This window comes from Notamacropus eugenii, chromosome 7, assembly GCF_028372415.1.
Source record: "Notamacropus eugenii isolate mMacEug1 chromosome 7, mMacEug1.pri_v2, whole genome shotgun sequence".
NCBI classification, from domain to species: Eukaryota; Metazoa; Chordata; class Mammalia; order Diprotodontia; family Macropodidae; genus Notamacropus; species Notamacropus eugenii.
Genome location: NC_092878.1, coordinates 150,182,235 through 150,326,413, shown reverse-complemented (window position 1 = coordinate 150,326,413; position 144,179 = coordinate 150,182,235). Strand labels below are relative to the sequence as shown.

At 39.4% G+C, this 144,179-nt stretch overlaps 3 protein-coding genes, 1 long non-coding RNA gene and 2 pseudogenes across 6 annotated transcripts in view; 3 read left to right on the top strand and 3 right to left on the bottom strand.

Annotated features, from left to right (window-relative positions):
- The first annotated feature begins 1,825 nt into the window (after positions 1-1,825).
- On the top strand, positions 1,826-2,236 carry LOC140514290 (FUN14 domain-containing protein 1-like). The gene has a single exon (XM_072624463.1). The coding sequence runs from the start codon at positions 1,826-1,828 to the stop codon at positions 2,234-2,236; it is 411 nt and encodes a 136-aa protein (XP_072480564.1).
- Positions 2,237-50,484: 48,248 nt separating this feature from the next.
- Positions 50,485-52,485, bottom strand: LOC140514013 (uncharacterized). The gene is made up of 2 exons (XR_011970430.1): positions 52,349-52,485; positions 50,485-51,324 (listed from the first exon to the last, which is right to left on the bottom strand). It is a non-coding gene; the product is annotated as an uncharacterized lncRNA (long non-coding RNA).
- On the top strand, positions 51,527-121,477 carry TMEM150C (transmembrane protein 150C). Of its 3 annotated transcripts, XM_072623959.1 has the most exons (9): positions 51,913-52,021; positions 84,232-84,457; positions 95,590-95,679; positions 98,670-98,723; positions 98,850-98,882; positions 98,986-99,053; positions 105,817-105,944; positions 116,706-116,883; positions 119,445-121,477. In XM_072623959.1, the coding sequence occupies exons 3-9, from the start codon at positions 95,600-95,602 to the stop codon at positions 119,651-119,653; spliced, it is 750 nt and encodes a 249-aa protein (XP_072480060.1). In that variant the 5' UTR covers positions 51,913-52,021; positions 84,232-84,457; positions 95,590-95,599; the 3' UTR covers positions 119,654-121,477. The 3 variants fall into 3 exon arrangements, with proteins under 3 accessions (XP_072480061.1, XP_072480059.1, XP_072480060.1); XM_072623960.1 differs by lacking the exon at positions 84,232-84,457 and having other exon boundaries at positions 51,527-52,021; XM_072623958.1 differs by lacking the exon at positions 84,232-84,457 and having other exon boundaries at positions 51,898-52,029.
- On the bottom strand, positions 71,254-72,275 carry LOC140514008 (mitochondrial genome maintenance exonuclease 1 pseudogene; annotated as a pseudogene).
- Positions 121,478-127,596: 6,119 nt separating the features above from the next.
- ENOPH1 (enolase-phosphatase 1) overlaps positions 127,597-144,179 on the bottom strand; it is a 30,982-nt gene continuing 14,399 nt past the window's right edge. Inside the window, exons 4-6 of the mRNA XM_072623957.1 lie at positions 141,219-141,351; positions 139,672-139,795; positions 127,597-128,652 (exon numbers count right to left, since the gene is read on the bottom strand). Of these exons, the coding sequence (XP_072480058.1) occupies positions 128,513-128,652; positions 139,672-139,795; positions 141,219-141,351 (397 nt within the window). The 3' untranslated portion in view covers positions 127,597-128,512. The remainder of the gene's footprint in view (positions 128,653-139,671; positions 139,796-141,218; positions 141,352-144,179) is intronic.
- Positions 144,157-144,179, top strand: part of LOC140514012 (uncharacterized protein KIAA1143 pseudogene) — a 446-nt pseudogene continuing 423 nt past the window's right edge.

Genomic DNA, 144,179 nt, shown 5'->3' with positions numbered 1-144,179 from the left:
ATGAAATTCAATAGAGATAAATGTAATGCCTTGAATTTGCATACCAAAAAAAAGAATAACTTCTGCAGTATAAGATGGAGGGATCATAGTTAGGCAACAGTTGATCTGAAAATGATCTGGGGATTTTAGTAAATTGCTTCCTCTCTGTGAGTCAGCAGTAGGATGTGAAGGTCCAAAAAATTAATTCAGTCTTGAGCTGCATTAAGAGAAGCACAGCTTTCTGGAATGAAGAGGTGAAAATCCTGCCAAACCCTCCCCTTGCCAGACATTGATAAGATGGAGCATGTCCAGAGGAGGGCAACCAGAATAATGAAGGATCTTGTTATAGGAAGTCCATGTTAAATGAAGATTGCTTGAAAGCACTAAAGATGACTGAACAGGAATGGGGAGAAGAGAAAGCACAGGAGGGACATGAAAGTTATTTTCAAGTACTTAAATGCCTGTCTTGTCCCCAGAGGGTAGCACAATGGGTGGAAATTGCAAACAATCAAATTTAGGCTTGAAGCCAAAAAAAACTTCCTCACCATTAGAGCTGCCCAAAGGTGAACCAATGAGCTGCTTTGGAGGGTACTCCTTGGAGACCTCCAAACTCTTGTTGGGTATGTTATAAAGGAATTTCTTTTCATGTGTGGGTTGAACTAGACAATCTCTGAGTTTCCTTCCAGCTCTCAAATTTTAAGTATGAGTTTGTATGTGATTCTAAGAGGCAAAAAAGACATCAAAATTTCAAATCTGGATGACTTCACAAAACAGTGGGGCCATTTGACACAGAAATAAGGAGAGGCATCTGGTTTGAGGAAAATGATGTTGTGGTTCATCTTGGATATATTAAATAGAAGGTGCTGGCAAAACATATAGCTGAAGGCGCCAAGATCACAGTATTACAAAATCTGAGTTGGAAGGAGTCCCTGAGTCTGTATCATCTAGTCCATGGTTGTACATAAATCTTTTCTATGACATCTTCAATAAGGGGTCACAAAGACCTTTAATGTCAAAGAACGCATTAGTTTCAGAGGCAGTCTGGGATAGTTCTGATTATTACAAAGACTTTCTCATCAAACTGAAATCTTCTTCTCTGTAACTTCCTGAAATTGTTCTGCCTTCAGAGGGCAAACAATGATTTCAATCATCTTTCCATATGACAGACCTCCAAATAATCAAGCACAGCTATCATCTATGTGAGTAAGAACTGTTCATTATTGATGTATGTGTCTCCAGTACCTAGCATTGGAAAACTACCTGGAAAACAGCAGGCTCTTAATAAATGCATATGGATTAATCATTTTCCCCAAACACAAGCCCAGGCTGATTCCCTGGTTTCTTTGGGTTTGATGTTGGAACAAAATGAAACCCTCATAGAACAGAGAGATTAAAAAAGGTGTACTTCGTTGTAGCAAGGAAAAGATATTCAATGACCTTTACCATGTTGATTCATCCGAGTACAGCTCCTCGAGTTCTCTATTGCCCATGGCATGAAGCCAGTTTGGGCAGCTAGGTAGTGCAGTGAATAGTGTCAGGTCTGCAGTCAGGAAGACTCATCTTCCTAATTAAAAATCTGGCCTCAGGTACTCCCTTGCTGTGTGACCCTGGGCAAGTCACTTAATCCTGTTGGTCCCAGTTTCCTCATCTGTAAAATGGGCTGGAGAAGAAAATGGAAAACCATCCTAGTATTTTTGCCAAGAAAATACCATATGGGGATAGAGTTCGGACTTCTCTTGCTCCCAGGGTAGAGCAGCCCTTAGAGTGGTGGGGTGAGCAGCTCTCCTAGGCTGCTATTAGGGGTGGGGGTGGGGGGTCTTTTTCACAGTAGGCTGCTGGCAGGATCATGATGACCAGGAACCCCCGTCCCACAGAACATAACAGTGATGATGACTCTTATGAAGTACTGGATTTAACAGAGTATGCAAGAAAACACCACTGTTGGAACTGTATATTTGGCCACAGCTCTGGACCTATTGTAGAGAACTACTCTGTAGCTACTCAGATTGTATTGGGTGTAGTTATTGGATGGTGGGTGGGATTTTTATTCCAGGAAGTTGGGAAACTTGCAGCAACTGCAGTGAGAGGTGACTTTCTTCTCCTGCAGATTGCCAGTCAGAGTGGCAATGTGCAAGTTGACTGGAAGAGAGCTGAAAAAGATGTAAACAAAGCAAAAAGACAGATTAAAAAAAGAGCAAATAAAGCTGCACCTGAAATCAATGTCATCAGTGAAGAGTCAACAGAATTTATCAAATAGAACATAGTGGTGTCCAGCACATTTGTGGGAGGCTTTTTGCTAGGTCTTGCATCTTAAGGGCATGAATGTTGCTATTTTGATGGATTAATTAACAAGAAAACATTACTAACAGTGTGCTCTCTTGTGAAGTAGTACCAGTCACCAGATTTTTCTGGGCAAGAAAATTAGCTACGTGGACAACACTGAAAATTATACTTTTAGACTTTTGCCTTCTGAAGCTTGGCAAACTAGGATTTGCTAAAAAAAATTAAATAAACAGTGCAGTATATATATCACATTTCTGGACAAAACCTGGCTAACTTTCACTATGATTTTTTTACCCTGTGCCTGTTCAGAAATTAGTATTTTTAGTGTAACTATTGGTATAGATATATAATTGTCTTGGTGAAAGGACCTTTTGTTTGACTCTTTTCCCACTGAGTTGCTCTTTTTCCTTTATTTAAAAAAGTATTCGCCATTGTGCTGTAAATAATATCAATAATTAATGCGTAGTATAGTTTGAATATCAACAGAGAAGAAATCTGTTTGCAATAAACTGTGCTTTTATGAAAGGATGAGAAATACTTATTAGAGATATTAAAAACAAATTAAGCAGAAAAAAAAAGAAAACCCCAAATGGGGTCACAAAAAGATATAATGGAAAACACCTGAACAACATGAAGCCTGTCCAGCATTCGAATGCTCCTCATGGCTTTTTGTACTCCAGAAGCCACATCAGCAGCTTGAGCCTTGATCCTCTGAGTAAATTAAACCTCTGGGACAGTTCCTTGGGTTTTTAAGTAAAAATAACCTTAACCTACATAAGTAGGAACTTAGGATCTTGTTCCAATATAACTCCTTAAATCTCTTCACTACAAATAAACACCCTTAGTTACTTTAACCAGTACCTATATGGAATGATCTCTGCTTGCCTTATCTTCCTGGTTTCCCTCCTCTGGATATGCTCCATCTTATTAAAGTGCATAGTTTTACTAGACAGCACACCAGAACTATCACTTCCAACTATTAGCTCTGTCAATGCAGCCCAAGATTACATTAGCTTTTTTGATTGCCAAACCATTGTCATACTGTTGGATTAACCTAACAAATTCAATCCACCCCTCACCCCTGCCTGCCCCCAGACCTTTTCCATAGGAACCATTGTCTAGCCATGCTTTTTTGCATCTTATGCATGAGAATTTGACTTTTTGGATCCAGGTTAGGAATATTGTATTCATTTCTGTGAAATGTGCCTCCTCTTACAGGAAGCCTTTCTGATTCCCTAGTTGTTAAAGTGCCTCTCTCCTCAAGTTACCATGCAGGTACTTCTCTATTTACATATTGTATCCCCTTAGTAAAAAGTAAACTCCTTGAGGAAAGGGATTGTTTTTCATTTAGCTTTTGACTCCCCAGTGAGAATAAAGGACAAATAACGACAACAATCCCAAATGCCTAGCACAGTGCCTCATGTGTAGGAAATGCATAACAGATGCTTATTGGATAGGATTAGGTATTAAATGGGGCCTATTGTTTTAACCTGTCAAGAGCTTTTGGAATCTTGCCTCCATCACCCATCATTCTAACTATCCCTCCAAGCTTTGGGTCAAATCTGATAAAATATTATCTACAAAGCAGATGGGGCTGTACTGAATGGAGTGCTGGACCTGGAGTCAGGAAAACCTGAGTTTAAATTTGGCCTCAGACACTCACTAGTTGCGTGACCCTGATGAGGCCCTTCACTTTTGTCTATCTGTATCCTCAACAGTTAAACCAATAGGATTGCTGTGAGGATCAAAGGAGATAATATTTGTAAAAGTATTTAGCACAGTTCCTGAATCATAGTAAGTGCTTAATAAATTATTATTCCCTTCTGCTTTACAAATAAGTGGGTAGTCTCCTATAATGAAAGGCAGAGTTGAGGGAAAACAATTATCTAACTCTCTGAGAACCATAGAGGGTATAGTCCTTACTCAGCTTGTCTTCCAGCAGGGTATGTACACATTATTAGTAGGGAGAGCATGGGACTCCCAAGAATCCAGACCCTCAGACCTTAAAAGGATAGGGTGAGTGGCTACTGATACCACTTGGTCATTAAATACATAAATGATATATATTTTTATGACCTCTACATTTTTGCACAAAGCTTATTGACAAAGTTGGTGAGGACATAGAATTTTAGTAGATCTTCCCCACTCATTAATAGGCGTAACATATGGAGCCTTGGAAAAGCTTGTCCAAGGAGGAGAAAGAGAGAGAGCACCAACAGAGAGTGAGAGCAGGCAGAGCAGAGGGAGACAAGCCAGCTGTGAGCGGGAGGAGGGAGGAATTTGTCTAGAGGAACTTGTTCTCGTGAGGAGGCCTGACAGAAAGAAGCTTTAAGAAGTCAGCACTCCCTGGATTAGTGATAGTAATCTGTTAAATCTTATCTTCTGGTATTCTAATGATGTCCCAAATAAGTACTTTGCTTTTGCCTTTGAGGAAGAGAGTTTATTATATTTTGTGAATTTACCCCGGAAATATGCATGCATATTCATAGCAGCTGCTACGGGTATCGCATTGGTGTTACAGGACACTAAGTAGTCTTCATGATCGTCATAGGTCCAGTATCTTCCAGGGTTCCTTCCCCTACCTCTCCATGATGTAGGAAAGGGTGACAAAGCCAGGACTTGACTAACCCCAGGGATAGGGCAAGACTTAACAGCTTTCTACTGGTCTCTGGCCAGACTGATATGGTTTCCTGGCATCATTGTTCCCACTCACATGGAATCAAGGCCTTCAAACTTGGTAGATGTATGCATTGCATAGAAGTTACTACACCTTGCTCAGGTGGACAGACTTGCTTCCACATAGAGACATGGGGTGGGGCAAATCTTTAGAAGTTGAATATCCTGTGTCCTATTTACATACCCTTGCTACGTTAAGGCACAATAAGCTTCTTTTGGTTAACTGTTCAATGACTTGTGAATACTTCATTTTACCTCGACATCAAACTTAAACAGGGTGCCAACTTCAGGTCCATTTCTTGCACACAATGACCCAGTTGAAACTATTGGAAGTTATATTGTGAGTGTGCAGCATGAAATACTGCCTGGATTGAGAGACAGCAGCAAGGTTCAGACTTGGAATTCTGGCACCTGGAGAAAATGCAGTTGAGTAGTAAAGGAATTAGAGGAATGGACTCTAAAATAGTACCGCATAATTATGCTGTTGGATGGCAGAAACAAACTGGAGGTAGAACTCATGGATCTGGGAGGCCAGAGTATTGGTAACAAATAGGGGCTGAGGTGGAGAAGTCAATTCAACAAGCATTTATTAAGCACCTACTGTGTGCCACTCATTGTGCTTAGTGCTGACTGATGATACAAAGAAAAAATAACAAAATAATAACAACAACAAAAAACCCAGTCCCTATCTCAAGGAGTTCACAGTCATGTGCAGACAAGTTAAATTCAGGACAAATTGTAATCCCAGAGGCAAAGCAAGAAGATTAAAAAGGATTGGGAAAAGAGTTCTTGCAGCAACTGGGAACTAAAGGAAGCCATAAAGGCAGGAGGAGGGAGGGAGGGAGGGAGGAAGGAGAATTACAAGTATGGTGAATAGAATAGCTATTATATCTAGATTTTTGAGGGTTTCATGGAGATTTGGCTTTCTAGAATTCCAAGTTTAGTATCATAATTTTTTGTTTGCCTTGGATACTTCAACTGTACAGGCTTCAGTTCCCCCATTTACAAAATAACAATAAAATATATACTTTGTATATAAAAATTAGCATACTATTTAATAAAATACATACTATGCATAAAATATACTATATAACAAAATTTATGCTATGTAATAAAATATAATATTATGTGACAAAATATATACCATGTATATAATAAAATATCATACCATGTAATAGAATACATACTATGTATATATTTTAAATACATAAATAAATTTATATAATAAAATATATGCTATTTGGCTCATAGCATTGTTGGGAGGAAAGCTAGAAATATTTACTTTCCTAAGTTCCCTAAGTGATTTGAAATATGATTTGAAGGTAAGATGATACAGAATATAGTTAAATCTTGTAGATTATAGATTCTCATAAATGTAACCACTGAAAAACTAGCTGTTTCAAAACAGGAAGACTCAATATTGGCATATAACAGTCTATTCAAAGATAAAATTGGAAGCCTGCATCTGAATACTCATTTAACGAACCATGCTGATAGGCTGAGGGGCTTCCTACATTCTGATTGCTAATGTCTGCTTGGAAAATAGAAACTATAATAAATAATATTTTCACTTGCCCTGAATTGGGATTCAGGGCACTTTTTAGTGTATCAACCTTTTATTGGCATTAACTTTTTGAAAGTGTCATACTAAAGACTTTTAGGAAGGAAAAAAATAGAAATATTTTACTGAAAGATAAGATATCTAATATCTAATAGATCTAATAAATTGGATATCTAACAGATCACATTTAAAAAGTAGTAGTCATTGAAAAAAACTGTTTCTTTTTCAAAATGTTCCATCAAGGGCTGTAGAAGTCCTCATCAAATCATCAAATCATCTAGAGCTTATTCATAAGTCAAGAGAGAGCTAAAATCAACTTCAGAAATAAAACAGCCAGAAAATGAAACTGCCTAAGTCAGGAACCCATAGAATGAGCGAGTAACAAGAGTCATGTGACAGTCTCCTTGACAACGGTCCCCATGGAAACAGACTGCAAAAGATAGCATCAAACAAAGAACCTACAAAGAACTCAATGACAATTGGTGCTCCAGATAGCTAAAATTGTATCAAGCTCAATGAATTACATGAGGATTTTTATATTTAAGTAGAAATTTTAAGGCTTTTTTTAGCTTCTTTTTTTTTCCTTTCACATGTCCCCCTCTCACCCCAGTTGTTGGGATTCTACTTCTTCTTTGTCTGAAACAAATAAAGAATATACTTTTTTTAAAAAGAAAGAAAACAATTGCATTGAAATTGTTGTTTTGGAAAATATACTATGGGGTGTCCCAAAAGTCTTAGTGAAATTTAAAGCTTTAAGAGCCTTAAGCAAAACAATCGTTTCTCCTTTAAAATTTCCTCTTTGTGCTAAAGGCAATCCCAGGGAACACACACTGACTTTCCTCAGAGGACCTGGAGTTAAATCCTGTCTCTGAGGCTTGTTCACATAGGTGACCTTGTGCAAGGTACTTCGCTTCTCTGGGCCTCAGTTTCCAAATTTGTAAAATAAGGGAGTTGGACTAGATTTGAGGTTCTTTTTAGCTCTAGATTTTATAATAGCTAACATTTATATACTAGGTGCCAAGCACTGTGCCAAAGCACTTTACAATTAATTTGGTCCTCCAAACAACTCTGGGAGGGAGGTGCTATTATTATCCCCATTGTACAGATGAGGAGACCGAGGCCAGAAGAGATTAAGTGACTTGCCCAGAGTCACATAGCTGGTAAATGTCAGAGGCCAGATTTGAATATGGGTCTTCCTGACTTCAGGCCTGGCTACCTAGATAAAGTTGGAATCTCCAACGAAAGACAGTTCTCACAGTATAAATCAATTTAATGCTAATGAAGCAACTGTCCCAGTCACTGAGGACATGGGAAGACAAAAATAGAACAGTCTCTGAGGGCGTTCTGCATCATTTTTCTTTCTGACAATTTCATACACGTATTGTTTCTGTGTTTGATTCTATAGTCTTGATCCTCTAGCAAACACCAAGAAATTTATTGATTTCTAGTCCAATTTGTTGAAGAGATACAGATTGATTCTGTTGCAAGAGAGATGATATTTCTCCTGGTCTCCTCCCCCATCAGTTTACAAAACACAGACATCAATCAATCAATTAACCTTTATTAAGTGCTTACTATGTGCAAGTCACTATGCTAAGTGCTGGACATCTCTCTAAACAATTCAAGGCAGGTAAAAAAAGATATTCAAACCCCAAAAAGTTTAGAGAAGGAGAATCATTGACCACATAGATAAACAAGGTTGCCTCATATGAATGAAAGCAACCTTAGAAAGGGTATTAACAATTTTTGTTAATTAATTGTTAATAAATTGTTCACTTATTATTAAGGGTATTAACTATTAATCAGCCATCTCTGGTCACTGTAATAGCATACACACACACACACACACACACACACACACACACATACGCACATGCACACATGCCCTGATAAAAATAAAGCAACAAAGTGACCAAAATAAAATTGAATTTACAAAATGGAACTTTTAAGAGTTTACCATTTTTACTCTTTGCCCACCTTGGGGAAAACATGGAATCCCACTGCTTCTGAAGAACTGAAAATGAAAATCACACACGGGACAATGCAAAAAATACATGGTGGATACAACGTATAACCAATAAGGAATTCTAAAGAGAAAGAATAGAGGATGTTTTCCAAGACTTGTCTGACAGAGAGAGAAGGTCATGTGGTGAGAGCAAGGGATGGCAGATCCTTCTCTTGAGATGAGGAGGAAGCAAAGAAGGTTTCCATAACATTGAGTGGATCCACTGCGTTGAACTTTGAGAGAACATGAACCAGAGTCCCAGAGGATGGACAGCTGTGGATGGACTGTGATCTGCATTATTAGAGAAAACTGCCTCATTGATGAGGCCATCCATCTGAGTATTTTTAGTCGCTCTCCTTGGTAGCCCCCAAATGCCAATTATTTCAGATTTCTGTGAGCTATGTAAATATACCCTAGATAGCTTAGAGTGAATTGGGACTGAAACACCAGTAGTAGTAGTAGTAGTAGTAGTAGTAGTAGTAGTAGTAGTAGTAGTAGTAGTGGTAGTAGTAGCAGCAGTAGTTATAATAATAAACACCATTTATGTAGTGCCTTAAGGTTTTCAAAGTGTTTTTATTACATTATTTTATTTTATTTATTTTTTATTTTATTTTTTCCCATTCCATTTATTTATTTATTTAACTTTTAACATTATTTTTCACAAAATTTTGGGTTCCAAATTTTCTCCCCATTTGTCCCCTCCCCCCACCCCTAAACACCGAGCATTCTAATTGCCCCTATCACCAATCTGCCCTCTCTTCTATCATCCCTCTCTGCCCTTGTCTCCATCTTCTCTTTTGTCCTGTAGGGCCAAATAACTTTCTATACCCCTTTACCTGTATTTCTTGTTTCCTAGTAGCAAGAACAGTACTCGACAGTTGTTCCTAAAACTTTGAGTTCCAACTTCTCTTCCTCCCTCCCTCCCCACCCCTTCCCTTTGGAAGGCAAGCAATTCAATATAGGCCATATCTGTGTAGTTTGGCAAATGACTTCCATAATAGTCGTGTTGTATAAGACTAACTATTTTTTCCTCCATCCCATCCTGTCCCCCATTACTTCTATTCTCTCATTTGATCCTGTCCCTCCCCAAGAGTGTCGATCTCAAATTGCTCCCTCCTTCCCATGCCCTCCCTTCCATCATCCCCCCCACCCTGCTTATCCCCTTATCCCCCACTTTCCTGTATTGTAAGATAGGTTTTCATACCAAAATGAGTGTGCATTTTATTCCTTCCTTTAGTGGAATGTGATGAGAGTAAACCATGTCTTTCTCTCACCTCCCCTCTTTTTTTTTCTCTCCACTAAAAAGTCTTTTGCTTGCCTCTTTTATGAGAGATAATTTGCCCCATTCCATTTCTCCCTTTCTCCTCTGAATAGATTTCTCTCTCACTGCTTGATTTCATTTTTTAAAGATATGATCCCATCCTCTTCAATTCACTCTGTGTACTCTGTCTCTATATGTGTGTGAGTGTGCATGTGTGTGTGTGTAATCCCACCCAGTACCCAGATACTGAAAAATTTCAAGAGTTACAAATATTGTCTTTCCATGTAGGAATGTAAACAGTTCAACTTCAGTAAGTCCCTTATGACTTCTCTTTACTGTTTACCTTTTCATGCTTCTCTTCATTCTTGTGTTTGAAAGTCAAATTTTCTTTTCAGCTCTGGTCTTTTCATTAAGAATGCTTGAAAGTCCTCTATTTCATTGAAAGACCATTTTTTCCCCTGAAGTATTATACTCAGTTTTGCTGGGTAGGTGATTCTTGGTTTTAGTCCTAGTTCCTTTGACTTCTGGAATATCCTATTCCATGCCCTTCAATCCCTTAATGTAGAAGCTGCTAGATCTTGTGTTATCCTGATTGTATTTCCACAGTACTTGAATTGTTTCTTTCTAGCTGCTTGCAATATTTTCTCCTTGACCAGGGAACTCTGGAATTTGGCCACAATGTTCCTAGGAGTTTCTCTTTTTGGATCTCTTTCAGGAGGTGATCTGTGGATTCCTTGAATACTTATTTTGCCCTCTGGTTCTAAAATCTCAGGGCAGTTTTCCTTGATAATTTCATGAAAGATGATGTCTAGGCTCTTTTTTTGATCATGGCTTTCAGGTAGTCCCATAATTTTTAAATTGTCTTTCCTGGATCTATTTTCCAGGTCAGTTATTTTTCCAATGAGATATTTCACATTATCTTCCATTTTTCCATTCTTTTGGTTTTGTTTTGTAATTTCTTGGTTTCTCATAAAGTCATCGGCCTCCATCTGTTCCATTCTAATTTTGAAAGAACTATTTTGTTCAGTGAGCTTTTGAACCTCCTTTTCCATTTGGCTAATTCTGCTTTTGAAAGCATTCTTCTCCTCATTGGCTTTTTGAACCTCTTTTGCCAATTTAGTTAGCCTATTTTTCAAGGTGTTATTTTCTTCAGCATTTTTTTGGGTCTCCTTTAGCAGGGTGTGGACCTGATTTTCATGCTTTACTTGCATCTCTCTCATTTCTCTTCCCAGTTTTTCCTCCACCTCTCTAACTTGATTTTCAAAATCCTTTTTGAGCTCTTCCATGGACTGAGCCCATTGGGTGGGCTGGGATGCAGAAGCCTTGACTTCTGTGTCTTTCCCTGATGGTAAGCATTGTTCTTCCTCATCAGAAAGGAAGGGAGGAAATACCTGTTCACCAAGAAAGTAACCTTCTATGGTCTTATATTTTTTTCCCTTTTCTGGGCATTTTCCCAGCCAGTGACTTGACTTCTGAGTATTCTCTTCACACCCACTTTGCCTCCAGATCCTCCCAGCCAGCACTTGGGGTCTGAGATTCAAATGCTGCTTCCCAGCCTCAGGGCTTTTGGTGGGGGTGGGGCTGCTATTCAGTGTGAGATTAAGTTCAGGTGCTCAGCTGAGGGCAGGGCCACCTCCCAGGCTCAGTTCCTTCAGGGGGTTTATGTGGAGACCTTCAACCATGGATCCAAGCTCCTGCCTGCTTGGGGAGCCCTGGTCTGCTGCCACTTCCACTGCTGCCTCCCGAGGGGGCCTGAGTTATGGGGGGACCCCACTCCCCTCTCAGTAAGCTGAGAAGACCCTCTCACCAACCTTTGGGGTCTGTGGGTGGAGGGACCTGCATGGCTGCTGGAGATTCTATCCCTGAAGCCTGCTGGGATCCACTCCTCTCGGTGCCGCACAGCCAAGGCAGGGCTGGGCTTGGCTCCAGGTCTGGGGTGCAACGGACCTTTTGCAAGAGGTTTTCAGGGCTCTCTGGAACAGAAATCTCATCTGCTCCGTTGTTCTGTGGCTTCTGCTGCTCCAGAATTTGTTGGGAGTTCTTCTTTACAGAAATTTTATGGGCTGTGGGCTCGGAGCTAGTGTATGTGTGTCTTTCTACTCTGCCATCTTGGCTCCGCCCTCTACATTATTTTATTTAATCCAATGAAGACTGGAAGTGAGCTGCTACTTTTTTCAAAGAACCAGGGGAAAAGTAGACATCCACACCTAGGGGAATGACCAAACAAATTTCATACGTAAATGTAATGCAATATTAACTCCTCTGGGTCCATGACATCCCTGCTTCCTTTAAATCCCCACTAAAATCCCACCTCCAATAAAAAGCCTTCCTCAGTCCCTCTTCATTCCAGTTTTTCCTTCTAGTAATTATTTTCTATTAATCCTATTTCTAGCTTGTCTTGTATAGATTTGTTTGCATGTTGCCTCTCGCACTAGCTTGTCAGCTTCTTGAGGGCAAGGACTGTCTTTTGCCTCTTTTTGTATCCCCAGTGCTTAGCACAGTGCCTGGCACTCAGTAAATGTTTACTGAATTGATGTCATTGGCACAGGGAATTCTCAAAGAGCAAACAGCTATCCAAACAGTTCTGCCCTCTTGCTTTGCAGCTTACAGTCTTAGAAGGTTGCTCTGCGCACCAATGTACTAAGGGGCTTGGCTAAGGGTCACACAGCCAGTCTGTGTCAGAAGCAAGGTTTGACTCCAGTGCTGGCGTTCTGTATCTCTCATATATAATGACTTCAATAACATAAATGGGGGGTGGGGCGGGAAACAAACCAAAACGGAACACTGGAGAATTACAATGACTATGCTTGGCTGAAGGAGACATGAAAAGATGCACTCCTTCCCTTGTTTGAAGTGGTAGGGGACTATGGATGTGGAACACTGAATATACTTTTGGACTGTTACATTTAGTTTTACCAAATTCTTTTTTTGTTTTTCTCCTTTTGTTACAAGGGATGACTCTGGGTATGGCAGGAGGGGAGGGATCTGTTTAGAAATAAAAGTACAAAATTTGCTGATGCAATATGATGTCATGGAAAGAATGCTGAAATTGGGGTCTGAGGACTTGAGTTCAAATCCTGTAATTTACTACAAGTGTGACCATGGGCAAACCATAACCTCTCTGTACCTCCATTTTCTCATCTGTAAAATAAGGCTGTTGATGACTCTTGAGATGCCTCCCAGCTAGTAATTTGAGATCATATATCAATGTCCTATGTATCTTATAACATGGGTTACAGTTTATCCTTGCCAAGGTCCCATGAAATAGATTTTTGACTGGTAGGAATATTTGTATCATTCATATCTTAGGTTAAAAATAGCAACTACATAGTCACATATTTTGCATTGTAAATGGGGCAAATAAGAGAACCAGGGAATAAGAAGGCAGTTGCCCTTTTTACTCGTTTTTCTTGTAACCTCAATTTTTGAGCTAATTTAACCAATATAATTCATATTTATACAGCACTCAACAGTTCATAACCTCAACCCTTTTATAACAGTTTATAATAACACGACCACAAATGAAATTATTTCCATTTCATAAGTGAGGAAATCAAAGCTCCCTAACTCAGTTGCTATAGTCACAGAAGTCTCAGAATATAACATGTTAATGTGGTGTTAAACCAACCAGCTCCATCCCTTTCTAATGTGTGAACACACTTCTCTGATTGAGTTAAGATGACAAGTGTCATTGGCTGAGGAAACAAATTAGGCAGCTCTCTCTGGAGGATTTAAATAGCCACTCTCAGGGAAAACCTCACCAGTCTGATAGTGGAAAAGATTACTTTCTCTTCCCCTCCCCCTCCCCCACTTAACAGTGTTTTATTTTTTTCCAGTTACTTTTAAAGATAATTTTCTACATTCACATTTATAAGATTTTGAGTTTCAATTTTTTCTCCCTCCCTCCTCTCCCCCCTCCCCAAAACAGCAAGCAATCTGCTATAGGTCATACATGTGCAATCCTCTTGGACATATTTCCTCATTAGTCATGTTGTGAAGGAAGAATCACAACTAAAGGGGGAACCACAAGAAAGAAAAAAAGAGAAAATAGTCTGTTTCGATCTGCATTCAAACTCCAGAGTTCTTTCTCTGGAGGTGGAGAGCATTTTCCATCATGAGTCTTTTGGAGTTGTCTTAGATCATTGGGTTGCTGGGAAGAGATACGTCTGTCAAAGTTGGTAACTGAACAGTGTTGCTGTTACTGTGTAGTGTTCTCTCAGTTCTGCTCACTTCCCTCATCATCAGTTCCTATAAGTCTTTCCAGATTTTTTCTGAAATTCACCTGCTAATCATATTTTATAAAACAAGAGTATTCCATTATATTCACATACTACAACTTGTTCAGCCATTCAACAGAGGGAAAGATTTCAATGAGGGAGGCTCCTTCACCCTATCCCTGCTCCAGGGTTAGAGGGAGAAATTTCTTTCTCCTTTCTTTCCCATTGGCCTGTAGCTTTGAAGTCCAGCTATTGGACCATTAGGAAACACTACATCCAGCATAGACAGCCATTCCCAAAGAGGAAACAACTTCAAGGAGTATAAGTCCTGGCAGTAGAGAAGAAAGCCAGAAAATGGAGGGGAGCAGACTCCAGGAACCCAAATGAGTGACCCACTCAGCAGAGATGCTTCCCCCAATGGGAGCTGCATGAGGACCAGAGAGAAGACTTCCAAGGTCCCACAACTAAGAATTATGAAATGTCTTTGCCACACATGTAATCCTACTGTGTGCCTTAAATGATTTCATTAAAACTGAGGTGGTGTGGAAGGGAAAATCATGAGTTCTGTATTATCTGAGACATTCGGGTGGAAATGTCTGGCAGGCATTTGGCAATGTAATAATGGATTTCAATGGATTTCATTAGGCCTGCATATAAAGATTCAGATTTCATTCTGGATATATAGATTCAGGAGTTATCTCCATAAAAAAAATGCTTCAAAAGACAAAACAAAGCTTTGCATCGACTGACATTTCTAGTCCTTGGGAGCATAAACCTAATAGTAGATTCTCTGGGTCCCTGTGGTTTAGTCACTTTATTTGTATAATTTTAAATTGTTTCCAAAACTGTTATACCAGTTCACAGCTCTATCAAACGATATTTGACCCCAAGGGAGTTTATGATATGAAATAAGAACCAGAGATACAAAGACAAAGACAGAGAAGGGAGTGGGGAAAGAGAGGAGATATATGAAGGGATGGTTGAACCCATGAAATCTGATGAGATGAGATGAGAAGCAGAGACACAGAGACAGAGACAGATGAGGGGGGGGAGAACAGAAGGGAGAGAGAAAGAGAAAAAGAGGGAGAGGGAAGAAAGAGACACAGAGAGAGAGAGGGAGAGAGAGAGAGACAGAGACAGAGAGACAGAGACAGAGGGAGAGAGAGAGACAGAGAGACAGATTAACAGAGGAGAACCAAGGACAGAATCCAGAATGGCACCCTTGATTAGGGGGCTCTATCCATTCCACCATGCTTTCCCCAATTGTAAGTAAAAATGGTATTCCCTTATCAGTTGGGTTTTTGTGGTTTACTGTACATTGCTCTAAAGCCACATACGATCTTAAAATATTAAACTCCATCTAGTAGTCAAAAGAAAATATGTACTCAAATGATTAGATTCAAACACACGTTTGATTCGCCCCTTCATCTCAACACCAGCACAGGAATTTGGTTGTGTGGTCTAAGGTGAAAAAAAATTCCTGAGGTGGTCTTCTTTTTGCAGTGACTCACTATACAAAACAGCAAAAGAGGTCATACTCTGCTGGAATTACATCAGGTAAAGTCATCCTCGGAGTGTATGTTTAGAGCAGAACTAGGAGAATATTGTACACAGCAATATTGTAATGAAGATCAATTCTGAAAGACTTAGTGCAATAACCATTACACTTAGCTACTCTGATCAATACAGTGATCCAGGGATATTCTAAAGGACTCATGATGAAAAACACTCTTTACCTCAGAGAGAACTGATGAATTCTGAGTGCAAAAAAAGTATATATTTTGTCACTTGGTCTCGCTTTTCCCCCCACACAGCTAATATGGAAATAAGTTTTGCATGACTTCACATGTATAATGAGTGTCCTATTCCTTACCTTCTCAATGGGTGGGGAAGGGGCTGGAGAGAAGAAAAGAATTTGAAATTCAAAAAAAATTTAATGCTAAAAATAAATAATAAAGGGGGAAAAGGAGTGTATACTTGATATACATGGATGAATACCCAGAAGCAACTTTAAATGTGGAAAGTAAAATGTAATGCTAATAAATCTGAAGTGTTGACCCAATGAGACTAGGAAAATCTGTACCCATTAAAGCCTTAGGGTAATTGAAGTACGCTTGGGGAATGAATCAATAGCCTAAAATGTTGTGGCTGTCGATTCATGTATTTCTAAAACTACCCTCTGGGATAGCTGTTATTATAAACTCCATTTGAAAGAAGCAGTTTTGGAGAGAGGAAAGAATTCTAGATTTAACTCTAGAGACCTGGGCTCAAATCCCAGCTTTGTCATTTACTATCTATATGACCTTAGGCATACCATATTATTTCTATGTGGTTTAATTTCCTCACTCGCAAAATAAGGAATTTGAACCAGAAGATTTTTAAGTTCAAAGGTATGATGGGCATTATATTATGCATAGTTTTTAAGATAAAAGCAGTTCATTTGGGACAGAGGGAGTCAGTCAATTAACATTTAACAAAGTGCCTCCTGTGTGCCAGGCACTGTGTGAAGTGTTCTGCCTAGGTTTTGTTCCATCATGTCTGACTCTCTGTGACCCCACTTGAGGTTTTCTTGGCCAAGATACTGGAGTGGTTTTCCATTTCCTTCTCCAGCTCATTTTACAGATGAGAAAACTGAGGCAAATGGGGTCTTGCCCAGGGTTACACACCTAGAGATACAAAGAAAAGCAAAAGACATTTCCTGCTGTCTAGGAGAAAGAGGAATGGTTAGGATTTGTGATTCCACACTGCTCTACCAACATAGACGTTGCCAATGATTAGAAAACTTACAGACTTTGTTACCTGGAGCACTGAGCAGAAGAGTCATGTGTCAGGCTCACATAGTCAGCATATGTCCCAGGTAGGACTTGAACCCAGGTCTTCTTGATTCTAGGGTCTGCTCCCTATTCATTATGAACACTGCTCTTCTAGCTTATGAGCAACAAGTACCTACTGAGTTGTCTTTTATTTGTCAATGGCTTCTCCTTATTCTGAATAGGAGTAAGCTACTTGAGGGCAGAGGCTGTCGCTGGCCTTCCTCCGTATCCCCAGCACTTAGTACAATATAGCATATAGTAGGCATTTAATAAATGCTTGAATTCTTTGTGTGCCCATCACTTAACACAGTTTTTGGCACATAGTAGGCATTTAATAAATGCTTATTGACTTCTTTGTATGCCCATCACTTAGCACAGTTCCTAACACACAGCAGGCACTTAATAAATGCTTGTTGACTTGAATGAGTAACAACACTGGAATAAAGATGTGCAAACACTCAATACTTGGATTATTAAGGTGTGAATCCATGATGCCTTATCTAGATGGTTGACGGTGTGTCTACACAGCTATAGATGGATTCTTCTTCTATGTTGCTTATTTTGCTTCACTACATTTAATTCTATCCAGTTCCTGCAGTTATGGAGAGGCGACTTGATGTGTGTTTGTCCTTCGTTGCCAAAGACCATGCCATCAGACAAATCATGACATGACTTGCACCTGACTTTGTTTTGAGGGAGGGAGGGCTGTGCAGGTCACCAACCTCACTTCTCCTCCAGAGCCATCTGAATCCAGTGACCAGATATTCATCACGATGACTGAAGATGACCCAGGATGAGGAAACTGGGGTTAAGTGACTTGCCCAAGGTCACACAGCTAGAGTCAAGTGTCTGAGGTGAGATTTGAACTCAGGTCTTCCTGACTCCTGCACTGATGCTCTATCCACTGCACCACCTAGCGGTTGTTGAGAATCTCCACCCCCATGGGGTGGTTTTGTCTCCTGTTGTTGGCAACTTGGTAAAGCAGAAAGAAAGTTGGAAATAGGAGACCTGTATTTAAATGCAGCCTCTGACCCTTACTAGATGTGTAAACATGGGCAGGTCACTGCTCTCAGAAACTCAGTTTCCCCGCCTGTAAAATGAAGGGTAAAGTCAGGATCTGATGAACATAAAGGGGGATGAACATGCATTTAGTGCCTACTCTATCAGGTATTGTATGAAGTGCTTTATAAATGTCTCAACTGACCCTCACAACAATCCTAGGGAGTAAGTGCTATATTATTGCCAGTTTATAATGGTTCGTTGTGTTGACTTGCCTTTTCCACCCCAACCATAATTTGTTACCAATATCCTGTTCTCCCAGAGCCATGACTTCTCACCCTAACCTGCCTCCTCCATCCAAAAGAATGGCTACATGGTCATACTTCCATAACTTTACTTCCTCTATCACTCATCTGCCTTTCCTTCAGGTGCCTTCAAGTTTCAAGTTTCAGTTTTGCTCCTGTCTCTAAATTACATCTTTACATCTTAATTATTATCAGAGCATGGCAAAGGAACATATTCCTAAGAAGATGAAGACCTCTGAGGGTGACTCAAGTACATTCCCCCAGCCCAATAATTTTTTTATCCAAAGCAGTAAAATAATGATGGACATATGTAGCCTTTAAGAGGTAGCCAGGTGGTGGTGCAGTGGGTAAATCTCTGGGCCTGAAGTCACAAAGAACAGAGCTTGAATCCAGCCTCAGATACTTGCTGGTATCAGTTTTAAAAAATTTAAAGTATCTTCATATGATATTTCTCGAATAAATAGTGTCCAAAATATATAAGCAGTTAACGGACTGTGTGTGTGTGTGTGTGTGTGTGTGTGTGTGTGTGTGTGTGTGTGTGTGTGTGTGTAGGGAGAGAGAGAGAGGGAGAGAGAGAGAGAGAGAGAGAGAGAGAGAGAGAGAGGTATATACATATACAAACATATCTTTTATGAACAAAAAGATGATACAAATGTATGCACCTATACATGTGTACACTTCCACATTGCTATCACCATATCACCTGGAGGCAGTAATTGGACAGTTCCTTCCCAAGGAGGGCATAGGGTCTTATCAGTGTTTGGAATAATACATCCTTTTTCAAAAAGGCTTGGAGAACTAAAGGGACAGGGTCTGGGTGAGTTGACTTGATTTCTGAAAGGGGAGGAAGTGAAATTGTCTACCTAACCTCTGTAGTAGAACATGGGCAATCCCTCAGCAGGGATCCCTCAGCACTCCCCCCCTCTAAAGGGGAGAAACTTTTATATACCTTCAATGATGCTCACAAGTATGTGAAGGTCCCAGCTGATGGGGATCAGGATAGTCAATGTGACATCTGCCATGAGATTCCTCTGTCCTGCCCACAGGTGAGGAATCTCTGTATGACTCCAGGAATTTGGTTCACACCTTCCCCTCACATAATGCTTCCTTGTATCATTCAGGGGATGGAGTACTGATTGCACTTAAAAGTAAAGTTTTCTTTATAACTCAAGGGGTCAAGGAGGCTTTTGTTTCTGACACAAGGAACCTGAATTCTGCCTCACCCACAGATAAGACTCTTCCTTTCTTCTTTTTTATCTCAGCCTTGTTCACTTAGGAGGTTTCCAGTTGTGATATCAATAGCTGCTTATGAACCTTCATTCATAAAGCAGGAAATGGTGAATAACTAAGCAACATCAAATTAGTCAATAGTGATTTCACATTCATAAGCTCTCCATAAACTCAGACTTAATGCATCACTTAGCAGCAAGTCAGACAGGTACTCTGCATTTACATTTGTCACAGGAATGTAGCAGACTGACTGTGATAGAAGGAAATACCAATGGAAGCCTAGAAGAAATGCAAACCCAAACCAAGAGCAAATAAAATGTAAATATTGAAACAGGATTTTAAAAGCCCAGGATGTAAAATATTAGTGGGAAAAAAAAGAAACAAAGGGTTTTCAAAATTTGTATAAAAATTATAAAATTAAAAACAATCCCCCCTCCCAAAATAAGGAAAATTGAGCTCAAAAGTATCTAAGAAAAATAAATTTTTAAAAATTGTGACAAAGTAAAGGTATCTTTAATGAGAGCATACCTTCAGTTATGTTGGAGATAAGAGAGACTGAGATAGATAGAGACAAAGAGATAGAGAGATGAAAAAAGAGAGAGACAGACAGAACATCTTCACCCAGATGGAATTCCCATGTAAAAGTCACTATCAAATTCTCATGTGTAAGATGCTATTAAACCAGACAGGTTGAAATAGTAATGTCTTAAGGAGGAGAGGGTATAACTTCCTCCTCCCTTTTTGGAAATCTGGGTTTTTTGTTTGTTTGTTTGTATTTGTTTGTTTGTTTGTTTTTTAGCTCTTTCCTTCCTTATGGGAGTACCTTTCTCTTTAATCCACACCAGGCAAAATGTTGATACCCCAGGAGGAAAAAAATAAACCTGTTTTGCTCCTTTACAGCCCAGGATGCTTCTGTACCAATCTCAAGAGGAATCTGGTCCCACTCATAGCCCCTATCTCCCTCTGTATTACAAATTAAATAATGAGGTTCAAACCAACAGCCATTTTGTACTGACAAAATCCAAGTCTGACTTAAAGAGCCTCAATATGTTCAATTTGCCATCCTTCTGGATGTCAGTAGACATCAGCGTGAGGAGGAAAAGTAAGTCATCGCTAACTGTCTCCAATCCATATTGGAACAGCAGTATAGTTCCTACACATCATTTGTTCTTGCAAAGTTCTCATTTAAGAGAGACCAGTGTGAACTGCAGAAGATAGGGACTGGAAGAGCAACTGTAACAGGGATAAGAGTGGGAGACTGGGATAGACAGAGACAGAGACAGAGAGAAGCAAAAGGAGACAGAGTGAAAGACAGACAGACAGAAAGTCTTTAACCTGGTAAATACAGAGCCTGAAAAACAAACCAGGGCAGCCAACACAAGCTCCCCGAAAAGGTCACTGAACCCCTTGGCCCTCTGAACAAGCTCCAAGAATTGGAGGATGGAAGCCAGATCTCAGCTCCAGCTTATCAGAAGAGAAGCAAAGGATAGGCTGAGCCCTCCATCCTCAGAACACTGAATGCAAAGGAATCAAACAGGACCAACTCAGTACCAACATGACCTCTGAAATTTTGCTGGCATTTGTGGAAATTGTGATGATTTTCCATAAAAGAAAATTTGCTGCCAGGTAAGGAACGGACACAGCTCCTAATACGGGAATAAGTAAGAAGAGAGATGAAGAGCAGAGAAAGTCAGAACCTAAAGAAAACCAGCTGAGGCAAAGGGTGCCCCATCTAGACCAGTTGTGGCAGTGGTATCCAGACTACAGAGAACAAAGCAACACCTACCCAATATATTCATGATTGCCAGAAGGGATTTGCCTAAACCCACAAATCTTAATCCAAGCATCAAGACTATAAATATGAGAAAACAAAAGAAAAATTGAACATAGTAAGGAAATGCAGTGGGAAAAGAGAAGTCCAGGAATTAAACCCAGAAGGAAATAATTACCCCACAGCACCCAAAAGCAGAGCATTGTGGGGGGAAATGGTTTGGTCACATTGCTATGTCAGGATCCCCAAGCCAAGATCATCCCTCTCTTTTTTACTTCCCTCCTTTTCCAGAGCTAAGGCTCAACAAGCAAACTGTGTTTGAGCTTGGTGTAACAACAATCCTTTGCACTCACTCTCTGAATGAACTCAGCCACAGCAAAATCCCAGAATTATTTCCTACCAGCCCCAGGTGATCTCTGAGCTTGGACAAACACCTGCAGTATCCATAGGTCATAAAGTCCTGCTATGAATCAAACTCGTCTCATTTTTGCTATTTTCCCTCATTGTCAGGGCTACAGCTCCCTGCAAAGCCAATAACAAATGTATTGAGATATGTTTACGCTAAAGTGGGTCTCCTTGGTATCAGAGAAAGCTCCAATACGTGTCTAGTTTCCCTCCTCCGGTGAAATAAAGAAAACTTTTTGCTTATGATCACTGCTGGCTCTTTGGTTTTTATTTTGTTTCTTAGGGTTAACAATGGTTGTGGAACCTGAGTTAGCTCTTTGGTATTTTCAGAGTTAACAGTGATTGCATAAGACACCCAAGAATATAAAGAAACATTTCGGACCAAAGAGTTGTCAAAGAAGAAAACCCAGAAAAAGAAAGTAGCTCAATAATATCTACAAAAAGAAATTCAGAGGTGGAAAAATGGCTAGGCAGCAAGCATTCATCACAAGAGCGCTTGACTTGGAAGAAGTAAAGCAAGAGACCAAAAAATGTAGTAATAAGTGAAACGAGTTCTGGAGGAAAGAATTGGAAGGAGAATAGTTTAGAAGAGAAGATGGAAAACATGTCCCAAGTACTAAATTCTTGAAAATTAGAATGAACCAAAAAGAATCCAATGACTTAAGACTTATTACTGAATGTAATAATCAAACAAAAACAAAGGACCAAAATAGGAGAAAAAGTAAGATATTTACTCTCAGAAAAAATAGATCTGGAGAACAGGTCAACGAGGAATACTTTAAGAATCAGTGGACTCCCAGAAAATCATGACTGAAAAACCAAATTCCTGAACACTATGCTTCAAGAAATCAAAAATGATAATTGCCCGTATTTATTAGGACCAGAAGGCAAAATGAAAATAAAACATTCATCACTCAACTTCTAAAAGAGAATCCAAAACAAAAACTCTCAGACATGTCAAAGCTAAAATCTAGAGCTTCCAAGTCAAAGAAAAAAATATTGCAAGTGGTGCAAAACAAATAGTTCAAGTATTAAATAATTAGTTATTATTATACAAGACCTGGTAACTAGCACAATGAAGAGAAAACCCTGAAATAAAATATTCCAAAAGTCATAATATAAAGACTGATAGCTAAAAACAACATATCTTGAAAAACAGTATATTCATACTGGGGGAAATAGAGGACTTTCAAGCATTTCTTATGAAAAGAATAGGGTTGAGTAGAATCTTTGAAAAACAAACATATAGGTAAAGAGAAGGGGCAGCTAGTGGCATAGTGGATGGTGTGCCAGGCTTGGAGTCTAGAAGACCTGAATTCAAATTCAGCCTCAGACACTAGCTGTATGACCCTGGGAAAGTCACTTAACCCTGTTTGCCTCAGCGTCTTCATCTGTAAAATGATCTGGAGAAGGAAATGGCAAACCACTCCACTATCTTTGCCAAGAAAACCCCAAAAGGGGTCATGAAGGGTTGGACATGACTGAAAAATGACTGAACTGAGAGAGAGACAAGAAGATCAGGACTCAACTTTGGGGTCTAATAACTGGAATAACCTGGCTAAAGATCTAGAAAAAGAGACTGAGAAAGAATAATCAGATAGGTAGAAGGAGAACCAAATATCCCAGTTCCTGGTGCCTTTCACTCCATGGTTACCTTTTATTTTTAAAAAATTTTTCCCTTAATAGTATTTTATTTTTTCCAATTATATGTAAAGATAGTTTTCAATATTCATTTTTGTAAGATTTTGAGTTCCAATTTTTTCCCTCTCTCCTACACAACTGTGACCTGCACAGCCCTCCCTCACTCAAAAACAAAGTCAAGTGCAAGTCATGTCATCATTTCTCTGATGGCATGGTCTTCTTTGGCAATGAAAGACAAACACACACTATTTCCACATTAGTGAAAGAAGAATCAGAACAAAATAGAGGAAACCACAAGAAAGAAAGAAAAAAAGAAAATAGTGTGTTTCAAACTGCATTCAGACTTCATAGGCCTATGCTATGGAGCTAAATCTGTCATATTAATCATAGTACAATGTTGCTGTTACTGTGTACAATGTTCTCCTGGTTCTGTTCACTTCACTCAGCATCAGTTCATATAAGTCTTTTCCGAAGTCCACTTGTTTGTCATTTCTTGTAGCACAATAGTATTCCATTACATTCATATACCACAACTTGTTCAGCTATTCCCCAATTGATGGGCATCTTCTCAGTTTTCAATTCTTTGCCACATGGTTACTTTTATACATACCTGTATATGAACATGACATCTCCTCTCCTACATCCCAATTAAAATGTAATCTCCTTGAAGTCAAAGATTAGTTTTACTTTTGACTTTATACCTCTAGTATCTAGCACTGTACCTGCCACGTAACAGGTGCAGTTGATGTAGTGAATGCTTGTTGATTGATTGGTAGGAGCTTGCAGGATGGACTGGAGGGAAGAGTATGGAGTCCGGTATTTCAGAAGTCTCATTAGGAACTTAAGCCAAAATGGCAGCTGGGAGAATGAAAAGCATGGGCTCGAGACATTGATCTGGATGTGAAAACAGCATAATGTTATACTGTGTACGTATAAATATGTACTAATATATATACATATATATATATGGAAAGAGAGATAGAGATATAGAGATAGAGAAAGAGAGAGGGAGAGAGAAGAAAGAACAGGGAAAGAGAGAGAGATTTTTTGCAATTCTCAGTTGGGTGATGCACTCATTTCTAATCTAACAATAAATTGTATCAAGAAAGTGAACATCATTGGTCTTTACATATGTGTTTCTCTGCTTTGAACATAACATGTCACGGAAAGCTTCGACTATGCCAGTTGGGGTCTGACATTTCTCTGAGGAATCAGCCCATTTCCTACAGCCCTGTTTTGATTGCAAAATATAAGGGAGGGCTGCTGAAGTCGGTGGAAGGTTATTGAGCTTATTTGTGGGAAAACCCTTGTCTTTCCAAGAAAACTGACATTGGCAAGGTTCAGAAGACAGCAGGAGGCTTCATTTACAGTCAGCATTTCACAACTTGGAATGAGTGGCTTGGCCTAAGCACCACCTTCCTTTTCATTGGGCCAGAGCAGCTGAAACATAAACCACAAGCAATTGTTGGTGAACTCCCCTGCAGTTCTCACATAACTAATAGCTAACTGTCTTCCTCCAGCTGTAGAGCAGTAAATCAGAGATGCCTGGGGCCGAGGGAACCTTGAGAGGCAACCTCTATGCTCCCAAATATAGGCAAATATATGCCCAAGGCCACCACGCTATTTTTATGGAGAAGGAAATTCTACAATATCCTTCCTTTGTTTTTCCACTGTTTGAAGTCTTCCTAAGAGTTCATTCATAGCCATGGTAATTCAGTTTCATCCTCAGTAAAGATGGTGCACAGAAGTAGTTGGCTCCTCATTTTTTCTACATACATTAATAACAGTCTTCAATTACAGTCCAGTCTACTATGTTTCAGTGTAATGATTGCTAAGGTTAAAAATGCTTTGTGCTAAAATTGGTATATACACACATTTCAGCATCTTAGTTAATAAAATCGTTTCCATGTCAGAATAAAAAAAATATTTCATTTTGTCCTTCACAACAATTCTTTGGGGTGGGCACTATTCTTATCCTCATTTCACAGTTGAGGAAACTGAGACAGATGGAGGTTAAGTAAGTTGCCCAAAGTTACACACCTAGCAAATATCTGAGGTCAGATTTGAACTCAGGTCTTCCTAACTCCAGGCCCAAAACTCTATCTGCTACTACCCCTAAGACCGTTATTGGAATTACTGGTTTTATAACATGTTCATGTTGTCTTCCTTGGCAGAATACCCTTTGAGGGTGGGGATGGTTTCAATATTGTTTTTGTAGGGCAAATTCCCTCTGAAATTTTATTCAGACCTGAAAGTGGCATTATTTGCTTATGGAGAGGCTAGGAATTCACTGAGTTATTAGCAGAGTCAGTGACATTCTCTCTTGGTCACAGAAAGCCTCTCTACTTTTTCTTTGGACCATTTATCTGAATATAAAAATGGGAAAAATTCAGGAAAAAACTAGGGGCACCCCTGACCATCACAGCCGTTTTGTGATTAGTAGAAAAAAAGTGACCATGCCTGGGATTTTGTTCTGGCATGTAGGAATGAAAATTTAGAAGATGTGTAGATCAGATACCGTAAGCAAGGCGAGGTTTCTGATCAAGGGCACCCAACCTAGGACCAGAACTAGTGGGGGGAGGGGGGCGGGGAAATGGCTAAACCTAAAGGGAATAACATCAGAGACTGCTTTGTGCTCGATTCTAAACAACTCAGCTTCCAGGGCTAAACATTTCCTCTTCAGGAGATGGGAAGTCTGATGGCTAAGACTCTGAAGGAGTATACCAGGGAGACTTCTCTGGGTCCAAGGAAGGTATCTGCTTTTTTACCAGCAACAAAATTGACTGAACAAAACAACATCCTGGCTAAGGATGCCAGAGGACCAGCAAAGAAGCAGGAGCTCAGCAGTGTTCAGCCAGGCGTCTCATAGTAAAGACGATGGGGACAAGAACGTCAGCAATATCTCCAGCCCAACAGATTCGGAGACATAACTTCTTCCTCCGCCCATATGCTCTGGTTCCAGGCTTTCAGCCTGAGGACAGATCTGACCTCTTATCTGCGTGTCACCTTGGCCAAGTCATTTGGTCTCAGACCTTCCCTATTTGCACCCCCCCAGAAGAATTGTTTTGAGGAATGACTGAAAAAACCCTTTGGAAACTATAAAATATTAGAATGTGTGTGTATGTATGTGTGTGTGTATATACGAAATTTGTAAAATATAAAAATAGAAAAAATATATATATACACATATACAAATGTGCCATCGTGCATATTTGGGTTTATGCCTATCATGATGTTCAATCTTTATAAATTTCAGAGTTGGAAGGGTCACCTAGTATAACTTATATCTGCCAGAAGAATCCGCACTACACGCTGAATATACTGCAATTTGTCTAAAATTAGGTTTGTATTATGCATAACATTCTGTACCAGGTCCATATATGATAAGCAGCAGTTTGTAGTGGGTAAATGATGGCTCAGAACCAGGCAGAATTGTTTCTAATGTTTACAAGTTGTGTGATCAAGGGAAGGTCACTTAACCCACTGGTGCTCCAGAATTCCCCCAAGATTATAAGTTACCTATGAGTTGCTTACCTGCATCTATGGAGATATATATATATATATAAGCTTTATATTCCTTTATAAAAGTTTATATATATATACATACATAGATAGGTATAGATATATAGTTTCTTATGCTAATGAAATCAATCTAGAGCCAAAGAATAAAATATAAATGCAACTCTACTTAAGATGGCTAAGGGAAAGGGAACGAGACCGTCTCGCTCTCTAATACCTACTCTACCAAGGATGAAAATGAATACTGTATCACATAATGAGTAATGATCAAAACATCTGGGTCTCTCTAGCTGAGGTCCATGTAGAAAGCCATGTAGGCACAAGAGCAGGAGTGCAGGCAGAAAAGCCTGGCATATACACCTACAAGTACATGAACCAGGGTAAAGGATGCCTGGCACCTGCAGCTGTGTACCAGAGACTGGAAAACAGAAGCTGAACCAAGATCTAGCCAGGGACACCTGGCACCTGCAACTGGGGCATTCTGACCCAGACTGGGGCTTATAGCAAGAGAGCAGTGATCAGGTCAATCTTTCAGTTAACTTTCTCCAGTTTATCCTGTCAAGAGTTTGTTTATACTTAGTTGTACAGGCCGTCAGCCCTACCTCACTTAAATCCAACTCATTTTTAAGTCATGGCATCACCTTTCTCATGTCATGGTCTTCTTCAAGAACCAAGAACAAACCACACAACAGGCCATGGCCTGGATCAGGTCATATCCTGGATGAGGCCATGCCAGTTCAGGGTGCTCTAGCCAGAACCACCTCTGGTGTCTTTGAAAAATGTAAAAAATTAAAAGGCTTCTACTCAAGAAAAACCAACGTGGGTAAAATTAGAAGGGAAATAAGGTAACTGGGAACAAAATACTTGCAACAAATTTCCCTCCCTTCCTTCTTCCCTCCCTCCTTTCCTTTCCTTCCTTCTTTCCTTTCTTCCTTTCTCCCTTTCCCTTCCTCCTCTACCTTCCTTCCTTCTTTTTTTCCTTCCCTTCCTTCCCTTCCTTTTTCTTCCTTTCCTCCTCTTCTTTCCTTCATCTCTGATTTATGCCTCAGATTACTTTTCTTTCTCCCAGAACATGACCAGGATGAGATGTCCAAATATTCTCAAACAAGATTAGTTTTTACAGAGACCAAGCTTGAGGCAACTGAAATGTTGCCCAATACTGTGGATCATGCTACAAGCATCTGTTCTCATCATGCTGAGTCTAGATGTGTTTCCAAAGAGATCAAGGCCATAGTAACTGGAATGTTCTCAGAGAGAGTATCTCCAATCACAAGTATCTTGTCCGCTGAGTATTCTGAGACTAGATACATTTCCACAAGGCGATAATAACGGGAATTTTCTCAGAGCGTATGTCTCCAACCACAAATATCTAGCCCTCTGAGTGTTACAGAGTTGAGCTGACATTTTTTCCCTCCTCCTCCCTGGAGGTGAGAGGTCCCCACATGTTACACATTGCACACATTTTCCAAATGCATCAATCAGTTGGGATGACTTTTTTTTTCCTTCTTCACACCCCACCCCCACCATACACCATCAGGTGAGAGGGGGGGAGTAAAGGAGGGAAAGGGTTGGGGAGGATGGTCAGGGAGAGGAGGAATAGAAGAAGGGAGAAGAGGGGGAAGAGGAGGAGAAGGGAGAGGGACAAATGGACATTGAGCTGCCCATGGGCCCCCTCTCATGACCCTGGAGAATAGGGAACTTCCAGCAAGCTTCTTTGATAAAGGACCATGTGTATATACATGAGAATGCCAGGCATGGAGGACAGCCAATAAAAGTATCCAGGGTTGGGAAATGGAGGGTTTTGTTCAAGAACCAGCAAGGGGGCCACATCAAAGGGGGATGGGGAGGGGCAAGTTAATGGTCAAAGGATATGATGAGCAAGCAATTCTCAAGAGAAGAAATCCAAGCTATCAACTGCCATATTTTTTTCAAAGTTCCAAATTACTAATAATGAGAAAAGTGCATCTTAAGAGAACTCCAAGGTTCCACCTCATACCTATAAGATTGGCAAAGAAGACAAAATGGAACACGACAGTTGTGGAAGAAGTGTGGAGGGACAGGCACATTAGTGCAACTGTTGTTAGAACCATAAACTGATCTGTTGTTGCTGTTATTGTAAATTGTATCTGACTCCTTATGACCCCATTTGAGATTTTCTTGGCAGAGATACTGGAGTGCTTTGCCATTTTCTTCTCTGGTTCATTTTACAGATGAGGAAAGTGAGGCAAACAGGATTAAGTGATTTGCTCAAGGTTACACAGCGAGTAAGTGTCTGAGGCCACATGTGAACTCAGGAAGATGAGTCTTCTTGATTTCGGGTCCGGCACTCTATCATTATGCCATATAACTGCCTATGAACTGGTCTAACATACTGCAGAATGCAATTTGAAACTCCATTAATAAGGTCATTAAACTGCATATCCTCTGAGTTAGTGTTACCACTATTAGACCTATGTCCCTAAGAGACTTTAGAGAAATAGGAAAAGGGCCCAGATGTATATATGGTATGTGGGTTTGGGAGTGGGAGCAGGGCAAAGTCACTATGTGGGTTGGTTTGGCTTGACCATCCTTATTCACTACAGGGCTAGTTTTCAATTGTCAATAACCATTTTTAAGCCCTACTATGTGCCAGGCACTGTGCTGAGCACTAGGCATAGAAATGCGAAAGAAAGAAGGAAAGAAAGAAAGAAAGAGAAAGAGAGAAAGAAAGGAAGAAAGAGAATGAAAGGTAAAAAGGAGAGAGAGAGGAAGGAAGGAAGGAAGGAAGGAAGGAAGGAAGGAAGGAAGGAAGGAAGGAAGGAAGGAAGGAAGGAAGGAAGGAAGGAGGGAAGGGAGGAAGGAAGGAGGGAAGGGAGGGAGGGAGGGAGGAAGGAAGGAAGGAAGGAAGGAAGGAAGGAAGGAAGGAAGGAGGGAAGGGAGGGAGGGAGGGAGGGAGGAAGGAAGGAAGGAAGGAAGGAAGGAAGGAAGGAAGGAAGGAAGAGAACAGATAAGTTCAGAAAGAAACATGGAACAAACAGAACAGAAAGTAACATGTCGAATCTATTATATACTTCTTTTTTAAAAAGTAAGCTGTGGGAAGATTTCTACAAACAGATGCAAAGTGAAGTAAGCAGAACCAGGAGAACATTTTACACAGTAACAGCAATATTGTACAATGATCAACTGGGAATGATAGCTCTTCTCAGTAACACAAAGATTCACAACAGTTCTGAAGAACTCATGACGAAAAATACTATCCACATCCAGAGAAATAACTGATATAATAACTGAATGCAGATTGAAACATACTTTTTTAAACTTTATTTTTTCACAGGGGTTATTTTTTTGGGGTCTGTTTTCTTTGACAGCATGACTAATATGAAAATATATTTTGTATGACTTCACATCAAATTGCTTTCCATCTCAGGGAAGGTGGAGGTAGAGAGAATTTTTTAAAATTAATTTTTAAATTAATGTTAAAATTTGTTTTGACATGTAATTGGGAGAAAATAAAATATTAAATTTTTTTTAAAAAGAAAGAGATGAGAAGCACCTGATCCCAAGTAAATAAAAAACACTTCATAACAGGTTTATAAAAACAAGTAAACTATAAGATCGATACGACCTAAGACAGAGTGAAGTAAGCAGACACTATGTATGTGTATATGTACATACACATACGTATATACATAGTACATAAAATACATATATACACATATACATAGTACATAAAATAACTTAGTACAATGTAAATGGAAAGAACAAGACACAGGAAAAAAATCCAAAGTAAATGTAGCAAAATTAGAACGATCCAGCAGGATTTGAATGAAGAGTTATGAGAAGACACCCACACCCTTTGCGAAAGTAGGAGATTCACACATGTTACACATTATATATTTTTGGACTTTCTCAATATATTGATCACTTTTGCTGACTTTTTTTCCTTTCTAAAAAATTTTATTTGTTGTATGGGATGGCTTGTTAGAGAAGAAGAGAGAGAGGAATACTTGGGATAAGTATGATGATAGAAAAGCAGAAAACATCAATAAAAGCCTATTTTAAAAAATTAAAAGCAAACTACATCTCATTAAGATTCATGGATTCATTTGCAGTTCTCCTTATGTGTCCTATTTTGTGTATGTTCATTGGAATGGGGAGTTGGTTAAATTCAGAATAAAGGATTTTTTTTAATGTGTAAGAGAATATGAGCAAGAATCCTAAGATTTGAGGAATTGCTACACTTTGAGCCCCAAGAACTTGATGCATCATGGTGATTCAGAGAGGCAGCTAATAGCAGGAAGAGGAGGTGGTCCTAGGGAGAGAAGACCTGAGACTATCACCCTGCTGCCCACCCACCTTCCACCAAGGGTTGAGACTCTTTGCCTGAGGATTATAATCCAATCCAATCCATCCATGCAATGTGAGGGCAACATGGCACAGTGAAAAGAATAGAGACTCTAGTGTCAAAGAACCTGGGTTCAAATCAGAGATGTGATGATAAATATTTAATTACTGGCTCTCCAGGAGCAGGAAAAAAAAACCTGTGTACTCACAACTTGGAGGGCAGCTAGGTAGTGCAGTGGATATAGCACTAGCCCTGGAGTCAGGAAGACCTGAGTTTAAATCTTCCCTCGGACACTAATCAGTTGTGTGATCTTGGTTAAGTCACTTTACCCTGTTTGCCTCAGTTTCTTCATCTGTAAAATGAGCTGGAGAAGGAATTAGCAAAACTACTCCAGTGTCTTTGCCAAGAAAACCCCAAATGTGGTCACTAAGAATTGGATATGACTGAATAAAAATCCCTTATTTTAGAAGTTGAAAAATGACTCAACAACACAATTGTAAGTTTAATTTGCATTATTAACATTTTCTCCATTACTTTCAATTAACAAAATAATAAATCAAGCTCTGCTTTGTAACATTTGATGATTTCCAGGGTGTAAATGCTCATGCTGAACATTTAACAATTGGCTATGAAGAGATAGTAATAGCTGCCTCCAGACCACCGCTAGTAGCTGTGAGACTTTGGCATTTGTTAGAAGTACTACGTAGCAAAGATAAAAAATGAACAAAAAACAATCCCAGCCTTCCTGAAACTTACATTTTTTCTACCCCACATTTATAGCTTTCTCTCTCTTTCTTTCTTTTTCTTCTTTCCTTCCTTTCTTTCTTTCTTCCCTTCCTTCCCTCCCTCCCTCCTTTCTTCCTTTCGCTTTCTCTTTCTTTCTTTCTTCCCTTCCTTCCCTCCCTCCTTTCTTTCTTTCTTTCTTTCTTTCTTTCTTTCTTTTTTTCTTTCTTTCTTTCTTTCTTTCTCTATCCTTGTCATTCACTATCCCCTGATTGACATATAAAATGTTAAGAAATTGATCTCATTAAGAGTTATTTGCAAATCTGAAACTCAATCTTATAAATGAATGATAAAAATGATCTTTACATATAACTGGGGGAGGGGAAATAAAATATTATTCAAAGAAAAAAAATTATTTGTCCTCTGAGGCACCACATCTCTTGGGAAGGCTTAAAACAGCGATGTCAAGCTCAAATAGAAATGGGGCTGGCAAGCCTTATACAAAGATCCCTGCAGGCCACATTGCCTTAGAAAATTGGGTACACATAAATATTATCTATGCTAATTAAATTTTAATTATTTAATTTATTAATAATATCAATTTAATGATATTAAATAATCTAATTATTTAACATTTCCTCATTACATGTTAATTTGGTTCAGGCTGCACTCTCCGAATATGGGCGTGGTCTTTTTAGCAGATTGGCAAATGGAGAATGCTATTTCTTTAAGTGAATTTCCTGGAAGAACTATGAAGCAAGGTGGCAGGATAAATTGGAGTCAAAAGATCACTTTCAGGAGGGAGAGAATTCTTTCTGGGTCCATCCTAATGGAGAGTCCTTGTCTAGACTATTTCTCTAATGCTGTCTTGGCCAGACCTTCTGCTATCACTGCCAAGGAGATAAGGGCTCAGGTTAAAAGGACATTAAACTGAGATAAATTCTTTGGTGTCAGTTTCTGACCCAGAGTCTTCCTCCTGAGAGAATATGATTTCAGAAACGAGACTTCTGGGCGCAGCAAATAGCAGTTTGTTAGGATTCTTGTTCTCTTGGAAGAGCCATCTTTGGAACTGGATGCCCATGTCCCCCCATCTTTTTACGGGTGAGATGTGGTGGACTGTGTTCACCAAGGACAGACCTTGAAGGCAAAATGAAAGACATAAAAGGCATCAGACAGGCTTTTGTGGATGTGGAAGGGGGAGACTGGCGATGTGTGTTGCCAGGCAACCTGACCTGGTTACACTGGGAGAAGAGAGGGGAGGCAGATTCAGCTTTCACCTATGCCAGTAGCAGCCCCAGATCACAGAGGTGGAAAAATAGCTCCAATCTCTCATAGTATCTGGGTACCACAGTTTTAGGAGAACATTGATAAGCATTCAGAGAACAGGGACCAGAATCATGAAGGAGTTAGAGTTCATGTCCTTATGAGAATCTGCTGAAAGAACTAACCTGGAGAAGAGAAGTTTGGTTGGGGCATGCTGTCACTCTTCAAGAATTTGAAGGTTGGTCATGTGGAGAACTTGGGTCAGAGCTGTTTGACCCTGAAGGACAGTCAATTCAAGAGGCCAATTCAGACTTGATGGTCAAAAAAAAAAGCATTAGGGTTGTACCAAAGGGGAATGCTGCACTTCAAGGGTTGGTGGGAGATCTTTGGAGATCTGCAGGCTCAGGTTGGATGACCCTGGTAGGATATGATACAGCAGGAATTCTTTTCCTGTATAGGGACGACTAAATGGCTGCTGTAGTTCTATGCACATCTCAGATTCTATCATTCTGAAATTCTGTTATGGTTTATTTTAGTTTATAAACTGAATGTCATTTCTATATTCTCCATGTTCAACATGGCACATAGAAAATGATTGGTCTTGGGGCCAGAAGACCTCCATTTAAATCTCAATTCTGTCACCTACTTGTGTGATCTTGGGCAAAACATTACACCTGGTCTTAGTTTCTTCACTTTTAAAATGGGAAGGGGGAGGGAAAAGTTAAATAGCCTCTTCCATCTCAAAGCCTATGATCTTATGACATGTATTTATTGCTAATGAATAGGTGGCACCAGAGTCACCACCTAGTGGATAAAGTGCTGAAGTTGCAGTCAAGACCTAAGTTCAAATCATGGCTCAGACACTTACTAGTTATGTGACCTTGAGCAAATCACTTAACCTCTGCCTGCCTCAGTTTCCTCAACTTCAAGTGAACATCATAATAGCATCTCCTAGGATTGGTGTGAGGATCAAATGAGATAATATGTGTAAAAAAAAAAGTGCTTAGCACAGTGCCTGGTACATAGTGAGTAATTAATAAATGATTCATGTAATAAATTAATTAGCATTAATAAATACCTGCTCCCTTCACCTCATCCAGCTAGGATGTCTGGCAGCAAAGTCTAAGATTTGAGGTTTAATTTTCTCAGCTGAGATTTTCAGAACTTAATTAAAAGTAACCTCACTACCTCAAAAAATACCAAGTGATGTCAAGGATTTTTTGTTGAAAATGTACACTTTTTAGATATCTGAATCAGAAGCTCTTTTTAAAAAATCACTAAGTCAGTAATTTTCAAATAGTCAAGTAGGGCTAAGCAGTACCAAATGGGAATTTGTTCATGATATAAATTATTTTCAGAATCTCTTGTCTTTCAAAAAACAATGTCTCAAGATGGACTATATATTAGCATATGGGAAAATTATAAATAAATGCAAAAAGGAGAGATATTACAGCCTATCCTTTACAGTCTATCGCATAATAAAAATTATAATCAGTACAGAAAGCACAAGAGAAAGATAGTGGAGAATTAATAATGACAACAAGTGAGTCACAGAACAAACCATAGAAACAATAACCACATGAGAAAAAAATAATAAAGAAGAGACAACATGCCGGCAATTCCAAGATGCAGCTAAAGTAATCTGTTGAGGAAAAATTACAGCCCTAAGAATATACATTAGCAAGAATAAAGAGAGGCTGGGTAAACTGAATACGTAAATTTTTAAAATGAGAAAATCAACAAATAAATAAACTCCGAAAAAGCACAAAAGAAGAAACTTTGAAAATTAGAGCAGAAAAAGATAGTTTGGAAAACAAAAGCTATGGAACTCATAAATGAAATTAAAAACTGGTTCTTGTTAGTCAAAAAGACTAACAAAAATGGACAAACCTTTAACCAATCTGATTAAAAAGAAATAAGAAAATTAAGCTGTAACCACAATAGAGTTTTATTCTTTTTCTGGGGCACATAACCAAATCATAACAGAATCTCACAAGATTTATCAAAGTGATTCATGTGGGCGTAAATGATACTTCCAAGAAGGACCAAAAAATATTGCTGGCGGTAACAATTTTCTTGGCAAGAAATTAAAGACCATAGGAGCACATGCTGTGTTTTTCTCATGGTTTCCAACCAAAGACAAGAAGTGCAAAAAAAAAGAAAAATAAATTTGGGAAGTTAACATCTGGCTAATAAGAGAGGTATTTGAATTTGAATGGAATTTGAATTTTAAGCCTTTGCTTAAAATGCGGCAACAACAGATGCATGGCCAGGTTTGGAGTATATCTAAAATGGGGTGACAAGAGCAAATTTGCTGATGTCTTGCAAATCTCATCAAGAGGGATTTCAACTAAACAGTTCAGGGAAGGGAGAAAACTGCCTATGTATGTGTGTGCATATAAAAACATATATGTGTGTATATGTATTCCACAGAGAATTGCTATAATTAGGGGAAAAATTGTAATTGAGGTATCTATAAGTTCATAAGAGATAAAATCTAAGAAAGAAACCAGTAGTAAAACCCATGGACTCAAGTGTCTCTACACAAATGCCCAAAGATTGGCAACAAGCCAGAAGAACCAAAACTTAAAAGAAATTATTATTTTGCTACTATATAAATAACTAATTATTAAATTAAGATCTAGGATTTTTTCCTTTTATTTCCTCATTTAAAGCCAAGCCCCAGTAGAAGGTCAGTCATGTCCCTAACCCTTGGGGATCTTGGTCCTTGATCTTGGGCCAGACCCTATACAACAAGAAGACCTTACTTATGTTTAGAGTATAAACAGAATCCAGTACAGACCAGTTCTTATCCTGAGAAAATGACCCCCTGTCCTTTTCTTCTTCCATTAGAATTTAGAGTAACCCAGCTCAAAAGGAGAAAACCCACCAGAATGGTCAGAGTGGAGATGGATTCCCCGTCAAGATTTCTGGAGACAGCTGAGTCTAATGACGAAGCCACATTCTAAGCAGGAGGAGCTGAAGAGTCCTAGCCTACCTCTTCATTAAATGTCTACCAATCAGGGTTGATTTTTACTTGTCAGGGGTATCACCTTTTACAAAGGTATTTAAAGCATTTGGTATCTTTCTTGGAGGGTCTTCGGTTTAAACCTCTGACCATTAATTTATTGATTATTAGCTAGCCTGATTAACAAATTATTAACTACCCAGAAATACTGTCTCTCAGGTCTTTCATTTGTCACAAAGTCCTACCATAAACCAGCAAATTTAACCTCATAAACATTATATATATATGTATATATATGTATGTATAATATGCACACATACATACACATAGACATGCATATAGTCTATGTATATATACATGTGATATGTGTACATGTGTGCAGTGAAGAAAGCACCAGGTCTAGAGTCAGGAATACCTGAGTTCAAATCTTACTAGCTGTGTGACCCTGGGGCAAGTCACTTAACCCTGTTTGGCTCGGTTCCTTGTCTATAGAATAAGCTAGAAAGGGAAATGGCAAATCCCTCCAGTATCTTTGCCAAGAAAACCCCAAATGGGGTCACAGAGAATCGGATGTTACTGAAACGACTAAACCATGAAATCCCCGTTATCCTCATGATAATCTTGGAAGGTCCATGCTATAATTATCCCCATTTTACAGATGAGGAAACCAACAAAGGGGTTATGTCATACCTACAGGAAGTGTGTGAGATAAGATTTGAAGTCCGGCCTTCTTAACTCCAAGCCCAGTTTCTCTGTTCTGCTGCATCACCTAGCTGCTTCTAATTGCTCCTTTCACACTTTCCATGCAATTGCCAAGCCTGACAGCATCACCTGGAGGGGTGAGGGGAGGGTGGGAAACGTATGGGAAACAATTTGAGCATGTGTGAACCTCAGTAAGGCTGCAGCTGACAGCTGTCAATGCTTGCAGGTGGATACTCCTGGTATTCCTCCCTGGCTCTCTAGTAGCCACACTCCCTGAATTTCTGAGCAGCCTTTTAAGGATTGCACTACTCACTCCCGATGTGAGGAAAGGGGCTAGAAAAGGTGCTCTAAACATTGTCTGCTTACCCAACCCTGATCTGATTACCGCAGCAGGGGGGGAATCCCACTATGTGGTCAAAACACAAAAAAATGTACAAAATATATGAAAACATCTGTAAAGAAGATTCCACTCACCATCGGCACATGGAACATGTGCACACTAATAGACAACACAAAATTCAGTAGACGTGAAAGAAGAACTGCTCTTGTTGTAAGAGAACTCAACAGGTATCTCATCCAAATAGCAGCCCTGAGTGAAACAAAGTTGATAAACAAAGGCCAGCTTACTGAAGTTGGAGCTGGATGCATCTTTTTCTGTAGTGGGTGCAGTGAAGGGGAGCCCCGAGAAGCTGGAGTGGGTTTTGCAATCAAAATTAATCTAATCAGCAAGTTGGTATGCCTGCCAAAAGGAGTGAATGACAGGCTCATGACAATGCAATTGCCACTCACAGGAAAACACCGTGCCACCATCATCAATGCCTATGCTCCCACCATGACAAACCCTGATGAAATCAAAGAAATATTTTATGAAGACCTAGAGACTCTTATTGTCAATGTGCCAAAAGAGGACAAGCTTATAATTCTGGGTGACTTTAATTCTAGAGTAGGCTCAGACTACCAGACTTGGCAGGGAATCCTAGGGAGGAATGGAGTTGGAAACAGCAACAGCAATGGTCATTTACTACTGAAGACTTGTGCATCGCATGACCTCATCACCAACACTGTCTTCTGTTTACCTAATCACAATAAAACTTCATGGATGCACCCTCGCAGCAAACACTGGCATCTAATAGACTACATTATTGTAAGGAGAAGAGACAGACAAGATGTGAAAGTGACAAAGACAATGTGTGGTGCAGAGTGCTGGACTGATCATAAACTTCTCCTTTCCAAGCTAAATATTTGCATTCATCAAAAGCGCCACCCCCAAGGCAAAATGACTACCAGAAGAATTAATGTCAACAAATTAGAGCTCTTCTCTGAGCATGAACAGTTTGTTTTGTTGCTGACTTGGATGGAAAGTTGAGCCAACATACAGTTGGCAATAGTGGAACAGAAAAGGAATGGGCAGCTCTCAGAGATTCGGTGTACAACATTGCATTTGCTCATCTGCGTCAGAACACCCAGAAACACCAAGACTGGTTTGATGAAAATGATGAGGAAATTCAGAAGCTGCTAAATGAAAAATGAGAACTCCACAGGATTTACCAGCAAGATAGTTCATTCACCTCTAAGAAGACAGCATTTAATTCCATCCAAAGCAAAGTACAAGCAAAGGTTAGAGAGGTACAGAATTCCTGGCTGAGTAAGAAGGCAGATGAAATTCAGTTTTATGCTGATAGTAACAATCCAAAGTGCTTTTATGATTCCCTGAAAGCTATTTATGGACCAAAAGCCTATGGTGCATCACAACTACTCGGTGCTGATGGAGCCACATTGATTAGTGATAAGGACATGATCCTAGAAAGAAGGGCTGGACACTTGCATAGTGTTCTCAACAGACCATCATCAATCAATGCTGAAGCCACTGACTGTTTATCTCAGGTTGAAGTCAATCCCTCCTTAGCTGAACTTCCAACTGAAGAAGAGGTTTTGAAGGCCATTAGGTTCCTTTCATATGGCAAAGTACCTGGTGCTGACTCTATTCCAGTTGAGATTTACAAGGTAGGGGGACCATTGCTCATACAATTTCAGGTTATATGGCAAGAGGTGGTTATCCCCCAGTAGTTCAAGGATGCCTCCATTGTCCATCTCTATAAGGGTAAAGGAAATAGATTGTCCTACAAAATCACAGGGGGATCTCTCTCTTAGTTGTTGCTGGCAAAGTCCTTGCTAGAGTCCTTCTTAATAGGCTGATCCTTCACCTGGAAGATGGTCATATATCTGAGAGCCAGTGTGGCTTCAGAAAGCACCGAGGAACAGTTGATATGGTGCATGCTGCCCTACAACTCCAGGAGAAATGCCAGGAGCAGAACAGAGGTCTGTACACAATGTTTGTAGATCTGACCAAGGCCTTTGACACTGTTAGTCATGAGGGCTTGTGGAAAATTATGTCAAAATTTGGTTTCCCAGAGAAGTTCATCAATATTATACATCAGTTTCATGATGGCCTGTTTACCTGGGTTCTGGATAATGGGCAATGCTGTTGTGCCTTCCCAGTCACCAGTGGAGTGAAACAGGGCAGTGTGTTTGCTTCCATGCTTTTTAGCATGATGTTTTCAGCCATGTTGACAAATGCTTTCAGTGAAGATGAATACGACGTCAAGGTCAACTACTGTACTGATGGCATGTTCTTCAATTTGAAAAGGCTGCAAGCTAAGACCAAAGTGCAGGGAGTGTTGGTACATGATTTTCTGTTTGCAGATGATTGTGCACTCAGTGCGGCCTCTGAAGCTGAGATGCAACAAAGTATGGATCAATTCTCTGCTGCCTGTGCTAATTTTGGCCTAATAATTAACACCAAGAAAACACAGGTGCTCCATCAGCCACCACCCCACCATCCATACGTGGAACCATCGGTTACAACAAATGGAGAAGTTTTGAATGCTGTGGATAAGTTCACTTACCTTGGCAGTGTACTTTCCAGAGATGTACATATTGACAATGAGGTTGACATATGTATTGCCAGAGCTAGCCCAGTGTTTGGGAGGCTCTGAAGAAAAGTCTGGGAGAGAAGAGGTGTTAGACTGACTACCAAACTAAAGGTCTACAGATCTGTTGTGCCGACCTCATTGTTATATGCTTGTGAAACATGAACAGTCTACCAGCGCTATGTCAAGAAACTGAATTGCTTTCGTTTGAACTGTCTTAGGAAGATTCTGAGGATCACCTGGCAGGATGAGGTACCAGATACTGAAGTCCTTGCTCAGACTGAACTGCCAAGTATTCAAACTATGCTTCAGAAAGCACAATTCTGATGAGCTTTCTGATGAGCACAACAATGCAAGTTGTTTGAATGCAGAATGTACACTTGCCAAAAAGACTATTTTATGGAGAACTTGCATGGGGCAGGCGATCACATGGTGGCCAGAATAAATGATGCGAGGACACTCTCATGGTCTCAAGAACTTTAGATTTGACTGTGCAACATGGGAGACACTGGCATAGGACCGCTCAGCATGGCATGCCCACATCAGAAAGGGTGCTATACTCTTTGAGCAAAGCAGAATTGAGACAGCACAAAGTAAACACAGGATGCGCAAATTTTGGATATCCACCCCAGATATTCACAAGGACTATCTGTCCCCAACCTTGGTAGAGCAGAGCATTCCAAGCTCATATTGGTCTGATCAGCCATAGTTGGACACACTGAAATTTCACTTTATCCTAGTGATGTCCTTTTTGTCCTCTTCAGAGATGAAGGACAACGACCAACTACGTATATGTATAGTGAGAAAGAGAGAACGAGTCATCCCTTTCACATCATGGAAGTTAGGGGACCAGCACTCCATGATCTGGAAAATCCATGGGAAATATTTTGGCCCTCCCTTCATACTAGAGAAGAAATCTGATTTTTTTTCTTTTATGGGGTGTTTATAGTACTTTATTATAAAATTTGGATTACTATTACATAATACTATACATGTATTTTATGCTTTTCTGAGTTTCTAAACTTTTTCTGTGTCATCTGTTGGCCTTTGCGTGTCTTCTGCAGCTTCTGCAAAACTTGCAAAAAATTTCCATTTAATTTCTTATGCCGACTCTCAACATATTGAACTGTGATTTTATATATACATGTATGTGTGTATGTATATGATTATATGTGTGTATACATGTATGTGTATATATATATCCGCATATATATGATGTGTGTCTAAGTCTCAAAAATCCATTAAGATGTTCTTTAGTAATTACAAAAATCTTTAGGCCATGACTTTTCAAGGCAGGAGGGCTCCAATGGCAGATGGAAGCACAGTACATGGGGGAGGGCCAGGGTGGGGTGGAAGGGGTGGTTATGAGTTCTCCCAGCCTAGTTAACAGATTACAAAAAACAAAGCAAACAAAACTGGACTGTTCAATCAAGGTCACCTACATCATTCACAAGAATTTTTCCAAATTAAAATGTTTTTACATTCTTTCCTTTACTGTTAACTCTTCACATTTCAGAATCTGGGTAGAATTAATATTCTGTAGTTTCCAAGTTTCAAATGCAAGAAAGTTGCATTTTCCAATTCTTAACAACATTTCTTAAGCAAATAGTTCTTACAATAGTAACATACAACTGAAAAATTATTGGCTGACATTCTAAATTGATAACTTTTAAGGCTCCTATAGAGAAACCTGCATCAAAGTTTACCTTAAAGGATAAAAACCTTTCTTTTGCAGTTTTAAACACATTACCCTGATGTTATTAGGTAGACAGCCAGAGCAAAAGAATGTCATAAGGCAATGGTAGCTCCAGGTTTACATAGGAGATCTCCCTAAGATTAGTTTAATAACTATTTGAGCATAATTTCAGATTATTTTCCAGAATGGTTGGATCAGTTCACAATTTCACCAATAATGAATCAGTATACTGGTTTTTCTAGATCCTCTCCAACATTTATCATTTTTCCCTTCTATCATTTTAGTCAATCTGGTGTGTATAAAATAATATTTTCCCCAATAGTTTGACAATGAGATTTAGGCAGGAATGTTCTCCAGATGAGACTCATGAAGCCATGCTTAGGGACTCATTTAGGAAGATGCTGAGTTCCCCTGAAATCCTCCAAATATTTAAAATTTAGAGGTTTTGGTATCTAGCGAATATGTCCCGAACCTTAAGTCTAACATGGATTTATGTGGATCACTGAGTTTAGGACCTTAGGTTCTGAGGGAACAAAACATTTTTCTCCAAAACTTATAAATTTCATGCTTCTCTAACTCACTTTTTAAAATAAGCTTCCCCTGTTCACGAACCAGGAAAGGTTTAACATTTAGAATTTTGTTTGGCAGCCAAGAAACTAGACAGTTCCCAAATTTTAAATTGAACATAATCTATAAACTTTAGTTTTGGGATCCAGTTAAACCTGCACTGACAAGCTTTTAGTATTCAAGATCATTTTCTAATTAAAATTTTAGGATGCTTTCTTTCCACCCTCTTCTTCAGCTAGTCAATTGGTATTTATTAATTTTCTACTAGGTAAAAAATAGAAATCATAGTTATTTACATTCTAAAATTGATGGAAAGGGTGGGTGAAGGGAAGCACCTGGAGAGAATTAGGGGCTGGGATCTTGGGGTCTGGAAAAAAAAGTCTGTCTTCAAGATCCACAACTCCTCCCCTTTCATGCATTACTCCTCCTTAGGTTTCCTACTGGTCCTATTTCCTTTCTTATTTCTAGCATCCTATTTTTTTCCTCCTATAATTTTGGGCAATATGGTACTCTCCTCATTCCCATCTCAACCCCATCTCATCCTGCCTCCACCCTCTGCAGTGAAAGCACTCATGTGGATCTTCAGATGTAGACCTTGTCAGCCCCACTGCCTACATCAGATCCCCTAAGAAAGAAGGTAAGAGAGTCCAGATGACAGCCTGATCTTTCTCCAATTCTTGTCCCTCTTTCCTCTTTCCTGTCTTTCCTTTTCTTCATAGAAAGTTCACAAAGTCATAAATTCGATGTGCTCAGTGGGCTTATTATACCAACCAGGATATCGATTATAGAAGCATGCTTCTATCTAGGGCAGGAATTAACAAAATGAATGCAAATGAGAGATGTATCTAGAGGCCTAACTGGATCCAAACCAGTATATTGTCTAGCATTTTTGCACACTCTTCATAGAAGTGATCAGGATTCTCACTCTCTTCTTGCACTGTTTCCTAAAACTTATTCTAGCTTGCTGGACAAGTTGCACAAATATTGTACCCTCAAGCAAAGATTGTCTGGTCTGCTGTAATCTCTTGTAATTATCAGGGCTGTTGGGGTCCCATTGTGCGTCTTATAAAGGTCAACTAGGGACACCCCAAAGGTTAGGAACTGCCTATCTCTACCAGAGTTAACCTATTCATTGCTTCTAGGACTGCTTGTCTTTCCCATGGGGAGAGCAAAGTTGCCATCAAATCAGTTACATCTTCGAAGTAGAATTAAATATTGCATTAAATTCTTCTATTATTACTCTTTGGTCCTCTTGGGACCTTGGGATGTTACTTGTCCAGGTAGAGGGATCAGAGGAACTGAAAGGTTTGTGACATCTAATAAAAAGGTACACTAATTGCTTTTTTATTTTCTGTTTTCCCTGCTTCAGTTAGGTGTTCTTCCAAGGGAATCTCTTTTGCTGTGCTTTTTGCTATGCTTAGTTTCCATTATAAAATATAGATATATGTATATATGTATGTGCATATTCTTTTTAAAAAATATTTATTTTTGATTTTCAACACTCACTTCCACAAGATTTTGAGTTCCAAATTCTCTCCCTTCCTTCCTCCCCATCCACCCTCATTGAAAAGGCAAGCCATTGGACACAGGTTATACATGTGCAGTCATGCAAAATATTTCCATAACTGTCTTGTTGTGAAACACTAACTATATTTCCATCCATTCTATCTCACCACTCCCCATTTATTTTACTATCTATTTTGATCCTGTCCCTCCTCAAAGGTGTTTGCTGCTGATTACCTCCTCCCACAATCTGCCCTCCCTTCTATCACACCCCCATCCTCTTTCCCTCTACTTTCTTGTGGGTAAGACAGATTTTTATACCCAACTGAGTGTGTATGTTATTCCCTCCTTAAGCCAAAGCTATGAGAGTAAGGTTCATTCATTCCTTTTCACCTCCTCCCTCTTTTCCTCCACTGTAAAAGTTTTTTCTTTCTTCTTTTATGTGAGATAATTTACTCCTTCTACCTCTGTATTTCTCCTTCTCCTAGTACATTCCTCTCTCTGACCCCTTAATTTTATTTTTTGGATATAATTCCTTCATATTCAACTCACTCCTTGAACTACTCTAATACTGAGAAAGGTCTCATGAGTTACAAATATCATCTTTCTATGTAGGAATGTAAACAGTTCAACTTTAATAAATCTGTTATGATTTCTCTTTCCTGTTTACCTTTTCATGCTTCTCTTGATTTTTGTGTTCAAAAGTCAAATTTTCTATTCAGCTCTTATCTCTTCATGAAGCATTCTTGAAAGTCCTCTATTTCATTTAATTTCTATTTTTCCCCCTGAAGGATTATACTCAATTTTCCTGGTTAAGTGATTCTTGGTTTTAATCCTAGCTCCTTTGACCTCCAGAATAATATATTCCAAGCCCTTTGATCTCTTAATGCTAAATATTGTATTATCCTGATTGTGTTTCCACAATACTGAATTGTTTCTTTTTGGCCTCTTGCAATACTTTCTCCTTGACCTGGAAACTCTGGAATTTGGCTATAATATTCCTAGGGGTTTTCCTTTTGGGATCTCTTTCAGGAGGTGATGAGTGGACTCCCTCAATTTCTATTTTATCCTCTGGTTCCAGAGCATCAGGGCAACTTTTCTTGATAATTTCTTGAAAGATGATGTCCATTCTCTTTTTTTGAACATGGCTTTCAAGTAGTCCAATAATTTTTAAATTATCTCACCTGAATCTGTTTTCCAGGTCAGTTGTTTTTCCAGTGAGATATTTCACATTGTCTTCTATTTTTTTCATTCTTCTGGTTTTGTTTTATAATTTCTTGATTTCTCATAAAGTCATTCCATTTGCTCCATTTGCTTTTAAGGAATTATTTTCTTTAGTGAGCTTTTGGAACTCTTTTTCCATTTGGTTAATTCTATTTTTTAAGACTTTCTCCTCATTGGCTTTTTGGATCTCTTTTGACATTTGTATTAATCTATTTTTAATTTGTTATTTTCTTCACTATTTTCTTGGATCTCCTTTAGCAAGCTGTTGACTTGTTTTTCATGATTTCCTTGCATCACTCTCAGATCTCTTCCCAATTTTTGCTCTATTTCTGTTACATGATTTTCAAAATCCCCCCCCCCTCCCCATTTGGTCTTTTTCTCAGACAATAACTTGACTTTTGAGCTCTTTGTCAAAGTAGTTCTCTACTTCCAGTGGGGGAGGGGTGGTGTACTGTCCCAAACTTTAGAGGTTTTGTGAAGCTGTTTTCAGAGATACTTCTAGGGACCTAAAAATTTTCATCTCTTCTAAGGTGGTATGGCCAAAGGCAAGGTGTTTGCTCCTGGCCTGGACTGTGCTCTGGTCTGGGAATGACCACAAACGCTCTTTTCGGCCTTGGAAATGTGAGGAGGATTCCCTCTCCACCACTGCCACAAGCTCTGCCATACTAGCACTCCTCATCACCCCAGGACAGCCCCCCAGGACTGCAACACAGAACCGGGCACAGGCAAAGCAAGAGAATCCTGCCTCAGCACCAGCACACAGATCCATGCTACCCCACTGTGATCAGCCACTCGATCCCCCCATGTCTGTGGGCTGAGATCTTCATAAGCCTCCACTTCTACCACCCCAGGGTTGGGGCAAATCACTCTCTGCTCTCACCCTACTGACCTTCGATGGAAGTTTGTGGGTTCAGAAGTCTGGAGACCTGGATACCACCCCACCTGCCCATGGTTCACTCCCCTGAGATCTGCTCTGCTGGGTCTGTGCCAGCAAGGCCCACATTGAACTGCGCTCCCATCCAGTTTGGAGCAACAGGCCTTTCATGTCAACCTTCTAGGTTGTCTTGGGCTGGAAATTTGTATCACTCCATCATTTTGTGGGTTCTGCTGCTCTAGAGTTTTTTTTCTTTTAGTAATTTTTATAGGTGTTTGGAGGGGTTTGTGGAGACCTCAAGTGAGTCCTTGCTTTTACCATACCATCTTGGCTCCACCCCTTACATATATGTATGTATGTGCATGTGTGTATATGTGTATGTATGTGTGTATGCATATTCTTAAAGATGACTTTGGCCTAAATCTTTCAGTTCAATTTCCAACTCAGTTTTTTGATTAGCCATTATAGATGTCCTTCTAAAATTTCATTTGAGGGACCTCATGGTTAAGTGTGGGTGGGACACTATTCCCACTCCCAATTGAGACATGAGTGATAGGTTATTGAAACATGGGCTTTGAAGGAAAGGTTACTTCTAGGTTTCTTTTTCCTTTGCTTCACTTTTTCCTCCCTGAACAGAGAACAGAATTTATCCACAGCTGTACTGCTGATTGAGCAAGAAGGGCTTTGTGAACTCATTCATAGAAAACAAGGGAGTCATCTGCATCCTCCCCCACTTCTCCAACCAGGATTTTAATGTGTCCTGTACCTTTAATTTTTCAATGATTTGATTATTAATTATTGATTAATTATTTGATTATTGATATAATTGGTTGCTTTCATTAGGTTAGCAAATAAATCAAGGTCAGCAGTCTCTTTTGGTGGTCAGAGAACCCATGTGAGAGTCACAGGCCACCTTAAATCCAAGTCTCTTTCTTCTGACAGCACATCATTGGGACCTCCCTTGACAAGAGAAAAGCGACCTTGATTGGTGAACATTTAATGAGGAGGTGGTCTAAGAGCTCAACTCTACATAATTCCTTTATTGTTGTGGGTAAATGGAGAGAGAGTCAGCAGAGAAATAAAGCCTGGTCTGGGATTCAGAAACCTCAGTCAATCTTGACAAGGAAAGCCACCCCACATGGGATTTCTCTGTAGGATTGGTTGTCAAGGACTCAAGGCACTTCTTAGCAACGTGAACTAGCTTAGGTTGCCTTCTGTTTGTGGGATGAGTGTTGAATATGGTTATGAACTTGTGAGCTTTGAAAGGTTAGATGAGTGAGCCACCATAGGTCCAGGAACTGGAATGCATATCAGAATTTTCTAGTATCCCTAAGAAACAACCTGCTAGATCCAGCCCATCATTAGATTGAAGCTGTATCCTCCAGAGAGGCTGCCTTCTGAAGAGAATTTGGAGGAGTGAAGGCTTTGTAAGTGATTTCTTTAAATTTGAGTCCACTCTCCCAAGGCACCAAGCTGATATAGGGGAGAATGCCCTTGTGGTTCAGTGGTGATCTGTCCTTTTATTGTTGTTGTATCTATCTCTTTAGCAAATATCCCTTTACAAAAGTGAATATATGTATTTTACAAAATGTCCTGGATTGAACAAACCAAGAGGACCAGGAAAGGACTGTGCCTATGATGGATTTCCACAGAGAAGGAGCTTTGTAGTATCTGATGTTTGTATGCAATACCCCAGGGGAGTCTCTTCCATTCTTTGATCCTCATTATTCTCCCCTGGAGAGCTGTTTGGCTCTACTGGTAATCATTCTCCTAAAGCATAAGGAAGTTCATGCTTTGACTGTCCTTGATTTGTAAATAATACCTAGCATAAAACTGCACTTACACTGTTGTCCAAAATAATCAAGTTTCTGCAGTATTAGTCCATTTTAACCTACACTTTTGTATTTAACAAAATCAGGAAATGTGTCAAAGAAACAATGAAAAGAAAATAAGTGTGGATATAGACTGTCTGCATCTTAAATTAAGTTTGTGAGATAAAAAACAATACTGTGTGTAATCTCAAAAATATCTTCAGTGTAATGCTCTGTGACTTTTAGAATCCAAGTATCCGTGTTATTTCTATGAAATAAAGCTCTCTCTCTCTGAACATAAAAAAAAAAAACTGAATATATGTTAATTGGTCAAATGATAGTGGGGCGCTCATCAATGGGTCAGTCAATAATTTTGAAGAGAAAACTGGCAACTGATTTTGGAGAGCACACAGAATGGAGTTCAAGCTTGGAACATGGGGATGCCCCTTAGGGATATCCCTAAAGAGTGGGGAGATATAGCTAGCCTTGCTCTGGGACCCTGGAAAGAATGACAAAGGATAAGCATCCACACGTATATGTGGGCTACATATAGTAGAATTAAACAAAAGAGTAATGCACATGAAACCACAGCCATTATCTACACCTTTGTTTCCTTTAAAGATACTTAATAAATTGAACAAAACTATCCTTCTTGTCTGTTCTTTCTGGTCTATTTTCTTCTGTGCTTTTAAAAAAAATGTCCTTTATATATTCTTCCTTTATATCTGTCTATCTATCTATCTATCTATCTATCTATCTATCTATCTATCTATCTATCTATCTATCTTTTTCTACCTTATCCCTGCCCTTCTTTTCCCTTCCTTTCATAGGAGGAATCCATATGGAAGAATCCATAAAAGTCTTATATCATATGTGCATAGACAAGCAAAATAAATACTTACATTGGCCCTGTGTAAAAAATGTCTTATTCTGTACCTTGAATTTTTCACCTTTTCACCAGGTAGCAGGAAGCATTCTTCACAACATGTCCTCTGAAATTGTGTTTTGGTCACACAACTGAATCTTTCAAAGTTGTTTTTCTTTAAAATGTTATTACTATACAAACTGTTCTCTAGGTTCTGCTCACTTTATATAGGTCTTGTCAGTTTTCTCTTTCATTTTTTCTTACTGTGCAATAATTAAAAATAACCTTTTGTTATTTCTTACTGTACAATAATATTACATTATATTCATAGGCCACAATTTGTTCAGCCATTCCTCAGTTAATGGACACTTCTTGGTTTCTAGCATTTTGCTACTGCAATAATAATTTTTGTATCTATGTTCCTTTTTCTCTTTATTTGAAAAAAATAATTTTATTGATATTCTTTGTTTTTATATTACCTAAGTTTCTCCCTGTATTCCTCTCTTTCCTCCTCCCAGGGAGTCATTCTTTATAACCAACAATTATTTTAAGAAGAAAAATAGAAAGAAATAAAGGGGGAAGTCAGCAAACCAGTTAGTACATCAAAAACATTCAACAATGCTTGAAATATCCCAGATTCATGGGCAGCATGCCCATCCCACTCCCAAACAACTCCTCTACAAAGGAGTAGGGGAGATATCTTCTTGTAGCTCTTCTTTAAGGCCAAGTTTGCTATTTGTCATTTTGCTACATTCATTTTTTATTGTTTTGCAGCAGGTATTCTTTCCATTTACATTCTGGTAGTTGCTGTGTATTGTGTTCTTGATTCTTCTTATTTTATGTGGCATCAGTTCATATAAGTCTTTTCGTGCTTCTCTGTATCCATCACATTCAGCATACCTTACAGCACAATAATATTCCATCACATTTACATAGCACATCTTGTTTAGCCATTCCCCAGTTCATGGGTATTCCCTTCATTTCCAGTTCTTTGCCAGTGATATACAGATATAGATATAGGTATAGATAGATATAGATAGATAGATATCGATATCCATGTATATGTAGGTAAGTGTGTGTATGTGTGTGTGTGTGTACTTTAATGTACGAGTCCTTTTCCTCTCTTTTTTAATCTCTTTGAGGTACAGATGCAGTGATAGTATCAGTGGGTTAAAGGGAATGCACAGCTGAATGACTGGGAACAAAGTTCCAAACTGCTTTCCAGATTAGTTGGACCAAAACACAGCTCTACTAACAACATATTATTTCCTTTTCCCCTATTTTTCCTATATTTGCCTATTTCCCCACAGCTCTTCTACCAACTCTCATTTTCCTATTTTTGTCATCTTTGACTAACTGATCAACATGTGGTAGAACTCCAGAGTTGCTTTAATTTGCTTTTCTCTAATTATTAATGATTAGGAGCATTTATTCACTAGGTTATTGGTAACTCATTTTTTCCCTTAAGAATTTCCTGTTCCTATCTTTTGACCATTTATTTATTGGAAAATGGCTCTTGTTCCTACACATTTGAATCAGTTCTTTATATACTTTTAGATATGTACCTTTATGGGGAAAACTTTCTGCAAACAGTTTTCCAGTAACTAGATTATAAATTCCTTAAGAGAAGGACCTTTACTTATATTCATCTTTGTAGTTCCCCCAGTGCCTAGCACAAGTACATTGCAATTAGAAAATGCTGAATAAATGTTTTTTGAATGAATAACTGATAAGAAAGGAAGGGCATTTTCACTAATTGTTACAGGGTCTTTTCTTTTTTCCCCTGATGGAAGAGAATGGGATGGGAGGGAGAAAAAAGAAAGGAAAAGGGAAAAAAAGAAAAAGAAGAGGAGAAGAAAATAAATGTTTATTAATTTGGAAAAAGAGAGAAAATTAAAATAGAAAAGAATGGCATTCATCACAGCACACCCATTGAGGTCAGAGCTATGTTTTCACTAGTCCAAGGGGATAAGAAGGTATTATTAGTAATAGGAGCAGCAGAACAGTGAGCTTACCCACAAAAATAGCTCATTGCTCTTCAGGAAGTCTCCTTTTGGCAAGCAGCATTCTGCCTTATGAGCCAGTAGTATCAAGACAACTAAAAGCCCCAAGGAAAAGTTCTGTGGAGACTATGGTCAATGTGGACATTGGGGATGAGCTAAATGTCCCTTGGGGCAAAGTGTTAAAGAAGTGAGATGTAAGTGTTGGCTGGGTCTGAAGGGGAGTGGAGGAGAGGAGGTAAGAGACAGGGTGAAGAACACAAACCTCAGACAATTCAAGAAAATTTTAGACCCATTCTAGACTGGAGTAGGGGCAGTGATCAGAATAATCAGAGTGGATGCACAACTTTGAAGGCAAAAGTCAGAAATTGGTGTAACATTTATTTAGGAGGAGGAAATTCATAATAGAATAATATAACATAATAATAAATAATACATTACATATATATGACAATATCATGGAATAATATATATTACATATATTTTATACTCTGTCATGATATAGCAGAATAACATAATAATGTGATATAATAAATATTATTATATATTTATTGATATCATATTAAACTATTAATTATATTAATATGTTATTAATACAATACATAATAATGTATAATATGGACCTTAAGTTTAAATGAACAAAACGTTTAACTTGTGTGTTCGTCCTTCGTCACCGAAGAAGACCATTCCATCAGAGAAATGATGACATGACTTGCAATTGACTTTGTTTTGAGTGAGGGAGGGCTGTGCAGGTCACCAGCCTCACTTCTCCTCCAGAGCCATCTCAATCCAGTGACCAGATACGCATCAGGATAACTGGAGATGACCCAGGATGAGGCAACTGGGGTTAAGTGACTTGCCCAAGGTCACACAGCTAGTGAGTCAAATGTCTGAGGTGAGATTTGAACTCAGGTCCTCCTGACTCCTGCACTGGTGCTCTATCCACTGCACCACCTAGCTGCCCCAAGCAAAATGTTTATGAATTAAGTAAAAGTTGGGAGACCACAAAGAAAAGATGACAGCAGTCCAGGTTCAAGTGACTTTGGGACAAGGGATTTCGATTCAACATTATGTTTTGTTGACTTGGGGAAGAAGCGAGGCTTACTTAGCAGACATCATCTAAGTTCCATGTGGAGGGGGACTGTCTCATTTTTGGTCTTGGTATACCCAGAACCTGGCACAGTTTCTGGCTTGTTGGCAAATTGAGTGCTAGAGGGAATGAAAAAGGAAATCCCAGATCGTGGAGGTAGGAGAAGCAAATAAGGAAAACTATTGGCAGGAGGGTTTTGTTCTGTGAAATTCCAGCAACCAGTGAGAAAGTTACCAGTGGAAGTCAGTGTCTGGGAGCCGCGCCCTTCAGTCCCCAGGGAAGCCCTGGCAGAAACCCAGCCCACGGTGAGGAGGGTGGTGGTCCCTACCACTTCCCTCTACCTGTCCCCCCCGCTTTCTCTCACACACACGCAGTCACACACACTCAGTCTCTCTCTCTCTCTCTCTCTCTCTCTCTCTCTCTCTCTCTCTCTCTCTCTCTCTCTCTCTCTCTCTCTCTCTCTCTCTCTCTCTCTCACACACACACACACACACACACACACACACACACACACACACACACACACACACACACACACACACACACACACATACACACACACACACACGCACACAACTCACACACACACACATACACACGGAGGAGGAGTTGGGAAGCCGCCCACCACGCAGAGTCCGGCTTGAACAAATCCCACCTCCTCTTTCCGAAGGCAGTGCCTTCCTCCCTCCCCTCCTTCTCCTCCCTCCGGGCTCGGCTCCGGGCTCTGCGGCGGTGCGACTGTGACGGCTCCCCGCGCCTCCCACGGGTGAGCTGTAGCCCGGACGTCAGCCGGTGGGGACCAGACCTCCTCCGCAGGTAGGCAGGTAGGCCAGGGAGGCAGGCGGCCAGGTAGCCACTGGCTGCCGCTCCCATTCCGCCCTGCCCGCCCCCCACCTCGGCCCAGCCGCAGAGCCAGCTCGCCAGCTGCCCAGGGCAACCAGAGTCTGAGGGCGGCCAGAGGCTTCCGCACCTTCATCCTGGCAGCGCGGGGCCCTCCATGACAGCCACCGGCTTCTGGGGTGGCATGGGAGGCAGTGGGGCGCCGCTGCTGCCGCAGTGGGGCCGGAGCCAGGGCTGCCACGCTCTTGGGGCTCCTCCTGGGTAGCTGCTACCTCCCCTACCCCACCCCACCCCACTCCTCACCTCAAACTCCTGCCAGGCCTGGAGGGTGGGCTGGAGCTCCCCTCCGAGAGAAATGGGCAAAGCCCAGAAAGGTGGAGAGCTTCTCTCCCTGCGATCCTGCTAGGATGGGTCCGTTAGTGTCCCCGAGCTGCTGTGGCTGCCACCCGCCTCCAGGAGGCCTCCCCGAAGCCCCCCAGCCGCCGCCCCCCTCCTGCTGCATTACTGCCGCTGGGGAGCCCCGCTCTGCCCGGCTCACCGCACCCCATCCCACCTGCCCTCTGGCCGGCCCTTCCACCCTCTCTCCTGAGACAGGTGTCTCGGCTCTTCTCGCTCTCCCTAGCTGTTTTATGCATCTGTTCAGGAGGCACCCCAACTAATCCAGGCTCCTCTCGCTTCCCTGTCTCAGCAGCCCCACCTCTCTTTTCCGCTGCTCAGCCCAGCCGGCAAGTTGCCTCAGGAAGCCTGTAAGCTGGTAGCTGGGGCCTTGACTCTCCCTTTCCCCGGATTTGTTTTCTTTTTTGCACCGTTGAAAAGAAACATGATGTTCTTTTTCTTAGGGATGCAAGAGTTTGGTCATTCCCTGTAATAATTACTACGTGGGGAGGCTTAGGTATTATGGACGAGGGTCTATCTTTACTAAAAGGAAAATAAGCAAGATCCTGTGCATTGAAATGGTCTTTTAGAACCACCTCCCCTTTCTACCCAGGAGGAAGCTCTCCCCCTCGCCCCACGTCCATAGCACAGCTCTCAAAAATGCTTCAATGCAGTGCCATCCTTTCACAGTTATTTTATGGTGCAGGCTCCTGCCAGACCACCCTTAGGCAACTGAGTGTGGAAGAACAAAAGACTGGAAGGATACAGATTTTGCAACTCAACTCCTAAACTCCCAGGGAAAGCTAAGGCGTTGTTAGATATGTGCCGCAAGTCTCATCGAATTTGAAAATATATCCAGGCAATATGAAACCTCAAAGACCGTATTAGGTTCTGTTTCCCTTCCTGGTTTGATCCCGTTAAAGACAGATCTCCGATAATGGAAGGTTGTAACTCATTCAGATTGGCAATGGATGAAATGAATCCCCCCCAGCCCTCCAGCATTGAACAAGCTTGCCTAGGTCAAGCCTTCTCTTTCCAAGGAGTTTGCGAAGGATACCTGCCAATCAAGTAACCTTCTAATTAGTTGCAGCAGTCATGAATCACTTCTTTTTTCTGAGCACCGCAAACAGAATCTTTCCAAAATCAATATAGCTGACAATTCTTAATAGGTTAGGAATCTGATCATCCAGAATTTCCAGTGGTGTATCCTTAATAGAAGACAGACAACTGATCTAGAAAAAGAACTGAGTTCGGGGCTCAACTCTGATACTTACAAATTGGTGTGTTGCTCTGAACAAATCACGTCATCTCTCAGGACTCTATTTAACTAAGATTATAGATTGATAGAGGGAGTCTCCCTTACCTAGGAATTCCCTGTAGAATTCAATCTCTATCCTCTTCTTAATTTTAAAATTCTTCAATGAGCATATAGAAACTTTCCATAGTTGAGAGCTCAGAACTGATACGGTATCATTAACTTTAGAGAGATAACTTTTAATATGTGTTTGCTAAACAGTATTTAGAAAGAGTACATGTTTAATATAGTTATTATTATTACATGTTTTTATTTATTTCTTTATTATGTGTTTTTGTTGTAGCACCCCTGAATGGATAAAGGAAGCTTTTCACTTTCTCCAAATATTATTTGGATTCTTCTGATTCCTTATGATAGATCTTAGTACTTTCTATCTTGGGTTGTTTCGCTTAATAGTTTGACTTTTCTCTGGTCTCTACTTCGGCTCCTTTGTTCTGTGAAGTACTTACAGCTTTCTGTCATCTGTTTTTATTTTTTGTTTTTCAAAACATGAACAGTCATATTGTCATTATTTCCTTAGGCCCTCAAAAATTCTATATGATTTATAATGATGCCTCATCCATACTTAATGTTTTGTTGGCAAGATTAAAAAATAAAATATGCGGTTATTTTTGGCCTACCTATTGACCATAAGGTATGTGCTGTTAATTGTTTCTCCAGGAAAGTGGTTGATTAGTGCAAATTCATCCCCTTTCCCCTGTTCAGTGCACATGCAGACATATGCACGTGTGCACGTGCATGCACACACACACACACACAGAGTATTTTTCTTTCCTGTAAAACATAGAATCTTTATGTTTTTAATTAGCTGTTCCTTCACAGTACTTTTGCAGTAAACTAACAATTATTGGGATTCTCTATCTCCAAGTACCTCCCAGGGACTTTTGAATTTTCAAAGAGGACCCAGATAATGGATGAACTTTAGCCCAAGGGAGTGACTTTCTAATGGTGGAAATTCCAGGCAGATTCATGCCAGAGAGATTTTTAAATGGTGGGGTGATCACCTACACATCACTTCATATAAGGACTGCCCTTTGAGGGAAGTGATCCTCAGTTTACTTTACAAAATAAGGAACACTTCGGCCAGGTTGCCTTTTCTTCTCTACATATTCTTACTCTTGGTCTTCTTTGTCTTCATGATTGATTTAAGGATTGGTGACAATCCTGGCATAAGAAAAAAAGTAAATGTTGGTGTTTGACGGGAAAGATGGTTCCCCAAATGACCCTATAACCTCATTATTATGATACTCATTTTCACTTCAGTATTGATGAAATTCATCTCTACTCTTGACATAATTAAAAGCCGTCTCAATCCCAAGTATGTGGAGAATTGTTGAGATGCTTGTGCACTTTGGAGAAAATGCTCTAGTTTGTTCAGTCAAGTCAAGAAGCCCTTACTAAAAATCTATCATGTTTTAGGCATCGATGGGGCACTTGTATCCCCAGTGCTAAATGCTAGGGAAAGAAAGACAGGAGGGAGGGAAAAAGAGAGGGAGGGAGCAAGGAAGGAAGGAATTATTTCCACTTCAATGGAAACAAACTTTATTAAGAGTTAACAATTGTGAATAACAATCCCTTCATCTCTAGACACTGAGTATGGTGGACAAAAAGTTAATAAGATCCAATGGGATAATATCTATAAAGTGCTTAGCAGTATGCTTAGGACATAGTAGGACTTAATGAATTCTTGTTCTTTCCTCTCCCCCTCACCAACAAACTAATCTTGTTCTCAAGGAGGATAGTTGAATATGGGAAAGATGAGATAGCCCAAAGCATAAAATAGACTCCTGTGTTACACAAATACTTAATGAAAGAAATGAATGGACTAAAAAATTAATCACAGACATGAGAAAAAGGATAGGTGGACATTGTGAATTTGTGGAAGTCTTGGCTGTTACATGTTTAAATACAGGTCTCTCTTGATGGCCTGTGAACTCACTGTGGAAGTGCCTCCTACATGAGAATCTTATAAGGTTAATTAGAACAATTCCTCCAAGATGTCCTGTTATGGAAACTGGTGTTCTCTTTCCAGTATAACACATTGTAGACCTTGCTCTAAAGAGTAACTTCGATCCATTGGTGAGAAATTCATTCTTATGTCTGTTTCTTATATTCTCTACTTTTGGGTCAATGTCTTAAGTGGTATCCTACTTCTTTAAATTAAATTTTGGGGTTTTTTTAATCAGCAAAAACTCAAACTTATCTCTTTCCCACCCACCAATCCCCAACTGAGAAGGAAAGAAAGAGTCCCTTTTACAAGCATGTACAGCCAAGCAAAACAGATATCTGCACTGGAGATACACATACACATGCACACACACACACACACACACACACACACACATCCGGCAGTCTGAGACCTTCACCTCTTTCTCAGAAGGTGGGTAACATGTTTCATCATAAGTCCTCTGAAATTGTGATTGGCCATCAAATTGATCAAAGTACCTGAGCCTTTCAAAGCTGTCTGTACAATATTGTGTTTTCTTCTTTCTTTGCACTTAATAGTATTTTATTTTTTCTAATTACATGTAAAGATAGTTTTCAATATTTATTTTTGTTAGATTTTGAGTTGCAAATTTTTTTCTCTTTCCTTTCCCTCCCCAAGACAGCAAGCAAACTGACACAGGTTATACATGTTAAACCTATTTCCACATTAGTTATGTTGTGAAAGAACCATAACAAAAGGGGAAAGCCATGAAAAAGGGAAAAAAAGTGAAAATAGTATGCTTAAATCTGAATTCAAATTCCGTAGTTCTTTCTCTGGTTGTGGATAGAACTTTCCATTACGAATATTTTGAAACTGTCTTGGATCATTGTACAATATCGTTTTCATTATATAAATTATTCTCCTAGGTCTGCTAGGGGTGACTAGGTGGCAGCCTTGGAGTCATGGAGGACTTGACTTCAAATGTGATCTAAGTTACTTACTAGCTGAGTGAGCCTGGACATGTAACTTAACCCTGTTTGCTTCTGTTCCTCATCTGGAAAAGGAGAACACTCTGGAGAGGCAAACCACTCCAGTATCTTTGCCAAGAAAATCCCAAATGGGGTCACAGAGAGTAGGACACAACTGAAACAACTCAACAAAAGTTGTGTTCACTTCACGGTATAGTCTTGCAGCCCAAGAGTATTCCAACACATTTCTATACCATAATTTGTTCAACCATTCCCCAATTAATAGGTACCCCTTTGTTTCTAATTCTTTGCACCAAAAAGAGCTATAAATATTTTGGTACTTCTATAGAGTTTGTTTTACTCTGAACTAATCCTTCCCTTAATCTATTTTCCCTCTGATTTCCCCTTCTCCCCTTTCCTTCTATTTTCCTTCTCCAGTGAAATATATTTCTGTGTAGGTATTCTCTCTACTGACCAGTGAGAATGCAATTGAAGGGTCAATTACTCTCCCAAACCCTTCCTTCTTATTCATATAAACTTCTACTTGCGCACCTTGGTAATGTGAGATAATTTTCCTTGACCTTCCTCCACTGCACCTTCACCCTCCTGGATTTTTTCCTCTTCCTTTCTATTTTTATTTTAAGATCATCAAGATATAACAGAATCACTCCCAGACCTTCTGTCTAATTAGATTTTTTTCTTTTAGCCCTGACTCTAAGTTTCAGAGAAAACATAAGTATCTTATCTCCATATTAGAATATAAGCAGTTTATCCTTGTTCAGTCTCATATGGTTGTTCATTAGTGTTTAGTTTTATGTTTCTCTTGACTCCTCTGTTTGCCCTTCAAAGTTTCAAAGCAGCTTTGGCCTTTTCATCAGGAATGCCTGAAAGTCTTCTGTTTCATTAAAGGTAGATTTTAAATTTATTCTTTGTTATAAGCCTATATCTTTTGACTTCTAGAATATTGTATTCCAAGCTTTTCACTCCTTTTTAGGGTTAGATTCTAAATCATGTATGATCCTGACTGTGGCTATTGTTACTAGAATTTTTCCTTCTGGCTGCTTGTGGTGTATGTCTGTGTGTGAGATATAGATAAATGTATATGTAAATACATCTATATCTCACACACAATACACATATATACACATATATGTATGCATGTATGTGTATATGTATATACAGGTATGTGTGTATATGTATATGTACATGTGTATACACATACGTACATATACACGTGCACAATATGCATACATATAGGCATATATGTAAATATTGTATATATGTGTCTATATGTCCATATATAAACATTCATGTACAAACACATATACACATGGAAATACATCTACATGCATGTGTGCATATGTCTGTGTATATATCTACATATGTGTACGTATTTATTTATTTTGCCTAGAAGGTGTGGATTTTGATTATAATGTTCCTGGAAATTTTCATTTGGAGTTTTTTGAGGAGGTGACTGGTGGATTCCTTCTACTTCTACTTTGCCCTCTGGTTCTAAGAGACCTGGGAAGTTTTCTTTAATGATTTCTTGTTTGGTCACGACTCTAAGATAGCCCCAATTATCTTTAAATGATTAAATTATCTTTCTTGGATCAGTTTTTCAGGGAGGTTGTTTTTGCTATGAGACTTTAGATTTCCTTCTCTGTTTTCAATCTGTTGGCTTTGTTTTGCTATTTTTTTTTTATCTTCATAAAGTTATTAGCATCCATTTGATTCATTCTACTTTTTTAGGGATTTAATGTTGGGATAAGATTTTATACCTTTTCTACCAAGCTATTAATTTCCTTTCTAATTCTTTCATAGTTTCATTTCTTTTCCAGGTTTTTTCCTCTAGTTGTCTAATTATATTTGTAAAAAAATTTTTCTAAAGTCTTTTTCTTTACCCTTACTTTTTCTCTTCTAGAAATTCTAGTCGAATTTGTGCCCAGGCTATATTTTTCTTTGAGGTATTGCTTGTAGATATTTTAGAGTCATTCTCTTCTTTTGGGTTTATGTCTTGATCATTCCTATCACCATGATAGCTTTTCATGGTGGAATTTTTTTTTTGGTTTGCTCATTCTTCCAGCCTACTTCCTGAATTTGGAGTTTATGTTAAGGGTAGGCTATGTGCACATCAGGAGAAACTGCCTGGTCTGGTACTGTTGCTGCTTTCTTGAAGGTATTAAGTATTGTATTATTCTAGACTTTCAGGGACAACTCAGGCTGCTACCTGCTTACTTTCAGCACTCCCAAAGTTGTCTGATCCAGGGAAAAGTTTGCTGCTCCCTGGTCTGAGGTCGGCATGTTCCTGACATGGGTTTGGGTCTAAGCAGTACGTCTAGTCATCTGTGGATCTGTGAACTAGAGCTGGGAAGTAAGTGCAGAGTTGCCAGTTGGTACCTATTCCAGCACTCTGCACAGGTCCCTTTGCACTGGATCTGAGACCTCTTCTTGCCCTAATACATAGCTTTCCTTTGCACTGGAACATTCCACACAACTCGTTTCTGCCCAGACCCTGTCCCCAGGGTTCATAGACCTCTTTGTCTATTCTGACCTGGATTGGAAAAATGACTCACTCAGTTTTTTCTTGGATTTCCTGATCAAGATTTGATATGGTGCATTTTTTAGATTAAATTTAGAGGAGTGGGAGTGGGGATTTAGGGGGTTACAGAGGGGGAAGAGCTCATTTTTAAGATATTTATCTGGAAGAAGATACTGCTACTTCTCTATCTTATGGTATGCTATTTCTAAGACCACTCTCCTTAAAAATGTTGCATGTAATAGTGACACTTTTAGAAATAAAAATACATGGAAATTAATTTTGTTTGGGGGAATTTCATGGAACCCTCAGACAAACAGACAGACTGAAACAGAGACAGAGACAGAAGGATATAGAGAGGCAGAGAAAGATGTTATAGGGTATCTCAAAATTGGGGTTGTTTACTGTTACTCTGTTTTATATAAACTAGAATGTGAAATGAGTTTTATGTAGAGATCATCTTCTGGGTTTCATTTTAAGATACAAAATGAAAATAGTTACATGTTTTCACATGGTATTGTAACAGTCTAGGAAGATGTCCCCTCATATGTAGCAAGATAACCATAGAACTCTAGCGCTCCCCAGCCTACTGCTTTACCCCCAATACTTTCATATAGAGAGACCTGACCCAGCACTACAGCAGTCCTGTGGTCCATTAGGACTAATGTCATGGGCCATTTTCAGCTGCCTGTTCCTAGAATGAAGGGGGAAGAAAAAGACAGATTGAAAGACCCAGGAAAAGAGTTTTAATGGGTATCTTTAGCTAAACTAAGAACATACAGTTGTGTTCTTGTTGGAGGGAACAGAAAAAATTGGGTCATGGTTATTATCTTCCAACTTTGAAATGGTTAGCATGCTTTTCAACTGAAAATCAGCTTAAATGTTCCCAAAGATAGAATAGTTCTATTTGTTAATCAAGCAGCTGGTATGTTAACATAAACTTCTTCCTAGTTTTATTTTATTTACAAAAATTTACTCCCTAAATTGTTAGTAGATTGTTAGTCTAGGGATTGGAAAAGCTGAGTTTGAACTCAGACAGCTGTGGCAAGGATTGTTGTCATTCGTTCCCGTCCAGCTCTCCATGACCCTATTTGGGTTTTTGTGGCAAAGGTACTGGAGTGGTTCCCCATTTCTTTCTCCAGCTCATTTTACAGATAAGGAAACTGAGGCAAACAGGGTTAAGTTAAATGACTTGCCCAAGGTCACACAGCTGGTAAGTGTCTGAGGCTGAATTTGAACTCAGATCTTCCTGACTCCAGGCCCAGCACTCTATCCACTGCACCACCTAGTAAGGGTTACTGTCACTTTAAACCTGGCTAGTTGATAAAATTGTTCTTCAAATTGCTTTTCATTCTATTGATTCATAAGTCACAAGCAGTCAATATGGAGCAGTCCAAGTAGGGAAAGTTCTTCTGCTTTGTAGAAAGAACTCTTTTAAACAGTAATTATGGGAAAGCTTATTTAGGATAATGTATTTTAGATTTTCTAGATTCTATTCTTCAGAAAAAATCCTTAAGGTACAATTACCTTTGTAGTACTGATAATTAAAATATTAATTAACAAATTATATAATATAATAAAAAATAAATATTAATAATACAAATTAATAATACAAATATTGATAATATAGAATTAATTTAAATGCCTCAAACAGACAGCAGCCTTTTGTTATTGCTGTGCTTGTCTGGTGTCACATTGCCACATGCTTCATCTAGGCATTGAGAACGTGGCATTTGCAAAGATCTGACAGGATTCTCCATGGAGGAATAGTTTTGTTTGAAATCCATATCTGAGGGTTGAATCTACAAACTATGGGCCAGTGAGCTTAACTTGGAATAATGAGGAAATGTTATAATGTACTAGAAAAGGATGGTTACTGATCATCTATAAAAGAGTGGGGATGGATGGCTTCATCAAGAACAGGTGGTGCTGATCTAATCTTATTTTTTGAAAGGTCTATTAAACTGGGACGTGAGGGGGATGTTATAGATAGAGTTCACTTAGATTTTAGCAAAGTGTTTAATAAAGTGTACCATGTTATTCTTATGGAAAAGGTAGACAAAAGAAGGAAAAAAATCCATTAGTTATGTTTGGAATTGTCTGAATGGCTGGCAGAAAGAATAATCATTAAGGATTCCATGACAGTTTGAAAGAAGGAATCTAATAGAGTGCTCTGGGGAGCCATGCTTGGTGCTGTGCTGGTTAAGATTTTTATCAGTGATTTTGGTAAAAGGATAGATGGTCTCTTTATCAAATTTGCAGGCAATAGAAAGCTAGGAGGCAAATCTAGCACGCTTAATGATAGAATATGAATTCAAAGACATCTTGACAGGCTAAAGCATTGGATCAAATCTAATAAGAAATTAGAATAAAGCTCTAATAAAGAAATTTAATCAAGTTAAATGTAAATTCTTATACTTGGGAATAAGAAATCATCTTCCCAAGTACAAGATAGGAAAAGCATGTTAAGAAAACAGTTCATCCAAAAAAAAAACCTATTTGTACAAAAATATTTATAGCAGATCTTTTAATGGTGGCAAAGAATTGGAAATTGGGGGGATGCCTATCAATTGGAGGATGGCTTAACAAGATTATGATGGAATATTATTGTGCTATAAAAAATGATGAACATGGTGCTCTCAGAGATGCCTGGAAAGACTTACATGAACTGATGGAAAGTGAAGTGAGCAGAACCAGGAGAACATTGTACACAGTAACAGCAATATTATATAATGAACAAATGTGAATACCGTAGCTGTTATTAGCAATACAATGATCCAAAACAATCCCAAAGTACTCATGATGAAAAATGCTATCCATCTCCAGAGAAAGGACTGTTGGAGTCTGACTACAGATCAAACATTATTTTTCTCTTCCTTCCTTCTTTCCTTTCTTTCTTCCTTTCTTTCTTCTTTCTTCCTTTCTTTTGAGTTTTCTTCCATAAAATGACTAATATGGAAATGTTTTACATGACTGCATATGTACAGCCTATATCAGACTGCTTACCATCTCAGGGACGTCTAAGGGGAAAGAAGAAGGGATAAAATTTGGAACTCAAAACTTTTAAAAAATTGTTTAAAATTTATTTACATGTAATTAGGGAAAAATAAGATATTTTAAAAAGCAGTTCATCTGAAAGACTAGGGGGCTGAATTTCACTTTATTATGAAGCTACAATGTGATATATTCACCAAAAAAGCTAACATAATTCTGGGCTATATTGAGAGAGGCATAGTTTCTAGGAATATAACCAGGTAGTTCAACACAATAGTGTGATCGTGTGAGTGAGGTTTGGAGTGCATACTCACTCTACCTTGAGTTTTGTGTAGCTCATATGTGAGTTGGAGGTGGGAGTGCTCCCAGGAGCTATGCTGATATTTTCTTAGCACATCTGGTATTTCTTTCCCTGAGCCTTTAGTGGCCTCCCCTCTTTCACATATCTTAAAAATAAATCCCTCAATGCCCTCAAAATCGTGGGCACCTCCATCAGGGACTTCCCCAGTTCATTTGTTCTATTTCATCATATAGTGCAACAGGAATGGGGTATGTTGAGATCTAAATGCAGTGGTTGCTCCTCTATGATGATAGAGGTAATTATTTGTCTCAGTAATGTCGACAGATCTTTACCATTTTTAATGGTCTTTGTCCTCCTGACTTTATTAAATGTATTCTCATTTATCTGGCTTAATTAGGTCTCACCAAGTTTTATGTGAACTTTTCCCCCTACCACTTGTTGTACTTTTTGAGACTATATTTCTCATAATCTTCCACAAATCTGCCTTCTAAGATTTTACAAATGAACTTATTTTCTAAAATTGGTTGTCCTATCTTTCTACTTGGCAGGGGAACGAGTGCCTGCTAGCTGAGGTTCTTTTGACCTCCTCGTTGTTGCAATTAATTAGTAATTCCTAAGTTGGTAAAATTTCCTTAGGAAATTATAATAGTCTGTAGTAATATTTGCTCTTTTACTCATTTTCCACTTTTCCACTTGGGGCAGCTAGATGGTGCAGTGGACAGAGCACCAGTGCAGGAGTCAGGAAGACCTGAGTTCAAATCTCACCTCAGACACTTGGCACTCACTAGCTGTGTGACCTTGGGCAAGTCACTTAACCCCAACTGCCTCATCCTGGATCATCCCAGTCATCCTGATGAATATCTGGTCACTGGATTCAGATGGCTCTGGAGAAAAAGTGAGGCTGGTGACCTGCATAGCCCTCCCTCACTCAAAACAAGCTCAAGTACAAGTCACATCATTATTTCTCTGATGGCATGGCCTTCTTTGGAAACAAAGGACAAACACACACTTTTCCACTTGAATAGCTTCTTTAAGTTGGTGATGTTGGACTACTTCTCTGGGCAGTAGCCATTCTTCATTCATTTGGTTTTTCCTATATAAATGGTGAGGGCCAACTCTTTTGAGTGGTTATAGATCTCTTTGAGAAAGCTTTGCAAGGTCCTGAGGCTTGGTGTACAAAGAACACCATTTTGCAGATCTTATCATTCATAGGAATCTCCCCTCAACTTGGACTCTTCCTCCTGATTTTATGCCTTGCTGGATGTTTCTGTTCAAAAGGTCATTGAACAACATTATCTCTACTGAATCACTCAAGAAATCTCCAAAAAATTTGATATATGGATCTGAGACACTTTGTTGGAAGAGAATCTTTGAGGAAAGGTTTTGCTTCACTGAATCAGATTCTTTAAAAAAAAAATCTTAGGGGCAGAGCCAAGATGGCAAAGTAGAAAGACACACATATGCAGGCTCTCCCCACACAGTCCATAAAATACCTGTAGAGCGGGGACTCTCAACAAATCCTGGAGCAGCAAAAGTGGAGAACAACAGAGTGGAGGAGATTTCTAGCCCAGGGTGACCTGAAAGGCCCAGGGGAAATGTCGGTTGCACTGGATGCAGAGTGGAGCCCAGCCCAGCCTTGGTGGTGAACAGGCCTTGGAAGTGGAATCCCCTGTTGCAATAGCAACAGTTCACAGATCCCTCAATCCACAGGTGCCAAAGGTCAGTGACAGGGTTTTTTCAGCTGTCCAGGAAGGGAGGGCTTTCCATAGCTCTGGCCTTAGGCAGTGGCCACAGAAGCCACATCAGGGAGGTGGCAGCAGTTCCCACAGCAACCCCTACAGCAGCCCACATCCATTGTTGGATTGTAAAAACCCCAGCGGCACTAAGGAGCTGATCATTACCTCAGCTCTGTGTAGAGGCCCTGAGGGAGCTGATCTTTATCTCACACTGAATGGCGGCTCTGCCCATGCAGCTTATCTGAATCTCAGCCCTCAGTGCTGGCTTGGTGGAACTGGAGGCTAGGTGGCTGTGGAGAGGAAACTGCTAAGATTCCGGTCACAAAAATCTCTCTCTACTCCCAGATCAGTGTACACTTTGGATTGTGCCACCTTGGAGGAACTGAGATCTTACAGATCCCCAGAGTATACCCTACTCTTGACAAAGGACCCAAAAGTCAAGTAACTGGTTGGGAAAGTGTCCAAAAAAGGGAAAAAAATAAGACTATAGAAGGTTGCTTTCTTGGTGAACAGATATCTCCTCCCATCCTTTTGGATGAGGAAGAACAATGCTTACCATCAGGGAAAGACATAAAAGTCAAGGCTTCTGTATCCCAAACATCCAAAATAAATATTCAGTGGGCTCAGGCCATGGAGGAGCTCAAAAAGGATTTTGAAAATCAAGTTAGAGAGGTGGAGGAAAACTGAGAAGAGAAAAACATGAAAAGCAGGTCAACACCTTGCTAAAGGATACCCAAAAAATGCTGAAGAAAATAACACCTTGAAAAATAGGCTAACTCAATTGGCAAAAGAGGTTCAGAAAGCCAATGAGGAGAAGAATCCTTTAAAAAGCAGAATTAGCCAAATGGAAAAGGAAGTTCAAAAGCTCACTGAAGAAAATAGTTCTTTCAAAATTAGAATGGAACAGATGGAGGCTAATGACTTTATGAGAAACCAAGAAATCACAAAACAAAACCAAAAGAATGAAAAAATGGAAGATAATGTGAAATATCTCATTGGAAAAACAACTGACCTGGAAAATAGATCCAGGAGAGACAGTTTAAAAATTTTGGGACTACCTGAAAGCCATGATCAAAAAAAGAGCCCAGACATCATCTTTCATGAAATTATCAAGGAAAACTATCCTGATATTCTAGAACCAGAGGGCAAAATAAGTATTCAAGGAATCCACTGATCACCTCCTGAAAGAGATCCAAAAAGAGAAACTCCTAGGATCATTGTGGCCAAATTCCAGAATTCCCAGATCAAGGAGAAAATATTGCAAGCAGCTAGAAAGAAACAATTCAAGTATTGTGGAAATACAATCAGGGTAACACAAGATCTAGCAGCTTCTACATTAAGGGATCGAAGGGCATGGAATAGGATATTCCAGAAGTCAAAGGAATTAGAACTAAAACCAAGAATCACCTACCCAACAAAACTGAGTATAATACTTCAGGGGGAAAAATGACCTTTCAACAAAATAGAGGACTTTCAAGAATTCTTGATGAAAAGACCAGAGCTAAAAAGAAAATTTGACTTTCAAACACAAGAATCAAGAGAAGCATGAAAAGGTAAACAGCAAAGAGAAATCATAAGGGACTTACTAAAGTTGAACTGTTTACATTCCTACATGGAAAAACAATATTTCTAACTCTTGAAACTTTTTTCAGTATCTGGGCAGTTGGTGGGATTGCACACACACACACACACACACACACACACACAGAGAGAGAGAGAGAGAGAGAGACAGAGAGACAGAGAGACAGAGAGACAGAGAGCACAGGGTGAGTTGAACAGGACGGGATCATATCTTAAGAAATGAAATTAAGGGGTGAGAGAGAAATATATTCGGAGAAGAAAGGGAGAAATGGAATGGGGCAAATTATCTCTCATAAAAGAGGCAAGTTAAAGACTTTTCAGTGGAGGGAAAAAGGGGTGAGGTGAGAGAAAAAACATGAAGCTTACTCTCATCACATTTGGCTCAAGGAAGGAATAAAATGCACACTCATATTGGCATGAAAACCTATCTCACAATACAGGAAAGTGGGGGAGAAGGGGATAAGCATGGTGGGGGGATAATGGAAAGGAGGGCAATGGGAAGAGGGAGCAATTTGAAGTCAACACTCTGGGGAGGGACAGGGTCAAAAGAGAGAATAGAAGAAATGGGGGGCAGGATGGGATGGAGGGAAATATAGTTAGTCTTGCACAACACAACTATTATGGAAGTCAGGGTGGAGAGGGAGGGAGGAAGAGAAGTTGGAACTCAAAGTTTTAGGAACAACTGTTGAGTATTGCTCTTGCATACAACTAGGAAATGAGAAATACAGGTAATGGGGTATAGAAAGTTATCTTGCCCTACAGGATAAAAGAGAAGATGGGGAGAAGGGAAGGGAGGGATGTTAGAAGGGAGGGCAGATTGGTGATAGGGGTAATTAGAATGCTTGGCATTTTGGGGTAGAGGGAGGGGAGAAATGGGGAGAAAATTTGGAACTCAAAATTTTGTGGAAATGAATGTTGAAAACTTAAATAAATTTAAAAAACAAACAAAAATCTTAGTCAGTTATGTATTAATCATGTAATAAACTTTAGTCAATCATGTAATAAAGATAGGATCTGCTGTGGAATTTCACTTGTGAAAGTTTGCCTGTTCCCTGCTTATGCCCTCAGAGAAGATACCCTCAAGCCACATATAGATATTCCTATATAAATTTTGGGGAAGTTGGTGTCTAGGTTAGTAGTTAGCAATGCTCTCTTAAATGCTTTATTACTAAAGTTGAAGTTTTTTTTTCCTTGTGTTTGGTACCTTGCCCTTTTTCAGATAGCTTGTGAATACATCTATCAAAATCCTCATAGTGTGTGTGTATATATATATATATGGGACAGACAGTCCAAATGGGCAGTGAATTTGGTCCAGAATTAAACATGAGCAGGAGAATAGGCTGGATATCCTTGAGGAAATCACAGAATTCCTTTAATGGTCCCAACCTGTCCTAGAAACAAAGACCCATCTTTTTACTATTGATAGCTTAACACTGGTATTATATGTCTGTGATTTCAAAAGAACTGGAAGTTCATTACAGATGGCAATGGAAGTGTGCATAGTGGGTGTGAGTAATCCAAGGAACTGATTTCCTAACTCGTAACTAAGTGCCTAATAAAAAACTTAGAAGAATTATAGTTATGTCTTTGAGGAAAATTGTGATTGAAAAAGGCAGCCTGGGAAGGACAAGCACAAGGGACAACAGCTTCCTGGTCCTACTGGCATCTTCATAATAACAAGAGAAATCAAGAAAGGTCCCCAACATGACACCCTGTGACAAACATATGGGGACCATATATGAGAGTTTCACAGGATGGGCATCCATGATTGTGTTATAATCTGTATCATTGGAAGTAACATCCAAACTGATGAGATCAGAGATGTATTTGGGTGTCTATTCATTTTTAGTCTTATAATTTGTATTTTTTTCCATTGTTCTGACAAGTTGATGGTCTGACTGTGTACAAATAGTTGATTTGGAAATGACTACCACTTTAGCAACTAGTCACTTCTTATCTGGTAAGACATAGTCAATTTCATTTGAGGGGGGCGCATTTTGACCCCTTCTTGAAGAAATATTCATAATGTATAAGTATGAGACTTCAAGGTAGTCTTAAAGTTTTTGGCTTCTTTTGTTTCTTAATTCTGAACCATGTTTTCCAACATTTTCCACCAACTTCTCCTATGCCCATCTTTGTATCTAAGAGGTTTCAGGTTCCATGTCATCTGGTTTCCTTTATAGTGAGAATGTGATGACATGAGATTTTACACCTTCCTAACATACAGCAACATTTAGATGGGTATTCATTTCCATGGGAAGCTTGAGGTCATTAAAGGAGTTTTTCACTTTCTGAAACATTAAACAAAAGGGCAAAAGCAAGACAGGTGGCCCAGTGAACAGAGTGCTGGACCTGGAGTCAGCAAGACGAGTTCAAATCTGACCTCTGACACTTACTAACTATGTGACCCTGGGCAAGTCACTTAACCCGTCTCAGATTCAATTTCCTTATCTGTAAAACACAGGTGATAATAATAGAACCTACCTCCAGGGTTGCTGGGAGAATCAAGAGATAATATTTGTAAAGCACCTGTCAAACTTCAAGTTGCTATATTAATGCTAACTCTTAAGTATAATCCTAGCATAGCAGTCCATTCGAAGCTAGATTACGCTCATTTACAGATGCACATAGATTTCAGGGGCAGAGTGGGCACAAACTAGTAGAAAGGCACAGAGCAGGGAAACCAATGTGTCTGGGGCAACTCAAAACCCTGCATTGTATCCCTTGATGTCCTTGATCTGCTTAGAGAACGGTCTTCTTTAGGAAAGAGTTCCTTCCCCACTCTTCTTCAAAATTTCTCTGTTCTCCTGTAGGATAGGGTCACTTCTTAGCTTAATGATACTCTCAGACTGTTGCACAGCTAACAGTTACATAGAATTTTAAGGTCTGCAAAGTGCTTGATACGATGTAAAATGATATTAAATTATAAAAACTGCTGAAGCTGCTACAAGGTCTTTTGGTGAAAACAGAGAACCTGAGCACGGGGTCTGCAGAGCAATTACTCCCATGGCTGGTTTCTAAGGTAACAGCTTTAGCTGTTGTAGCAAAATGGTCTGGAATCAATAGAACTATTCAGAACTCGCTAAGGTCTGAGAGGTTTCTGCATCTCAAGCCATAGGTAGAAGTAAAAAGCAAGGCAGACAAACGTCTGAGGAGTTCCATCTTTCAAACTGTAGGGGATCGTAAAGAACTCACCTTTCCCCATTCTGCTCTTTGCCAGCTTTTATGCCAATTCTGGTCTTGGTTGGGTTTGGACCAAAGCAACTGCTTCCCTCTCAGCCTCTGCTTCTCTATCTGTTCATCCTAATGGACTTGCCTTTTGTGTATCTGCATCTTCCGTCTCCTTGACTTTGATCACTGAATCTCAAAGCAGGATTTCTTGTTGTGAAATGACTCGCATCTGCACCTTAGGATAACACACCAGAACTCACATTTCTGCCCTACCCAGCATGAATAGGCAATATAAGTTGTCCCATATTTACCCAGAAACTCTTGGTAAGAGGTTTCCTAGGTATCTGCACAACAGTTTCATACAAATGAACTGCTAGGAAAGGAAACATTTTGGACATCTTTGCTTCTTATGGGTTGTTTTCTCTCAGGTTCTCTAAGTACTTTTCCCCTGAGATGCTATTTTCTCTAAGATCCTTTCAAAACTGTTTTTCCCAAGTATTTTTCCCCTAGAAGCTGCTTTTCTCAATGATTCTCACACTTTCCCACACTCCTTTCAATACATAAAAATACTCAAGTAAGAAAAGAGCAGTAGACATTCTTTATGTAATTCTCTCCAAAGAAGTTCCATAATATTCTGGTGAAAATATCACAATGTATTCACAAACAGAAGATCTGAAGAAAGTCCTCATCCATAGGGAATCACTCTCTAACTTGGACTCCCTGCTAGATTCACAAGAGTGAATACCTGTAATGAGTATCCGGCTTCTTGTGTTATGCCTTACCTCATGTTTATAATCAGAGGGTCATTGAACAGTGCTATTTCTGTTATGTCTTTCCAGGAATCTTGATGCATTATTCTACTGGTTTTGCTATTTGGCAGGGAGATGTGCAATATAGCCTCCAACAAATTAAAAATTAATATCATCCAGAAAGAGGTGCATGATGGGTGTGAGTAGACTGTAATGTATAACCAGGAAGAACATTGAAGAACAGGAAAAAAATGTCAGCAAGGAAATGGATGATAGGAAGATAAGATAGGCTGATCAGGTATTGGGGGCAAAGGATGACAGGTGTATACCCAGAGTGCTTCCTTTAATATCAGGAGAAAGTAAGGAAGGTCTCCAACACACTGCAGTGAGTGAAGCAACAAGTATTTTTACAGCATCCAGTACGTGCCAGGCATTGTGCTAAGTGGTGAGGATGCAAAAAGACAAAAACAAAAAAACAAAAAAAAACCCCTAACAATCCCTGCTCTCAAGAAGCTCACAGGAAACTGGTGCTCACTATCTGGTGAGCTTAAGTGAGCAGGCAGACAAGCACAATGCAGGTTGGGATGGAATTGAGTGGTGTGGAATTGGTATCTTTAAAGGAGGTTCCTAAAACAATCCATTTGAGTATGTCAAGATAGAAATGATTCATTTCCATGTCTATTCAGTGATCACTGGACAAGGAAGGGTCTGAGATATAGAGTACCGACACTTAAGTCAATGCCTACGGACAAGTTGTGCTCCTTGGTGGGTTGATTGTTGTCCTTCATTCCTCAAAGAGGACCAAAATTATATCAGTATGTTAGCGTCACATTTCAGTGTCCAACTGTGGTTAATCAGACAAATATGAGCTCAAAATGTTCTCCCACAGGTCAGGCACAAATAGTCCATGTAAACTTTTGGGGTGGATTATGTAAATTTGCCTCAGAATTTCCTTTTCTTTTTTTTTCACAGTTTACAAGTTTTATTATTGGTCGTTGTAGTTGGGGAAAATACAAATGTTACCTAGGCACAAGTTTTGTTCACTAAATTCTACCAGCAAAGATTTCTTTAGCTCCTACATTTTGAGCATATTAGGAAATAATCCCTTCATGCTCAGAATGAAAATGACATAAAAAGTTTTAAGACATAGTCTAAGACTAACTAGAATCTTTGTCCAATCTATTTTCTTTCTTCACAGGGAAATAATGATTGCCATATTAACACAAGACAAAGTGATGCAGCTGGTTTTTCTTGTATTGATGGACAGCCTTTCAATTGAAAAGTCTTCTGGATTTCCATTCATTCATTTGCAGTGAAAAAATTGGGGTGCCATATTTTCACAACTAAAAATAAATGATACCATTGCCAGTGATAATGTGGTGGCCATTATCAACACTTTAAAAATTCAACATTTAAGCATTACCACTTTTTGATTTCATTAGATCTCAAAGGGGGGCATGGGTTGGAGGGAGTACCCCTGTCAATGAGGTCACAAAGCATCCTTTCCCCTAAACTACAAGAAAGGATAAACTGGCCTTGAACAGTATCCTGTATCCTAGTCTAGATTCGGGGTAGTTTGCTTCTTTTCTTTTTTCTATGTATTTTTTGAGTCAATGTAGCCATTTGGACCAGTATTGGGAACAGAGCTCTGAGTCCATGAAATGTGTGTGAGCAGGGGATCCATCTTTGTAGGTCACCACAATTAAACCACATTGAACCTCAAAGTTATAGTTGGCATCATGGTTAATGGCTCCAACATATGCTCCCACTTGTAAAGAGTTGTCATATGTGCTCTGGATAAATGGTTTTGGTTTCTCTGATGTCTTCCAATCAATCACACACAGCTTATCCCGATGTTCTGCTACACGGTCCATTAGGTTCACGTACTCAAGGGTCTCAAGATGAACTGCACTTTCTAGAGCTCTTACTCCATTAATGTCATTTAGAACATGCTGTTCACTTGCTCCATAGCCAGAGCTAATTATTTTTTCATCTAATTCTTTAATTGTTCTTGGGATGAAAGCATGGCTTCTAAACCTTCCTGGAAGTGTTTCCCTTACAAAAAGATGTCTGAAGTATATCCTGCAAAGTATATCCTGCAAAGCCATCTTCTCCCAGCTCCAGAATCATTTGCTGCTTCCACCTCTCTAGATTTAAGATTTGTTTTGCTGTCATGGTTTGCTGAAGAATTGGAGTAACACTAGGCATTTTATTCTTCTGTAAAAATGTTTTCAAAGGAACTCAGTTACAGTGTTTGATCCATTTCTTTTTTCTGGATTGAGAAGAACTGGTTTTTTTGTGTAACTTTTCGTCCTGATTCTTGCTCTTGGGTCTTAGATTTACTCACAGGTCCATGTAATAAATCATTTTCTTGCAATAACAATTCTGGTGTCTGAGAATAAATTTTGGTTGATACAATAGAATATATTAAATTAATTTTAGTCACCTTCTTGATAAGGTTTTTTTCTTCTGGCTACAAAAGTAACATGAAGTAGAGAAACCTTCAGAAGGAGCTAGTTCTACAAAGAACCTATTTGATCTTCCAAGCTTCTTGCATATGCTTGATAGTGACTGCATTTTTTTCTTCCTGAATTTTTAAAATTAAATTATTTTATTTGTTTCCAGTGTTCTAGAATCACTTCTATATATCTTAGATCTTTTTCTTCTTCCTTTCCCTCCTTCCCCCCTCCCTCCCTACTCCCTTCCTGAGACAGCATACAATCTTATATAGGTTCTACACATACGTTCCTATTAAATACATTTTCGTCTTAGTCATGTTGCATAGAAGATTTAAAATGAATGGGAGAAACCATAAAACAAAATAAAACATAATCCAAAAGAAAATGGTCTGATTCAATCTGCAATCCACTTCCATAGTTCTTTCTTTAGATGTGGAAGGCTTTTTGCCTGGAGTCCACTGGGAATTTTTTAAGTCCCTGCATTGCAATGAAGTACGAAGTCTACCAGAAAAATTCCTCACACACTGTGGTTGTTGCTGTGTACAAAGTTCTCCTGGTTCTGTTTCTTTTACTCAGCATCAGTTCATGTGACTGCATTTTTTAGCCTCTAAATTTACATGGAGTATAATCTGGTCCAAAGTTCTCCCTCTTCTACTTCAAATGTCAATGAGGTTTGGGGAGGTATCCTTTTGTGGGCCACAGCCTTTTGAAAGCTCCTCGAGTGCCATGATGTGGTGGGCATCAGCTCCTGGAATTTGTTTTTAATTTAATTTTTTATTTGTATCTTGATTAACAGTAACAAACACAATTATTTCCATGTAGAAAGAACAGAAGAGGAATGACCATAAAACCACCAATATCTATTGTGTATATTTTGGGGTTTTTTTCAGATGTATAACTAATACAGCTTGGTGGTCCCAAGTTTCTCCATAAATTCCTTTGAGCTCCTCTTTTCTCTAAATAAAATGTTTTATTGATACTCTTTTCTTTCTCTTCTTAGGCATTGTTGTCCTTTATCCTCCATAAATTGCACACACACACACACACACACACACACACACACACACACACACACTAAAAACCCTCCCTCATAGCAAATACACATAATCAAGCAAAAGCAATCTATACATTGGCAATATTTTTCTCAGTTTGCACTCCTTTTCCATCACTTTGCGGTCAAGAGATAGAGAGGATGACCCATCATTGTTCTCCTAGCGTCATGGTTGATCATTGCATTGATCAAAGTTCACAAGTTTTTCCAAGTTGTTTTCCTTTACAATATTGTTGCATAAATTAATCTCCTAGTTCTGCTCACTTCACTCTGTATCAGGTTATTCAGTTGTTCCCAGATATCTCATCATTTCTTAAAAGGTAAAATGACATTACATTCATATATCATATGTCCAACTGTTCTTCAATTATTGGGTACCCACTTTGTTTCCAGGTCTGTGCTAGAACAATAACGGATGCTACAAGTATTTTTATACATACAGTTCCTTTTCCTCTTTCTTTGACCTCTTTGATATATACTACTAATAATAATATTGCTGAGTCAAAGAATATATGCACAGTTCAGTGAATGTTGGGGACATAGCTTGAAATTGCTTTCCAGAATGGCTGTGACAATTCATGTCTCCACCAATAGTACAATAATGGATCTCTCTCCACTCAATTTGAATTTCTCTTATTTTCAGTAATTTGGAGCATTTTAAAAAATATAGTTGTTGATAGCTTGGATTGTCATCTTTTGAGAACTGACTTCAGATCTGGTGACTTATCTACTGGTGGAGTGGTTCTTATTCTCATATTTGAATCAATTTCCTTTATAGCTTGAATATCAGACTTTCATCAGAAATTACTTCTGCTAAGATATTTTCCCCAGTTAACTATTTTCCTTCTAATTTTACTATGTTAATTTTGTTTGTACAAAAACTTTTCAATTTTATGTACTCAGAATTGTCTGTGCCTGCCAACCTGTAATCTCATCTATCCCTTGTTCTGTCAAGAATTCTTCCTCTATTCCTAGCTGTAAAGTTATTGCCTTCCCTGATCCTATAATATGTTTAGAATGTGAGATCCTTTAGGTCAAAAATCATTTGGAACTTATTTGTGGTATATGGTGTGTGACCTTGATCCAAAGGTAATTTTTGCCAATCTGCTTTCCAGTTTTTTGAGCAGTATTTTTTTGGCCAGTTTTTTGTCCTTGTCATCTAGTTAGTGACCTTAGATTCATCCAAACCTATGTTGCTGTTTGCTTCTGCATTTTGTGTGTCAAATATATTTATTTTTATCTGATACCAAATAGTTTAATGATTAATTCTTTATACTGTAGTTGGGGATATGATACTGGTAGCTCCCTTTACTTCATACTTTTTTGTTTAGTCCTTCAATTTCTTGACCGTTTATTATCATTTTGTCTACTTCTATAAAGTAATCTTTTTGTCATTTGATATGGCACTCAATCTGTAAATCAATTTAGGTAGCATTTTTATTTTTAATATATTTGTACAGCCCACTCATGAGCAATCGATGTCTCACCAATTATTTAAGTCTGTCTTTATTTTCACATTTATTTATCAGGTTTTTATTATTTAGCAGATGGTCAGTTTTGTAAATGTGCTATGTAAATGTGCTATTATGTAAATGTGCTAAGCAAGGTAAATATACTTTGTTATTGCCATTTAGTAATCACCAGAGATCTATCATCTCTAAATTTTCTAAAATTCTATTCAGGTCCTTGATTTTTTTCTTCTTTATATTTTTGTTAGATTAGTCTAGGTCTGAATGTGGAAGGTTGAGATCCCCAGCTACTATAGTTTTGATGTCTATTTCTCATTCCAATTTGCTTAACTTTTTCTTTATGTTTCTAAATGCTATGCCTTTTGGTGCATATTATTATATATTGATATTATTTCACTATCCACGGTGCCTTTAAATATGTAATTTATCTGCTTATCATTTTTAATTATACTTGTTTTACTGTTGCCTTGTCTGGGAACATTTTCACTCCCCCTCCCTTTTTCAGTTTGCCTAATGCCCTATACATTCTGTTTTGACCCTTTCTTTTAAATTTGGTAGATTCTTATGTTTCAAGTGTGTTTCTTACGAATAACATGTTGTTGGATTCTACTTTAATGAAAAAGCATCGCTTATTATATTTATAACCTTCCTTGTTTTTAAGAAACCCTGTCCTCAGTATAATTCTAACTTGGTCATATTGTATAATCTTTCTAATACATCGTTGTAACATATTTGTTACTATTTTATTTGAAATGTTGAATCAATATTCACCAGGGATATTGGTTCATAGTGTTCTGTCTTTGCTTTATCTCTCCCCAGTTTAGGTATAAAGACTAGTTTCAAAATTTCATATTTTTTAGAAAAAGATTGGAAGTGTGCCTTCTTTGCCTTTTGTTGTAAACAGCTGATATAATATTGGATTTAACTGTTCTTGGAATATTTGATAAAATTTACTTGTAGATCCATCTGTCCCTAGAATTCATTTTTTCTTTGGGAGTTTGTGACTTCTTGAATTTCTTTTTCTGATATTGTATTATTTCTTAAATAATCTATTTCTTCTTTTGTTATATATTTTTATGTTTTATATTTTTGAGTAAAAAATATTTCCTCGAAGTTATCAGTTCTGTTGACTGGGTGAAATAGTCATATAACTGTAATCCCTAATTCTGGAGAGACTGAGGTTGGTGGATGACAGCAGCAGTATGGTGAGCTCTGGGGAGTAGGGGACCACCAGTCTGCCTATGGAGTGGTAAAACCTGGACAAATCCCAGATCAGAAGCAAAATAAGTCAGAGTTTCTGTGTAAATCAGTAGGATCAGGTCCATGAATGACTGAAAGACACACCTGAAAGACACAGAGACAGAGACAGGGAAACAAACTCAGAGAGATACAGAGACAGAGAAAATAAGAGCATATTCTTGTGGGCATCTAAACTCATCATGTCCAAATTAGAACTCATTCTATTTACCCCCAAGCACAACACTGTTCGTAACTTTTCTATTTCTATTGAGGGCATTACTACCCTTTCTGACACACCGGTCCTCAAGCCCAGGGTTGTCTTCAATTCTTCCACTTCCCCCACTGCCCTTATCCAGTCAGTTGCCAAGTCTTGTCGTATTTTCCTCCACCATGTCTCTCATATTCACCACCTTAGTCCAGTCCCTGATCACTTCTCACCTAGACTATTGTAATAGCTTCCTAATTAGTCTTCCCTTGCTTTTCTGTCTTCCACTAAGTTTCCAAATCAATATTCTCAAAAAGCATAGGTCTGACCACATCACTCCCCTGCTCAAGAAGTTTCAAGATTTTGCTCTTGGCCCAGGTTGGTGGCAGTGTCCAAGGAGAGAAGGGGTAATATAGAAAAATAAAGGTAGCCTTTTTAAAAATGATGACAGCACTTCAATATACTTTGCAAATATTATCTCATTTGATACTCATAACAATCCTATAGGTGAAATTATTGTCTCCATTTTAGAGATGAGGATAGAGGTTAACTGACTTGCCCAGGGTCACACAGCTAATACGTATCTGGAGCTAGACTTCAGCTTAGCTTTTCCTAACTCCAGGTTCAATACTTTATTCACTACACCATCTAGTTGTCTATTATGATACTTTCAGGGCATTTTCCCAATAATCAATGATTAGATCAAAGAGTATTATTATTTTTGTAATATTTACTATGTATCAACAAACAGCTATGAGGTGCAGCAGATAGTGCTAGGCTTGGGCTTAGGGACTCTGCATTCAAATCCAGCCTCAGATGCTTGCTAACCATTCATCTTGGGCAAGTCACTTAATTTCTCCGTGCCTCAGTTTCTTCATCTGCACAATGAAAATAGTAGTAGTGCCTACCTTGCAGAGTTGTGAGGATAGAATGAGATAATGTTTGTAAAGTGTTGTTATTTTTATTATTATTATTTAAGTACTTACTGTGTGCCAGGTTGTGATAGGAATAATTTCCTAATGCCCCACCCCCATACAAATCAGACTAGGTTTTCCTTAAAAGGTATCAAAGCTGTCCCAGAGATTTTACTGGCTCAGGAGATTAAAGGCTTGGACTAGTAACATCACTTCTTGGTCAACTGAGGATAAAACAAACACACAGGAATCTCCAGCATCTCTTTGAGTCTTGGCTGGCAGACCTTAATGAGACCCTCGGAGACAGGGAAGCTTATGTCAGTTGAATCTGCTCAATGTACTAGATAAACATCCTTGTTGAACATCCTTCCTCTGCCATGCTAAGTAAATCTCCTTTTCAAAAAGAGTTAAATATTGAACCTAAACTACCAGGGAGCTAGCTTGAGTCAGGAGTAACCTAGAACACAGGTACTATGCTAGGTTCTGGGGTTACAAAAACAAAATTGAAACAGCCCCTACTCTAAAGGAGTTTACATTATAGCTAGAGGAGATAATATTTATATAGAAAAGCACCCACATGCACCCCCCCCCACACACACACACAACAGATACAAGATAACTTGGAAATTTTGTGGGAAAGATGCTAGGTGAATTGGGAAAGGCTTTGATAGAAAATGATAGATGGACAACAAGCATTTATTAAGCTCTTCCTATGTGCCAGACAGGCAGGTAGGTGGCACAGTGGATAGAGCACTGGACTTGGAATCAGGAAGACTCATCTTCATGAGTTCAAATCCAGTTTCAGATACTCACTAGCTGTGTGACCCTGGGCAAGTCACTTAACCCTGTTTGCTTCAGTTTCCTCATCTGTGAAATGAACAGGGAAAGGAAAGGGAAAATCACCCCAAGGTCTTTACCAAGAAAACCCAAAATGGGATCACAAAGAGTCAGACATGATTGAAAAATTGTTGAACAAATGGTCTCAGTTATCCCACCTGTAAAATGGGGATAATAATATTACCTACCTCCCGGCATTGTTATAAGATAAAATGAAATAACATTTGTAAAGCACTTTGCAAACATTAAAGGTCTTCATATGGGCTAGCTTTAAATATTGACCTCATTCCACTTTTTATAGGGTTTTTTCTTTTATCATTATTATTATTTATTTATTTGTTTTTAGATTACGACATTCATTTCCACAACATTTTGAGTTCCAATTTTTCTCCCCATCTCTCCCCTCCCCTCACCCCATAACACCTTGCATTCGAATTACCCCTTCCTTCAATGTACCCTCCCTTCTATCATACCCCACCCTTCCCTTATCCCCACCTTCTCTCTTTTCTTGTAGGGCCAGATAGATTTCTATACCCCATTACCTGTATTTTTTATTTCCCAGGTATATGCAACAACAATTCACAGCATTCATTTCTAATACTTTGAATTCCAACTTCTCTCCCTTCCTCCCTCCCCACCCATCCCCACTGAGAAGGCAAGCAATTCAATGCAGGCTATGTATGTGTCGTTTTGCAAAAGACTTCCATAATAGTCATGTTGTGTTAGACTAATTATATTTTCCTCCATCCTACCCTGTCCCCCCTTTATTCTATTCTCTCATTTGACCTTGTTCCTCCCCAAAAGTGTTTACTTCTAGTTACTCCCTTCTCCCATTTGCTCTCCCTTCTATCATCCCCCTCACCCCGCTTATCCCCTTCTCCCATACTTTCTTGTAGTGTAAGCTAGATTTTCATACCAAATTTAGTGAGCATGTTATTTCCTCCTTAAACCATATGTGAAGAGAGTAAGCTTCACTTTTCCTCTCTCACCTCCTCCCTCTTCTCCTACATTGAAAAAGATTTTTCTTTCATGAGTGATAATTTGCCCCATTCCATTTCTCCCTTTCTCCTCCCAATATATTCCTCTCTCACTCCTTAATTTTATTTATTTTTTATAGATATCATCCCTTCTGATTCAACGCAACCTGTGCTCTCTGTCTATGTGTGTGTGTGTGTGCATGCGTGTGTGTGTGTGTGTGTGTGTGTGTGTGTATAATCCCTCCACCTACCCAAATACTGACAAAAGTCTCAAGAGTTACAGATATTATCTTCCCATGTAGGAATGTAAACAGTTCAGCTTTAGGAAGTCCTTTATGATTTCTATTTTTTGTTAACCTTTTCATGTTTCTCTTGATTCTTGTGTTTGAAAGTCAAATTTTCTCTTCAGTTCTGGTCTTTTCATCATGAATGCTTGAAAGTCCTCTATTTCATTGAATGACCATTTTTTACCTTGAAGTATTATACTCAGTGTTGCTGGGTAGGTGATTCTTGGTTTTAATATCAGTTCATTTGACTTCTGGAATACCATATTCCAAGCCCTTCAGTCCCTTAATGTAGAAGCTGCCAGATTCTGTGTTGTCCTGATTGTATTTCCACATTATTCGAATTGTTTCTTTCTAGCTGCTTGCAGTACTTCCTCCTTGACCTTGGAACTCTGAAATTTGGCCACAATATTCCTAGGAGTTTTTCTCTTCGGGTCTTTTTCAGGAGGTGATCAGTGGATTCTTTCAATATTTATTTTGTCCTCTAGTTCTAGAATATCAGGGAAGTTCTCCTTGATAATTTCATGAAAGATGATGTCTAGGCTCTTTTTTTGATCATGGCTTTCAGTTAGTCCCATAATTTTTAAATTATTTCTCCTGGATCTATTTTCCAGGTCAGTTGTTTTTCTAATGAGATATTTCACATTGTCTTCTATTTTTTCACTCTTTTGGTTTGGTTTTGTAATTTCTTGGTTTTTCATAAAGTCATTAGCTTCCCTCAGCTTCCCTCTCATTTTTAAAGAACTATTTTCTTCAGTGAGCTTTTGAACCTCCTTTTCCATTTGACTGGTTCTGCTTTTTAAAGCCTTTTACTCCTCATTGACTTTTTGGACCTCTTTATCCAATTAAGTTAGTCTATTTTTAAAGGTGTTATTTTCTTCAGCATTTTTGGGGCCTCCTTTAGCAAGTTGTTGACTATCTTTTCAAGCTCTTCCATGGCTTGAGCCCATTGCATATTCATTTTGGAGGTACTGGAGGCAGAAGCCTTGACTTCCTCTGACAGTATGCATTGTTCTTCCTCATCTGAAAGGATGGAAGGAAATACCTGTTAACCAAGAAAGTAACCTTCTATGGCCTTATTTTTTTCCCTTTTTTGGGCATTTTCCCAGCCAGTTACTTGACTTCTGAATCCTCTGTCAAAAGGAGGGTCCTAGTGCTCCTCCTCACCCCAGGACCAGACTCAGGGCTGAGGTTCAGATCAGCTGTTCAATTCCCCCAGGGGCTTTAGACTGAGTGCTTCATGAATAGATGCCCACTGCTGCCTCCCACCCCTGCTGCCACCGCACCACCCCTGCTGCTGCCACTGCCTAGGGTCAATGGTGGGGGGGACCCTGCTCCCCTCTTGCCCAGTTGGGAAAGCCCTCTCACTGACCTTTGAAGCTTTCTTTGGTGCTTGTGGGTTGAGGGATCTGAGACCCTCTTTGCTGGGGATTCTGCCCTGGAGGCCTGTTCTAGTCCTGTTCCTCCTGGTGCTGAGCAGCCAGGACTGGGCTCTGCTCTACTTCATGTCTCGTGGGATAGACCTTTCCTGTCAGCCTTCCAGGTTACCTTTGGCTGGAAATCTCTTTCACTCTGCTGTTCTGTGGCTTCTGCTGCTGTAGAATTTGTTGAAAGTCATTTTTTACAGGTATTTTGAGCTGTGGGGAGAAAGCTAGCATATGTGCATCTTTCTACTCTGACATCTTGGCTCTGCCCCTCGGAGTTTCTCTTTAGTTAAGGCCAACTTCTCTATCCTTCTAAATACTGGCTCCTTCCCAGATAATTACAAACATATTCATGTCTCCCCATTCTTCAAAAAGCAATTTAAAAAAAACTTAAGTTGAGCCACCAAGAAACTAAGTCAAAACCTGGAAATTCCTGTAACAGGAAGTCTTAGTCACCTCTTCCTCCAGCTACGGGATCAATTGCTGTTTGTTTCTTTGTCTCTCATCCTACCGGAAATCACTGAAGTATATATGTTGTAAGATGTGGGTCTAAACCCCTTTCTCATCAGATTGCCATCTCCAAATGTCCAGTTTTTAAATGGGTCCTTTCACTGTTTTTTCTCTTCTCTAGATTGATCACTCACTATATATTTCATATACACTTAAGGGCATGTCTGATGTATCTTTTCTATTACATTGATCTGTTTATTTCCCCTCCCCCCCCACCTGACAGTTTTGGTAATAATCTTTTCTCCCCTCCACTTTCTTACAGTTTTGCTGTCTTCCTTTATGCATTTCATGATGATTCTGTCTTGTTCTACGAAGCCTCCTGGTGCTTTGAGCACTATTGTCGCATTCTTACTGCGACTTTTGACGAGGTTTCTTGACTTTCTGAATCGTGCTTATGGCTGGTTAAATGTAGTCTTTGTTCTCAGCCTGTTTGCGCAGGATTAACTCCTACATGATTCTTCCCATGACCATTCTTTGCCATCTTTCAAAAATCAGCTTCCTCCCTTGTCTGATTATGGGACAGTCAGACTCCGTGATAAGAAATGGGCCATCATCACCCCAGTGTGGGCACCTTCACACCCTAGCATTGAAGATTGCCCAGGTAAAGCTGGAGATGTGCTGCCCTCTGCTGGTCCTTGATTAGGGTGGGAAGCAGGTAGCATCTGCAGGTGTGGAGCAAACTCCATAAATCCCAAGATTCTGGGATTTAGGGTGCTTGCTCCCAGATGTCTCCTGAGGAGAAAATGAGACTAGGGACTTTGCACAGCCCTTCCTCACTTAAATCCAATTCATTTGGGAGTCACGACATCGCCTTCCTCTTTGAAAACAAAGGACAAACAAACAACGCTACCACACCTGAAAAGTGATGTGGAAAATAAGAAAGTGACAGGCAAGATCCCTGGACTTTGAGTCGGGACACCTGGATTTAAACCGTAGTTCTGACACAAATTGTGCGATCAGGAAGCGCCTGTATTAATGAGTTTCCTCATCATAATAAAATAAGGATAGCAATAAAATGAGGCTAGCAACATTTGTGCTCCTCACCTCATGCGGTTCTTGTCAGAAAAGCACTTTATAAGAAAATCTTAAAGGCCTATATTAATGTGAGTGGAGTTTATTATTTTTTTTTTACTAAATTTATCACTTTATGATATACTACTATCTTTTATTATCCTCTAATCGTTTCTGAGTGTAAGATTTGTCTTGCCCATGAATCTAAGCACCCTGGAGGGATAAGGGATCACATAACATGTTTATTTTGTTCACTGTTAACTCACCAATGGCATAGAGCACAGTAGGAGGCACATTTTTAGGAAATGTTGAATAAACACTTGCTGACTTGAATAAAAAGTGGAAATGTGGGAAAATAACTGATAACTAGAAGTATGAATAGAATAATTTTGCATATATACATATTTGCATCTAAGGGTAACCATATCTAGGGTGGGGGTGGGGAGAGGGAAAAAAAAGAAATTTACATGATAACTTTTACACATCTAAAAGCAATAATAATTTGTACATAATACATTTATAGTTCCATGTGCAATCACTTTTGTCATACTATGTTATAGAAATATTTGTTTTATTCCATATATTAAAAATAAAATAAGTTTTAAACAATTTAAATTTAAAAAATTTAAATAAAAATAAATAAATGAGAAAGAAAATTAAAATTTGTCAATAGTAGTTCAATCTCTGATTTAGGAATCTAAGATCATCCATTGTTTCTGGTGCTGACCTGGACTAGATGGTCAGGTGCAGGAACCAATGAGACTTTAGAAATGCAGGCAAAGGTTTAAATAGGGGTTGGTGTAGATATAATTGCTTATTTTTAAATAAAGGGGATGGGTTGGAACCCAGAGAAGAAAAGTATTTAAACTACCCATTTCTGTTCTCACCAGAACAATTTTTTTTCATTTTTGTTTTTGCACAAACAAAGTGAATGCTGTTAGTCTAAAAGAGAAAGTGATAACTTCGAGGGGAAAAAAATCTTTGTAGTAAGTTTCTCTGACAGAGGACTCATCTCTAAGGTGCATAAGGAACTGAATGTCTAAGTCTAAGAACCCCAAATTTAAAGATGGTACATGCATTTTTGGACATGGCCAATGTGGGAATTATTTTGCTGTATGGTACATGTTTATTACTATTTAATTTTTTCTTTAATCCGGGCAGCAGGAGAGATCATAAATGCTTATAAATTAAGTCATTGCAACTATTCATTGTTTGTTAAATGACAGTATTGTTTGCATGCCCTGTCTATTGTTTAGCACACTCTTGGTACTCAGTGCCTTAGTGTAACCCCCTTTGCCACACTTGCAGGTACACTGTCCCTATAATAAATAAAATAATAACAATTAACATTTATTCAGTGCTTTAAGGTTTGCAAAGCACTTCATATGCATTGTCCTAATTTATCCTCCCATCAACCCTGGAAAGTAAATGTTGTTGTTATCCCCATTTTATAAATATGGAAACTGAGGCAGAGGTTAAGTGACTTGCCCAGGGTCATACAATTAGTTAGTATCTGAGGCAAGATTCAGACTTAGTTGTTCTGGACTCAAGTCCCTTAGGAATGGGAAGTAGAAGGGTTCTTAATTGGTGGCAGAAGCTGCTTCACCCTGGATGGATACAGAAGGGGCAGGAAGGCTGAGTCCTTCACTGCTCCTGGAGGCAAGTTACTACTAAATTGTGTTTCCAGATCACTCTTGGTCATCCCAAATGCTTCTGTATCCTCTGTCCTTGGCTAGTGTTGCAGGTCATGTTCAAATAGCCTTCGATCTCCTTAGCCTCTCCTGCAACTGCCTGTGATGCATTCTTCCCACACTTAGTGGGTGTACCAGCATCTTCAAGGTCATACTCCAGAGCACCTAGAAACTCTGGGAAGTCTTTTCCAAGCTGAATATAAGGCCCTTGAGAATTCAGAGATTCTTGGAAACCTACCCCAAATAGCAGGCAAGTGTGTCCCGAGTTTCCACAGTAACGTCTCTGGATTTAGCAGATTACATTTGCCAGACTACACCTGAATCTTTCTATGTGCCTTGCACAAAGGGGTCAGGTTACCGTTGCTGTGGAAACCACAGGTCTGAATTCTCTGATTACGAGAGCATGTGAATTTTCTCTTTTCTCATTGTCTTACAACCTCTTATTAACATTTATTTTTGGAGACTCCTAATGAAGCTGGGCATATGAAAGGTCACAGAAGAGGCCAGTCTCCCATATACAACCCAGTAAATGTGTCTAAAAGGACATGAGACAAAGCAACACGCAATAACACTGAAGAAAAGAAATGGTGAGCCTCTGCATCTCATCCTGACCTACACAAGATGGCAGCCATAAGTCTTCCTGTGCTTGGGTTGCGAAAGCGGAGGTCGAAGCCAACAAGAACCTGAGGTAACCTGAACTCTGAGCAAGGATGAGTTGGGGAGGCTGGAAAGCAGTGTGATCTCTGGCCCCCAAGCATGTACCACCCAGACTCACAGAATTTATAATGTATTGACAAAATAAGGAGGGAATCAATCTTACAGGCTGCTCATCCATCTATGGTGTCCACTTGTCCACTCAACTCTCACCTGTGGTTCCAAGAAGCTGTACTATTAACAGCAGCCATCTCAGCAGATGGACTAAACCAAGGTAAGGGTGGTGGGAATTAAAATTGTCCAACCTACAATAAAAGAGACTGAGGCAGAGCTGTGAGCCCATTGCATTTTATTGAAGGGTCTATGGTCTCCTCTAATGAAGCGGACCCCATATCTTCCTCATGATCTAAGATGCCTCGTTCTTCCAGTACCTTGTTTTTAAAGGATTTAGTACCTAAATATGCAAAAAAGGCAAGGAGAAATACAGAATCTTATTGGTTGATAGACCTTGCTCTTGAGGGCCAAAAATGACATATTAGCAGGGAGAGAGGAGTGCCACAGTCTGGGTGAAGCCTGGGGTGTGTCCACTGATTAAGTGGCCATAAGATAGTCACTTGCTCATGTTGGACAAAAGAGAATGGTCTGGAGGTACAAAAATAAATCAGTGTACTTTCCAAAGCATCAAGGCATCCCACCTGGGCAGAGTTTGGATGTGGAATTTGAGTGAAACAGGATGGAGATATCCTTGTCAGCATTCTCATGGTTGTACAAGTGAACTTCATAACTGGTAAACAAATAGTGAACATTACCTCAAAGTTTGAGGTCCACTATACGATTTATGTAGAATATCAAACTGATTAATTCTGATTGGAATAGAATAGGGGTCTAAATGAATTATTTCTCACAGGGCCACCAACAGACCTTAGGTGAGATTGAAAGACAGAAGGCAAGGGTTAAAAAATAAAATTAGAACTCCTGATGGCAAAATGGAAGGAGAATAAATAGGCTATAAGAGAGATGGGACACATCACTCAACTAGTGTTAGTAGACTCCCTGAAAAAGAGCGGAGCAAACAAAATTAAATGATTCCATGAGACAACCAGAAATATTAGAACAAAGTCAAAAGATTAAAAAAATAGAAAATGTTAAATATCTTTTATCAAAAATGATGGGCACTGAAAATAAGTTAAAGTGTTAAGTTAACCTTAAGAATAATCAGATTTTCTGAAATACATGACCAATCCCTGCCCCAAAAAACCACCTGGTTCTCATATTTTTAGAGATCACAAAAGAAAACTACCTTTACCTATTTAAGCCAGCGGGCAATGTGAAAACAGAGAAACTCCATCTGTCACCTCCTGAAAGAAACTTCAAACTGAAAATACTCAGAAATGTCATTGCCAAAATTCAAAACTTCCAGGTTAAATAAAAATACTGCAAACCACTAGGAAGAAAGAGTTTGACTATGAAGGAACCACTGACAAAATCAGACTGTGATTCAATGATCTGATTACTTCAAAGGTGAGAAAACCTTGGGCTACTTTATTCTAAAAGGCAAAGGATAAAGATTTTTTGGGTAAGAATAACTTACCTGCAAAACTGAGTGAAATCCTTCAATGGAGAAAAATGGACCTTTAATGGAAGAGAGAACTTTCATGTATTTCTGATGAAAAGAGCAAAGCTGATATATTTGTCATACAAACGTTGGAGACAAGAAATCTAGGAAAAGAAATACATTGGAGAAACTGGAAGGAGCTAAAGGCTGATAAAATGGAGATAGAAGAAAAAGAAAGATGCATCTCTTCAGAATCCCACTGCCTTTAAAAATGAGAGCTAAGAAAGACAAGCACAAAACCAGCTAGATTTCTGGCAATTACTGAATGGGAACTGAAAGGGAAAAATGATAATATTCTCACTCCTTTGCAAAAATTGAGCATATCCTAGACCTCACAAACAAGTTCAGAAAAATCTTTTACTGACTACAATGCTTGCTAGAGATGTAACATACTGCTCTCCAGTGCAGCTTCCCAATGGAAGAGGAATTCCCCATAGTCTTCTTAATGCCAGGAACTGGTAGGAGTATCTTCCATATGTTCCTATCTGCAGATGGCTCCATGCTAACTCATCAAAGTTGAAACACTGAAGAGCTTTTAAAATGAGATCCATAATTATGTCATGAGCTTGGCATCACTAGCCCCAGAGAGATAACCAAGTCAATGAATAATTATAACAATCACTGGTCTTTGTGTGGGGCTCTAAGGTTGGCAAAGCCTTTTTCATGTTACCTCATTTGAGCCTCTCAACATCCCTACAAAGTACATGTCAGAGGTTTTATAATCGTTGTTTTACAGATGAAGAAACAAGTTCATAGTCACAGTAAAAGTCAAATGTGGAATCTGAACTCAAGTTTTACTGACTCCAAGTCCAGTCTTCTTTCCCACACATCTGGAGAATGACTGTTGTTCAGACATGATAGGTGTGGCAAATTGAGTGGCAGAAGAGGACTAGGTAGGACTGCCTTTGAGAAATTGTTCAGTATTTTTGATGAACCTTTATATCTCCCCTATCAGGAAGGCTCAATCAGAGATTGAGTGATGTAAAAGATGTTGAGACAGAGACAGAGAAAGACAGAGACAAATAGACAGTGAAGTCCTGAATTCCCTGATTATAGGACATGTGAACTCTCTCCTACCTCATTATCCCTGTGTTCCATTGAAAACCACACAAAATCAAGGCAATTAGCAAAAGGCCTCCACAGTATGTTCAATGGAGAATCTACAAGAGGACATAGGGACCAGCTTTGGGAAGGTATAGATGGGTTATAGTCTCCATCATTGTTGGGAATAGACCATCAATGAGATCACTGATCCACTCAAGTATTTAAAATATATATTACACTAAATGACATCTCAGATCCCTTCTAGCTCTAACATTCTATTATTTTAAGTTTCCTATCTAGTAAATGCTAATAAATATAAGCTTTTATATTTATTAGATATTTTTATATTTATAAGATGTTATCATCATCACCCTGAAATATAATTTGTTGAGACCAGATGACTTGAATCTATTTTGATTTGCTGCTTGTTTCTTATCTTTGGCTCTAATTCCATGTTTGTTCTAAATTATCCAATCTAAAAATAATTCTTCTTGATAGAAACAAAATGGAAATTGACTAACTCTCCCCTTTTTTCTCTTTCATTTGAAATTTTAATATGTGCATCTTTTAAAGAATCCAGTTTGTTCTTGATTTCAAAAAAGAAAGTTTTCTGATAATGTGAGTTATCCATAAGAGCAATGTACTGCCTTGAATGTTAGTAAGTTCCCTCTTCCATTGGAGATCCTCAAGTAGTACCACATTTTGGCCATGTTCTAATGTAGATTCCCTTCCAGGCATATACATTAGATGAGATGGTCATTAGGGTTCCCTCCAACGCTAAAATTCTGTGATTCACATGACACCAGTTGTTATGGGAACCTGAATTAACTCCTCTTTGTTTTTTTTAACCATAAACTTTTATAAGCTTTTTATAAAAGCTATCTTTATTATGCATTGAATCTTAACTTATTCTGGGATTTGTACTTCCCAACATTATTCTTTAGGGTTTTATGTTTCTCTTTTATATTCTTTTTCATTTCATACTCCTGCTTTGTATGCCCCTCTTAACTCTGAGCTCATCAGGGATCTCCCTGAGGAATCATTAAGGTTTCTTTATGTGTTCTTCCTTTGCTTCTCAGTTCCTACAGAAATCTGAGCTATCATCATCATCATCTTTACTATCCTTAATTCAGTGTTCTCTGCCATGCTCCCTTGTCCAAGTTTTTGGATTTATCTTACTGACATATGGCACTACTCTGCCTCCTTTTTCATTTAGAGTCATTTCTTTTGAAGAAGTGAAATCATAAGGTGTTGATTTTCTTTGAGAGAAATTGCCAGAGTTCAAGTTTGCTAATAACATCCTAATTTTGTGTTTTATTTACTTGATGGTGGATCTGGCATTCTTTAACCTTAGTGTTCTACCAGTAATTATTCTTTTTGCCTGATTTTGCTTCTAAAATCCATATATTTTTTCCCTGTGCTTAAAGACTCCAAGTCAAGTCAAGTCCACAAGCATTTATTAATCACTACTATGTACCTGTCATTGAGCCAGGACCAAGGATATAATAAAAGATAAAAATAGTCCCAGCATTCAAGGAGCTAGCTCCCAGTCTAATGGATGAGACAATATTCAAACCAACAAGATACAGGCAAGAGAAATTGGAGCATTCTCATAGGGTGGGCGTTAGCCTCAAGGGAGATTAGGACAGGTTTTTTGTAGAAGGTGAGATTTGCGGTTTAGACTTGAAGGGAGTCAGGGAAGCCAGAAGATGGAAATGAGGAGGGAGAACATTGCAGTCATTTTTTTTATTTTAACGTAGTGGTTTTAGAGTCATCAAGCTAGTCGTCTTGTTCTCATTGAACAGTACCTGTTGGCAGTGGCTCCTAGAAACCAAGTGTATATAACATCACGAAGCCTCAGTGTTCACTCTGGCACTTGTAGCTGTGACCAGATAGGACTATCGTAATGGCATTGCAGTCAATGATTTGGGGTCACCGGAATTTCCAGTTGAATTCATTATTCAGCCAGAAACACCCTTTGCAATGTGCTACCTGATGTACCACCAGTGAACGTTTGGCCATGTAAAATAATTGGTTATGGCAAATGTTCAGAAGAAAGGAAGTGAAGCTTCTACAGTCTTGAAGTGTGGTTAGATGTTGCCAGGATTGGAACTGACAATAATCTTTGTACCTGATTTCCATCCCTGGAATGTTGTGAGTACTAATGGAATTTAAGAGTCTATAAATCACTGCCGGCTCTATGGAAAAAAAGTATTGGCTCTGCATTGTGCTGGATCTTCTTGTGGTCTTTTTCCCTAGACCTATGGAGAAATAACCCTATTCCTCTGGGGAAAACTAGCTATTATTTGGTGCATTGGCATAGTAATTGATTAAATATTATATATGTATATGTACATATGTGTGTGTGTCCTATGCATATATGTGTGTATATTTGTATATACACATACTCAGTTATGTGGACCTGACATATGTGTATTTCAGTTACACTGAGAGACACCTCAGTTCTTTCATAGTACCAAATTCAGTAAATTACTATACCAGTACACTAAATAACAGTTAATTTGTGTGTATCTCTCTATATATACATACTGACATATTCTGTTAGGGGCTTACTTACCTAGCATGTTCGTCCTTTGTTGCTGAAGAGGACCATGCCATCAGAGAAATAATGACATGACTTGCACTGGACTTTGCTTTGAGTGAGGGAGGGCTGTGCAGGTCCCCAGCCTCACTTCTCCTCCAGAGCCATCTGAATCCAGTGACCAGATATGCATCAGGATGACTAGAGATGACCCAGGATGAGGCAGTTGGGGTTAAGTGACTTGCTCAAGGTCACATAGCTAATGAATGTCAGGTGTCTGAGGTGAGATCTGAACTCAGGTCTTCCTGACTCCTGCACTCGTGCTCTATCCACTGCATCATCTAGCTGCCCACTTACCTAGTAGGATTTAACTTAAGGAGAGAATTGCGTTGGTTGTGGTATTTTCACTATTAGAGATGTTTCAGAGGGCCAACATTTCATGTGACTTCTTGAATTCATTATCCTGTAGCTAGAGAAAAGAGAGGAAGAAAGGGGAAAGGGGAAGAAAATGGGGACAAGGAGACAAGAGAGAACAGTAGAACGTAGAAGAAGAGACAAGGAATGGCAATAGTTTTTGCCTATAAATGATAGACATGAAGGACATGATTATATAAAATTAGTGGCTGAACACAAAAGGATTCTCCTTATGGGAGAATTTGTTAGAAGAGGCTAATGAAAGTCTAGAATGTTGGTAGGAAGGAACTGTGGGTGGTAGGAGGAGAAGTGGGTGATGAAGAAACAAAATCAGTATGTACCGAGTGAGACTTAGGTTTTTCTTTTCCCTATAATTATTTTGCAATTGAGTGGATATGAATGCTAAGGGGTCAAGAAAATATTGGAGAAAAACCACTTTCTTCTCAGAAAATGCAGTACTCTCTTGAGCAACATAATCTAAAAGAAAAAACAAAAACAGAAGACAACCCACCAACTTCTAAATGCCTCTAAGCAGTTATTAAGGCTTTTAAGAGTCTGATTTAGGTAGGACTGCACCGTCCTTCAAAGAGGCTACAATCAATCTAAACAAAACCACGAGGCTGGAATTTCTCAGAAGGTCACCTAGAACATCTTTTCCCTCTGGGGTAAAAACAGAATTTTAAGAGGAAATATGGTAGATATGATAGTATTTTCTGGAATGTTCCTGATAGTGCTTACTATCAGAGAGCATGTAAATATTTTAGGAAAATAAAAATATATTATTAATGCCTATGTGCTCAGAAGGATTATTGCATAAAGATGATAACACTTAGAAACCATGAACTTGGGAAATGATCTACCCAGATTCAAAGAAAGAAAAGAGAAGGAGGAAAAGAAAGAGAAAAGGGAAAAGAGAAAGAGAGAAAATAAGTGAATGAATAAATAAGAAGAGAGAGAAATTAAATAAGTAAAATTAAATAGTTATAAAGGAGTAAAAATGAATGAATTAATAGGTAAAAAATAGAAATCAATAAGCATACAATAGATAAAGAAATATATAAAGGTATGTATACATGGATGGATATATACATATTAATAAGCATAAATATATCCCTAAAGAAATATGAATAAGAACGCACATATAAATACAAGTTAATATGATTGACAAAGAAATAAATTGTGTAAATGAATTTAGATTTACAAATACATGTATAAATATATTCATAAATAAAGCAAGAAGGAGACTTGTGCCAGTTTCAGAAGGGAACTTATGTAGGGTAGGGAACCAGTTCCGAATTAATTTCTTCTACTCCCCTCCAGCTACCCTTTTTCAAATGAAAAAATGCATGTGCCAGGGAGCTCAGTTCTAATACCTCTCAGAAGGAAAAGATGAACATTGAGGAAAGAGGGCATATCACTGAACAGCCAAAGCAGGGCCATGTCCGCAGGTAATAAAGAATCTTTCAAAACTTGCTTTGACTAATTTCTCTCCCTAGAAAAATTGGACATTAGCTAATTGATGTGGCACGGTAAGTTTTTATCAGCTGTGTCTCACAAAATTTTTGTTTTGGAGAATTCCCCCAGAAATATCAAACCTAAAAGTGTTCAGTAAATGAAGGAGAAACGAAGCCCTACCTTTGACTGTACTACCTTTGACATCAGACAACTTAGCTGCAGAACCAAGCAGTCATTTCTAGCTGTTCAGAATTTGGAATTAAAATATCTTGGCAGAATATTTCAAGAACTCACAAGCCTTTGTGGATGGTCAGTTATACCTGATCTTTTTTTTAATCCTTTTGAAAGCATTGGAGGGTAGCTTCTCTGAACTAATCAGCATCTGTGGTCTTAGGCATTTGGGTTCAAAACTTTCTCTGCTTAAGCAAAATGGAAAAGCCCCAAGGATGTCAGAACACAAAGGTATTAAGGAGAGGACCTGGTAGGAAGGCCAGCTGAGAGACTCTTGGAAGAGAAAGAATAGGAAAATATTAGCCATTCCAACTCCATCTCCAATTGGGTAGAACAAAGATCATGAGATTTGGGGGGGAATATTTATATTAGAGGCTAAGCAGCATTCCTAGAGTAATTTCCCCTTCCTCAACAAGCTAATGTTTTCCACTGGGTCAGATGGAATTACAAGTGAATTCTAGCAAATTTAAAGGCTCATGCTATGGAAATCATTTTCAAAAATAGATAAATTCCTTTTATGAGACAAATATGGTCCTGAAATCCAAACCAGGAAGGGGCAAAGCAGAAAAGGGGAACTAGACAATATCACTGAAGAATAATGATGCAAACATTTTAGATAAAATCTGCCAAAGAAATATATCCAAAAAATAATTTTCTATTACCGAGTCAGTCACACCAGGGATGCAAGGATGATTCAACTTAGAAAAATAGTTAGCATAGTTAATCATGACATCAACAAAAATAACAAAAGCACTTGATTATTTCTTTAGACACAGAAAACTTTGACAAAATATACTAATTTGTTTTTAAAAACTAAAAAGCATAAGCAAGGAATGTTTGACATGATTAAAAGCATATATTTTAAACCAAGAGCTAGCATTATTTGCACTGTTTATATCAGAAAAGCCTCTAGTATTTTTTCTAGAGGCTTTTCTGATATAGAGATAAAGCCCTTCTATCCAATATTATCTAACATAGTTCTTGAGATGCTACCTAGTGTGATAAGGTACAAAATAAAAGGTATAAATACCAGCAAAGAGAAGACAGAATTATCCTCATTTGCAAATACCTTAGAATATCAAGTTTGAAAAGGATTGAGACCCAGCAAAGATAATATGAGTAGCAGCAAATTTATAGAACTTGCCCTGAGGCAAGTACTATCACTGGGACCCAATCCTTCTGACTTTATGTTCTAAGTACAACATCATGGTATTTGCCAAAAAAATATAACTTTGCCTTCTCTTTACTGATGTTGTTCTCTTAGAGGTAGAGTATAAACAGAAGTTAGTACTTCTGTATATAGGCATACCCCATCCCTATATATGTTAGAAAACAGCCTCATGGTCTCTAGACCTGAGTGTGAGTGGCATTCAACAGATACTACACTGGCACCGACTGATGTCACTATTTATTTAATATTTTTAGGCCTCATAGTGATTCCAAGATCTTTTCATTCCCCCTAGAGCAGGGGTTCTCAAAGATTTGAGTACCCCAAGGAATCCTCAGACCTTTTTTCATAAAGTATATGAATGGTCTTAACATGTAATGAATTTGTTTATTTTTAAGTGAATCAATAAATGTTTTAGTTAATTAAATTATTGTTTTATTATAATTATAAATTGTTTTATCATTTTGATTAATATTTTCATTTTCACTCTTATCACATAAGCATCTCAACATTAACAAAAACTTTTTAGGGACTTCAATAATTGCAAATCACTGTCCTGAAGATATACATCAAAATTAAAATAAGACTTTCTCCAAAGATTGGCTGTTCAATAATTTTTTAAAATTACTGAGTTTGGCCAACGTGTTTTGAAGCCCCAGTCTCTGAAAGCTCATGCTGTGGGGTGCTGGTGGTGTTGAGAACCAGCTTGAATCTTTCAATCAGTGACCCATGGGCTCATGAGTGCTACAACCACCACCAAACAGACAATATTAGCTGATCACAGGACTCCCAGAGGATGTCATTCAGACATGGTATTATTCCATGGGGTAGGTCAGTCATGATGTCCTCTGGGTTTTCTGAGATGTCACAGACCCTTGTTTCCTGAAGTTTAATTTCTATTGTGAAGCCCGAGAAGGGTGAGGGGTGATCTGCTCTGGAAATCAATGACTCTCAAGTGCCTTTCACTGGATGATGCCATGTAGGAACACAATCTAGGCATCTAGAAAATATTATTGATAAACTTTTTTCTATTTCAAGTGGAGCAAAGATTAAGGTATGCGTGTGCGTGTGTGTGTGTGTTTGTGTGTGTGTGAGAGAGAGAGAGAGAGAGAGAGAGAGAGAGAGAGAGAGAGAGAGAGAGAAAGAGATAGAAACAGAGAGAGAGAGACAGAGAGGAGGGAGTGAGGGAGGGAGACACAGAGAGAGAAGGAGGAGGGAGAGGGAGGGAGACAGATGGAGACAGAGAGAGGGAGGGAGAGAGACAGAGAGAGAAGGACACAGAGAAAGAAGGAGGAGGGGGAGGGAGGGAAACAGATGGAGACAGAGAGAGGGAGGGGGAGAGAGACAGAAAAAGACAGAGAGACACAGCTTCTTTGTTCATTTTCCTTTCCATTCAATGACTATAACCTTTTATAAACCCTTGCTTCTAAAGCTGTTTAGTTTTCTATTCATTTCCATTGTGGCATTTTTTTGACTGCGGAGGAGGGGGAAGTGAGATCTATATTGTAATACCCAAACTGCTTGACATGTAATTCCTCAAGCATATTCTGGTACAATTGACTCGGAGCTCTGTCCCCGCTACTGCTTTGTGGTCCAGTACATCGATCTTTATTTTCTTCTGTGGGGACTGCTCAGAACAGTTTCCTAAGAAATGTTCCAGTTTCCAAACTTGGGATTTCTTCCTACTGTTGCCAGCGTGAGTGGTATTCACAATTAGTACTGTGAGAATACTCAAATGTTAATAATAGCACCAGAAATGGAAAACTGGACATAAGGACAAAATTTGGGTATCTCAGGTTTCCCTGAAAGTCCTAAAAGATAACAAAAATATAGTTATGGAGGTTGATGATTCTGCCTGTCTGCCTCAGAAAGACAAAGCCCTGATAGACGCATCACCCTCCATCTTTTCAGAGAAAACAATGAAATAACAGATTTCCTGCTGTGGGTACCATGCCCACAAGGGCAGCTAGATAGTGCAGTGGATAGAGCACCAATGCAGGAGTCAGGAGGACCTGAGTTCAAATCTCACCTCAGACACGACACTCACTAGCTGTGTGACCTTGGGCAAGTCACTTAACCCCAATTGCCTCATCCTGAGCCATCTCCAGTCATCCTGATGAATGTCACTGGATTCAGATGGCTCTGGGGGAGAAGCGAGGCTGGTGACCTGCACAGCCCTCCCTCACTCAAAACAAAGTCAAGTGCAAATCATGTCATCATTTCTCTGATGGCATGGTCTTTGGCAACGAAGGACGAACACACACCATGCCCATAACTTGCCTTAGAAGGAGCTCTCTGTGTGTGAAGATATAAGAAATAGACCTTTTCTGCTTTGTGGCTAAACTAGGAGTCTGTAGGATATGATTCTAGGAGTGCAATTGTTATTTCAACAATCAGGAATGGTGCTCTAATCACTTTACCACCCAACTGCCCCATTTTGCAAGTGGAGAAATTGAGGCAAGCAGCGTTTATTAAGTGACTTGCCCAGGGCCACACAGCTAGCAAATATCTGAGACTGGATTTGAACTCCGATGTTCCTTATTTCTTTTGGGCCCAGAGCTCTATCTACCATTGCAGCCACAAGAAGAATAAATATGGTTGAACCCTACCCCCCCAAAATTCTCCCCCCAAAATGAATAGTATTTGTCAAGAGGGGATTATTCCTCAGTAACCTTTCTCTTTTTCCCTTTGTTTCAGTGGAGCAGGTATGGATGGAAAGAAATGCAGCGTGTGGATGTTTTTACCCCTTGTTTTTACCCTGTTTACTTCAGCTGGACTATGGATAGTGTAAGTGATTTACCATTCATTCAGGTATCTGGGGATCCAGGGGTCAGGACAAACATAGGAAAAGGAACATGGGATGATTCTTTGTCCCATCCCACTGCACACTATCCTGTATTTCATGGCTACAGTGAACTTGATAGACACCCTAGAGATCCCTTCACTTCACAGACAAGGAAAATGAGACCCAGGGAATTATGAAGTCCTTTGCAAATTGCTAGACTCCTTTATAAAGGGAATGGTTAGAAGGGAAAGAGATGTTATACAAGGTGTTTGCTGACAAATACTGATCATCTATTTAATTTTGTTAGTAAACATGAAACATTTATGACCTGATAACATTTTTTAAATTGACTTGCATCAAAATGACTAATATGGAAATGTTTTATATGATTTCATATGTATAACCTATGTCACATTGCTTTCTGTCTCAGGACAGGGAGAAAGGGAGGATATAATTTGGAACTCAAAACTTTTTTTTAAATGTTAAATAAATAAATAAATAGATGCATGGATTTACTTGCAGGATTTATTCCATAGTCTTATTCATAGTTAATCATTCATGCAGAGGTTAAATGATAAATCCATATCATCATGATAGATTTAGAGCAAACGCCTTCATCTTACAGATGAGGAAACTGAGACCCAGAGAAATGCACATTCTTGCCCAACATCACACAGTCAGTGAGTGAGAGAGTCAACATTTGAACCCAAGGCTTGGGACTCCGAAGTCAGTGCTTTTCCCACACAATAAATGTTATGATGAAATCATACATATACACAGACATGTATTACATAAGTAAGTACATTCTCAATAACTCATCATTCAATAAACCAATCTCACAGGAGAATTTCTGGCTTGACTTTTGTCAAAGGTGAATTTTTGGGAGAACATTACTGACTCCATTTATTTCTGTATTTACATTTTGACGTGTATGATCCATGCACAAACTGAAACACTAACGGTAACAGCTAATTCTCTTCAGGGTCTTTCTTTGCTCCCCTAATTGGTACAAAAAGATTTAATTACCTTAACAAAAGGGTGGATTTCAGGCTCCCTTCCTTTATCTAGTTTGTCAGATATTTCCCCTAAATTGAGTGAAAGCAGTTGTACTAACAAAGACATATCCCCTATCTGGCCCCATAGCTAATGATGTACATTCTCCTTAACAGGCGTACTTTATGTCTTTTTATAACTAGGTACTCTAGAATGAGCCATTTTTCTTTCTTTGTTTCATGTGATATATATATATATATATATATATATATATATATATATATATATATATATATATATATATATAACAGTAGTATATGTAATGTATATCATATGTACTGTATTTTATTATCTATAATACTAATATATAACATATATAATAGCAGTATAAAATATGTGAGATATATATAAATAGTAGTATTATAAATCTACTAACTGACTTGTGAAGGTTATACATTCCCATCACCTGCTGGTGGGGTGGGTAATATGCTTTCTGGGTATAATCAGACTTATATTTCTGATTCATTCTGGCGTATTTGCATTAGCTAGTCTAACAATGTCTAAAATTCATGCAACAATCAAAAACATAAATTACCTGAGGAAGAACTCTCTATTCAAAATGAATTAATAAACACCGTTCCATGTCACTAGGGAAAGAAATGCAAATCCAAACAACTGAGATTTCAACTCATATCCACTAATTAGCAAAGATGACAAAAGATGGGAATAGTTAGTGTTGGAAGGTTTGTAGAAAAATGGGGGCACTAATGCATTGTTGGTGGAGCTGTAAATTTGTAAACAAAAAAAACATTCTAAAAAGCAATTTGGAATTGGGCTAAGAAAGTGACTTAAATGTCTATAATCTTCTGACCCAGAGAGCTTCCTGGGCATATGCCTTTCAGGCATATAACCCAATGATCAGAAGAAGGGCATATATGGTAAGTGCGAAATGGTATATGGTATACTGGTATCTATGGAACACCAAAGATTTGGAACAATGGTTTGTTTGTTTGTTTTGTAGTAGCAAAGAACTTGAAACAAGTAGATGCCCCTTGATTGGGGAAAGGCCAAAGAAATTGTAGTTTGTGTATATAATAGAATTTTACTCTGCTGTAAAAATTGGTGACTATGATGAATACAGAGAATCCTGGGAAGACTGATAAACTGATACAAAATGAAGGAAGCAGAACCAGGAAAACAATATAAATAACAACCAGAAAAAGATAAATGAAAAGGATAACAACAAAACAATCAACACTGAATGTGAAATAATAATGATCAAACTGGACCCTGAAGAAGAGATATGAGAATGCACAGCTGGCCCCTCTTCTTGCAGAGGTGGGAAGCTATGGTTGTGGAACATTGCGTTGTGTTGGTTAGTATTTGCTAAACTTTTTTTCCTCCTCTTTTATATGTCTTGCTATAAAAGATGGCTTTCCAGAAAGGGAGGAAATGGAAGGGAAATATAGGGAATGTAAAAAATGTTAATAAAAAAATGCTAGGCATGCTCCTAGTTCCCAGGGAGTGGCAGCACAATTTCAGGCAACTTAAAGACAAGAAAAGTTCAGTTTAAGCAAAAAAAAATGTGTGGCAGTTAACTAAACTGCCCTTTGGGGTCATTCCCTTCTAATCCTGGTTTTGGGGCTGGCTGGATGGTCTACTCTCTTCACATCTCATTTCCTCTTTCAGGAACTATTTTATGTATCTAGGTCAGGGGTATACTTTGAGGACCAAGATGGTATTAGTGGAGCTTTTGAGTTTCCACAGGCTAAATGAAGGCTAGTGATAGCTGTTGAGAGATTAGTTAATTGAATAAATAATTTTGTTCATTTTCCTAATAAAACCATGAACCAAGAGAAATTATTCTCATTATTCTCTCTCTCTCTCTCTCTCTCTCTCTCTCTCTCTCTCTCTCTCTCTCTCTCTCTCTCTCTCTCTCTCTCTCTCTTCTCTTTCTCTTTCTCTCTCATCCTGTCTATCTGTCTGTCTCTCATTCTAGATACTTCATAGCTGTGGAAGATAACAAAATTTCCTCTTTAAATGCACCTGAAAGGTAAAGTTTATCTCTGCTATTTTACTTTGTTCGTTAAGCTCAGCAAAAAGTTCCCCAGTGGGTGAAGCTCATCTGTGAATGAAAAAGTCACTTTTCATCTAAGCTTCCATGTTTTGTGTTCTCTAGGAAACCTGGTCAGAAACATCCACCCTATATAAGGTAATTGGGTATTTCAGGTTTGGGATCTTTGTGGAAGGGGGTGGGTGATGTGCCCACAGGGAAGGAGACTTTTAGCCCAGCTCTAATGAAACTTTTTTTAAAGTATTGCAGGTGATGAGCCTCCTGCAAGTTGTGTGTTCAGTCAAGTGATGAACATGGCAGCATTTCTTGGTAAGAACAAAATGGTTTATTTACTTATGGAGATGTATATTCTTTTAAAAGATTCTTTTTAAATTTAATATGCAACTAGATGGCAAAGAATGTCAGTTTCACTCTTCTCCCCCCACTCCCTGCTGTAAAGAAAAGTGTTCCAGGGTTCTCCTAAATGTGGTGAATGAATTCAGAAAAAAAAATTGGTTTATGTAGATACTATTAGTTTAACGTCTGAAGTTCAATACTAGCATCGGAGTGGCATCCTCTGATATTGTCCTAGAAGCTGTGAAGTAGCCAAAATAATCTTTCTTGTTTATAGCCTGTCTTCGAATACCATTTGGGGGAACATCTGTCTTCTCTCTTTCCCAGAATTCAATATCCCCACACTGAGCGATGGATCAACCCTAATCGAATCTCCTTTATGGCTAGCACATGTAAATGGAACCAGCAGATGTCACTGTACTGGACAAACTTGACAAACCATTCTGAACTCTTCTATTCTCTCCTCCCTTTATGGAAAGGGGCAGAGGGAAATCCTGCCTGGCCATGCCCATGCTCTCTCAGTGGCCAGCTGGGCTTGGAGGGAGGACTTTCCCTTGTACTCCCCACCCTCTTTCTCCTAATACTTTCCCCCATGCCCCCCAAGCTTTCCTTTTCTGTCCCCTCCCTCTCTTTCTTTGGAATTCAGGCTGGGGAACATTGAGACAGCCAAGCTTTGTTAAAATAGCAGGCCCCTTTATCTTACTTTAGAGGTAAATCAAAGTCCCAAATTCATTTTAAACTCTGCTTATCAGGAAATTAAAATTAATAAAATTATACCCCCAGGAAGTCTGTGGCTGCCATGCTGGAAAGGAAAATTCTGCATAGTTAAATAGATAATGACTTTCCAGCAAGGTTCAAACCTATAAGACACTGCTTTTCATAACCAGCCATAGGTTTTATATGAAGAAAAAGTAAGGATACTTTAAAGGAATAACTTAAAACATAGCAAAGACCAATCATAAACTGGTAAACAGTCAAATATAGGGGGGAGACAATGGAAAGGAGAAACATTTCTGGAGCTCTTGAGGTCTCTTGAGGCAGCCACCCCCTGACTGGTTGGTTGGTGTTGTCCCTTGCTCTCGAAGAGGACCAAAATGACATCACTGTGCCAGGGTCAAGTTTTCATGTGTCCGACTGTGGCCAACCATACCAGTACGAACCTGGAATGCTGTACCACAGATTGGGCACAAATAATCCACATGAACATTTGGGGTGGATACTCTAAACTTGCATATCCTGTGTTTCCTTTGTGCTGTTTCAATTCTGCTTTGCTCATAGAGGACAGCACCTTTTCTGATGTGGGCATGCCATGCTGGGCAGTCCTGTGCCAGCATCTCCCATGTCACACAATCAATTCCAAAGTTTTTAAGAGAGACCTCATATGGCTTATTCTGATCACCATGTGAATGCTTACCCTGTGTGAGCTCTCCATCAAACAGTCTTTTTTGGCAAGCCTACATTTGGCATTCAAGCAACATGACCAGCCCATCAGAGCTGTGCTCTCTGAAGTGGAGTGCGAATGCTTGGTAGTTTCACCCCCTGGCAAAATATAATCAGAGTTCCTTTGTTCAAAGACCGAAACTTTTGCAGATGGCAGCATCCAGGCTTAGTCCATAGCTGCAATCAACATAGTGGATTGCCACAACTCAGCTCCCTGGCTGACCCAGAGAGGTCTTTTAAGATCTTCTTATAGCCCAGCCACGGCTCCCCATTTCTTCCCCTGAGTTGTGAATTACAACTCCCAAAATGCTTAGCTAGAATTCAAACACTGAACCTTGCAGGACAACCAGCCCAACGCCTGATTGCAAAAGCTTCCTATGCTCCTTTACTCATCTTAAAACTTGGGTGTAATAGCTCATTCCTTTAAGCTGGGCTTTCATTATACCTTCCACAGTCTTAAGATAATAATCTACTATCATAAATATCTTTTATGATAGTAGCATCTACCCTCAAGGGTTGCTGTGTCACAAATGAGGTGATATTTGTAAAGCACTTAGAACTGTGTCTAGCACATAAGAAGTGTTTAATAAATATTTTTTCCTTGCTTCCTTCTTTCCTTCCTCTCTCCCTCCCTCCTTTCATTCCTTCCTTCTTCCTTCCCTCCTTTACTTCCTTCCTTTCCTCTGTTTCTCCCTCCATCCTTTCCTTCCTTCCTCCTTCCCTTTCCTTCCTTTCTTCCTTCCAACTCCAAGGTCAATGCACTTTCCGTGACAATATAAATGAACTTTTCCCTACCTTGTAAAGTAGTCCTACTAGGCACAAATCTATGTATTGGACATTTGTAGGGACTACCTTATCCCCACTCACTATGAGGTTACCAACCCATCTGTTGGAGTCACTGCTCCTTCCAAAGACCCATAGTCTCAATGTTTTCCATTTTTCTTTAGTGTATTAGTTTTTAAAAATCACAGTTTAAAAATCCACTAAGAAGCGCAGTAGGTAGAGCACTGGCCATGAAGTCAGGAGATCCTAAAGTTCCAATCTGACCTTAAACACTTACTAGCTGTGTGACCCTGGGCAAATCATTTAACTCTGATTGCCTCCAAAATTTAAAAATACTAGATGAACAGCCCAGCCAACTGGTTCATATACAAAGCTTCCAGTTAATTACCAGTTTTCCAATACCAAACATACCCATTACTTTCTTGGATTTCAACCACTCTCTGCTCCCCTAGGAAGCAAATTATGTGAATTGCTTTTCCCTAACTTTAGCACTAAGGTGCATTTGGTGTTTTTTTTTTTCATCTTTCATTATTTTTAGTGTCAGATGCTACACGCAGAACTCATCACAATGAGTGTTTAGGGGGAATGGGACTCATGACTGATGCACCTCTCTTGGTGGGGAATACATTTCTTCCCGAAATGATTTTTCTGTTCCAGCTGCAAATACTTTTTTTCTGGTCACATCCCTTGCTTGGGATTATGCCATGGATTCCAAACTAGAAGAGACCCTTGAGATCATCTAATCCAATATCCTCATTTCACAGATGAGAAGACTGGGGGCCCAGGACACTGACCAGGCCAGACTTGAGCTGACCTGCTTTAGGTCACAAAGTAATGAGTGATATAGTCAGGATTTGAACCTAGGCTCTCTGACTCCAGAGCCCCGGTCGTTCTTTCCACTATATCAGGCTAAAGTCGGTGTTACTAATTCCAACAAACAACAAATCGCCGGTCAATTCATCAGTCTGCAAGCTTTGGCAGCCTTATATCCCATAGCATGCCATTGACAAAAGAATCTGTACAGCATTTTTTCAGATTCCAAGAGCTCCTGTCTTCTAGACAAAGCAAAGATTGAATACTTGGTTATTTTCCTTCCTGGAGTCAGGAAACTAGAGTTCAGATTCAGCCTCAAACACTAGCTCTGTGACCTCAGACAAGTCACCATGTACCTCAGTTTCCTTGACTGTAAAATGAGGGTAATAATAGTGCCTCCTACCAGGATTGTTGTGAGGATCAAATGAGACAAATTTTTTGTAAATTTGTAAAATTTACTTTGCAAAGTCTGGCTCCTGGTAGGCACTTGATACATGTTTTTCCTGTCTCTCCTTCCTCCCTCCCATCCCACCTTTCCTCCTTTCCTTCCCTCCCTCCTTCCTTTTTTCTCTCCTTCCCAACCTTCCAAAATTAACAACTCCCACAGGCCCCTAAACATTGAAGCAGTAAGACATTAATGAGCAAGCTGTCTCCTAAAAGATGCCTTAGAGTGGCTATGAGGAGTAAGACTAAAACTGAATTGTTACCTAAATAATGTCATTTTGCTCCCACCTAACCTTTACCCCAAATAGATTGACTGCTGCATCCTACTGCAGTCATAAATAGAAATTACAGATGGACAAATAGTGAAATGAATTCGGTCACGGATTAGAAAAGAGCTGCTGATGGAAGAATTTGTAACAAGTCTTCCTCTGATGCAGATGATATGAATGGGGGGCGGGGGGAAGGTCAAGGATATGATTTTTCTGAGCTTCTAAAGCAGAATGGGAAAGATCTGTCTTTTCATTTCTTCTAAAATGTAATGTTGGACCTAAAAAATAAAATGAAAATTGCTGGCTCTTTTTCTTTCAAAGAAGATTCTTAATTATTCCTAATAATTAGGCACCATGCTCCGGTCTTTTTTTTCATCGCAGAAAGCTAATTAGTGCCCTGTAAATTTCAGTGCCTATGTAACAAAGCCTCTGCCTCTCCACCCTAGTTAGGGCTCTCCACTAGACACGTAATTAGGACCAATTTGGCGGGAATTCTAGTGTCTTTTTCCTGTATAACTTGTACAGACCCAAAGAGCTCAGCTTTTGAAAAGTAAGTCTTTTCAAACCACCAATACTGAATCCAGTTAAGGCTTAAATCAATTAAGGCACTGGATAGGTATCACTTTGTTTTGGTCTTTTATTGTATTCATATGTGAATTGCTAGCTAAAACCAACAATTCAGTATCTTTGTGGGGCTGCTCACCAGTACTTAATGGTTTTGCTGTTTGCCGGGGCAAACACAGTGGTCCTGCTCCCTTGAATGAGGAAACTTGGCATGCGGGACAAAATCACGTCCCTAACCCTGCCCCAAATTGTATCTCACTGCCAGCTGTCGGACTGAGATGGGGAACAGAGTTATAATACAATATAACTGAGTTGTGCTTTATGGGGGCCATGAGGGGAAGACCATTGCTCATAATAAGGTGTTCTCCTCCAGGCATCAAAGTCAGGGTTCCAACCCCACTTCCTTAGACAGATTTTCTGCTCCAAGGACCCAGTTCTCAAATGTCAGTAATTCACTGAGTATTTTTCTTCACTGGCAAAGATTAGTGGAGTCAAACCAGGTCAACAACATTTATTAAGCTTTATATTATTATATATACTATATATGCTATACTATAGTATATACTACTAGTACTGTAGCATACATCATACTATACTATGCTATGCTATACTATACTATACTGTACTGTACTGTGCTATACTGTACTGTACTGTACTATCCTATCCTATACTACACTGTACTATACTGTACTATCCTATCCTATCCTATATATTACCATGGACCAGGCATTCTGCTAAGCCCTATAACGAAAGACCAATTGTTTCTGCTCTCAAAAAGGTCACAATCTAATGGGGGGGAGGCAACATGTAAATAACTCCATGTAAGTAAAATAGAGGCAGACAAAGCTTTCCTTTGCCTTCCCTGACTTGAAGGGGACACAGGATAGCCCCCTTGTAGAGGGTAAGATTGTATCTGAGACTTGGAAGAAGCCAGCAAGTGATGGTAAGGATGGAGAAATCCCAGCTCAGAGGAGAGCCCGGGAAGATGCCCAGCATTAGGAGGAGTGCCTTGTGTGGAGAACAGACAGGAAGCCAGTGTCAATGGATCAGGGAGTACATAGAAAGCTAGGAAGGGGAGAGGTTGTGAAGGGTTTTAAAAAGATTTTTATAAGAGGATTTCCTATTTGATCCTTGATGGACTCGAGAGCCATTGAAATTGACTGGGTCAGAGTTGCTCTTGGGGAAAATCTCCGGGAGCTGAGTGAGGAATGAACTGGAGTCAGGAGAGATTTGTGGCAGATCCATCAGCGGGCTACTCCAGTAACCCAAGCATAAGGTGACAAGGACCTGTCCCAAGGGGCTGGCAGTGTTGGAGGAGAGAAGAGGGCATGTCCAACTGATGTTGTGAAGACATCATTTATGTAATGGATTGGATGTGGAAGGGCAGAGAGTGAGGAGTGGAGAATGATGCCTAGGTTTTCAGCCGGGGTGACTGGGAGAATAGGGGAGTGCCCTTTGGAGTAATAGGGAAGTTTAAAAAGAGGTAAGGGTTTGGAAGGGAAAGACAATAAGTTCCATTTTGGATATGCTAAGTTTGATAAGTCTGTGGGACATCCAATTTGAGGTTTCCCAAAGGCAGATGGAGATGTGAGACTGGAGGTTTTTGTTTTTATTGTTGTTAGATAGTGTCAGTCATATCTGACTCTTCATGATCCCACTTGAGGTTTCCTTGACTGTTTCCTTCTCCAGCTCATTTTACAGATGAGGAAACTGATGCAAACAGGGTGAAGTCACTTGCCCAAGGTCACACAACTATTAAGTGTCCAAGACCAGATTTGAACTCAGGAAGATGAGTCTTCCTAGGCACAGCACTCTATCCACTGCGCACCTAGGTTAGGGCAAGATAAACCTATCCTCAGAATTATCTGCATGGAGTTGATAGGTGAATCCTTGGAAACTGATGAGATCAAGTGAAATAATACAGCGCTCAGAATTTGGGAGGACACTGATAATTAGCAGTCATGATCTAAATATAATTATTTATCTGTGGGTACTTTTATGGGGAAGACATATAGAAAAAAGACTTCTCTTTACTATCTCAATCAATCACCTTTCCCTTTTACCTTCATAACATTTTAAATGTATTAAATGTAATATATTAGAAAGACCAACCATCTACAGGACAAAAATATAAGTGATTTGCCCAAGGTCACACAAGCTAGAATTTGAACTCAGATTTCAAACGCCAAATAACACAGTGTAAAGAGTATCAAACTGACTTCAGCTGCACCAACCACATATGTGGTACCTGCTTGAGGTACAATCCAATTCTCCAGAGATAGATTAATGACTCAATCACCAAATGGAAATTTTCTCAATGATCATCAACGTTGATGGACCTTTCTGCACATATAGTGTGAAGAAAAGTATGCTATTGTGATTTCTTAAATTTGATTTTGTGTTGTGTGTTTTTGTTTGATTTTTAGCCCTTGTGGTAGCAATTCTCCGCTTCATACAGTTGAAACCCAAAGTTTTAAACCCGTGGCTAAACGTGAGTGGCTTGGTGGCCCTGTGCCTGGCTTCCTTTGGAATGACATTACTTGGTAATTTTCAGGTACTTTCCTTTCTGTCTTTTCTCCTGTCCCATACTAGTTGTATTTTCATCTTACCTTTATTTCCAACATAACCACCAGATTCCTGCTTACTTAAATATGGCAGCCAACTATTTGCTTTTCCTGTATCTCTGTGAGTCTCTAGGAAGAAGCCTAAGGATGCTAATGAAAGCTCCCCACCCCCCACTTCCAGTGGACTGAGAAGTCTGGGTGGGTTTGTTCATTCTGTTCTGTCTTTGTTATGTATGTGTTCTGAACTGAGTTTTGGGAATAGGATCATAGATGTCTCAATGTCACTTAGTCCAACCCCTTCATTTGACAGATAGGAAAACTAAGTCCAGAGAGGCAAAGTCAGTTACTAAGCAACTTGCCACCAGTAGGTTTCAGAGCTAGGATTTGAACTCAGATATTTTAACTCCAAATTCAATATACTTTTATTATACCAGTGGGGTCAAACTCTACTAGTTGCATATTGCCTTAGAAAACCACAAATTAGCATTATCTATGTTTTATTGTATTTTTATTTATTCTGTTAATATTTCTCAAGTTTATTTTCATCTGGTTTGGCTTCATGGGGGATTTTGGAGGAATTCAAGTCTGACATCTCTTCACTCCCCAGCACTGGCCCTCAATACAATGCACTTATGGGAAAGTCTCTTGAGTCCTTTATATACATTCCAGATTGCCCTTATAGTGGTCCTCCCAGAGGTATCTCATTAAATCTCATTTTAGTAAGGACACTCCAGTGCTAGTCATGCCTGTAAGGTGTGCCAATCAGCCATTCTCATGAAGCAATAAGAACATTGGCAAGAAACAGGTTTTTAAAGAAAGGGAGATTTTTATCATTCCTGGTATATCACTTACAATTGTCTTGCCTTCTTTCCCAATATTTGCTGTTGTTATTTAGTCATTTCAGTCATGTCTGATTCTCTGTGACCCCATTTGGGGTTTTCTTGGCAAAGATACTGGAGTGGTTTGCCATTTCCTTCTCCAGCTTATTTTACAGATGAGGAAACTGAGGTAAAGAGGGTTAAATGAGTTGCTCAAGATCACACAGCTAGTGTGGCCAGACTTGAACTCAGGAAGATGAGTTTTTCTGACTACAGGCCTACCTCTTTCTGTTCTATGCCTCCTAGTTGTCTTTTCCAATATTAAAGGTCCCTTCCCACTGAAATTACCAGTACCTGGGTACACAGTTGTATCTATTCTCTTATAAAATGCAGTAATGTCAGTTTTAAAGCAGTGGTTTAAATTGTACATCAGCGATTACAGACATTTTGTATACCAGTGTGTACTCTTATCCAATCCCTTTTTATATAAATATGTGTGGCCACTAAGGTGAGTAATAATCGCGAGTGAAAGTAACAGTAAGGGGAGCTGCCTGGCATTGTGGCTAAGCCTTTACAGACCCTCCCACAAAGGCACTCACTGAGACTAGCCACAGAGGTATTACGGGCAGTCATTTTTTGTCCCAGATGTGGTGCATAGGGTGCAGCCTCTTTGCTCTGGAGTGTCAAAAACCTTATCCTTTGAATGGGGGAATGGTTACTAATCTAGACAACCTGATCCTTTGCTTCAAGGTGACTGGCACTGGGACAGGAAGAACTGAGTTCAAATCTGATCTCAGACACTTGCTAGGTATGTGACCCCGGATAAGTCACCTAACCCGTTTGCCTCAGTTTCCTCATTTGTAAAATGGGGATAATAACAGCACCTGCCTTCATGGGTTATTGTGAGGATCAAATGAGATCACTGTAGAGTACTTAGTACAATAATTGGCACATAGTAAGAATTATATGTGTTATTATTATCTCCACGGAAGCAAAAGTTCTTTTACAATAAGATGAATCATTAAAAGATCTGATTTGTTCTAGCAACTGTGGTGCTTAATGGGGTCATGAAGAATCAGATACAGCTGAAACTACCGAACAAACAAAAAAACTAGCATCTGCTTACGAAATCTTTCACAAGTTACGTAATTCTAGTGCTTTTTCTCTGGTCAATATTTCCTATTTATCATGTATATAGACTGTTTTGCATATACTTTTTTTCTTCTAGTCTCCCCCATTAGATTATAAGTTCCTTGAGGACAGAGACTGTCTTTTGCCTCTTTTTATAGCACAGTGCCTGTCTATCATCCAGTATCTCTGGAAGTCTTTCCAAGCTCATGTTCATGACCTGACACGTAGTAGGCACTTGATAAATGTTTACTGATTGACGGCTTTGGAATCTGCTCTTGCAACAGAGTGACACTGAATGATTCATCCCTAAACATACTATAACAAGAATATATTTGTAATTGTAGCAATTAGTTATTTGTATAAGATCAACCCATATGTCTAAAAAATATCCATGATGCATGCTGTTCACTTGGTCTTAACTGGTTTTTCAACATGATATCCTTGGCTGAGATCTTACCAACCAATTTTGGACTGTAGCTGCACCAATTGCCCCAATGCCCTGAAACCTAGAAGCAAGGGAAGGAAGGATCTTCCACCTTAGATGGAAACAGGGGCTGATCTTGCTTGCCCAAGATCAATGTCTTCTAGACCGAAAATAGAAGCTGAGGATTAAGTCAAAGAAAGGATTAATTGTTTGACCTTGGGGGAGACTTTCTCACTTCATCATACCCTTTGTGTTCCAGTAATTTTTCATACTGTTTGGTTCTTGTCCATTATGCTCAAAGAGGACCAAAATGTCATCTCTATGTCAGAGGCAAGGCATGGTGTGTCCAACTGTGGCTGATCAGACCAATATGAGCTGGGAAGGCTCTATCACAGGTCAGCCCCACATAGCCCAAGGAACATTGGGAGTGGAGATGGTTCTAAATTCGAGAATCTCACATTTCTTTTGAACTACTGCAATTCTGCTTTGCATTTTATCATGGTGCCCTTGGGACAAAAGAAATACTTAATAATTCTATTTATTAAGTAGTCAGGTTCAGCAATTGAATAAGTACCTACAACTTACTAATCATTTGAAAAAAATAATAGACATAAATGAAAAGAAAAAATAACATATTTCTTTGATTTTTAACCACAATTACTTACTGAGGGCGTGTTGTGCCGATTGGACACTGCACAACTCCTCAAAGCTTGGGATCAGAATGGATACTGCCATTCTCATTTCCTCTTCTTCCACATTGATTTTTTTTAGGGCATTCACTTTTTTAATCACAGCAAATACTGGAAACCCAGCTTCTCAAAGATAGGACTCTTCAAATGGAAGCTTTAGTACTCAGAAGGAGATAGTTATATTTATCTTCTGAGTTTCCTGGAAAGTTTAAAATATCTCCAAGAACCACAGCCTGAAGAGGTGAAAATAAAAGGCCACGCATGGCCTTGACTGTGGAGTCAGCCGAGGCCTTCTGTCTCTAAAGTGCCTGGCTATTTTCAGGATGGCCTTGGATTGGACTTCTGAGAAACCACTCTGCACAGGATATTACTGGCTTAAATCTTCTAGAAGAAAAACATAACTTTTTACTCTCCAGAACCAGGTTTTTGCCTATGAAGTTTGTTATTTTCAGCATCAAGGAGAAGGCCCGTGGAAATTGCCTAGGACTAATAGAAGCCATATCAGAAACATCATTTGGTACAAATTAACAATCTTAAAGTTAAAAATGGAAGTAATTTGAATAGACTATAGCGGTACGGTATAGATTTTTAGGAGGAAATCATCAAATTCATCATTTGCTTACCTCTGATAATTTTCCAGTTTTCTCATGTTTGTTGTGCTATTTACCAAAACCAAATTAACTTTCGATATACTGGAATAGACATGCTTAAACACTTAAAACAGTCATTAATGGGAAGAGCTCTACGTCTTCTAGACAAACTTTTATACTAAATATTAGCTCTAAATTCATGTCAAATAACAGATCAAAGAGATTCCAAACCTCCACATTTTACATAATATTAATAATGATGTTTGCCTCTATATAGCACTTTAAGGTTTGCAAAGTTTCTCATTTTAGTTAGTCAAAAAACCATTATTAAGTGCCTACTGAATTCAGGGCATAGTGTTAAGCACTTTGTTGGTGTTCAGTTTAGTCATGTCTGACTCATTGTAACCCCATTTGGGTTACAATGGCAAAGATACTGGAGTGATTTTCCTTTTCCTTCTCCAGTTCACTTCACAGATGAAGAAACTGAGACAAACAGGGTTGTGACTTGTCCAGGGTTACACCGCTGGTAGATGTCTGAGGCTAAATTTGAACTCAGGTCCTCATGACTCCATCTCTGGTGCTCTATCCCCTGCTGCCCTGCCAAGCACTAGAAATACAAAGAAAGGCAAAGACAGTCTCTTCTCTCAAGGAGCTCATAACCTAAAGGGAAAGATGACCTGCTATGTACAAATGAGATTTGGACAAGATAAATTGGAAATAATCAATGGAAGAAAAACAATAGAATGAAAAGGGGTGGGGGGGATGTCACCCTGGGAGATAGATGTTATTCTTATCGCTCCTTCATAGACGCAGAAACTGGGGCAAAAAGAGGCTGACTGATTTGCTTAGGTTGATACAAACTCACTCTCCCTGTCTCAAGCAAAACACTCTATCTCCTCAGTGTCTAAGGCAAGACTCTCTAGCTAGCATTCCCAAAGAGCAATAGATTTTCTCCATATTGGGCTACCATGACACATCTCCTTTCCTTGGGGTTGCATTCTATGGGACCAAGCAATGGCCAGAACGCAGAGCATTTAGAATAGAATGAAAGGAGTGGAAGGGCACTGAGGAGCAAGGGCTTTGTCATGGAGTTTATCAAGTAAGAGAAGAGTGCAAATATGATTGCTATCTAGCAGCAATGGTAGGATCGAGGAAGAGGGGTTTTGTTGTTTGTTTTTCAACAATGAGGGAAATGCAGGCAGGTTTATAGGATAAAGGAAAAGCACAAGTCAATAGAGATTGGAGAAACAAATAGAGAGAAGACAGAAAGGGAAAGATGGAGAGAGAAAGAGGAACAGAGAGAGAAAGACACAAAGAAGACAGAAAGGGGGAGAGAGGAGAGAGACACAGAGAGAGACAGAGACAAGACAGAGAGAAAGAGAGAGAGAGAGAGAGAGAGAGAGAGAGAGAGAGAGAGAGAGAGAGAGAAGAGAGAAAGGGGGAGAGGGAGAAGACAGAAAGGGAGAGATGGAGAGAGAAAGAGAAAGAGGAGCAGAGAGAGAAAGAGAGAGAGAAAAGACAGAAAGGGGGAGAGGGAGAAGACAGAAAGGGAGAGGGAAGACATAAAGGGAGAGATGGAGAGAGAAAGAGAGAAGACAAAAAAGGGGGGAGAGAGAGAGAAAACAAAGAGAGAGAGAAGACAGAAAGGGAGAAGAGAGACAAAGAGAGAGGAATAGAGAGAAGAGAGAAAGGGAGACAGAGAGAGAGAGAGAGAAGACAGAAAGAGTGAGAGAAGACAGAAAGGAGAGAGAGAGAGAGAGAGAGAGAGAGAGAGAGAGAGAGAGAGAGAGAGAGAGAGAGAGAGAGAGAGAGAGGATGATAGTAAATTCAATCTGCTCTAGAATACAAAGGAGATAGAATCAAGAATGCAGGAACTAAATCAGCCACTTCCTATTTGCCAGTTCTGAAACCCTGGACAAGAGAGCCACAAGGTTCATGGAATTCCTAGGAACTGGGAGGTTAAGCTCCTAGTCCCCAACTGAGATCATTTAATTGTGGGGGGAAAATCCTGTTCTCTACATTTTAGGCAAAGTCTGTCTGAAATAGTTTATTAATACACTAAAAGCATTCTCGCTTGGAGAGAGGTCCAGTTATTCAAAGGTTTTTCCTGTTCACTGGAATTCTCTGACCCATGAAGTATGTTCACTGACATTTTACTGTAATGAAATAAAAGATAAAATTCCACAACAAAGGAAAACAGAAGTCCATGGGTTAGGTTTAGGTTTGTTTAGGGGTTTTTTAAAATTTGTTTTCAGTGACCATTAGTAATATTGAAGAAATACTTCCCTGAAACCAATTACTCCCTCTTTGACCATTCCCTCAAAGGTTCCCCCTTTTTTGCTCAAAGGTATACAGGAAGATTAAGTCATTTAATTGGATTTTTTAAAAAGGCGTTCCCACTCCTAGCTGAGTCACCAAAGGTTAAGTCTCTTAGTTTCAGGAAATTAAGAGCCTTCCCTTAAACTGATTAAATCTTTTCAGGGAAAAAGGAAAAGATTTGTATTTGTACAAAAATATTTGTAGCCGCTCTCTTTGCGGTGGCAAAGAATTGGAAATTGAGGGAATACCCGTCAGGGAATGGTTGAACAAGTTGTGGTATGTGGTTGTAATGGAATAGTATTATGCTATAAGAAATGATGAGCAGGTTGGTTTTAGAAAAACAGAAAGACTTGCAAGAAATAATGCAGAGTGAAATGGGCTGAACCAAAAGAACATTATATATAGTAACAGTAAGTTTGCTCAAAGAGTAACTGTAAATGATTAAGCTGTTCTGAGTAATAGGAATATTCAAATAAACCACAAAGGACTTATGAAGGAAAATACTATCCACCTTCAGAGAAAGAAATTATATACACAAGTATGTATTGTATGGTCCCACATATATATCTATGGCCTTCTCTAGTACAGGGTTAGGAAGGGAGGGAGGGACACAAGTTGGAATTCAAAATGTAACAAAGATAAATAAATTAAATGAATACAGGATAATTTAAAAATTAAGTCTTCTATTCAAGGAAGAAATATCATATGTTTTTTCATCAAGTGGCACCAGGTATATCAGACCAGAACACTGTGATAATATTTTTTTCTTAATATTTTACAACACATTGGAGACCTTAATGCTTCATGCTTCTACAATTCATTTCCAAGTTCATACAGTCCATCTTCCTACCCAATGAAGATATATCTATATATCTATATCTCTATCTATCTATCTATCTATCTATCTATCTATCTATCTATCTATATACCTTCTACATCATTCAGTTCAATTCAACATTTTTTAAGGTTGACTAATGTTCTCTGAAAGAGAACAAAGGCAGGAAATGCAGCCAGATTAGACCAATTAAACATAGAAATCTGTACTTGAAAGTGATCTAGTTTGGAAGGCATATTGAATGATCAGTTCAAAAGAGAAGGACTTTCCCATCTATATAAAACTTTAAACAAAAATCAAGGGCATCCACGGTAGGGATGGAGAATGAGCAGACGTTTGTGAGCTTTCAACGATAGACCACATATCTACCATTTCACAATTGGCAGAAAAATATAGAAGATATAAGATCCAGCTGAGATTTGTCAATTATGAATAAAGCATTTGACTAGATTGAGCAACCTCCCTCCTTATAGTCTTTTCTTCACACCAAGTATCTCCCATCCACACATCAAAATCACTCATGAAAGCTACGACAACAGAAATAATCCTGTTTGATGACCCTTTGACCATGAACATCAGGCAATAAAGCGTAACACAGAGAGATGTCTTCTTGCCACAGGTATTCACCACTGTGAAGGAGGAGATCCAGCACAGATTTCAAGTTGAAGAGAAAGATTCTCTGAGGATGTTGAGGTCCACAAGATACCCCTGGTTGTGTCCAGCTCTGGAAGGCAGCAGTTTCATGGAGAGGGCCATAACCCCTCAAAAGAGTTTTTGACCTGACCATCCACAAGTAGATAAAGAATGTCAATTGCCCAAAATATGACATGAAGGTGGATGAATGGCTTAGAGCTTCTGTATAAGCATGTATGTGTAGGACAGACAGGACATGGACAACTTGGGCCTGAAATTCAACAAAAAAAGAGCATACTGCTTTGGGGAACTCATGCTGTATGGGTTGTACTCTCCCGCCATTACACTTTCCCCAAGTTAAATACTTGCTGACCTCAGCAAATCAACTGAAGTGTATGTGGCACATTTGCCCAAGATCTTAATTCTGGAATATTCTCTGAGAGACTGTGAAGACTAGAGCATTGTCCTTTGAATCCCTACTGGAATGCCATCCACCAAAGAGACTTCACCAAGTGCACATGGCATGGTTCTTTCTTAATGGTTTCCTTAATGCCACATCATGTGCAAGAACATTCAGTCCATGCCTAGAATGCATTCCGTCCTCACCACCACCTCTTCAAATCTCTAATTTCCTTTAGAGTTCACCTCAATGGCCACCTTCTACAGGAGGTCCTCCCTGAACCCTCCCAGCTTCTGACTACCATCACCACCAAATTACTTTGTATAGACAAGGTGTCCCCAAAGTCTTAGTGTGGTTTTTATTCTTTTATGATTTAAACTGCACTGAGACTTTTGGGATACCCTGATTTTTATACTTATATATGCATATATTTCCCCAGAGAAGATGAAAAGTATTTGAAGGTAAAGAGTATCTTGTTTTTATATCCCTAGTACCCGGAACAGTGCCTGGCACTTTGTTGTTCAGTCATTTTCAGTTATATCTGAAACAAAGAAAAACCCTATTTGGGGTTTTCTTTCTCCAACTCAGTTTACACATGAGAAACTGAGGCAAAAAGGATTAAGTGACTTGCCCAGGGTCACAAAGCTTGTAAGTGTCTGAAGCCAGATTTGGACTCAGGAAGTTGAATCTTACTGACTCCAGGTCCTGTGCTCTCCCTACTGCACCACCTAGTTACACCTAGCACTTAGTAGTGCTTAATAAATATTGGCCAATTGATATTGTGGTAACAGATAGGAAACCAAATTTAACCAAAACCCTGATCACTCATTTCCTTTTAAAGTTATACTCAGACAAATAAGATAAGCACCAAATTTGAACCTTCATAGATCATTGCAATGATTTGTGATTTTATTTCCTTAGCCATATTAATGGACTACACCAGTCCAATCAGTTGATTTAGTTTGTCAGAAGTAATCGAAATAACTCGGCCACAGCATTACTCTACCTTGGTGGAATGAATTTCAAATTTCTCATTCCCAAGTCAAACCTAGCAAAGAGCCCCCCAAGAAAACTCCCTTTACCTTAAGACTGTCCCTAACTCATGTAGGTCTCCAATTGCTGCAAGCTCTACTTCTATGAAAGCTATGCTAAAGACAATACTTTTTAAAAATCTGTTCACATGGCTAATTTTGTCATACAACATAGGCCAGATCTTGACTTTTCTTTACAATACAGAAATTAAGAAACACCCCAGGCTTTCGTTAATATTCTTTGCTAATAAAACATTGATCTTTCAGAGTTTGCCTTTCTTTGTGAATACACAGCCACCTCTGAAATTTCATTTTTTCATTCTGGAAGACAATACTTGAGGCTGTATTCTTTTAAACTATGGGAACCTTTTAGCCATTCTCCTACTATAAAGGCTTTTTTAATTTAAATTTTTAAATTTATCTCAAAGACTTCACTGGATTCTTATCTTCTTCCTCATATAAAGGAGTTGATTAGTGACCAACCCCACCTTCACCCCCCATCTCCACCTCTATCCTAGAAAGCCCAGAATATAATCCCAAAGTGTTTATAACTGTAAATATTCCTCTGAACCCGGGTCCCTTTGGAGTATATGAAGACACCTTTCTTTCTCTAGTGGAACTCATCAGTGGATGAGAAAAGCTTTAAATTACTGAGCCCTGGGCACAGAGTTCAGTTTCAAAGGAGTCCGGGCTCAGGAGCAATTTGTGGGTTGGAGGTGGGGAAGTGGGAGGAAAACAATCAATTTCTTTCTCTTCCTTCCCAAAGATGGTCATGGTGTCTAGAAGTGATTTGCCCAGAGGCTGATACCCTGTCAAGCAGCTATAGAGAGTCTGTCTGAAAGTGTTCTAAGTCCAACAAAGACCCATTTTCCAGACAGGCATAGATACAGAGAGAGAATCACCTGAGGGAAAAGATGACCCACAGCATCAGACAAAAGAACCAGTTCTGGACTCCAAGAGAGAGTCTCAGCAACTAAAACTTGGGCCTTAGAGAGGATTATATGAGGAAAGAGGATTTCCGGAATTGTGAGTTACCTCAGCATAGGTTTCCCATGTGTATCCGATTACTATCGTACCCTAAATTGTATTAACCCTTTTCATTTCCCCGCCCTGATTGATCCTATTCTGAAGGCAAACTAGACCATCTGTTGCCTCAGTTCTTACTTAGCCTTTAACCACTGGACGGGTGTTGCCTCAGACAAACTGAGACCTGGGGAAGAACTTACTTTAAGAAGGTTAAGATCTCCCACTGCATCCCAGGCCATGACCAGACATCCTGACCTATGTCTTGCCACTGGACTCCAACAACTCTGGAGGAGAGGGTGAGGCTGATGACTCTGCACAGCCCTGCCTCACTTAAACCCAATTCATTTGTAAGTCAAGACATCACCCGCCTGATGGCATTGGTCCTCTTGGAGAAGGAAGAATGAACAGCATGTATGTTTGTGGAGTACACACACCAGGTGTCTGGGAAGGAATACTTTGTAGTTACTTTGTTTTACTACATATCTTATCAAATATCTTAGCTAAGAGCTAATTGTATCTACTGACTGATTGTTCCTGGGAAGGTATCAGCAGCTTAACCACAGTGTTAATCCTAGAATCCAAAGAAGCAGCCATCTGCTAGGAACCCAACACACAGGTCTGAAAGCAGGTTGAAAGAGTAGCCAGAAGGAGCATATTACTCTTAAATGCATTTTCTCAGAATCTGTTTTCTCTCTCTCTCTCTTCTCCCATGTTTTCCTTAACAATTTTCCCCCTCTCAGGGTGGGGATGGAGGGGTAGCACCAGAAGACTGTAATCATGAGAGAACTCTATTTCTTTTTTTTTCTTTTTTCACAAACGAGCCTCCACATGCTATATTGTTTATTCTTCTCCAAGCTCACCAGCGATGAAGAAATCCATAATGTGGGCACCTCCCTAACTTTTGGATTTGGTACGTTGGCTTGTTGGATCCAGGCTGCTCTGACACTCAAAGTCAACATTAAGAACGAAGGTCGGAAGATTGGGATTCCCAGAGTGATTCTAGCAGCATCTATCACTCTCTGTGTGGTCCTCTGTATCCTTTGAATATAAAAAGCATTTTCTTTTTGTTGATTTTCCCTTAGGGAGGTTAGAATACAAAGCAAACATAGTTATCTATATAGATATTAGGATACTCTCTTTATCAGCAAAGAAGGGGAGGTTTGCTTTGTTTCTGGTTTTTTGTCATCAGCTTTATCAGGCTCCAAAGGAGATAATGAGTTACATATAATCTGTGATTTTCCAGAACTGTTTTCAAGTTTATTTATGAGAACTGAGTAACAAAGATAGTAAATTTCCCCCCTTTTAGAAAAATATTTAAAAACAAAAATATTCTAAACTACAAAAGTATTGAGATTGTTTTTCCCTTAAAAAAAAACCTATTAATTTACTAGTAGCTGATTCAATGGTTTTATTTAATAAATTATCCACTAAGATAAAAGCAAGCAAATTTATCTTTCAGAAAAAAGTAATTAAGTTATTCTAAGAAGTGAACTCAAGAAGCATAGAGTACATTTAGCCATCCCAGATACAATTAATACCATACATACAGTATGCGTTGTAGCGATTTGTTTAGCAAAGACAAAATTAAGTCTTCGTTATTCAGAGACTGATTTTTTCAGTTTGTGAATTTTCCAATCTTTTTATTTCTCTTTTCTCTGACCACCTCCCCTTTGATTAATCATCAGCATCCTTTCCTTGTCAAATGCGCCAGAGGAAGTTAAAGGAGCTGAAACTCAAATCAGTCGTAAGTTCGTGGTTGAGAGGTTAAAGCTATTTGTTAAAGAGATGGGAGAGCTGATTGTTGAATTTTCCATGTGAACATTTCCACCTCAGAAATCAGTAAACACTGCAAGTGATTTTTTGTTTGTTTTGATGATTTTCAAGGGAGAGGGGATGGGATGTTCTAGCTTGGGAGAGCGGATTGTTAAATTTTCAGCGTGAACACTTCTACCTCAGAATTCAGTCAACACCTCCGATGATTTTTTTGTCTTGATGATTGTCTAGACTTAAGAAAATGTTCATAATGAAAATTAAGCTTAAATGTGTGTTGTGTTTTTCCAAGGGTTAGTTGTCAAACATTTACCAGAAGAAAAGGCCATTACTTGGAGAAAGGGCCATTCCTAACTATCCGCAGATTTTCATGATCTAAGCTATCCAGGGCCAAATTAGCATAAAGGTCTTAGCGATATTTATAACATCTGGCCACTGCATCCGAAGAGCAATAGGTAGGCTCCAGATGGCTTAGAAGGTTGAGATCATTATCCTAAATTCCATCTGAGTCCTAAGAAACTGTTTATTAGAAGCTCTCCATAACAGTAAGAATCGTCTCATTATTCCAAAGTGGATAGATCCAGACATGGCAGCTCGGATTTGCCTGTTCTTTTCCCAAGTAGGAATGCCACAGATAATCTTTTTTCCCCTTTTGGTACCCAGAACTAAGAGAAGTTTGGAGCCAGTGACTTTTATCCTGTTAAATGTTGGTATTAAGTGTAATTTTGGAAAAGAACAAAGTCCCAAGGACTTGCCTTGGTTTAAAAAAAAATTATCCATCCTTGCTTGTTTCTTTTGTGGAAGTCTGTCATAAAGACACAAATGAATACCAATGACATTTAGGCCCTTTAGTAAACCAACTAATTCATAATCTAATGGGCGACACTTTCTACTTCTGAGTATGCTCAAAGTACAATTTCCATTTCAAATCATTCTGTTAGATCCTTCTCCCTAAAAATTCCCATCCCAACAGATATTGTGGAAAATAAGATAAGAAGGGTCTCAACTCTTTATTTTTTTCCATAGTTCATTGAAAAGAAGGGTGAAAATGGCCCTTGAAGAATAAAAGTGTGTTCTCTGCTTCTGAACAGGAGAGAGGGGCCATTTCTAACCTCAAGTGTGACAGCTGATAGCATTTCTAGGATTGGCTTGTGAATCGTTACACCCAAAATAGTTCCAGACCCTTAAGTGACTTCACTGCTGTCTGCCTCAGCTTTTTGTTTAACTGCTTTTCAGTCATGTCTGACCCTCCATGACCCCATTTGGGGTTTTCTTAGCAAAGATACCGGAGTGCTTTGCCATTTCCTTCTCCAGCTCATTTTACAGATGAGGAAACTGAGGCAAACAGGGTTAAGTGACTTGCACAAGGTCACTTAGCACAAGCACACAGCTAGTAAGTGTCTGAGGTCAGATTTGAACTTAGGAAGATGAGTCTTCTAGACTCCACACCTAGCACTCTATTTACTGTGCCACCTAGCTGCCCCCTACCTCAGCTTCCTTAACTATAAAATGGAAATAAAAATTAGTACTTACCTCCCAGAGTTGTGAGGATCAAATGAGATATTTGTAAAGCACTTAACATGGTACCCAGCACTTAACAGGTATTTAATAGATGCTTTTTCCCTTACCCTTCCCTTTCCCTATTTGTGAAAGACTTAGCCCTCTTATTGATCTTATGGAGTTCTTAAGAGTACTATTCAGGGCAGTCCATCAAATTGTAAAATAGCGGCTTTACTTTGGAAAGGGAGGTTGCAATATGACCTGTCTTTAAAGTGTCCACTGACAAATCTCAGTGTGTTTTCCTTGACTTCCCCCTTCCCCCAGATTTTATTCTCATGGCCCAAGAAATTCACATGCACGCAGCCAGGATTCAGTGGGGCCTCGTGATGTGCTTCCTGTGTTACTTTGGCACTTTCGCCGTGGAGTTTCGGCATTACCGTTATGAGATCGTCTGCTCCGAGTACCAGGAGAATTTCCTGAGTTTCTCTGAAAGCCTATCAGAAGCATCTGAGTATCAAACCGACCAAGTGTAATTTGACTTACGTAGACCTCATTGGTGACACTAGGGGAGAGGGTTAGGGACTGACACAGGGCAAGTGTCACATATGACTTCATGACACCCAACACACACACACACACATACATATACATGTCTGTTCACAGCCACTCTCACTAACGGGGCCTCTTTTCAGGGTGGATGGTTTCTTTTAAGGAGACAAATAAAAGCACAAGCCCTTATATGGGGGGATGAAAACTCTTGCATCTTTAATACACACAACAGATCAAGAAGCTTTTGTAAGACCGTGTATCTTTCTCCCCTTGCCTGTCTCTTTTTCCCAGTCCTCCCCACTCCCTTGTTCTCCTTTGCCTATTATGGCTTCATTATTCATGCCCTACTGTTAAATAGGGTCACTCAAAATAAGAATGGCGAAGCCACCAACTCCCTAAGTCTTGCTTGGAAAACAAGCCACTCAAATTCTTCAGAGGTAGACCCAGAAGATCTTCCTAATGGATGACCAAGTAACACTTGTCTGGATGGAAATTATCCAAAGAAGAGTGCCCAGGCATGGGGAGGGTGGGTTGTGGGAGGTGGGGGAGGGAATTCCCCAAGTACTGAGTCTGTATCTCATCCAACAGTCACTTCATTGTTACTTAAAGATGGGGCCATGTGTGTTCTGAAGAAAAATCATGTTACATAATTTTGGAGAGAAAATCTACTAGGATGGATTACAGAACTACCATTCACATAAAACAAGATGAAGATGTGGTTTTGTTTTTAAATGTTCTTCCTACCGTCTATCCTGGACGATATCTTTTCGTTTGATTCCCTGCATCCTTTTTGTATCACTTTTGCCTTTTTGTATCACTTTTGATCCCATGGACAGAAAAAGATCTTAATGTAAAGACGGGTGCCCTGTATTCCATCCAACCATAATGAAGTCAGATTATTATCATCTGAAAGTTCAATTTACCAGGGTTTTTTTTTTCCAATAGAGGAAGCTATGATAACATATAACAAAAGATGAGTGAGAGAGAAGGACCCACTGGAGCTGGAGGCTGTCTCAGATGAGCCATTTATGAAAAGGCAAGCATTAAGTTATCTTAGTGCAAGTCTGAAAGCAAGAGAGTTCCCTCCCCTCTTTTAAGGAGGCCCACAAAATGCTCAGTCTTTGCTTTTCCCAGCATTCCATGGACGGGAAGCTCCTGGAGTGACCAGGGATGGAGGCAGCCACAACTCAAACATATCATCGTCCATCTATGACTGCGCTTTGCTCTAGATAACCCCCTGATTGGCTCATAGGAGCTGCGGGATTTCACAGAATTGCACTTTTAAAAACTAGTTTTGGATCCAGTGAAGGAAATGTCAGCAAAAATCATTAAAAAGCAAAACAAAAGCCAACGAACAAGATTTTTTAAGTATGATGGAGCTGTCATCCATGTGAGGTGCAGGAAAACATAATTGTGAATGGGGTAAAAAAAAAAAAAAACCTAAGAAAAGTGAATTTAGTTAGAAGCCAGCAAACATGCAGTAAAAAGTTCAAGCAAAAGAATCATCTTTTCATGAAAAGGGCATCTACTTGTAAATAGTCCAAGCCAAGGTAACATTTATTCTTTTTAAGAAGAAAACTTTTTGTTTTTATCATTTTTATATTGTAAAATTTTATCAAAGTAAAACATGAAGGTTTGTGACGATTTCTTTTACTTTCCACAAGTAAAAATCAAGCTGCTGACTTTGGATGGTGGGATATTGTTCTATGCTTGTGAGTCTGTCTAATGGTGCCCTCTGGCAAAGCGAAGCAATTACCAATATCACACACAGGGTCCGGACCACTAAATAAAGTGCTTTTATGACAAAATATGCTTTGTTTTTCCCTTCCTAATGCCTCACCTCCTTTGCAAAGGGAGTGAGACTTGGGTGGACGCTCCCTAGGAAAACAAACCACAGCAACTGGAAACTAATGCAAAGAGCAGGGTAGCCCCAGATTAAGGGAGCTGGATAACCTTGGTCCAGAAGATGGAGCCCACCAACTGAGTGAAAGGTCAAGCACTAAAGACCCTTAAAGATGAAAGGAGTTGGGCATAACTTTATTTAGGAAAGAAAAGCCTGTTAAGAAATGATGAAAATATAGTGGGATCTGGAGCAGGTAGGGGGTGCAGTGGATAGAAGGCAGAATTTGGCAGTCAGACCTGAGTTCAAATTTGGCCTTAGAGATCTCCTAGCTGTGTGACCCCATCTGTCTATCTCAGTTTCCTCACCAAAGGGCCTGCAGGTAACAGCTTTCTGACCTCTGATCACTCACGGGATCCACAAACCTGCCAGAATTTTGAACAGGGAAACTCCACAGGAGGTGTAAAGACTGATCACTCCATCCAAGAGTGGGAAAAGCAGGAAGCCTGGCTCTGTCATGGTCCCAATTCAGAAACTAGATTGGAGATATGAATAAACAGATAATAAATACCACAGGTGACTTGAGTCAACTAAAAGGTAAAGAGTTTTCATATCTTGCCTCAGACACTACCTGTGTGACCTGCGCAAGTCACTTAACCCCGACTGCCTCAAAAAAAGAAAAGAAAGGTAAAGCCTTTTAAGAAGAATTATTCCACAAGATATAAAATCAAAGCCTTGGGGGGGGAATATATGGCTTGATCACAAAGACTCTAAGAGTGCCTGAAATAAATAAAGTAAGAGACATTTTAAAAAATGAAATTGTAAATGAAATAAAAGCACTGGGGTAAAGTGAAAAGTGAAGAAATAGCTGAGAACAAAAGATGGAGACTCTTACCCAAATAGCAGACTGCATGAAAATTAAAAGAGAAATCAGAATGCAGTAACTCTAGAAAAAAACAAGACATGTCAGAACGAATGATAACAATGATAGTGAACATTTATATAACATTTATTGTGTGCCAGGCACGTTTAAGAAAATCATACTTTGATTCTAGAAATTAGAGAAGCCTGCCGTTGGTAGAGAAGGAAAGAAGCATATAGTAAGCACCTGCTGTATGATGCACCAGGCACTAAGTGCTTTACAATTATTATTTCACTTGATCCTCACAATAAACCTATGAGGTAGGTACTTCTATTATCCCCATTTTATAGATGAGGAAACTGAGACAGGCTAAGTGAATTGTTCAGGGTCAAACAGATAGTACATGTCTGAGGCCATATTTGAACTCAGGAAAAAAAGTGGAAGAAGATGCAAAGTATCTACTATCAGAACAACTGACCTCCACAAGAGGTCGAGGAGTTTCAGAATGATTAACTATGCTAAAAACCTGACTCTGAAAAAAAGCTGGATAGCAGACTTCAAGAAATCTTAAGTGAAAAAATTGCCCAGAACTATTAGAACCAGAGGGCAAAGTAAAACTGGAAAGAATCCACCAGCTGCCTCCTGAAACTTCAAATTGAAAAATCCCAGGAATGTAAAATCCCAGGGCCTGGAATCAGGAAAAACTGAGTTCAACTGTCCACCGTCTCAGGGAGGGAGTGGGGAGGGAGGAGGGAGGGAGGGGGAGAGAGGGAAAAAAAATTAAGATATATGGGGGTGATTGTCAAACAGTGAAAATAAATAACAATTTAAAAAAAAAGAAAAAGAAAAACTCGAGTTCAAATCCAGCCTCAGACACTAGCTCTGTGATGTGGGGCAAGTTAATTATCCTGTCTGCATCAGTTTCCTAAACTATAATGTGAAAATAATAATAGCACCTACCTCATAATATTTGTAAAGTGTTTTTAACAGTGCCTGGTACATCATACAGTAGGCGCTTACTAAATGCTTCTTTCCTTTTCTATCTACTGGGGGCTTGTCTAAATTCTCCAATAAAAGCATGATTTTCTTAAACCTTGGGCTTTAGAGGAGTTGCATGAATGGGGAGCTGTATGAAAATATGCACATTATGGAAGTCCTGGTGTAGAGAAAAATCTCTCCACTAAAGCAGATCAGCAACTCACCTGTAAGTCAGGCTTAGAGGGCTGTCTGGGGCACTGGAAGATTACCTAGCTTTGCCAGGATCACATAACTAGCACCAGAGGTGAGATTTGAAACCCATTCTCTCCTGAATCCAAGTCCAGGGAGAGTTCTTTTCAATACTCTATAAAGGCAAGAAGTGGCTATCTGTTGTTTGACCTTCATTTTCATAAAGGACCAATAACACAACAATCTTGGGGTCAGGCACAATGTGTTTGGCTGTGGCTGATCAGACCAACATGAGCTTGGAAGGCTCTGCCACAGACCAGGCACAAACAGTCCCTTAGAACATCTAGTAGGGAATATCTCCGGATCTCACGCTTCTCTTGCTCTGTGATGCACGTGGCACCTTCCTTGATTCAGGAACACCATGCTGGGCGGTCCTGTGCCAGCGTCCCATGTCTCCCAACTGATAACTAAGTTCTTCAGAGAGATCTTGAGTATCTTTGTCTTCTAACCACTCTGTGAGCACTTGCCTTATGTGAGTTCTCCATAAAATAGTCTTTTAGGTGAATATTTGGCATTCGGGATTGAATGCTTGGCAATTCAGCTCAAGGGAAGACCTCAGTGCCCAGTATTTTATCTGGCCAGGTGATCTTCAGAATCTTCCTAAGACAAATCAGGTGGAGGCAATTCACTCTCCTGTGATAGACTGTGCAGGTTTCAGTGAAGTCAGCACAACTCTGTAGACCTTCAGTTTAGTAGGCAGCCTGAAAACTCTTCTCTCCTAAACTTTCCTTCAGAGCCTCTCAAACACTGAGCTGGCTCCAGCAACGCATTTGTCAACTTCATCTACATGGGCATCCCTGGAAAGTATATGGCCAAGTAAGTAAACTTGTCCACAGCATTCAAAATATCTCCATTTGCTGCGACCAGTGGTTCGACTTAGGGATGATACAATGTTGGCAAGTGGGGGACCTTTGTTTTCTTGGATTGTCCAGCCAAAATCAGCACAAGAGCCAGAGAAGGAAGCCATACTCTCGCATCTGACCCTCAGGGGATGCATTAACTGCACCATCCCCTGCAGACAAAAGGTCACACACCAACTTTATCGGACGGGGCAGAGAGAAAACCACCCCTGCTTTCAAAGCGCTTACATCCTAGAGAAATTTATAATCACTGTCCCACCCTCCCCCACCCTTCAAGGATGCATTATTATCAATCAATATAGGAGCAAGAATCCCTTCTACCTCAAGCAGATGTGAGGAATCTTCATTTTAGAGATATAAAATCCACATTTCACATTGGTCACAATATTAATATTTGTAAGGTATCAGAACTGAAACAATCAACAATGTAAAGGTTATTTTCTGAAAAAGGAATTTATCTTTTACAAGAAAATGTGCACACGTACACACACACACACACACAGACTGTTCCACTCTTAATGCATTTTTAAGCTTTTAATATCAGAAAACCATGCTAAGACTTTGGGGACACCATGTATAACATATAGATGCCTATATACACATACAAATGTGAAGATAGTTGCCAACTTTTCTCTAATGGATCCTGAAAGCTCAATAACTATAGATACTTATTCCAACTTCTGCTCCACTCAGTTAGATTCCCAGAGGCTGGTTACATCTGTCTCAGGGTTTTAGGGGCACCCCTGAGGATCTATGGGCATCATGTCAGTTTGGGGTCCCATTTGGCATGTTTTCTCCAATATCATTCAGTAATCTTTTTACTATCCAACCAGCCCCACTTAATGTCTCAATATTATCTATACCTATGATTAGTACCCCAATATCACTTAATCAATTAACACCAATTAGCTTTTACCAAAGAATATTTGCAGAGAAGTTAGAGCAGAGGATCCACCTCTTCACCAAGGGTCAGTCTCTTTTGTTCTGCCTTGGTCCTACAGGGAGAAGTATGAGACTGAAACGTAAACACCTTGGTTCTTCTATATACATATACTATATCTTAACACCCAACAAAGACCATGTCTGCAGAATTACAGTGGTCTAAAATTCCATTTCAGTTCCATGACTGCCCAATCTTGGTGTTTTTTCAGTTCGACCAGTATGCTAGCTGTACAGAGCCAAGAGAGCACCATTAGTCATTGACTGACCACTTTACCGTTCTTCATGAAGAAGCTGATAACATTGACAACAGATCTGTGAACCAAAAAATAGTCCGTAATTTAAGGTCCTAGAGTCTGCTATGTTTTCCATTCTGGTCAATAATGGTGCAGAGAATTCAAGGGTGTGAGGCAAGTTTTGAGTGACTCAATAGGAAAGATGGATTGGACATTTTGGGAAGCATCACCTGAGGTGGTAGCAGAGGCTAATCTATTATTTTGTGCTAATCTCTAAGACTGTAACCAATACCAAACAGGAATGAGGTTAAAAGTTTTTGACAACTTCTAATTAAAATCTGTTCAAGGAAACTGAAAACATTTTCTACCACTATAATAGGAATAGATATCCAAAAACTACATGAAGGTGGGAGGAGGAGAAAATAGGAATGGTTGTGGGTAAAGAATTGTTTAATATAGTGCCAAAATGTGTTAATTTGTCATTATATTACCAGCATTTTCCTCGGAAAACTTAAGATCTGTAATAACTGGAATTTTTACATAAATAAGCTATAATTCCTCAAGTTTCCTCCTTTCTTTTCTAAGGCCAATACCTGGATCTATCTCAATAAGGCAGCTCTGCTGGGTAAACAGTGGCACCACATTGCCATAGAGGTAGAGGTTACAAATTTGGTTTCAACAGCAACCTTTACGTCATATAATCTTAAAGTGAACACCAGTGAGACTTTACTTCTTCAAGAGCTCTGCGAGCCCTCAGATTCCCATATATCCTCCCACCTCAACCTCAACCCCCAAAGCCAGGCAAGAACGGTTTTAAACTGGTAATAGGTTACTGAATCTTGGAGAATGACTGCTGGAAGGAGACACTGGCCACTGTGGCCATGCTCCCATGTTTGGCAGTACAAGTTTCTGTGGGATTTGCTATCCCAAAGGTATCAAGTTTTAACTAGTGTTTGAATATGAACTTTTTTTGTGTAATTGTTTAAAAAAAAAAAAAGATGCTATAAAAACTCAATTGTTTTCATGGAAAAGCCTCCAAAAATTGGCTTCTTCCTTGTCCATGCTCTCATTTGGGCTGGACACGGTCTTTTTCTCTTTAACTCTAGCCTCATCATCTTCCTTAATCAAATACTTCTCCTTATCCCAACCAAACCAAGTTCCTCAACCTTCATATTTAAAGAGAGATTTCCTTGATATTTAGGAAACGTTCGTCCCACTCACATCTCCTTTTCTTATGCAATCTGCTTTGGCTAAGTTGCATTAAGAACCAAACCTATCTTAGCTGACTTGTGAGTCACCCACATCGCTCTCTCTCCCATCACTCCACTGTGGGATGGTGGGATGTTCAGCTCTTTCAGTCAACAGGGATTATATACTCTGGCAGGTCCACAAGCCACAACAGCTCCACCTGAAGGTCTGATGAGGATGCTTCACTTGGGAGCGGGTCCTCAACACTCTGACCATGGGCTGAGCAACGTTCCAGCCACAGCAACTCCTCCAAACCTTACTAAACAACTTCAGAGTTGAGAACCTGAACCAATGAAATCCCACATCTCCAAAGGGTCCACGAATATGAGTTTTCTGATTTTGAACAATGGAGAAATTCTTCTCTTTTTGGTCCAAACCTATAATTTAATTAGTGTGGACAACTTCCTTCAGAGAAACGCCAACAAAGCAGATAAAATACTCATCGTAACATATAGTATTGAGAGACTCGTGTGGGTGAATTGCATGCTGACAGGTGCCTTACCTGAAGCTACAACACCAGAGCCAGACTGTGTGAGTGGCAAGGTGCAAACTCAAGCCTCTCTGACCCCCTACGGCAGTTCTGCTGTCAATCACTTTATGCTGCCAATCCACCCTGGCCTCCTCTTTGTTTCACCAGTCACTTGAGGGATCTGTTAGATACTATCTGGTATTATGAGAACTGCGATAGTAAATGACAACACCAACCAATCAGCCCTAAGGGTCATAAATAAATGACCAAGAAAATTGTTTTTTATTAATCACAACATGAAATATCACATGAACAGGCATATCAGAACCGAACTGGGATAAATAGTACTTCTACAATTTACATTTCTTCTCTCACAATTCTGAGGGAAAGGACTCCTTTACAAGGTATTCTTGATCTTAGGGATGACATGACAAGTACTCAAGCCTAGGAAGATACTGATAAGCAGCATTAAGCTTTCTTAGAGTCAGAGGTTAAAACCACATTTTGATTTTGCACCTTGATAACAGGGAAGGTTATTAAGGGCCCCTGTCAGAGCCATGGAAATCACAAGCTATATCCTAATGACGACATCAACGTTTGGTTAGTCAAGCCTTGGGAGTGATGCTCATTCCTAGTTTCCTCCTCCTTCACTAGAGGCTAACAACAGACTTTTGGCCTTCTTGTATGCGAGACTGGCTACGCTTTGGTCACCTAAGTGTTTGCTCCCATCACCATAAAGGGGATGCTGCAGGTTCCAAAATCACAGCAAGTTTGCAAGGAATGGTTTTAAAATAGTGAGGCTTTTGAGTGACCTTTCCAAATTAGCTTTCTGCTTGGTAAAGAACCAGCTAAAGCAGGCAATTATTTCTTCCTTTTTTCAGTAATCTAACCTATTGGGTTTAGCAGCTGCTACCCCACAGAGGGGCAAATATTTTAGTGATGCAGCCTCTCAACAACTCCTATCTTCATTTTTTTAAACTAGGCCTTCATTTCACTGAATCTTCTCCTCTCCCTTAGGGACCCTTGGGGAAGGTGATCTGAATATATAATTTTCTTTCGATGTGCGATTTCATCAGTAGAATAAACCCAGAAAACAAGGGCAGAGGTACAATTTTGAGAAATAGTTTTGATCTCTCTTTAAAAAACAAGAAAACCTCTTCCTCTAAGTTGACGAAGGCAAGAAGAGTTCACTGAAAGAAGTGATGAGGTTGAAATAGGACTTTTCATCGTCCGTTAATCCCGCATTGCCGGGTCTCACAACCACCGCCACATGGACGTCTGCCTCTTCTGCTGCGTTGGCCTCTGGGGAAACAAAAATGGACCAGACATTCCATAAAACAGAGGAGTGGACAATAGGATTCAGCTGTTCCTGAGCAATGTCACCAGTTAGACGAAGTTCTTCAGCATCATTAGGCAACTATAAACAAGTGAAAAGGGGCCCTTTGTCATGCTGACAAATAAAAACAAGATGTTCCCACCCTTCTTTCAGCTCATCTCATCCTCAAAAATGAGGACAGGACATCTTGAATGGATCTGGGACAAAAGAGGAGAGATGATCAGGGGAACCCTGTGCAGGCAATTTGGTACTAAACCTTGTTCTTCTGGGATGTCTCCTAATATGTCACATTCACCCACAAATAAACGGGCCTCAGAGAGTTCAAATCACCTGCTATCTCCACCCTCTCCCCCAATCAAAAATCAAAACAAAAACAACTCTTCCTGGCTACCAAGAGCCAGACACATGCACTCTCAGGCCTGGCACTACAATACTGGAAGCAGGATCTGCTTCAAAGTCACCACTTGTGACTTCTTTCCCCCTAGCTCCTTGCTTGGTACAACCACAGCCAACTTTTTCAAAGCATCTGGGCAGCCTGGCAGGAGAGAAGAAAGCTTTGGACTGGGATGCAAAATGGAGTCTGACCAAATCAAGATCTCGATGACTCCAAGTGCTGAGGTCACTATAGATCCATGAAAGTCCAAAAGACCTGGGCACTCACTGCCAGATTCTCCCTCCTACAAAACATAAAACCTTGGGACTTGAGTCCAACAGCTTCCAGACAGAGTCAAGGAGAATACAGCATTAAAAAGCTCAAACCATTGTACTCAAAGAGCTGTCTTAGATGCTCATCTGCAAGCTAGGGATCCTGTTGTTTTCAACAAAACCTAAAACCCATGGCCTCTGCAAACTTCACCTCAAGTATTTCTAGGACTTTTGTAAAAGGAAAAAGGAGGCCAGGAAAGAGAAATATTCATGGGAATAAAAAAGGTAAGTCATTCAATGGGCACTTAACTCAAACTCTTTCAATTCAATTCAATAATCACTAAACACACAAGATGCTACTAAGTGCTAGATAAAGCAAGATGAAGCAGATGGCACACGTCACTAAAAAGCTATTACACGCTAATGAGGGAAAGAAGTCTAAGGTAGGAAATGCTAAGGACAAAGGATGTGCTCACAGCTTGGGGACAAGGGGAGGAGGGTTTGGGCTTCAATGAGCCACACATGACATGATGATTGAGCCAGCCCTACCCTAGAGCAAATGAGCCCCTGGATTCCCTTATCTAAAGTTCACCTGCCCCAAGTCTGGAATGGAGCCAGAACCAGATCACTCTAAAGAACCTGAGAACTGAAAGCTTGGGAAAAGTGGGTCATTTACTTTTTGTTTTTTTAAAAAAATTCAAGTCTGATTTCAATCTAAAAATGCCTTAGGAACTGATAGAATTGGAACTAACATAACTTTTGGGGTCAGCTAGTCCAAACTCCTCATTTGTAAGTGACTTGATGTTCACACTTTTGTACAAAGAAAATGATCTAAGCAAGAAGTCCAAGAGCCTGCCTTACCCTGTCTGGGAGAAACTTCTTCCTTTTCTTAAGAAAACTGAAAAAGTTCAGGGCCTTTAAATTCCTATTCCCTGAACTAACCACTTTGATTCCCCTAATCCGATATATAATTAAAGACAAATCAAGATTTCTTCCCCCTCCAAGTACTCCAGAACACTCAGGAATGAGGTAAATGGCAGCTATGTATCAGTGAAAGAGAAGCTGAACAAACACTGGTGGTTCAAAGTTCCATTTACAAGTTGAGGCTACAGGTAGAGCCAAGATGGCAGTGGGAACTCTAACTCTTACCTCTCAGAGTCTCTAGAAAATCCCTAAATCGAATCCGGATGGGCAAATCCAAGGAAAAAAATCACAGTGATTGGAAACCTAGGGAGATAGACAGAGGTGTGGGAAGCCTCCAGGAGCACACTGCTTGCACAGGGCAGCCAATCACAGGGTGAGGCTGTGCACCAGGGCAAGAGGAGAAAGCAATGTGGGCCAACTGGCATGGAGGCTCACTGTCCATTTCAAGGTTGCAGGTCCATGGCAAACTGAGGAGGGGACCTGCACCCAAAGGTGGCATGTGGAGGCAAAGAGAATATACTCATCTAGAACTAGGAGTTCAGAAGGAATTGGCAGTGGTGTGACTTGGAACCCAGGTGTGCAATGGGGTCTCAAAGTCCAGCATTTAGCCCAGTCTGAAGCTGGTAGAGGAATAAGCAGGGTAGCAATCCCAGATGAAAGGGGAGCCTGCAGGTTTGCCATCCTACGCTAGCAGAGTTCTCCAGCTGGCTGACTGAAACCCAGGTCAGGAATTTGCAGAGCTCAGAACAGGGGATAGCAATCTGGGAGCACTGAAAGTGTGCAGGTCCCCAGTGTGACCTGAGATCCTGGGAACAACACATCACCCAACATGCAAAGAAAGCAGCAACAGAACAAGCCCAGACCATCCCCCCAGAAATGTGCAGAGCCTAGTCAGGAAGGAGGCTGGGAGAACAAGCCAACAGAGAAGGCGAGGTATGTGAAGAAACCACCAAGGTGATGGGGATCCTCAAGACACAAGCCCAGAGCACAAGAATGACTCAAAAACATCTGCAAGCAAAGTCTGAGAGAAACAAGGATGCCCATGATCACCAATATTATCCAATATAGGATTAGAAATCCTAGCAACAGCAATAAGAGAAAAAAAAGAAATGGAAGGAATCAGAATGGAAAATGAGGTAATAAAACTATCTGTTTGTGAAGATATGATGGTATACTTAGAAAATCCTAGCGATTCAGTGGGCGGAGCCAAGATGGCAGAAAAGAAGGACAACCTGTAGAAGCTCTCCCTCCACAGCCCACAAAATGCCTGTAAAAAATGACTCTAAACAAATTCTAGAGCAGCAGACACCACAAAATGATGGAGTGAAAGAGATTTCCAGCCCAAGGCAGCCTAGAAGGCTGAGAGGAAAAGTCTATAGCACTGGGCTTGGGGCGGAGCGCAACCCAGCCTTGGCTACACGGTGAAGCAGGGACAGGACCCGAGCAGGCTTCAGGGTGCCACCAGCAGCAGCTGCGGTTCCTAGATCCCTCAACCCACATATGCAAGAGACAGCTTCAAAGATCACTGAGAAAACTCGTTCACCTGGGTTCGAAGGGAGCAGGATTCTACCCTAGCCCTGGCCCCAGGCTGTGGCCTCTGCCTAAAGACCCTGGGGAAATCCAGCTGCTGATATGGATCTCAGCACTGAGTGGTGGTCCAGGGGTAAGGAGGAGCGCTGGCTGGTGTGGTGGAGGCTCTGGAGAAGGAATTCTACTCTCAGATCCTGGGCAAAAAAGCCTGCAGTAGCTCCCAGACCAGAACACAAGCCAGGGATAGGAATAAACTCCTCCCCCTTGATTGTGCCACCTTGGAGGAACTGAGAACTTACAAGTCCCCAGAGTATACCCTCCTTTTAACAAAGAACTCAAAAGTCAAATAACTGGCTGGGAAAATACCCCAAAAAAGGAAAACCAAAAAGACTATAGAAGGTTACTTTCTTGGTGAACAAGTATTTTCTTCTATCCTTTCAAATGAGGAAGAACAATGCATACCATCAGAGGAAGACATAGAAGTCAAGGCTTCTGTATCCCAAACATCCAAAATAAATATTCAATGGGCTCAGGCCATGGACGAGCTCAAAAAGGATTTTGAAAATCAAGTAAGAGAGGTAGAGAAAAAACTGGGAAGAGAAATGAGAGAGATGCAAGAAAAGCATGAAAAGTGGATCAACACCTTGCTAAAGGAGACCCAAAAAGATGCTGAAGAAAATAACACCTTGAAAAATAGGCTAACTTAATTGGCAAATGAGGTTCAAAAAGCCAATGAGGAGAAGAATGCTTTTAAAAGCAGAATTAGCCAGATGGAAAAGGAGGTTCAAAAGCTCACCGAAGAAAATAGTTCTTTCAAAATTAGAATGGAACAGATGGAGGCTAATGACTTTATGAGAAACCAAGAAATCACAAAACAAAACCAAAAGAATGAAAAAATGGAAGATAATGTGAAATATCTCATTGGAAAAACAACTGACCTGGAAAATAAATCCAGAAGAGACAATTTAAAAATTATGGGACTACTTGAAAGCCATGACTAAAAAAAAGCACCTAGACATCATCTTTCATGAAATTATCAAAGAAAACTGACCTGATATTCTAGAACCAGAGGGTAAAATAAATATTGAAAGAATTCACCGATCACCTCCTGAAAGAGATCCAAAAAGAAAAACTCCTAGGAATATTGTAGCCAAATTCCAGAGTTCCTAGGTCAAGGAGAAAATATTGCAAGCAACCAGAAAGAAACAATTTGAGTATTGTGAAAATGCAACCAGGATAACACAAGATCTAGAAACTACTACAATAAGGGATCAAAGGGCGTGGAGTAGGGTATTTCAGAAGTCAAAAGAACTAGGATTAAAACCAAGAATCATCTACCCAGCAAAACTGAGTAAAATACTTCAGGGGAAAAAATGGTCTTTCAATGAAATCAAGGACTTTCAAGCATTCTTGATAAAAAGACCAGAGCTGAAAAGAAAATTTGACTTCCAAGAACAAGAATCAAGAGAAGCATGAAAAGGTAAACAGGAAAGAGAGCATAAAGCACTTACTAAAGTTAAACTGTTTACATTTCCTACATGCAAAGATAATATTTGTAACTCTTGAAATTTTTCTCAGTATTTGGGTGGTTGGAGAGATTATACACACACACTTATACACACACACACACACATAGACAGAGAGCACAAGGTGAGCTGAATAGGAAGGGATCATATCTAAAAAAATGAAATTAAGGGGTGAGAGAGGAATATATTGGGAGGAGAAAGGAAGAAATGGAATGGGGCAAATTATCTCTCAGAAGAGGCAAGAAAAATCTTTTTCAATGGAGGGGAAAAATGAAGCTTACTCTCTCCACATATGGCTTAAGGAGGGAATAACATGCACACTCAATTTGGTGTGAAAATCTATCTTACACTATAGGAAAGTAGGAGAGGAGATAAGTAGGGTGTAGGGGGGATGATAGAAGGGAGGGCAGATGGGTAGAATAAACACTCTTGGGGAGGGACAAAGGTCTAGAGAGAACAAAATAAATGGGGGGCAGGACAGGATGGAGGGACATATAGTTAGTCTTTCATAACATGACTAATATAGAAGTCTTTAGCAAAACTACACACCTATAGCCTATATTGAATTGCTTGTCTTCTCAGGGATGGGTGGGTTGGGAGGAAGGGAGAGAAGTTGGAATTCAAAAGTTTAAGGAATGAATGTGAAGAATTGGTTTTGCATGCAACTGGGAAATAAGAAATATAGGTAATGGGGTATAGAAATCTATCTTGCCCTACAAGAAAAGAGAGAAGATGAGGATGAGGGAAGGGAAGGATGGGTCAGAAGGGAAGGCAGACTGGGGGAAGGGTAATCAGAATGCACAGTATTTTGGAGTGGGGAAGGGGAGACATGGGGAACTCAAAATCTTGTGGAAATGAATGTTGAAAAACTAAAAATAAACAAATTTTAAAAAGTAAAAAAATAAAAAGTAAATTAAAAAAACCCTAGAGATTCAACTAAAAAGCTAGTTGAAATAATAACAATTTTAGCAAAGTAGTAGGATATAAAATAAACCTACATAAATGATCAGTATTTCTATATATCACCCACAAAACCATGCAAGAAGAGAATAAGAGATACCCTATTTAAAATAACTATGGACAGCATAAAATACTTGGACATATACCTGCCAAGACAAACCCAGGAACTTCATGAACATAATTATAAAACACTTTTTTACATAAAGTCAGATTTAAATAAATGGAGAAATATTAATTGTTCATGGGTGTGCAGAGCCAACAAAAATGACAATTCTACCTAATCTACTTATTCAATGCCATCCAAATTAAATTAACCAAAAAATTATTTTACTGAGCTAGAAAAAATCATAAAATTTATTTGGAGGAACAAAGAGTCAAGAATATCAAAGGAATTAACAAACAAACAAACAAAAACATAAAGGAAAGAGGTTTAGCAGTCCCAGATCCTAAATTGTATTATATGGTGTTAATTATCAAAACTATTTGGTACTGGCTAAGAAATAGAAAGGTGGATCAATGGAACACAGTAGATATGTAAGTATACAGTAGTAAATGATTTTAGTAACCCTGTGTTTGACAGATGTAAAGATTTAAGCTTACGGAATGAGAATTCACTATCTGGTGAAAAATTGTTGGGAAAACCTATCAGATTGTCTAAAATGATAGAAGGGGAAAATGACAAATGCTGGAGAGGATGTGGAACAATTGGGACACTGATACACTGTTGGTGAAACTGAATGGATCCAACATTTTGGAGACCAATCTAGAATTATCCCCAAAGAATATAGACTGCCTATACCATCTGATCTAGCAATACGAGTATTAGGTCTGCTTTCCCATGGTAATGATGGAAAAAGGAAAAGAATCTATATATTCTAAAACATTTACAGCACCTTTGTGGTGCTAAAGAATGAAAATCGAGGGGATGCCTGTCAATCGGCCAAACAAGTTGTGGGGATATGATTGTGACGGAATATTATAGACACTCAAATCAACTACGAAGGACTCATGAAGGAAGATGCTATCCACCTCCAGAGAAAGAACTGATAAACAGAAGTATGCGTAGCATGGCTTTAGATACACACACACACAAATATCTCTGTCAAATGGTGGCCTTCTCTGCTGCGGGGCGGGAGAGAGACAGTTCAGAACTTAAAATGTAACCAAAAAAATTAATTTAATTTAAAAACAAAGAAAAAGAAAAACACAGCTTAGGTGCATGAATTCAACTGGAATTCGTGGAAGAGATGAAGCACAAGTTTAAAAAAAAAGTTTAAAAATGTGTGAATAAACGAGAGTGCTAAAGGAAAAAATGGAAAAGAAATGAGAGCTGGGAGAGAAAGAACTGGAAAGGGAATTACCAGCTTGTCACAAGAGACAGAAAACTATGCCTAAGCAACAAACCCCTTGAAAATTCAAAAGAACCCAAAAGAAGATAATGACTCCATGAGACAAGAAATATTAAAAGACTGAAAAACTAGTTGTGGTGGCCAAGAACTGGAAATCGAGGGGATGCCCATCAATTGGGGAATGGCTGAACAAGTTGTGGTATATGAATGTAAGGGAATACTATTGTGCTGTAAGAAACGATGAACAGGAAGACTTCAGAGAGGCCTGGGAGGACTTATATGAACTGATGCTGAGTGAAAGGAGCAGAATGAGGAGAACTTTGTACACAGTGACAGCCACAGTGTGTGAGAACTGTTTCTGATAGACTTAGCCCTTCACAGCAATGCAAGGACCTAAAACATTCCCAAAGGACTCTTGATACAAATTGCCATCCATAACCAGAGAAAGAACTACAGAAACGGAATGCAGAATGAAGCAGACTATTTTCTCTTTTGTTATGTTCTGTTTTTTTCTCATGGTTTCTCCCATTTGTTCTTCATTCTTTTATGCAACATTACTAATGTGAAAATGTGTTTAATAAGAATATATGTGCATGCTGTCTTGGGGAAGGGGGAAAGGAGGGGGAGAAAGTTTGGAGCATATATGGAAGTGATTGCTGAAAACTAAAAACAAATGAATTAATTTTAAAAAATTACAAGATAAAAAAGACTGAAAAACTAGAAGAAAATATTATCACATAGCAAAAACAATCGTCCTTTGAAAGAGAGCAAGAGAAGAAAGAAAATTTAAAAATCACTGGATGACCCCAAAATCATGACCCAAATTAAAGGCCTAGGCATCCTATTACAAGAAATCTTAAAAAAAAAAAAACAAACTGTCCAGACTTTTTTAGAACTAGAGGGAAAAGTGGAAAGAACCCACACTAAGTGCCTTCTGAAAGAAGCCCCAAAATGAAAACTCCCAGGAAGATTACAGTCAAAATCCAGAGCTTCCAGGCCAAAACCAAAATACGGCCAGCAGCCAGAAAGAAAGTATTCCAAAAGTGAGGATCACACACCATATAGCAGCCATGGCTATAAATCAATGGAGAACTTGGAACATGATATTTCAGAAGGCAAAGGACAGGGGCTGACAGCCAAAAATAACTTGCTTAGTCAAACTGAGGATAATGCTACAGAGGAAAAAAAGGACCTTAAATGAAACAGAGGACTTCCAAGCATTCCTGATGAAAAGACCAGAGTTGTATAGAATCTCTGAAGTTTAAATCCACCAAGTTAAGAGTAAAAAGGTAAACATTAAATAAATAAAAAGGAAAGTGTGAATAAACAAGTGATAAATGACTAGACAAGGATAAAATGCTTATATTCTAATATAGGGAGATGATTGATGGGTCCTCCCCCCACCCATCCTCATCATGACTTAAAATCATAGAGTCCAAGACCTGGGAATGGTGTTGTTATGTTTGGATGAGAAGAATGCAGAGAGGGGAAGAATACGTTGGGGAGGGAGGGGAGGAAAGGAAAGAAGGTTGGGAAAAATGATCTCACATCATCAGGGCACACAAGCAGATATAGTTACACAGACAAGCAGAAGGGAATGCCAGGAGCATCTCATTCTTGAGCCTCACTCTCCCTTGAACAGGTCAAAGGAGAGAAGACACACACACACACACACACACACACACACACACACACACACACACACACAGAGAACTGGGTACAAAAATAAATCGCACTCAATAGGGAACTGGGAGGGAAAAGGAAGACTCAGCGGGAGTACATGAATTAAGGTAAGAATTTTTCTACCTTTTCACTGTGTCACTACACAGACCCCTGGTAGTTTCCCACCCCCTCCCCACACAGCGTACTTTTAAATTCTTTTATCTTCCTTAGCTCTGCTACTCCTTTCCTGAAAGGAAATTGCGGAAAGATAGTTGGGAGTTGAAATCAAGAATAAAATTAGATTTAAGGGAAAGATTAGTCCTAAGCAAAACAAAGTCTAACTAAAGATACATAGATTATTTATAGCTCAGTATAAGGAGGCAAAGAATGAAAATCTGAAGGGGTGTCCAACTGAAGAGTGGATGGACAAATTATGGATATAAACGGGATGGAATGCTACTGTGCTGTAAGAAGTTATCTGACGGGGAGAGTATATTGTCAAGGCAATATTCACAGCACTGACAGTAATGATGAATATACTGGTGTAGTTCTGAATCGCAAAGTATAAAAACTCTCCATAGAGAAGGCAAAAGAAAAATATTTATTCAGATGCCAGAAAGCCAAATCCGTCATAGTAACCAAGAAGTCAATACACATTATCACTGCAGGGGACAATGCCATCCCCAAGCCTTCCCACCCCTTGCTGGGGCCTTCCCACAAACAAACACTCCTCAGACTAGCTGTGCCTGCCTGTGTCCTCTCTCCTGCACCTTAACTGCTCTCCCCAACTTCTCAGCTCTGCTCCATCCTTCCTATTCCACCCATTCAGCAAGCTCCTCCCAGCACATGTGACTTAGGCTTCCATGGGATTTAAGCAGGTCACATGGGCCTATTAATGGGTGCGAAAGATCTTCAAATTAAGCAAAAACTATGCTAACAATACATTTGGCCCCAAGATCTTTCTTATCCATTACACAGGTGAAGGGGGCAACTGGTGTCAACAAAACTTTACAACAACGTAACGGGCATAAAACAAGACAAGCACATAAAACAATCTCAGGGTGGGGCTTGAGCACAAGCGCCCCGTCAGATAGTTTTGGAGAAATTTAGGAAGACTTGCATGAACTGATACACAGCGAAGAGAACAAGGAAACAGGACTGTAACGAATAGCCCAGGCTGCACAGGACTAAATGACGAAACCCACTACTCACCTTCTGACAGATGAAGGAATCAGCGTACAGAAAGAGACGTGTGTTTTTGGATGTGGCCAATGCCGAAATTTGTTTTGCTTAGAAATGTTTGTACAGGGGTTTTTATTTTGCTTCTGTACTCAAGCAGGGGAAGGGGGTAGGGAGAAGGATTCTTACTAATGTGAAGTTTGGGGGTTTTTAGGAAAACAAATGCTGACTAACAGTTTCATATAGCTGGCTAAGGAAAAAATGCATCTTTTAAAAGCATCAGTTTTCCCCAAGTCACCATACAATGAGTTTCAAGGTTTTGAGCCACCCCATACTTTCACATCAGATAATTTATTCAACTAGTAGAAAGAGAATTCTTCACCTATACCCCAACCCCACTGGACCTGCTTTTCCATTTACTGTCCTACTCTGTCCATATGCTGACTATACTTATGAATGCACAAAATGTTTAAAAACAAGAAACATACTTTATGCTAAGGGAAAAAAAGCTACTGTTCTGTGCAGACTTGTAAAATGGGCAGAACTGGCTTTGTCAAAACCCCAAATTTCCCATTAGAAAAATTTTGGATGCTTCAAAGAGTACCCAGTAGGAAATCACTCAAAAATGTTTAAAAATGTTAAAAACTGTCTTTGCATATAATCAGGGAAAAAATAAAATACTACTTTAAAACATTTGGAAAGCACTAGTCTGATCCTCTGTTCTATAGAAATCAAGGCTTATTTTAGGGCACAAAAGCTTAACGTCATACCAAGATTAGAACCAAGGACTCCCTCCCGCTCCCATGTTCTTTTCACTTAGGATTCCAAGAATCAATGAAATTTGGTTAAGACTCTTTCTAAACTTTCCTTGATGACCCCTGGCAGCTTCCCACCCATTCCTCATATATCATACTTTCAAGTTCTTTTATTTTCCTTAGATTTACTATTCCTTTCCTGAAAGGAAACAGAGGAAAGATGGCTGGGAGTTGAAATCAAGAATAAAAATGCCAGTACTGCATACCCCTAAGGAATGGGGAACTAACCTAAGTGGTTGAACAGATTAGGCTTTTAAAATTTATTTGGACATATAGGCATTAATTTTCTAAGACCCCACCAGATGAAACTCCTCCTCAAGTATGTGGAGTTCACATCGTCCCTCACAGGCCACATATCTGTTGCCCAAAAACCAGGAAAGAGAAGAATTACCTACCTCGGGTAACATCTGTCAGAAACAGGATGTTGTTGGGGGAGCAGCCAATGCTTGTTGCAATTCTCCTGTAACTTTCACTCTCTATTTTATGCCCAATCTTAGTATCAAAATGGCCATCAAAAAGCTGGACGGAGGAGACAGAAATGAGAAAACAGAAATTAAATATGCAAATTATATGCAAAACAGAAATTTAAAAAACAAGTGAAATGGGTGGAAAGTGAATTCTCAATCACATGATAGTGAGACAGAGCAGATCAGACCACATCCATATTTCCCCAGTCTCCCTCAACCCACAAAATGTTACCTCTGAAATTAAATTTACATAACTACCCACATTAACTAATAGCATGAGGCAGCAAAGTGGCCATATCCTCTTCGAGGAATTCTTTCTGGGCCTGAGACCAAGTCACATTTTTCTTTGAGGCTCTGGATGGAGCAGTTTTGACGTTTTGTCTTCTGAGTGTTTTGCTCTTCCCTGTTACCACACTAACTTTCTACGGCCAGGTTCTTTCTGTTGTTTGCTCATTTTTCTGGTCTACTTCTTGACTTTTAATTTTACGTCAAAGTTGGGCTCTGCTCCTGGCATGGGGGTGAGGTGGGAGGCGGCACTGCCCCAACCGTCAGGGTGTGTGAGCCTGCATTTCCTCCAAGACAGCATGACCCAAGGAGAAGTGCGGTGCCTACCCTTCTGTCCTGCACGCTCATCTGTGAGTGGCCACAAGCATTCCTTTCTGCCCTGGTCCTATGACCAGGGTCCCCACTCCCCTGGTGCTCCTCCTCACGCTGGGACTACAACCTCAAACAATGCAAGAGTTTTGCAGCCAGCGCCAGCAAAAGGTCCCCTATAATCTTCTGACCAGCTGTCCAATCCCCGTACTGTCTGAGAGCAGAGAGCTCCAGAAGACACCAATGCCCATTCCTCCCCCCGAGGCCTGCTGTCGGCTTGCTGAGGAGTGGCCTGTCCTGGACTGTGCTCCACTCTCACCCCCATGAGACTGACATTTTCAGCTGACCTTCTAAGTTGTCATGGGCTAGAAAATTGTTTCAACTCGTTCTTTTGTTGGTTCCAGTGCTCTAGATTTATTTTAAGTTTGACTAGAGAAGAATCTGAGAGACCTCAAGCCAGTTCCTGCCTTTATGCCACCACCTTGGCTCCAAGAACTACCCCCCAACATTATTTTAAAGATGAGTACAAAGAGGCCCAGAGCAAGTAGGCATCCTGCGCAGAAACACACAGCTAGTCAAGTCTTTCTGACCTGATTGTTCTACCAAGGAGTTATTATGCCTTGGCTTACTAGCTCATCTATTGTGATTTTCCTTACCTAATTTTTCACTGTCAGAGGGAAATGCAGACTGCATCTAAAACACTGGTACTACAGATGCCCAATTTTCTTCCTCCCCCTACCATGTATTCCTGGCAGATCCAGCTCTCCGTTCTTCTTTCCCCAGACCTCAGGAGAGAATGTGAAGGTGGTTCTCCACCTTCTGGTTTGTTTTGCAGTTCTGACTTACACCACACAATCATCCACAGCAGCAGTGTGGCTCACCTCGAGGATGTCTCCTTCTGTCGAGTAGCCAAAAAGCAGCTTTTGTGCCTCCACACTCCCTGAAGAATAAATATATACCTTCATGCCTGCTTGTCTCCATTTTCTGATTGCAGGAACCACATCCTCAAAGAACCTAGAAAAAAGTGGCCTCTGAGAACTTCTCCCCTGATCTTACCTCTGAATCAGAAGCAGGGGGGAAGGAACTCTTGGTGATAAAGAGCAGGGTAGCTCTTGTGGACACGACATGCCCAGGGTTGGTCTCCATGTGTCAGAATAGGGAAGAAGGGGTTCTTGGTCTCTCCCCTTCTCCTCACCACAAGGCAGCTGCTCACTCTTACCTGGTTTCACTTAGTAGATCCTTACAACTAAAATGGGGAATAAAGCTGACACTCTTTACTTAGAGCAGAGCCCCTCTGCTCCTCACTCAAGGAATATTCATTTACTCTTTACACAACTCTGATAAACATGTTTTCCAAGTTGACAGTTAGAATAAGTCATCTAAAAGGGGAAAGTAGCCACCACAGCTAGCCAGATGGAGAGCAAGGAAAACAACAGGTGAGAACAGGCCTTTAGTTCATTCCATATAAGGACCACACAAAGGATCTAAGTCTTGAAGGAGACAAAAGAACTGTACTCCAGGATCTGAAGAGCATGGAGAAGGTGGATTAGCCTAGCTCCATTTGGAGCCAAAAGGTAGAGCTGTGACATTACAGACAGACAAACTTAGGCTGACTCAGTTAACACATACACTAATCTTCCAATCCTCTTTGATTCACACTGTCTTTAATAAATGTGAATCATTTTCTTTACATTCTTCCCACTTGCTATTTTTAATTGCATTACAATATTCGTTACATTGGTAAGTTTACCGAGTCAGTGTACAAAATGAGGGACATTTAGGTTGTTTATAGTTTGGGGTCATGACAAATTATGTGGCTGCTGAAAAGAAAGTGGTTTCCACTCCCTTTCAGTTAACAAGGGGCATACTTACAATAACCAGACTAATGAGTGAAAAGGTCATGCAGTATATATACTACTCTAAACTGCACAATTGGGACAGTTGGTTTTCAATATTTTTAAGTCTTCTAAGACTTAGCAAAATATTCTGGAAGAACTTAAAAATGTTGGTCAAATAGAATACACCAGATTCTTCTGCAAAATAAATCTACAAATTATGTTTCAAGAGAAATGTCATGTGAGTCTCTCTACAACTTCATGACCATGGAATTTTGTTTACTGCTTCCCAATTTGGTGGGTGTGAGGCCAAAGTTATTTTAATTTTGCACTTTTTTGACTTGGAGATGTGGAAGTGATTATTTGTGATCTGTTTGTTCTTGGACCATTTACGAAGTATAAAAAGAGAGAAAGAGAAATTCCACTTAAAATAATTACAGAATGTATGAAACACTTGACAGTCTCAAGGCACACAAAGGAACCACATGACTACAATTACACTACCACTTTACACAAATAAAGACCTAAATAAGTTGAAGAAGATTAATTGCTCATGGGTAGGCCAAGTCAACATAATAAAAATGGCAATGCTACCCAAACAGATTTATTTGGTGCCATATAAAAATATCAAAGTATTCAGCTGTTAAGTTAAAAACAGTAACAAAATTCATGTGGAGACACAAAAGTTTGAAAATGTCAAGGGAAATAATGTAAAAAAAGTACCAGAACTCAAAACTATATTACTAAGCAGTAATCGTCAAAACAATATGGTACTAGTTATAAAATAGAGGCTGATCAATAGAACAGACTAGGTACACAATTTTATTGTTCAGTCCATTCCAGTCTGACTCCCTGTGACCCCATTTGGTGATTTTGTGGCAAAGATACTGGAGTGGCTTGCCACTTCTTTCTCCAACTCATTTTACATATGAGGAACTGGGGCAAACAAGGGTGAAGTGACTTGCCCAGGGTCACACAGTTAGTAAGTGTCTGAGGTCAGATTTGAACTCAGAAAGGAGTCTTCTTGATTCCAAGCTGAGTGCTCTACTCACCGTATGACCTAGCTGCCTCAGGCACACAACATATGGAAGCAAATTAACCTAGTAGTCTAGTGTTCACAAAAACCTCAAACCCCAACTAGTGGAGGGAAAACTACGTGACAAAAATTAAAGTAATTTAATTTAATTAACAAAATTGAATTAAATATAGCCAATATCTCATCCCCTATGACAAGATTAGTTCCAACTGGATCCCTGACTTCAATATAAAAAGTTACCTCATAAACAAATTAGAGGAAAAAGGATGAAGTTTTCCTTTTGGATTTATAGGGACTTCATGACTAAACAAGGGACAGGAAAGCTCAGATGATAAAATGAACAATTCTGATGACATAAAATTAACAAGTTTTTGCACAAACAAAAAACTACAGCTAAAGTTAGTTACCTGGGGGATAACTTGTAGGGTGATATACATTGAAGGTCTTATATGCAACATACAGAAGAAACTAATCAAATTTATAAGAATAAGAGCCACTCCCCACATTGATACATAGACAAAGGATATGAATATGGATTTTTCAAAGGAAGAAATTTAAGCTACCAACAGTCATATAAAAAAACAATATAAAATCACTAATAATATGAGAACTATCTCTGAGGCTACACTTCCTAGCCATCAAGATAAGCAAAGATGTCCAAAAAGGATAATGACAAATGCTGGAGGCTACAAGAAAACAGATGCATTAGTGCACTACTGGAGGAGCAATTTGGAACTCTGTTCTTGCAGTCATTGAACTGTGCATATCCCCTGACCCAGCCACACCAGCGCTGGGCCTCTATCCCAAAGAAATCCAAGAAAGAGGTAAACATCCTACATTGAAAGTAATCGAGGGTGGAAGGAGGTGTACTCTCGCTTCCAGGAGATGAATAAGATCTGGGGCCCCTTTGTCTTTCTCCATCCCCGGCCACTTCCTCTCAGAGAAACCATGAGCAACCGGAACCAGGCATC

Coding starts and splice junctions, on each gene's coding strand:
- LOC140514290 (XM_072624463.1), top strand. CDS start 1,826: ATGATGACCAGGAACCCCCGTCCCACAGAACATAACAGTGATGATGAC.
- TMEM150C (XM_072623960.1), top strand. CDS start 95,600: ATGGATGGAAAGAAATGCAGCGTGTGGATGTTTTTACCCCTTGTTTTT. Junction 98,883..98,985: donor AAACATCCACCCTATATAAG/GTAATTGGGTAT, acceptor CTTTTTTTAAAG/TATTGCAGGTGATGAGCCTC. Junction 99,054..105,816: donor GAACATGGCAGCATTTCTTG/GTAAGAACAAAA, acceptor TTTGATTTTTAG/CCCTTGTGGTAGCAATTCTC.